Source organism: Lonchura striata, chromosome 7 (genome assembly GCF_050655825.1).
Source record: "Lonchura striata isolate lonStrDom1 chromosome 7, ASM5065582v1, whole genome shotgun sequence".
In the NCBI taxonomy this organism is placed as follows: domain Eukaryota; kingdom Metazoa; phylum Chordata; class Aves; order Passeriformes; family Estrildidae; genus Lonchura; species Lonchura striata.
The window spans coordinates 32,758,375-32,902,553 of NC_140709.1; the positions used below are offsets into that span (position 1 = coordinate 32,758,375).

At 39.0% G+C, this 144,179-nt stretch overlaps 2 protein-coding genes and 3 long non-coding RNA genes across 5 annotated transcripts in view; 2 read left to right on the forward strand and 3 right to left on the reverse strand.

Moving 5' to 3' along the window:
- Positions 1–14,651: 14,651 nt before the first annotated feature.
- On the reverse strand, positions 14,652–96,306 carry LOC146766939 (uncharacterized). Its single transcript, XR_014956610.1, has 3 exons — positions 96,063–96,306; positions 17,151–17,239; positions 14,652–14,950 (listed from the first exon to the last, which is right to left on the reverse strand). It is a non-coding gene; the product is annotated as an uncharacterized LOC146766939 (long non-coding RNA).
- Positions 96,307–104,111: 7,805 nt separating this feature from the next.
- Positions 104,112–119,140, reverse strand: LOC146766940 (uncharacterized). The gene is made up of 3 exons (XR_014956611.1): positions 119,021–119,140; positions 112,661–112,888; positions 104,112–111,185 (listed from the first exon to the last, which is right to left on the reverse strand). It is a non-coding gene; the product is annotated as an uncharacterized LOC146766940 (long non-coding RNA).
- A 9,279-nt stretch (positions 119,141–128,419) lies between these two features.
- On the forward strand, positions 128,420–129,440 carry LOC146766941 (uncharacterized). The gene is made up of 3 exons (XM_085584637.1): positions 128,420–128,550; positions 128,795–128,971; positions 129,099–129,440. The coding sequence occupies exons 1-3, from the start codon at positions 128,464–128,466 to the stop codon at positions 129,438–129,440; spliced, it is 606 nt and encodes a 201-aa protein (XP_085440763.1). The 5' UTR covers positions 128,420–128,463.
- A 266-nt stretch (positions 129,441–129,706) lies between these two features.
- LOC144246717 (lanosterol synthase-like) lies at positions 129,707–133,687 on the forward strand. The gene is made up of 6 exons (XM_077785220.2): positions 129,707–131,522; positions 131,631–131,658; positions 132,256–132,312; positions 132,502–132,573; positions 133,267–133,317; positions 133,464–133,687. The coding sequence occupies exons 1-6, from the start codon at positions 131,443–131,445 to the stop codon at positions 133,608–133,610; spliced, it is 435 nt and encodes a 144-aa protein (XP_077641346.2). The 5' UTR covers positions 129,707–131,442; the 3' UTR covers positions 133,611–133,687.
- The window catches only part of LOC146766942 (uncharacterized), a 17,712-nt gene continuing 6,299 nt past the window's right edge, over positions 132,767–144,179 (reverse strand). Inside the window, exon 3 of the long non-coding RNA XR_014956790.1 lies at positions 132,767–137,903. This is a non-coding gene — a long non-coding RNA (uncharacterized LOC146766942). The remainder of the gene's footprint in view (positions 137,904–144,179) is intronic.

Consider the following 144,179-nt stretch of genomic DNA (forward strand, 5'->3'; position numbering starts at 1 on the left):
GCTGTGAGGGGATAGCTCTGAGCATTTTGAGACACTTGTTGCAAAAAATCTGGAATTAGGAGTTTGGGCTCTCCTCTTCATCTCCCCCCTACACTATTCCCTCTAATGCAAATAAAGCCTTAAATATCTGGACCTAATTAAGAGCAAGTAAAGAATACATCTCAGATGAAGCAGTTTTAAAGTCTTTTAAGATTGCTATAAATCCACTCATCATAAGAAAGATATTCATTCTAAGTATCTTGCCAAATTAAGTTTGATTTTTTTAATATTATCTTAGGCAAAAAAAAAAAAAATTAAAATCACTATTCTTCAATCTGTCCATTTTTCACTGCCTTGAGTTCATAAAGAGTAAAAGGAGCAGAGGCATAAATGTGAAAAATACACTTTATATTATATTAGAAGACAGAAGCAATGATCTAGATGCTGTCAGAAAAGAACATTTAAAACAGCAATATATGAAACAGGATTACATCTCTAGGGCAAAATCAGATTGCTCCTTTCTAAGCACTTCAATAGTACATACAAATAGAGTGATTGCATCTAATAAAGGAAAGAAAGAGGAAAATAACCACAGACAAACACAGATGGATATGTGGGTTTCCTACATACATGGTTAAGAGAAGTGTATCTGTATCAGTATAGACCTATACACATGTCAAAATTGGAGGTACACCTGAATGTAACCAGCCCTAAGATGAACTAATAAAAACAGCTCATTATTTCTATGTTCCCACATGGCCCTTAAAAATTTTCTTTGCTAGCAAAAAGAATTGTATTTGCTCTAATTACCAGTTATGGTGCACAAGCAGAATATTGTCCTAGTTTCTTTCATTTTAATGTTTTTCTATTAGTTCATTTTGTTAGAACTTAAAGCACATCTTATAATAATCTTATTCTTGTTTAGCTTAACAGTCTAAAAAGTTATTTGCTATATATTTGTGAATTGAAAGTTACTTCCAGTTTAATTCCCCCCAACAGAGTTATATGAGATAATGTACCAGTTCAAAAATAATCTTTAATAAATATTACATTATTAACATTTAATAAAACAAGAACAAATGAAACTGAGAAGGAAAACTATAATTTTCATTCCTAGCTTTATTATGATCATGTCTTTAGTCACAGATAAGAAAATATTTTACCACTTTTATTATGGTTTACCCTTCTTACTGCTCATCTCCTTCATGAACCTTAGCTTGGACAAAATGCTTGAAGACAGAAGGTACACAGCACTTTTGTAGTTATCATCCCTTATGTAATTAGATAAGTCTTTTACCTTTCCAATGGCTACCAAACAATGAATTATGTTATTTATTAGTCTGAGCTAAATCCTCTTAACCCAAAAAGGGAAAAGATTGGTCCAAAGCACTCAAATAACTCCATTTATGTAGGCAGAAGTGTACATACAGATACAGCATGAATTCCTACCTGGGCTTGCTTCTTCTGTCGTTTTTTTAAATACCTTCCAAAGCATTGCTGATTTCTAGGAAATCTGTGCAGCACTATGGTGCTAAGAACCCAACAGAGTCCTGAAATGAGTTTTTCTGAGACCAGAACACAATGTCATCTCACTAATTAGAAAAGGTTCTATCACTTAAGACCTTAGAACTGCTTTCAGGCTGTTTAGCAATTATGGAAAAACTACTGAACACTACTGAAAAAATTATAAATAGACTGCTTGCCCACATTAAATTATTAAATAATCCATCTACTTCACGGCAGCTGCACAGTTCCACTAATCCACCTTCCTTGGCTTTCACGTTAGGTGAACTCGGAGTTCACTCCTTTTTTGGTCTCACAGGTAAAAGGTTTTATACATTCAGAGTAGGAAATCACCCAGAGTAAAGCTAAGAGCAGAGGAAGGCACAGTTAGCAAAAAGCCCTTGCATCAGCACACTGATGTGGGAATGCTCCAGGCAAAGCCTCCAGAACCAGAGCTGGAAGAAAGCAAACCTGAGAGCACCCCAGCCACTCAGCTTTTAGGGAGTGTCACACATCCTCTGCACTGTTCCCAGTCTTTGTTCCAGCATGGACCAGAGGGGATGATTCAAAACAAAGCCAAAAGCCTCATCTTACAGTTAAGCAATGCAGGTGATCAGGGTACTGTCCACGTGCTCTCTGACCTTGCTCACACACTGCAGACACAGCTCAAATCTCTAAGAGAAGCAAAAGCAGGTAGAATTCAAGGACATCTTCTGTATTAAGCCTTTTTCTAAAGACACAGCACTAAAGCAGTAGCTCCCTGTAATGCAATTTGTAGCAGTGCCACTACACAGTGCTATACTAATTTGTGAGTGTACATGATAATTTTTTAGGGGCTTATTCTTCTTTGGTGCAGAAATGAAACACTGCCCAGCTCTGTTCTGCACAGGTCTGGGAATATAAACTAGGTCTCCTCTGATTTTAGTAATGCCAAGAAATTCTTGGATTTTACACTGGCAATCTCCCAAGGAGCGGAAGTTGGTGATTTATAGGAAAAGACAGCTATAAAAAGCTCTTGCTTTCCTCAGTTTTAATCGACTACAGCACCATTGGCCTTTAAGATTTACTTCCCCTCTAGATATCTTTTTAAGATACAACATGCATTTTGCAGAGTGCAGATTAGACTGTGTCTGTTTGTTCCCTCACTTCCCTTCCCAGAGAAAACCTCAAGAACACAGATGAGTGTGGAAACCACAGCCACGTCTGTCCCAGCCAGGCCCCAATCTGCCTGGATGGCATTTCTCTGATATAAACATCTCCTATCAAAACCATGCATCAGAACACGATGGATGCTGCAGAGCACCTGACACTGAGCATTTCTATTGCATATATTTATATGCATATATATGCAAGGCACGAGGCCAAAGCTGCAAATCCCTCTTACCAAGCACACTGTTTAATACTGACATTAACACCAGGGAAGAATCCTCTCAAAGTCTGTAGGATACTTTCATCTGGAATAGTAAAATTACACACTGCTCTGGCTTGCTGGGACATGGGAAGTTCAGATCCTCATTGAAAGCCCCATTCAAAAAGAGGAGCAGAACCATTCTCACCTATAAACTCAGATGTACACGGAACTAGACCCATTCTCAATAATTCTGTACCCTATAAACCCAACAAATCCCCCTTTCATCTATTTGTGCTTCTCCACAAAGAAATTTCAGGGCGGTAAAAAACCAGCTGCCCAGGAGGGGCCAGGGGTTGGCCCTCCAAAGCCTCTCCAGTTATGCCCTTCTCTGTGCCCCTGCTCTTGGTACAGATGTTTTCTGCATAACTATTTCTGCTGCTGAAATTGGCAGTCTCTGCCTTCGACCCCGAGAAGCAGAGGTTTTGGTGTGATATTAAGCAAATGATCACACTACAGAGAAACGCCTGTGTACAGCATGTGAGTGATCACAGAGCCATCCAGTGGACCAGCAGGAAAAGGAAGGCAGGAAAAGTCATCTAAAAAAGGGAGATGGAATTACACATAGGGAATCAAATCCTATTCCACTCTGCTAAATGTTTTCCTATATCTAGCATGGGCAGTGACTAATAATAACATTTTAATGTCATTATTTAGGAAATGCGAATGTGCACAGACTCTGCACAGAAGTTAAAGTGCAAATTTTCCTATCTCTTCGGCTCTACTTTCTCCTTACACAATAAAAATTGGAAGAAAGGGGTTTTTCCCCCCCCTTTCATAATGCTCCAATGATATTTTCATCCATTTCTGCCTCTGTCATCTTATTTTTCACTGAAAACTCCTTCATGGATGAAATATTCATAACCAATTATTCTTGATCAGTGTTCACCTACTTCTACACTCTCAGTATCAGAGACAAAACAAGTTTTCTTTAAATAGCTTTTCCCAGTGCAGAGCCTACATTTAGTTTTAATCTGAAACAGAACACATTTTAACTAGCAGGGCATGAGAAGCCCCATACACTGCACAAATATTCAGTTCCTAAATTCCTCCCTCCTGACTTGTTCTCAGTCTTTAACAAAACAGCATTTATTGTTACAAATCACACAAGAAAACAGGTTTTCTGTAATAGAAACAGCGTTCAGTTAATGGAGACAGCAGGTGAAACAAAAGAATTCCACTGGAATTACAGAAACATACTAGAATTTAATTTTCCTTGCACACATTTTATCATTTTTTATTTCAGTTTAAGCAACGAGGTATTAATTTTTTGCCTTGTCATACAGAGCATTGTGATTAAGAACAAAATTTCTTTTACTCCAAAAGGTTTGAGATTTTATTGTAACTGCTTGAAATTTTTAAGTAATCACCCAAGACTTTATCATGTCTACAAAAGAGAACCCAGAAGGGAGCTGTAGCTGATTAGATATCCTGATGGTAAAAACTGCATGGAGTCCCTGGATGGCACACACAGGCTAGTAACAACTCTCCTTGGTGGTCCCAAATTATGAGAGAGATATGACTTAATTTGCTGCAGTGAGCAAACATTTTTCTAGATACTGTGGGCAAGAAACAAAAATACAACTCATCATTCTGCTAGAAGTGACAGTTCCTACCAGTGTTCCTGAAATGCTACTGAAATAAGCTGCAGTTATAATTAGATCTCCTCTCCAGGATCCCCTGCCTTCCCAGAGCATCACATTAGCTCACCTTTGACAAAACAAATGGCAATGTCTCCCCTTGAACTTGCAAATTGTTCAAGCAGCACAATTGTTAAAACAAAATGAGCATTTTGGAGGCGTGATTGAAGTGTTTTGACCTTGATAGGTTCCTCCATATGGAGCTGTGCTTGCAGGTCTATTGCTCTATGCTTGGTTGAGGAGAAAGGGATGGAAATAACAACAGAAGGATGGATAAAAGATACTCCATACCTCCTCCATGCTGCACACCACTTCCACACCACATCACACATGCTCCCCAGTGTGTGCATGCACAACAATCAGACTAAAAGTTCCAGTACTTTATCCCTTTGTTCCTTAATTAAACAGAATCCTGCTCTGCTCAAGCAGAATTCCTAGGGTTTAAATGCTTGCAAAGGGGGAATTTCACAGCTTGCAACAAAGAGAGACAGAGTTCTGTAAATAAAAGTGGAATAGGCAGAATGGGACCGTTCATGGTAGGGTTGTAACCCTGTTCCATGCACATGGAATGAATTTTCCCTGATGGGTACACACCATAGTAAAATAAGTAATTTGCATTAAGGGATATGCCAGGTGACTAAATAGAGTTGATGCCACATGCTTTAATACAATAGAAACCAGGGTTATATTTATATTTCTACAGATTTTCTGGCTAAATTCTACTTGTGATTTGCCTTTTTAAAGTAAAATTTGGGCCTTTACTTTATGGCTTGTCCATCTCACTCACAAGTCCCCAGAGAAGCACTGCATTTCCTTCTTATACATGATATAAAAGTCTACTAGCATTTTTTACTAAAATAGGCATATTCGCATCACTGAAAATATATGGATTAAATCAGTGGATTAATGCATAAGTGAATTGACTATTTATTAAGATGATACTATTACATCAACGAGCAGATATATACTGTGCTTTTGATACAATTATTTCAATACCATCAGATACTTGTTACCTATTTTTTTTGCAATTAGCGTATACCCACAGGTACCTCATGTTACTACATGACAGAATCAGTGAAAATTAATTAATATTTCCATGGATCCTCTGCAATGGTTCTAGAGCAACTCAGAAAAAGCTGCAATATGTTGAAAGGACTTGTGAACATGATGGCAAAAACTCAGCAGCATGTCCTGATCCTGAATCCCTATGCCTGAAATATGGATGCCATTCTTTCTCCTTTAAGATGTCTCATCAGTGAGCAATATTATGGAATGAGTGGGATTCTTGAATTTTGAAATATGGAACAAAAATTCATGAGAATGCCACTTCAGACATCCTTTGAGTACATAGCTATATGTTAATATATTGGCAATAATTTTTCATCTTAGTTTAAACAGAATCAGAGTCAAAAATGCCTAGAAGAGGTCAAGAAGTCACTGATTCCATTTGGGTTCCCAAGGCAGACACAAGGTACACTCAACCTGCTCCTGTACCATATTATTCTAACATTTAAGCCCCTCCAGGAGCTCCTAATATTTCAGTTCAATGACTAATTGTGTTTTCTAACACTCAATTCTACAATACAAAGTCTAAATTCTGTAACTAATTTAAAAATAAGGAGGAAAAAAAAGGACTGGCTATAAATACATTCTTCAAACTCTGGGTGACTAAAAGGGAACTGGTGCAAGAGGCACACAGGACAATTAAGTAAAGCAAACATTTTAAAAACACTGTTACACATGAATTGCTTCTTTGTGTAAGTATACAGTGTGAATATTGAATTTTCTTCCATAAAAAGAGAGAATTTAGAAATAGAACAGACTACTCTAACAATCAACTTTTATCAGAGCAACGCTATTTTATCAAATAAACATGAATGTATTTATGCATGCAAACACAACATGGGATTCAAAGGAGTTAAAACAAACCCAAGAATTTTTAAAAGTATCTTTTCATTTTTTTTAATCATGTACTTTATACTAGAAAATAATTTACCCTTTTTTTCTCCCACCTAAGGATGGTTTTCCATTTCGTCTGTATTAATGTCAGAGAAAAGTATCAATATGGTAATATAAATCAAATTTTCTCTCATCAACAGAGTCAAAGATAGCCATAAGCAGATTTACACTTCAGGGAGAAAAAGAGTCTGAAAACAGAAGTTCCCCTACTGAAATAAAAAACAACCTTGGGAAGATAGAAATAGGACAAAGAACATCCTACAAAAGTACAATCAAAATATAAAGGAAGGATGATAAACAAGACTCCTTTGTGAAAAACTGGGAATAACATCACAACCCATTATACATACTGAGTTTTGGGTTTTTTTCTATACAGAGAAAACACCCATTTTGTGTCATAAGACCACAGGTATTTAGATTGTCATTGAATGTCCAAGATCCACCTTTCCATAGGAATAAGGATAAATCAAATAACACTAAATATATCCTGGGTTTTCTGCATTTAGCAGTGGTTAATATGCTAAAAAAGACCTCCAAGAAACCACACAGGTTAGTTAAAGATGAAGGCTCACACATCCTAGAATGACACACAAGTATGTATCTCAAAGTGGCTTCCCACCTCCCACCAGCCTTCCATTTAAGTGGCACTTGTTTTCTTGCTATTTACTAAATTATCTTATTATTCCAGCTGAATAGTATAAAAAAACATAGGATACAGCAAAGGAAATGATCAGTCACATAATAATAACACTTATTAATGTTCAAGTACAGTAAGATGTCAACAGGTAACTTGTATTTACAAGCTCTGCAGGGAAACATGGAGGCAAGTGCTATTCTTGCCTCCCAAAATAAAATTATTCCAAAAGAACAATTGCAGAATCAACTACCTAAAAACCCACAAAGGATCCTCTTTTTTCCTCACCATGTGTCACAATACAGGCAAAAGAACAGTACAAAGCATCTAAAAATGTAACACAGGCTCTTCAGAGGAAAACAATTGATCAGTCTTGGATACCCTCAACCTCTGCACACAGACTCCTGCAAATAAAGCCTCTCACTAGGATTAGAAACAGAGGAAGCACCAAATTCCTCCCCACCTGGGCAATACAAGTTTCCACTGAAAACAACTGTTTACACTTGGAGAGGAATTACAAGAAGCATCATCACAAGCAAGATACAACCTGTCCACAGAGAAAATTTGTTTTCAGTCCTAAGTATTTTGTGATTGATTTGTGACATTTGATATTTGATTTCCTTCATGAAAATACATCCCAATGCAACTGCAAATGATTGAACTACATCCAGAAATATAGGCTCCCTTCTATACCCATTTATCCTGCTACAACAATACAGAAATTTGGGGTATTGGGTCCTCTGTTTAGACAATAAAATTATGCTTTTTGCCCCATGGGACAAAAGGAAACTGGAATTGGTTGGCATCTTTTACGCCCAAGTCCATCCTGCTGTCCTGGCAAACACCACAACTCAAAAAGATTTTATGGCACTTTTCAGCCCCTACTTTTGAAAAGTAATTTATTTATTCCCTTCCACCATTCCCCAGCTTTGATAGTCAAACTGAATTCAAATGTGGCTCCTGGTATTTGAAACTAATCTTTTGAAAGGGATTATCTTTTCAACCAGATGTGAACACAGGGCTCCTTCAACAGGCACCTGGGTGTGTACAAAGTGCACTTACACAGGAAAAGGCGAAACACCAAAGTGCAAAACACCTTCATCTCTGAAAACAGCATTTCCTACAAGGTCTTAGACCCTAGAGAACAGCAACTGAAGTAGTCAGGATAAGGGGGAAACAAAGAGATCTGAAAAATCAGGTGTATTTAATCTTCAAAGCACCATAAAACCAAAGTGAAACATCTTTCTATTTTACATCAAAGCTGACTTCTTAAATCAGTGTTCTGCCCATTAACAAAGATAAAGCTGAGATCATCTTGTTGCCAAACCCAGATGGCTATTCCAGAGACCAGGGGCTGGAATTTATGGAGACTTGCTTTCTTCAGCGGCCACACCATTTTCAAGTGTCTTTTTGTTTGTCACAGAAATCTAAGAAATGGGCAGAAAGCCAAGTTTATGTTCCTCACTTCCTCCACGCATTTCTCACTTGCCATTTACTTCATATCCAAAGGAGCTCCCTTCCAAGAATTTGCCTAAATCTCAGTGGGCAGCGAGTTTAAGCATCATCTTTTCCTTTAAGATTATACAGCACAACTGACATGTAGAGTAAAATACTTCATTTTGGTCAGACTTCTTCCATCCCACCTCCCAAGTGAGACCCCCAAAGAGCAAAGTGATTTCCAAATCCTCAGCTCAGTGTGTGTCAAATCTTACAGAACACCGAGACACGAGACAGCAGCCCTGGCACAGCACCAGCTCTCTGACAAAAATGAGAGTGGTTTAGTGTTGTTCTGCTGACTTGTGAAAGTGGATTGCAGCCCCAGCTGCTGTGCAAACTGAATCACATTTTCCACAGAGGGAAGGGAAAAGGAGACTCCTTTTAGAAGTTCTTCCAGAAGCATCACCATTGTAGTGGTTGTGGTTGTTTCCTGGACAGCACACCAATTAAATGTCATGGGTTTAGTGCTGGCCAACTGCCAGTGCACCCACTAGAATTATTTACTCTTTTTCTGCTGTGAGATAAGGATTAGAAGGAGACCAAAGCAGGCTCAAAACTTTAAAGAATCTATTCTTTAAAGTGGGAAAATCTGTCATGAAGATTTACCTGGTTTTACTGGGGGAAACAGAAGGCAATACATAACATCCATAGAATCCAGTGACAAGTGATGCAGAGGTTGCACCACAAAGGATCTCTTTAAGAAGAAATCATCCTGGCATGTAGAGCCAGATACTCATCTCTGGCTTGTTTTTATCATGTGTATGTTAGTGGGTCTTTGTGAGGTTATTTGTTGTTGCTTTTCAGGTGTTTTCTTATTTCTCCCTAGGAGTACTTGGCAGCAAGAAAGAACTTGAATAGAATACTACATATCAAATCCAGCACAACCACATCAGGCTGAGGAGGTCTCCTCAATAAAAACAAGGCTGGAAGAATGAGAGGAGCAGGAATACCACGTGAGTTTGTCACTATATTGCTTTTCCCTATGAATTAATTTGTGGCACTAGGTAGATACAATTCACAGAAGGGAAGGGAAGCAGAAAATACAATGGATTAACAAAAAGAATATGTAACAGATTTTCTTTGCCTTTTTGCTATAACAATATACAACTCAGCTGGGATTCTCACCCAACTAAATCAGTCTAAGACTTCCACAGTCAACATTTGATATTTTTCCATGAATTGTCAATGCTATGGATGCAAACAAACTCCTTGTTTACCTTACCTCTTCTTTTAACAGAGAAGGATAATAAACAAACTCCAAAAGGAAAATTTGCAGAGGTACACAAAGGTAGAATCTATACTTTCTTATTCCAGATAGGTATGACTGCATTTAAAGAGAAAAGTCCAGAACTGCAAAAAGCATTTCTTTCAAGGCCAAGAGGATCAACTTCAAGATGAAAAAGACCACGAAAGGGAAACTCTTGTCTTCTTGCCTAAAAATACTTACTCAAAGTGTCATGTTCACCATTAAACCAGCAGTTTATCCCTAGTGATTAAAAATGCTGAGCTTCCTAATGGAGTCCAAATTCACCATTATGCTTTCTATGGATGACAATATGTGTTTCTGCATTGGATCATCAACTATTATTCAATAATGTCTCCATGCTGAAGTGGAAGTAATACCAAAAAATTCAAAACAAGGCTTTGGAGCTTTTTCCTTTTTAGAACAGCAGCTCACACTGGGGTAGTTGAATTGCAAGAAATTCACTGGAAATTTATCAGAACAGAAAATAATTTCTTTGTAAACTGTTTAAAGAAAAACAAATATATAAAATGCACATATTTTAGTCCCTTATTAATTTTTAAAATTGTTTCTCTGGCCTGCTTACCTTACAATATTGTTTCACCTGATTGCTTATGTCAGATATATTACTGACGTGTCACAAACCACGTTGTACTCCAAAGCAGATTAATGATGAATATTTGTTTAGAGATGAGAAAACAACAGTGCACTGATTTTTGGAGAGCAAAGTCTGACCAGAATTAATAAGGCAATCTGCACAGGGCAGAGATCAGCTTTGCACAGATTCTGGGGCTTGGTCAGCCAGAAAGGAAAGATGAGACTGTACATAAGTGTTTTCAGATGATGAAACTTCAGCAATTATTTTCTAATGTCAATGGGAATTTTTGTTTGGCGATCAAAGTTTCACTGAAGTAAACAGGAAATTCAGCTTAATATGTGACACTCTGCATTCATTGAAATGAATGCACTTGCTGGATGCAAAGAGCTGGCAGAGGACAAAATATGGAAAACCTTACCTAGAGTTCTGCAATTCCATCTGATCATAAACAGTGCCCCACTGAAATCAGTGAGAATTTTTTTTTTCAAATTGTTACTCTGCCATTACTCCTTAAGGTACTCATTCTATTTTTTTCCCTGTTGAGCTGAGGCAAAACAAGTTTAAGCCATTGTATTAAACTTGCTGCTTTTAAAGATAGACATAGGAGGAAATACCAATATTTTAAAGCAGCTCTTCTCAAAAATATTCACTCATTTTGGGGAAAAAAGCTTACTAAAATCACAACTCATGATGTGGACATTTTTTGCAAAAGTTGCCATGCAAGTATGTTTTCCTTATAATCACCACCAACCTACAAAAAACCCAGATGCCCCAAACACCTTTACCTTCTTTATTCTTACACAAGAAGACAGACAATTATTCTGATGAACTCACACCAAGGATAAATGGAATTCTCTCTTAACATTTATAAATTCAAGACTTGACACGCTCCAACACTCTGCTTCCCTCTCTACTTTGCAGCATTCTTGTTTGAAATCTGCTGCTCCAGAGACTCTCAAACTGTTTCCCAAACCTGTCTCTTAATGTCAGTTCAGCATTTAATGGTCAGGCTACAATGTGCTTATCTGAATTTGACATTATGAAATGGAAGTGCTTGGCAGGGAGAAGGGGAAAAACCCTCTCCCAGATTCTACACTTTGAGTCCTTTTCTAGGTAAGCTGCATGTCCACAGCTAAAAAAGCTTCTCATTTAATCACAGGACTGCTTGCAAATATCCCCTTTAGACAACTTTACTTCAGAGCTGAGAAACAACTGTCCAAGGAGGACGTGTAATGTTTGTTCTTTTTATTCTACTACTTAAAACTTTTTTTTACTGGAGAAGAGCAATTGAATGTAGAATTTTCACACTGTGCTCTTGGTCTGTCAACTGCATCATGCACTTACCTACCCAGCTCCCAGTAAAATCCAACCAGCTGGCAGGGGACATAACACACTGTTCTTGCACTTGAGATGGATGCTACCAAATATATAATAGAAGGGGAAGGAAAAAACCCTCTGAAAGTAATTTATAGACTGTCTTCAAGGTCCAAAACAAGTTTCACTGGGAGGGAATCCCTTTGATTACACATTCACAACACTCCAGCCTCATAGTGTGCTTCACTGGGCAAGGCAGATAATTGCTTGTAGGAGATAAGCAGCCATACCTTTGAAAGCTGAAGTGCACAGGGTCACTTAAGATGACTCTTGCACAGAATGTGTCCCACACCATGCTCAGTTCAAGCTGACTTAGAGCAACAAAGTGACTGAAAAGCCATTCTGACATTTGATTGAAAAATCAAGCTCTATTAAATGTCGGCTTGGTGGTTCACCACCACAGATTTAAAAATTCTTTCTCTTTACCCCATTGCTTTGAGCCTTCTGGATGTGGTAGGAAAGTAACAGAAAATGCAAATACATGACATCTGAATAAGCAGTTCAAGGACTCATTAAATCCAAGTGGGTGAGAGCTGTCTCAGCAAAACACTCAATTTTTTAAAGTGCAAAATACCTCCCCTTAAATTGCTGAGTTCACAATATCGACTCCTTATCACAAATTAAGGGATAGATATTGGTCTCTCTGTACAATATCCTAAATGACTACCAATATTTTTTGTCTCAGAAATTAGACAAATCATTCTAGCTCCTCTGAAAATCAGGAAAAACTTTTCTGTACCTCCTAGTCATGACAAATTTAGGCTGGTTATCTACAGAGAGTGTTAAAATGTTCATCTTTTTTTTTTTTTAATACACCTCTCTCAAAATCATATGGACATGTTTTAAATCACACTTTAAATTCAAAATACATACAGAATGGTACTTGCTCAGGATTTACAACCATAAGTTGAAATACTCACTTGCTGATTGCGTGTGAAAGTCACCAGTCACAAAGAAAATCCATCTACCAGCTCATGCTAAATTATCTTTTGTTACCTATTTTGTCTGTCAATCTTCATCCAGATGGCTTAATCTTCTCTTTCAAGGTCTGTCAAGAATCTATGCCTGAATCTTAAGTGATTATTGAAAAGCTTTAAACAATCTGCTATCTTATTCAATTGTTATTTTGTCCTCTAAACAGATATTACATTAAATTGTAGCTTGTAGAACATGAACAAAGTGAAGATACATGTTTGAGCCACATCCTTACTCTAAAAGATGCTACTGAGGACCATTTAGTTGAGATGCCCTTTTACTATTCTTGGTATGAAAGGAACACAGAGGGAAACTTCAGCATGATTCAGTGTCAGTAAATAGATTTAACACAGCATTACCTTAACAGTTGAAGGACATATTTCCATTTAAGATAACTGTCAGTAGATTTTTTAAAATTATTTGGTGGGTTTTAACTGTTTTATCCAACACAGAAAACTGAATTTAAATTGCCTATATGATTATTTTTCACCACTTGCCAAAACAATTTTTTCACCAAAAAGAAATTGCCATCCTGAAAATAAAATCACAGAATCACAGAGTAAACTGAGTTGGAAAAGACCCACAAGGAGTTCTGGCCAAAACCACAAATTAGGTTGGATTCAATTGCAGGAGGGAGGAAAGAAGAGAGGATATGGTGTTGATGCAAAGAAAAACTACCTCCATGGTTTTAGCCAGTAATTCAGTATTGAGGAAAGGTGTGTGAACAGGTTTGAGCCCTTGACAGCCACATTCCAGGAGAATGCTAGGATGACCAGGGTCACATCCTCTAAACGCATCTGCTGGTATTCCACTGGGCATAAGATCATAAAATACCTGCTGCAAATATTCATTCTGCCTTCATATGAGAGTCAGACACAAGACTATGGAATTATTCTGGCTCTCATTATCATTAAGTACATGGAGACCTGTGACAGTGACTGTCACAGAGAATAAAGGGTGAAAGCACCCAAAATCTGTTTACCCCATTCTATCATTCTAGTGATAATTTCCCAGCAGGCCTTTATCTCTCATATCTCAGCTACAACACTGCAGATCCCTTCTCTCCTTGCCTTTTTCTGACATAATGCATTTTTAGCTGCTTCACACAAAACAGCACATTTGGCTCAAACAAAACAAGGAGATTTAACCCTAAATCTTCTAGCATAGGCACTCTGAGCAGATTAGTGCTCTGGACTCCTCAGTCAGAATTAAATTATGTAAGTCATCTTAGTGAGTGCCATTATTCCTTGGTAGAAGTGAAAAGAACATCCCTCAAAATCCAGTTTGTAACATCTGTAGTCTCTTTTGGAAACAATACTTCTGAGAATTCAGTGCACATTGTATCAAGACACAAAACCACATTTCTCTCAAAAATATACATATTATATATCTATATTCTATTACATATATAAGAATTTTATATATAAATTATTATATAGAAAATTGAAATATGTCTGTAATTTATTATAAAACTTATATAGAAATACTATTATTAGTATCATATTATTAGGGTTTACTTAGAGGGCAAGCTAATACAGTTCATGCTATGCATCACTGCTTGAGCTTCTCTACAGGGCTCTGTGGTTTTCTGATCCCAGTCAGAAAACGTACCCACATACTGACCACCACAATCAAAGCTGAGGAACGAGGATGTGTCACCACAAGGCTGCAAATCTTTCCTCTCATCACTGGAAGCAGCTGAGAATATGATGCTATTTAACAATGACCACTTAAGAAAACACTGAACAACTGAGCACTGTCAATAATGCCAGGAATTCAATCTCATCTGCCAGCTTTCATGGCTGCATTTTTACAGTTCTGATTATCACTCAGGCTACAGAAGAGTTTAAAACTTTTTTATTAATTCTGTTTATTTCCACATAAGCAGCACCTGCTGGAAGAGTCAACACAGCAAAGCAGGCCATCATTACCCCAATTCCCCCTATGTCCCTCTCTGTTACTTCACATAAATAATATGAATATAAGATTAATTGCATGCAAAATTTGACATGAACTTCCAGAACTTTAAACAAACCAAACCTAATAGGATCCAGATATATATCAATACAACAGTAACATTACAACTCAATTATTCTTTTCCATGTGGTTACAAATACGGTGTTTTTGTGACTTGAGCTTTCTGTAAAAGAAATGGAAAACTTTCTCTGGAACAGGCTGTTCTGAAGAAACTCTTACAGATGTGTTTGAATTTATTTCAAATCAGTTAAAATGCAGGTTTAGTACTTAGAGTAATCAAAGAATTCATTAGACTGCCAGAAGTTCCTTATCAACTGAGACAGATGGAAAATACACCTAAAATAAGGAGTATCTTGAGAACATATTATTTAACTAACAAGATCAGCTTTTTCTTTAGAAGCTATGACTTCAAGCCATTTTTTATTCTGATCCTCATAATGAACAGTTGTTTACTGTGTCTGTGCTGATTAAAACCATTATGTTTGCAGCATTGTCCTGACACTTCTAATAGAGGAATAGTAAAGTAGCACCAGGAAGAGTGATGGGATGCATAATTATGCACAGATGTCATATTAGCTAAAGTTTTTACCCAAATGTTTGTGGTAAAACTTCCAGTGGGGCTAATAGATCAGCATATATTTTGTTTCACTACAAAGGATAAAGATAAATTTAAAGATGCTTTACTTGTATCCAGGAAGCTCAGTTTTACAATTAATCTAGATGAACATGGAAATAAGTGTTTGTGACTGTTTCTGCATCCTTAAATATATTTACATTAATTGTTCAGTCACATATTGTATTTTATGTAAATATTCCAGCAAGAAGTTTGATGACAGAATGTTTATACGAATACAAAATTTCAGATGAGCTACTTTTCTATCAGTTCTCTGACTACTCTAACAGAAGGATTCCTTGAAAGAGGAAATAAAAATAGCTGTGTGATTCTAGCATTCTATCAAACTGCTTTGATTTCAAATGGCAAGTATTTAACATTAACTACAGGCAATTGTATTCAATTTATACACCAAAACCTCTCCACACTGCTGGATGCAAAAAAAAAAATACATTTGAAGATATCTTAAAGTTCTTTGTGAAATTCAATTAAATAAATCAAGTGATTTTTATTAGTGAAATATTTCTACATACCTCTTCTTTCAACACTAAGAGTACATGTAAAATACAGGGGGGAAGTAGTACTGATTTTAAATGACCACAGCAACACTAACAACTTGAGTCATAATGATGAAACAAATCAATATGGACCCCAGTGTGAGCTACTAGACATGGTATGTGGAGCTAGAATTTAAAAATTCAGTGAATAACACACCACTGAGGAAGACCCTACAGTAGAACAGGTACCATAAAGGCTGAAGTTCACACACACAGATCAAGAGCTAAAAAATGTAGAAGAATAAAAATGGAACTACTATTTTATTACCTGCCCTTCTAAAATGTCACTTTTACTGCAATTAGACACTTCAAACTAGAGGTGCAACTTTCTAGTTCTTCTTATGTTTTAATCTATTTTTAGAGTACAATCAAGAGGGGCTTGCTCTATTCAACCCCTTTTGTTACAAGATAAGAACTATTTAATGACCCCATGTAAAGTGAACTCCATGGTGCAGTAACATTTGAGAAGAATCTGCACATGGTTTGGAGTACAGGATCCACAGTAAGAAACATTTCAAGTGTCAGGAAATCAAACATCTCCTTTTTTAACTTTATAATGTTAGCCTTTAACAATTATTAACCATCCAATGACCCCAGAGACTTTACCAAAGACATGGCACATCCCAAAACTGACATTGACTACTGCCAGGATCTAAGTGCTCCTGTCAGCACTGCAAGGGTTAACACTGAGTTCCAGTAGTTTATGGTTGGTCTCTAATTAATCTGAAAGAAACATTTCATCCTTAGTCACTAATCTTCTCTAGCCAGCAGGTTTTAGACTAACTGCTTTCAAACACCCTGCAGAAAAAGTGACTGTGCAATTGCAGTGAGTGACTAGACACAAAATTCAAAGCTCTTCACTTGGAAGGGCAAGAACTGTTCTGCCTCATGGAATCACTGAATTCCATGTTGGAAGGAGCCTTTAAACCACCTAGTTCCACCCTCCCTGCCATGACAGGGACATCACTTCATAATCTTTAATTTAAGAATGTTTCTTAGAAACCAGCTTGCTTAACTCTGAAGAAAACACAAAGTCCTTCACCATTACCTAAACTTGTCTCATAACACATCAGCCAAGCTTGGCTTCCACTGGAAAAGTAATTGCAAACAGCTCTTTTGCAGAGAAGGAGAAGGCTCAGGGTGTTTTGTTTTTATTTGTACAATATAATCTGATATTTTTAAACTTTACTTACCTTGAGGACTTGGAAAGCCTTACTGCTCATGCCAAGGCATTCTGGTATCGAGCTCTGCTCAGTATGGCCATGGGAGTTCCCTACAGAGCCTGCAGACAGAGGAAAACAGAAAACAAAATTGCTTTAAACACAGTCCTGCTTGTTTGCTGGGCTGGAGCCTGGGTGTGCAGGCTTGGACAGTGTCTGCCAGCTGCTGGCAGGAAGGCTGGCAAAGATCATTCCAGCAATTCCAACCACGGCTCCTTTTGCTGCTGCCTGTACAGCCACAGCCCACCGGCTGCTGCACGATGCTCCTGACCAGACAGAATGGCAGAGCAGAAGCTCTGATTTCTCATCAACATGTACGTTTGTGTTCTCAGACCTTCTGCCCAGGGTGGCCACTCTCTGCTAAGCTATGGCACTGTTTAATGCTTGTTGGAACTCAAAAAGTCTCTCAGACATTTTCAGAGGTTCCAGGCCTTGGTCAGAAGCATTTTAGACCCTGGCAGGCAGCTGGAAACAGCTGTGATTTTGAGTTTGAGCCATGGAATGAGTGACCAACTTTGTAGGTGGAACAAGCAGTCACAAAGGGTTAGATAGTATAGTAAAAATAGTTACAAAACAGAGGGGAATTTTTTTTAGTATTGTACAGGGGGGTTTTAGCACCTGTACAGGGGGGTTGTTGTTTTGTTACATGGGGGTCAGAAGTTCTAAGATGGAGGAAAGTGGGCTGATCCTGTTCTTCCTCCATCTTCTTCCTTGCCTCCGTGTTCTTGGTGATGTTGGCACTCACAGATTGGTTTAGTTAGAAAAGCACTTGGTAATATAGGTAGTAGGTATTGGGGAAAAACTATAAACATGTAATACGTAATATATCATATAAAAGATAGCAGCAGCCCTGGGCGGGGGGAGAGAAGAAGAAGACAGCAGACAGAGAGGATGTCAGTGTGTGTGTGTGCCTCTGTTTGGGCTGCTGACCAAACAGCCGCAGCCTGAGAAGAAAATCTTTTAGATAACTCAATAAACTGCCTTGAGACCGAACAGCAAGAGGCTGCTGAGCCTTTCTTTGGAATCACGGGTTGGAGGAGAGACTTTACCACCACACGAGACCCCAAACCAAACCCGGGGTTCTCACAAATGCTTTTACAGAAATTATCATTCCTATGTTTGAAACACAGCATATTTTCCATTTACTTAAGCTGCAGCAAGTCCCATAACAAATAGACCTCCAGCTCTTGAAGATGCAGAGGACTTTTTCTTTTTTTTATTTAACAGTTATGGAAATCCACAGTCATCCCCTGAGCTTTCAGAGCTTTGCTTTAAGCTTCCTCCAGGTATTTTGTTTGGTTGGGTTTTTTTATGATAACTGCTTTGTAAAGTACTATACAGTTTAACATGTCACATTTCACATCCAGAGTGAAAACGCCAAAGCTTTGATGTGTGATTTGTTCCCACAGCTGCACTTCCTTGTACATTCTGACCACTTTAAGGACTCAGTTTTAACATCTTGACAGAGGACTTCCAAATAGGATTGGAGATCAGGGTGAAAACTGGAATTTGGAAACCCTAATTCCCTTACCACTTCACTACAGGCTTTGATTTAGAGTCCTCTGCCCTAAAATGAGTGATTAAATTCTTGCTGTTGGAGAGGAATGGAGGGAAGTAAAATAATCCAAAAGAAAACCGGAAAAAAATAATCCAAAACCTTGTAGTAAATTAATTTCAATAGCACTGAATCCAGATAAACTCTGGCTATGATGCAGATCTCAGTTATTCTGCTACAGGAAACTAGAAAATACTGTTCTGGAATTCCCTTTAAATCATATTTTCATCTCTGTACATCATTTTATGTTATATATTATGTAGAATATGGACGTTATCTAGAAAAGCATTTAGAGTTTCAATTGTAAACAAATCTAATTGATAAATATAACAAAACCTCAAATTCAAATATTGATGCCGTAAATTAATATTGCCTTTTTCTAATGAGCAACCTTTGCTCCTGAGGAGCAGAACCATGAAAGAAGTGTAACTGCAACTTCTTTTTCAAATATCAATGACATTAAGTTTTCTTCTTGGCTAAAAATCAGCTATTGCAGCCCTCCCTTATCCCAAGCTGAGGCAAACAGATTTTGGAAAATCGCACTGAATGTTCTGTGTGGAGCAGCAGATATGGGATTTCACCCCAGTTTCTCCACACAAGCACATGCAGCCTCTCCTGCTTTCACACTCATTTGCTGGTGGTTTGTTCCCTGAAAACCAAAGTTTGGCTTTTGCAGAAAAATAAGTTCAAGGCTGGAAAAGCTCAAACATTTCAACTGGATATTTTTAAAGGAGTCACTGAGATTGAATCTTGCTAAACACACCATGAAATATCAAAGGAAACAAAGCCAAAAAAATCCTGATAGTTGTCTGTTCTATTTCAAGTCTGAGTGACAAACTTGTCGCTTTTCTGATTTGATAAAACTCTTTTAAAAGAATCCAATAACTAAACTGAGGAGGGAAGCCATTTTCTAAAATATTCTATTTCTCTTAAGGAATTTTTCCCTCTGCACTGAACAAGATCAACAGGATGGGCATAACTTTTTTGCACGTGAGCAAAAAAGAGACAAGAAAATTAAATGCATCTTAAATAATTGCTTTAAAATAGGAAAAACCATAGAAGAGATAAACCCAGGATTCCCAAGCATTACACATTGGCATTTGAAAGATGTCTTGTGTGCATTCAGAAGTTTTGAATTCCAGAAAGAAGCTGTGATTTTTCAGCTACAGATCAGGTATGTTATTTAGATGCAATGTTAGATCAGAGACAACTACTGCTTAGAAGGAAATGCACAAAGGCTACACTAAAATCTACTTCAATTTTTCTTTTAGGATAAAGGCTTAATTTAGATTCAATATATTAAAAATAAAAAACCCACTTTAATCCTTTTATATGGTTAATCAATCCCGAGGGATCTATCTGTTCAATACAAGAAAATGTAAGATAAACACCTTTGCTTTCCCCATAAGTTTGTGGCAACAGTTTCTAGAGAGAGAAGGCTACAATAAGGAAAAAAAATTAAAAGAGCTAAAAGAACACCAAACAAAATCAATACTTTTATTTCATTAGTTGTTCAAAAAACTTTCAGTCAATACCATGAAGGGGAAGAATCTATCACCACTTACAAAGGAATAATCTCAAAAACATTCTCATTCTGATCCTATCTCTGATTTGAATTAGGAAAAAAAGTATTGGAAAAGTAAGAAACTACTAAAGTCAAAAGTGCTACTGGCTATTAATTATTATTTAAAAATAGTATTCAAGTAAAATTAAAATATCAATGAATTGTCAGAGTCCAAAAGAGCTACTTGTCTTGGCTCAGTCTCGTAAGCATTCACAGGTTAAAGGATCTGCAATGATTTACCCTTGATGATCTGGTCTCTGCAGCTTCACTTCATCTACTCTAATTGCATTGGCACAGACAAAGATAATATTTGGCTTGAATACAAAGCCTGTGTCTGGACCTACTTAATCAATCTGTCTTCTGACAAATTTTAAAGAAAGAATTCCAAAATAGACCAAAGACAAGAAATATAGACTGGGAGAAGAATATTATGATTCCTTTGGAATTACACTGACTGGGACTCTGAACTGGCTGGAAGTGCTTTACACAAACCTCCAAAACAAATTGAATGAATTGTTCTGTACTACTGCAGCTGCATTTAGAAACTTCTCTTTGTGTTCCTCAGCATAGGAAATGAAAAGCATTTCTAGAAGTGTCATGAGGAAGGCTTTGCCTTTAAAGTATTTAATATCAGGAGCATCTTACTTTCTGTGCTAATAAACAGTTCAAACATATAAATACACAATTTATGCAGTCATATTCACTACTCTACATGGGTGTTCTGGAAAAAATCAATAAAATAGTCTTAACTCTTCTTGAATGTAATCAGATTATTTATTTGAATAGATTTTAGAAACATACATATATTTCTGTCATCAGAAGTAAACTTAATGGACAAGAAAATGCAAATAACCTTGTCAGATAAAAGTTTATAAATCTGTAAATCAAAGAGACTTTTATCCCCATGATTTATCTTTGTTCAGAATATTTAATCCTCCTGCAAAACACCCAGCCAGCTAATGCCTTGATACAAGTGACAGAGGTTGAAGTTTGACTCACACGTTTAAATATAATGTCTGAAGCTGAGACATGCTGGCTCTTGAGTCCTGCTGCCTCAGCATCTCAGCATGGCCACAGTTAAAGCTTGCCAAGGCACTTGAAAGAAAGGCAGCTAAAAGTTATGAAGGAATTGAATTGGATCAGGAAAAGAGCTGCAGCACCTTTTTAATGTGAATTATGTTGCCTTGGCAAAAGCAGCCCCTTTTAGGCAGATTTCTAAATTCAAAGCACTCAATCAATGAGCAAGGCAGTGCAAAGTGGTACCTCACACTTGCTAACAGCAGTGAGGATCCCAGCACCCAAACAGCCACCGTGGGGCTCATGGGAGTCAAAGTGTAGTTCAAAAGAACAGCTGGCAGATGGCAGCTGGAATGGTAACCAGACTTGCAGGAAAATGGGCACACTGGCACTTTGTGACAGATGGAAAGAGAGGAAGATGCACAAAGTGCTATTAGAGATTTTAGACAGAAGCTCACCAGCTACTAATTTGATCTTGTGGAGAAAATTGCATTGAAAATCTTCAGCCAGAAAATTGATTTACTGGTTCCCCTACGAGGTGGATACTCTGGTACAATAAATTGCAGCCATTTTACACCATGAATAGCTTTAAAATAACCTGAGTTTCTTTGCAGCCATTAAATACCAAGATTTAGGCATGATGAAAATACTTATGCATTTTGATGAAGAGTGTAGAGTCTGGTACAGTGTTAACAACAGCACAATGACAGGGATGAGTTGAACATCTCTTACAGTGTTTACATTTGTCCAGATCTTTAGACAAATAGAAATAATCCTGGTAAGTGAGAACTGTTATCAATAGCTACTACAGGTCTAAATTCAGCTCCAAGAATAAAGAAATCAAATACACTGATTTGCATATTAATTTCATCCAATGTGACATGATCAGCCTAAAACTACCTTAAGTTGCCTCTTTACACATAAATTAAGAAATATAGGGAGCACCATTTCTATCACCTTTGTTCAAAAACCCTCCCTTGAACCAATGACTAAAATCAAGGTGCCTATTACCAAGATTCTTTTTTTAAACATAAGATAAAGTTATTTGTGCTGGTTGTACAAATATGCAAGGTGCTGTCAGTTTTAGTCAAAGCAGTATCAGTAAGACAGCCAACATGCTAAATTTGAGTTCAATAGGTCACACCAATCACTTGCATGTTATTTTTGTCATTTTGCTTGGATAATCAGATTATACCTGCATTTCCATCTTTCACTATTTAATTAGTCAAAGCCTTCATTCATTCAGGCCACTTGCACAATTATTGCAGATAATTTAGGGAAGTAGACAAAGATGAAGAAGAAATCAAAGCTGACATGATGTAGGAAAAAAAACTGGATTAGCATTTTCTCTCTGTCAGAGGTTCCTTCTCCACCTGCGCTCCCTCTCCTCCTCTCAGGCATCTGTCTAAGCAGAGCATTCACAAGCAGTGACAGGTTGGCAGATTTCTGTTAATTTTTTGGACCTGTAAATGTCTAGTCTTTATTTAGCAGCGGTGCCCACCAGGTTGCAGCAGCTTTGCAGTGTTCAGGACACAGTCCTCTCAGAGACACCATCACACAACTTCCCAGCAGACTTGTGGTGGACTGAGAAACACTTTTAACCTCTGAAAACTTCGGCAAGTGTAAAAAATTCTGCCATTGCAGTGTCAAAAAAAAAAACACTGCAGTTTTAATACATCTGATTTTGCCCTTTTTGTAGACAGAAACCTCCTATCCAACAAGCAATTGAACTGCATATTCAGCGTGCAAGCCCTGCTAGCCTGGTTTTCAGGGTGCTTTCTGTTTGCAAGCAGGAGGCAGACAAGTGAGAAGGAAGGCAGTGAAAAGTGTTAGAGAAATTGCTTACAAGGTCTGTTACAACAGCCTCTAGAGGTGTTATTTGTTGCACACAGCATCCACACTTGGATAAAGAACTGATACTACGCAACTCTAAACCCCTGCTCACACACTAGACCACACAAAGCACTGATGGAGAGCGCTGACCTTCTAGTTTATTCATTTCTTCAACTATTCCAAAGTGGAAAGGAAACCTCCCCCAAGATTAGCCACACCTGATTTCAAAGTAATTTACACAAAGAAATAAGTGTTTTCTTGCATTTTAGACATCAGATCAATTAAAATTTCTCAGACAGACACAGATTAAAACTCATGAGTTGGAAACTGTGCAGGGCACAGCTTAGAATACAACAGCTTGGAATTCTGTAAAATAAGCAGACGACTACAAATAGCTTCAGGACTGGAAGAAAACCACAGGTTTAGCAGACCCCACCTCTGAGCATCATCAGGCAGGCACTAACACACTCACAAAGCCTTGAAATTCCCACATTCAGATTAGAGTAGCACTGCTTATTATGAAAGCAAACAGGATGAAACAGAAAGCTCATGGATACTACTGAATACCTGGTGGATAGCAAGTACTTACAAGGCATTTGTATCAAAAAAAAAAAAAAATTTAGCAGACAAGTATCTGCAATTATTTGGTAACTGAAAGAACTAAATTAAGGATATACTACACCTATAGAATAAACTACAGCACTACCACTGGTATTAGGACTGTTGCATCTACAAGTCACTGGAGTATAGTCATATAGTGGAAGATGTATGTACAATTCTCCACTTGGGAGCTCTGAGGCTGCAGTACTATAATTAAAATACTTCACTGGCAGTAGCAAGCCAAGACCTCTTTATAATTTGTATGACTCCAAGAGGAACAGGAGATGTAAAACTAAGACAACTGCTCGGCCTCCAAGGATACAAAAGGAGAGCCACAAAAGAATCCCCCATGGCTGCTAGGAATTCCCACTGCCCTGATGTTTTGCAATGTTTCCACTGATGTTTTTTACATGTTCACATCCTCCATGCTTACAAAAGGGTACATTCACCATTCAACTCAACTGCACTTGATTTCTATTTATTTCCAACTATTTCCTGCTCTAGAAGTTCAGGATTCTCTACAAGTCAGACATTCAGATGAATACACAGTGCTCAGATACAAGCTTAAACAAAAGCTTTCCTTTTTGTAGTGAAAAGATCAGCAAGTATTTGATGAATGAGAAAGGTACTGCTGAAATTTTATGAAGGGCTTCCATTTGAATAAGACGGCTAAAAAAATACTTGGACAGTCCTTGAAACACCTGAATTTATGAGAATTTACTGCCAGGCACCTTCTCAAAGACTTTTTATCTCACAGACAGTTTCTTTTATCAGTTGTTGGATCACATTTTTTTTTTCTTTAATTGAAGTAATTTGTTACTGGCTCCCTCTCTCATGACCTCAAAATCAGATAGAGCTGTATTTCAGGCAACCACCAACACCCGAGTCCAGAATTCATAATAAAGACTAAAAAGCTTCAAGCACTCTTTGGTAGTGCCTGTTTTATTTGAAAGGTAGAGCTCAGCTATCGAAGCAGGTTTTGGGGGTTTGTTTCTCAAAAGCCTCCAAACATGGAAGGGTTTTTGTGTCAGTGCTTGATGAGATTAATGACAATTTAGGTCATTTACACAATGTTTGTAACTTGTCCAGAACTACAAAGATACTGACAGAAGTACATTGTACTTTGAGAGCCCTCCAGCAATTTTAACAACCTTTCATCATGAAATAACACTTGATTTTGATCCTTCTTGTGTTTGGGCTTTACTTCAAAAATTTCCTTTCTGTTTTGCTGTATGCCTCAGGCTCATCTATATTTTTTTTCCTTAAGACTTCAGATTTTCAAAGAAAAAGCAAAATCCAGTTTGAGAGTGAGACAAGGCGTGGCAGGAAGTTACTAGGCTATGCAAACTTCTTGGACTGAAAATTAATTATTTCTAATACAAAAGTGTGTCAAATAAGCTGTCCTAAAAAATAAAATTAAAAAAAAAATTTAAAAATTTTTAAAAGTAAGAGAGGTTTTTAGAAAGTATCATTGAAAATAAAAATCTAATTGCAAAATCAGAGATTGAGAGGACTAAATTTTCAGGAACAAATAAGTGCTTATGGTTCCCAAATATGTTTTAATCAGAAGTTCCTGGTAACTAATCGCCACTAATTTGTGATTGTATCTTCAGCATTTAAAGATAAAGTCTCAGGAATCCAGAGTCAGCACAGATTGTTGCATATCAAATTCACTTTGATTCTTGCTATCAAGGTATCAACTCATTTTTCCTTGTTAAAAAAATATTTTTAAATTGTTTTTATATTAGGTTTGCTTAAAGATCAATGAAGATTAATATGAGATCATTAAAATCAATGAGGGCAACTCTGAACACCAATTCCAGGAAGGTTTCCATTGATACTTCTATTAGACAAATTTAACTGTACATCTACAGTGGAAATTGTCTCACAAGTTAGACCCATCTTCACTAGATGTAAACAGTATTAGATGCAGATGTTCAATTCCAAAAGTGTGATTGGTAAGAAATAAAAGATATTGCACATGCCCTGAAATATTTAAAGAGTCAGTGGGCTCATTTCTGTAGTCTCACTACCATGGTGATAGGACTGACAGGGACAGAACAAACTTTTGCATAAGCAGATATTTTATAATGAAAAGAAAGAAAATGTCACAAAATCTACATTAAGAAAAAAACGTATCAGCAGACCAGGAAAAAGAGAAGCATGTTCATGTGTTAGGAAATAGCTACCTGGGGCTTGGTCAAACTACAACAGAGAGAAAGGGAACCAGAGGGAATCTTTAGTTCTTCCAACTAATTAGGAGTATTAATCAATGGTTCCCCTTCTTAGCCAAAGTTTTCACACATTTTTTGGTAGCCAAGGTCCTCTACAAGCTATTTTAGTCACATGGCCAAAAACTTTGCCTTACATATCTTGTTTTCTGCTACAACAGAAACTTCCAAAAAAAGACATGTTGGACATGGCTAATAGTGTTGAGCCAGGGCCCTACTTCAGCTGCTTCTGCAAGCTGGATCCAATCCTTCACAGGGGAGAAAATTTTGCACATAGGAAAAATTAGAATGAATTGTGATTCACATAAGCTTCAGTGATTCACAGCCACTGTGGAAACCACCCAAAACATGAAGAGCTGACACAAAACAGATCAGGACTTGCATCCTTTTTGCACCAAGGCTTGGGATTGCCCTTGTATTTAAACAACCAAGCCCATTTCAGTTAGAAGCCACCCTCCTAGGCAATGTAAATTTGATCTCTTCTTTGCTTGAGCACAGTATTTCTTCATGAGGTTTCACTTTCAGAACTAAAATATTAGGTCAAGTTCAGGGAATAAATTTCCTTTCCTTAGAAGGAAAACACAACCTTTAATGACAGGGCAGTCCCACTGCTCAGGATACCACATCTATAGTGTGGAGCCATAATAAGAATAAAGAGTATAAAATGGGAAAAGGGGGATCAGGGGGAATCATCTATGCCAAGGTACTTTTCATCAACTAGACCACTGACCAAATTCACCTGTTACTCTTTGGCTGCCTGCATTCCTGCATGGTCAACAAACAATTAGACAGAATATATATTAGATTTATTTTATGTCTCAGTCACATAGGAGTAATATTTTACTCTATAAAAAGGAAGAACTTATGAGTAAATATCTCCTTGCCAGCTTCAGCAATTAACAACAAAAAAAGATTCCCTGCCCAAATCTGAAGACTAAAGTCTGTATCAAACACAATATTTGGCTCAGTCTTTTGACATTCAGGACCCTGGACAAGGCTGGAAATCCACGCAGCCGTTTCCTTCTCAAACAAAGTGATGTAAACCCAACCTTCCCTTCACCCAAGTATATGGATAGTGTTTCAAAACACAGCCTTCTTCAGAAATATGCAAAAGTAACATTTTCATTTGCTCTGATGTTATCAATTTAACATTTCTGTAATGGGGCTTCTACTCATACCCTCTTGCAGTCGCTGCTGCCAAGACCTTTATTTTTTTCACATGCAAATATAGATTCTATTAAAAAAAAAAATAAAAAATAAAAAAGCCTTTTTCCCTTACCGGTAATCAGAGCTGCTTTCAATCCCTCCATACTGCTCATTTTTTTCCTTTCTATCTGGAGTAATTCAAAGTTACTAATAGAATAAAAATGATCAACAGGGAATCTTATAGAAAAAAAAATTGAAGGTGAGATTGTGAGGAATAACAAGTCTTGTGCAAAAATAATTGAATGATCCACATGGCCTTTTGCCACTGCTTTATTATATGGATATGGTCACATAAGACAGGCAGGCTGTGAATCATAAGGCGTAAAGAATAAGAACACCCATCATCTTTAAATGAAATTGTTTTTAATGGAAGGTATTTAGATTAATTGATGACCAGAGTAATTTGTGCAACTGGTAAAGAGCAAAAGTCAGGAGAAAGAGACTAGCAGCATTTTTTTGTCATGTTACATAGGTTTTTACTGATGCTGTTGGTATATTCAGCTGTAGACTAGAAACTAAAGAAACCAGAAAACACAATTGAAACTCATCAGAAGCAGCACACATTACCTAAACTAACTTGTGCCAAGGGAAGCATGAAGGACTCTACCAGAGACATCTTTAATACTAAGGAGTAGACTGACTGAGCCCAGTAAATTTTCTTCTCTTTCGCCAACCCTCCAAACAGGCAGAAAGTAAAGAAAGTGTTGAAATTATTAAATCCATGGAACAAAGGAAAAAGCAAAGCTCAACTAAAGTCAGGCAAGTCACACGCTCCCTATGGATATTCAGCATCTAGGGGAAAAATCTGAGGGAGAAATCACCCTATAAAATCCCAGAAAGTAATACATCTGCTACATTAAGAATATTTTTTGAAAGAAAGGCATTCTATTCTATTAGTGGGCCAGAACCCCAGCACAAATGGTGATGGGATAACTACAGTTATTTTTCTGTCCAGGGTGATGAGGGAACAATAACTGATGACAAGAATGGCATCTAGGAGAAAAGTTTTATTGGCAGCCATTCAAGAACACATTTCTCCAAACAGAAAAAAAAATGTCAATATGCAGCTAAAAATAAGGAGTTTAAAAGTTAAAGCAGAAAATTTTTAAATACTCTTAAAATGGTGCCTAATCAAAAAGAATAAAGAATTCAAAGTTAATACTAAAAATATACATGGAGTGGGAGTATAAAAGAATTATGAGTTTCACGACTACTTTTCATAGATGTTCCATACTTATTCCATAAAACAGAGCCCACAGTCCATTTTCTTTTGCTTAATCCATCCGTAATTTCAAATGACTTGAAGTCTGGACATATTAACATCACAGCACCCAATTTCTCTGCAAGAACCATGTGCAGAGATGAATCCTGGAGTTCATCAATCAAGCTATGGCTTAGGTTACAGTTCCTTGTTCTGAAGGATGTATGGAAGGATGCATTGTGCTTTGATTCAATCAAAAACACAATAAGAAACCTTGTGCCCCCTTCAAAGGAACAATAAGCAGATGGGAAATATACACCACTGAAAAATTCCCATTATAACATTCTAAAACAGCAAGTGAAATCAGAAATTATTCTACTTTTGATATCCAGCTTTTTGGCAGACATGACTTCTAGATCAGTTTGTTTTGTACAAAATATCCTTGAGTGTATATATATAGTGTTTACAACTGAAAACCAACTGTACCCAATGTTTAGACTCAGCTTCATTTTAATGAGGAAGAATAAATATTTAACCTACACACCAGACATTTCTTTTCCCAGCTTCTAGACAAGTACTCCTTAAATCCAATTGTTTTATCAATTCTGGCTCATTATATCACATTTGATCCAATGAAAGATCATGCATTTTGGAATTATAGACCAGCTGGGTATGTGTTGTTTCCTGAGGAGTCATTATACAATTTAACATGAAGCAAATGAATTCATATTGTATTTAACATAAATTTTTAAAATAAAGCACTGAAAAAAACACTTGATATGCAAGAGCAAGTTAAAGAACTACAACCCTTACTGAGCAGACATAAGCATCCACATATCTTGGACAGCTTCCCACCTTTTAAAGGCTGACTCAAGGGAATTATAAAAGAACAGGTGGTAACTGGGGCAAGGAGATGAAAGGGATAGCTGCCAGCAGCTGAACCTTCTCCTGAAAAATCAGTTATCACTGTGAGTCCTAACATGACTATCACCTGGCTCAGAGATGATGTTCCTCATTTGTCTGAGGGAGAAGCAGGGACAGGGTCACAGCAGAATATAAATATATTTTAAAACTTTTCTAAGGCATCTTGTGAAAGTCAAATGCTAAAATATTTTAGGTAAAGATAAAGTACACAAAAAAGAAAAGTAAATTAGGAAAAAAGTCAGTCATTGCCTATGAATGATGAAGGAAAAATGTTTAGTGAAAAAAGAAGCATTATGTTTGAGGCACAGTAGAGGCACACAGTGGAAGAAATGACATTTATTTTGGTCAGCTTATTGGGAAAGCAGTAGGTGATTAAAATGGTGATTTGAATGTCACAGGAATGTGAGGAGGCATACTTCAGAGCTCAGCAAATCCTGCACAGCAGCAGAACCAGAGGCATCTCAGTCTAGTATAAACTACATGTGGCACAGATGATAGAACTTGGTATTTTTCCCTAGGATTTTTTTCTCCAGAGACACAGTCCATTACAATGTGTTCACAGCCTCACAAGCCACACAGCCTGCAAGTTCACAGACTCTGATTCTCAATTTATTGAAGAAAAATGTCAGCCAGTTACAAAAAAAATACCCTCTCTAGAGCACAGCAGAGCTGCCCCAGGAAAGGAGAATATGAATGAGTAAAACACTTGCAAAACATTTGCCCCAAACACTCTGGTGGCTCTGCACTCTTGTTCTGTTCCTTTGCCTTCTTCCCAAGGCAATGCATTTTTGGGAAAGCTCAATTCCAGATCTGCCAGACAAAGCTCCAAGGCTCTAATCCCCTTTAAAGCTCTTAGTCTGTTGACCAATAAATCACTTGGATGTCTCTAAAACACTTCCAGTAATACTGACTGCCATACAACAAGCTGAGACCAGTAAAGCCAGAGCACCAGTAGCACTGGGAACCCCAGGGTGCAGCACAGCAGCTCTACAGCAAGCAGAGATTTCCTGATGGGGATGTTACTGCTTAGGCAAGATACAGACCAAAGTGCAGAACCAGTGGCATTCCTGGGAAATGCTGACAGTACTCTGAGATTTGGCTTCGCTGATGCAATATATCGCTGTTTGGAGATGGAAATCATGACATTCATCTCAGCTCAAATATAAGAGATTCACTTTCATTTAAGAATCAGAAAAGCAATTTCATTGCAATTATTTAAAGTATTTTTAATTAAATCCATCCCCTTTATTTGGAAAAGTAGGGTTGGATAAACTTCATTTCCCAGTGGGAAAATGTGAATTAAAAGAGAAAATTCTGCTACTTCTAAAATGGCACTTTATATCTGTATGTTAAATGGATTAAATTACTTTAAAACATTAAAAAACTGACATATTAAAATCCAAAATAAAAGACAATTAATCACTACCAAGTAAAATAAGCAGAGCCACCATTAACATACATTATTATCTCCTTCATTATGTTTGTCATAATAAGTATCTAATTTTATTACAAAACATAAATTTTGGTATATGAACACACAGAGTAAGAAATTATTTTTGCATCTATTTCTTACATATATGAGAATATATAAGAAGTAGGGATCTACAAGTCTCAAACCAAATAGTTGAAAGAATATGTATGCAATAGAGCCTAAATAAACTCTAGCTATTAACTGGCATTTCCCAAGTACACAGTGAAAACAACTCCTCCAAAATGCTTTCCCCTTCACTTGGCAGCCCTTCATAAAACAGTAGTATTCCCTGGATAGAGCTGGAGGATGTTTTTGGCTGTCCTCTATAACCTCTGTGAGCTCCAGTGGTTTTTTCTAATCTTTTTTTCCAAACCTGTGCAATGACAGGCTACAGCCTTGCCTGGCTGCCTTGCTGAGGTGTTTTGGGGTTTGTGGGTTGGCTCCCAGCAGTCACCAACCAGCCAGGAACGTGTCACAGGTGCAGGGGAGCTGGGTAGAACAGACCCAAGGCAAAGGGAAAGAGAAGATGCTTGCACTGAAAAGGTTGAGAGAAGTTGGAAACTTCTTGTAGTATTATTTTATACATGGGTTTCTCAAAGTAGGGTTATAAGAGATGTGTTTCCTTTCATTTTGCTCAAAGCATGTACTCTGCACATTCAAGAGGTAAAAAATAAAGTTATGCACCAATCATCAACTAGTACTTTATGGCATAGTATATAAGCCTTTCTGTCCTCAATACTTCATGAACTGATAAAATGTGAAGATTTTTGATCTATCATGTGCCATTTAATTAATCAGAGTAGGAAAGAGCACTTAGCTCCTAAAAGTACACAGTGTTGGTAACACATACTCCTCAACTGGAGATTTTTTTAAAAGAAGCCATTTTCTGATGACTAAGCCTATATGTGCAAAGTAAAGACATTTTTAAGGCAAGGTACCATCAAATGGTCACAAACAACTCAAACACAGCTCTAGAAACCTGGTTCAGACTTTTTCTTCCAGCTGATTTCTGAGAAGACAAGGTGTGAAAGCCCAGTTTTAGCATAAACAAACATTATAAGGGACTAAAGATATGCAAAGCAAATAGAGGAAATCCTTAGATACAATGTTGGGTGCATTAAGAAAATTAGTTTTCTATTGCAAATTCTTTAAGAGTTGTTTCCACAACTAGACTTGAGAAAGTTATTTGCTGGGAGCAATTTATTCAAGCCTGGATTTGCCCCTGCACGAAAATGAGCTAAAAGAATTACATTACACAGAAATAGCTTTCGCTAATCCTTTATAATGCATCAGGGATATATGCAAATTAATTTCCTTCTCAAAGTTTAAAACATTGCACAGTGTAGAATTATTTTATGATTGTCTGGCAAATTGTTGTAATGTTTGTTTATGCCTGATAATGCATACTACAAAAAAAAAAAAAAAAAAAAGCCCAAATTTAACAACAGTGTACACCAAAGACCTATAAAGACATTCCAATTTGTTCTGTGTAAAATGAGAGAAACAAGTCACATAAGGATGGATTATTGTAAAATATCAGGAATATCTGCAGCACCTCTATGGAAAAGTCTTTACTGGGAAGCTCCATATCAGAGGTTTGAAGGAAAGGCCCTGGGATGATCTAACTGCATTTTTCCAGTACCTGAAGGAAGTCTACAAGAAAAGTGAAGGGGGAGTTGTTACAAGAGCTTGGAGTCACAGGACAAGAGGAAATAGCTTCAAACTGAAAGAGAATAGGTAGAGATTAAATATTAGGAAGAAATTCTTCCCTGTGAGGAGGCTGAGGCCCTGGCACAGGTTGCCCAGAGAAGCTGTGGCTGCCCCATCCCTGGAAGTGTCCAAAGCCAGGTTGGGTGGAGCTCTGAGCACCCTGGTCTGGTAGAAGGTGTCCCTGCCCATGGCAGAGGGTTGGAACTTGATTATCTCAAAGGTCGCTTCCAACTCAAACCATTCCATGATTCTACCAGTTTATAATGGCACATTAGAGCTCATACAGAAGCTGCTCTCTGGATATGTCCTGGAATGTTTTCACTTGGGATCTATCCACAGTAAATATTCCTAATGGAACCAGGTTTATACAACAGCAATGATTTGTCTCATTAAGAAAACCCAAAAGCCAAAGTGTGCTTACTTGACAATTAAAGGAACAATGGAAGAGGCATTGCCTTCACTGAAGTGTTTGAGTACCAGCACAGCTTCAAGCACCTCCCTTGCACATAGCATACTTCACTGGGACATGGCTTCATGAAGATGACTCTAAAACCTTGGTTGCTAATAAAACCATGTCTGCTGTAGAATGAGTGCTCCTGCAAATGACTACTATCAGCTGCAGTCATCTGTCAGCCCACAAGACTTGGTATTGAGGAGTATTAATTAAGAGAATAAACACTCCAAGTCATACTGCTGTCCCACTGACAAACCTCCAGATTTTTACTGGCAATGGGAAGTCCAGAAGTGAGAGCTGTTGTCTATGAGCTATGTCTTTTCTTTTTTCCTACCAAGCACAAAGTTATTAGAACCTCAGCTGTTGCCACCAGAAGCTCTCCAATATAGCCATGAAGAAGAGAATCATAGCACTTGCAGTTGAGGATTAAAGATGGCAAAGGAATCCAACAGCATTAGCTATAGTAAATTATGACCTTGAGTCTTTGTTTCTGGCTCATCATTGCACCTCTACAGCAGTTTGATATCTGAGGCACATTTTGCAATAGCAATGACTCTGCCATTACGTGTCTATAATACACATTAGAAAAATGCCCACAGAGCAATACATACCAAAAAATTCTCCATTTCTGTGCAAATGTACGAGAAATTGAAAGGACTTCGACATATTTCTAAAACATCTCAGGGTATAAACATTGCTGGTGTTTAGACTCTGACTCAAGGACAGAATAGCTTCATTTATTGCTACAAAATTAGCTCTTTCAGAGGTACTTGCCAGGTCTCATGGTTGGCCCCTAGAAACATGGAATAATCTTTCCAGAAAGAAACAAACTCTTTCTCCATTCATCTTCCTCCTCCCGTTTTCCTGCATGGCTAAGACTTCAAAACCTATGTTTTGAAATGTACTTTCAGATGTACTCTGTTTTAAATGTACTCTAAATACAACAATGTACAGAAATCAGGAAATGAGGACTACTTCCTGGATATTAAGTAGAGAATTTGCTAGTAACATTTTGGTTTGCATTTATGTCAACATCTGCTTGGGCATTTCCTAGTCCTGAGTCACATCAAGATGAAGAAACTCGATTTATTCCACATGATATTTTCTTCTATGCCAAGTGTCACACAATGATTATGATGAAAGCAAAGACTGAATATGTACTTATATTAATTAGCAATTATTAAAAGACAGGTCCCTGTGATTACTGCTTCACGGTCATGAGAATGAATTCATTATTAAAAGACCGCTGCCACCGCATGAATATCTGATCAGTGCTGGCAGATCAAAAAAGCATATTAAATAAATGAGTAATCAAATGATAGTGTATCATTTGTATAAATTACCACAGGACAACCTCCCCTTCTGATTGAGATACAGATTTTACAGAGATCATTTAGGTAGTTTCACAGAGCAGCAAACCCTTTGTTACCATGAGTCCTGCTCACAGAGGGAATGATTGTTACAAGAAAGATGGGGAAAAAACATTGATTCAAATAAGTTATTCATATTCTGCTGATGGTTCTGTAGCACACAACTATCTCTGATTTTAAATTGTCTTTTGACCCACACCACAATAGCCCTATTTTGAAACAAAAGAAGAAATTAAAGATTGATTGGGAAAATAATCCAAAATATTCTAGATTACAAGCATCAAGAGGAAAGGGATAGCACCAGGATTAAAAAGTCATTTAATTCTAATTTAAATATGTGGGAAATGTAGTCAAACCCCTAACTATGTCTGATAAAAACAAGGGTTTCTATTTTAAGTTTTATTCCCCATTAGAACTTAATACTTCCCATTCTCTGCCTCAAGTATGTCACACCAAAAATGTAAACGCCAGTGAAAGCTGGTGACTTCCCTTTCATGAGCTCTACATTACACCATCATTCTTTCAGCATCACTTTTGGTGATGTTTCCAGAAATGCCATCACAGAGAAGGTTTCAGCCAATAAGCCTTTTAATAAACCAAGGCACAGTAAAACTAACAGCAAGGAGAGTCAAACTCCTCATAATCAGATATAATTGATCACATATTTCATCTTTCACACAATCAGTCCAATCAGTAATCAGTCCATCATTGTAGCAAGATACCAGCACTGCATGTCACTCTCCTGATGTGAGCACCCCTTCCCAGCCAAAGGCACTTCTTACCTTGGCACAGCCCTAAGTGGCAGACAGGGCACAAGGTCAGTGAGAATTCAGCAGCTGAGCTGCTTTTGCAACCTACAGCATGAAAAAAAAGTGAGGATTTGTAGAGATATTGGCAATACCAAATACTCACCGAGCCTCACAATCTAAGCAAAACTGAAGGAAAGCCATGCTCATTTGTAAAAAAAGATTAATAACATGCTCAGCACTAGCACACATGTTCTGTTACTTGTAGCAGCCTCAATCCCAGAAGAAACTGGAAAATGCAATATTGATCTAAAAGCCAGAATATTTATCAAAAGTATTGGAAACATCAGTTATCTAATTAAGTGATTAATCAGAAGCAGTATGACTGCTTTAGCATAAATCATCTGGAAGATGTTGAACTTTCATTAAGAATATTTGCATTTATAGGCCCTGTAATATATATTGACAGAGCTGAAGATAGAAAATCCTGTTTACAAGCTTAGGAAAACTGCTTTTGGCCCTCAAACTGTTTCCAACCATCAGAAATCTCTTGTGGAAACAAGTATGAGAGATTGAGAGCTCATAAAAGAAATGCATAGGGAATTGGGAAAGAAATACATTTTTCTGGAAGACACAGGAGTAGAATTAGCAAAAGGAAAATTGAGACTGTAAGAAGCTGCTGTATATGCATCAAAATTTCTCAAAAATTTCTTCCAGGTGCTATCCAGGTTAATTACACTTAGTAAAGTAACCAGACAAGTTTCAACTGGTCAACTTTCACATCATCTTAACAGATTCTGAAGAGAAATCTCGAGGATATATTTCCATACTGTACAAACTTGCATCATTCCAGTTTCACTAGAACTGCAAATACAATTTTACATTCACAAAGATGGTCATCAAAACTGCCAGGGATTACAATGACAAATTAAATTGCTTGTTATGCAAATTTGCAATCAAGTACCTCATCAAAAAAAAAAAAAAGCAGTGAGCGAGCAGTTGTGTTTCTCTACCTCATCAATGCTATTCCATCAGGAAATAAGCTATGGGACATTTTGGGAGGAATGAGGGCAAACACATTCAGACTGTTAGAACAATGAAATGTAACTGCATTGCAATTTTTCTGTCCTATAAATTTACAAAAGCTGAGACCCATTGTTGAAGATTCATCTTTAAAACAAAACATTGTTAGCTACACGTGAAACCAATAAATTACAAGGATAACACTGACACATAAAGGACTCACACATGCTCCAGCAGGCTTGGTGATGTTGTGGATCCTTCCTGCCTCAGCTTCTATAAAACTGTACAAAAATTATGAGAGTCCTCAACCTTTACGGTAGCTGGTAGTCCATATGAAGAATTATTTTGGAATAAAACTCCATGAAGACACAGACATCTTAGATTAACAACACTTTCCCATAAAAAATCCCATCCTTTTTTTCTTCTGGAGTATAACTGCTTGTGTGAGAAATATGTGCCAATACAACTATTTAGAAAAGTAGTCCAAAAGAGTTATATTGGGGAATTTGCATATGTAGACAAATCATTAATCTCTCTACTTGAATGAGGAAAAAATCTTCACCACAGGCTGGACACAAGTTATATTCCCTTTACCTCGTTAGTTTAGGACAATTTAGTTTAATAGGAATAAATTCATCCTGCTGCTGTTTCAACTTGTCTCTAATTCACTTGATAAGTACTTTGGAAATTGCCTGATTATCCTTTAAGAGTCTTGGCTATCTAACAACACCACAATAAATAAACAAATGGTAGCTTTTCAGAAAAAAAATAAACACAAAAAACTCATAGCATGCAATTTTCCAACCCCTCGATTTTCAGTGACATAATGGAAATAGTTCCTAGCTGAAGAAAATAATATTTGGGCTTTATTCAGCTGCTTAAGTGACTGGAAGTGACATGGGGAGATATTATCCTTAAAATAAATTACTCTCAGCATCATTTTCAGCACTTAGAGTATGCACAGCTTCTTTACAAGTGGAGTATGGTGTGATTTACAATTAGCTAGTTAGAAAGCAAGAAAAATTTTAGCAAAACAACTTATCCCACATATATTTTATCAGAAATTAAAGTACTGGGGTATACAATTGGAAGTGGTAGATCTGCCCTCAAGAGCAGAAGTCTAAAGCTTGTTATGCAATTTAAAAAAAAAACATCTAATAACATGTGCTTCAGACATGAAACGTGCTCAGGGTGCAGAATTACTTCTCTAAGGATTCTTTCACACAGAGCAAGTGGCTCACACTGATTAACAAATATATAACTTTATAGTTAAATTTACATCATCTGAATTTGACTGAGAATTGATCCCTAGAAGGGCTCTGCTTTCTAATCAGACCTTCAATGTAACTTCTAATTAAAATCTACTTTACTGAAGGAACACAAACACTCCATTAGTATGGACATTACACATGCCTAATTTCCACTAAATTATAAATATTTGGGACTCCTGAATATTACACCAGAAAAAGAAATTCTATCATGTTAGATAAGGGGTTTTGGGCTGTTTGGGATGAAGCATTGGCAAGGAAGGACAGATTGTGCACTCTGAAATAAAGCCTCTAATTTTGTGTTTCACACAATGTCCCAAACATTTGTTCTTTCCCTAAAAACACAACAATAGGAATTGTCTGTAATTCATGCTCTATCAAATTTCAAAAATGCAGTGCTGGAAAAGCTGCAAGTGACAAGTTTCCAGAGACAGCAATGTTTCTCCCATTCTTCCAGCTCCAGGATAGCTATTTTAAGAATTTAACAGTCTAAACCAGCAAGTTAAAAATTAATCTAAAATTTAGTGAGAAATGGATGTTACTCACAAAATAACCCCAGTGAGTGAACAACCTGATGATACACACAATCACAAGGTAAGAAACTCATTTTCATGGGCCTCTGCTCAATTACTGTGAGCTGGCACTCTGTTGTCAGTTCTAAAGGTTAATGCAGTAATGAAAGATGACAATCTCTCCTAGGTGATTACTGAATGCCCAGGCAAGTACCACTTTTTAAATTAAATGTGCTCCAAGCAGCCTGAGGACACCGGGTTTGTCCCAGGGCTGGGTACAAACCAAGGCTCCACTGCTCCAATGGCAGGTACAGCCCACCTGGCAGGATAAAGCACAGCTCCAAATGAAATATTCTGCCCAAAACTGAGACAAAGCATTTAAATCACCTGAACAGTTCACAAATTAACCCAATGTGATTTTTCAGAAGACAAAACTTTTGGGTATTTGCTCCTCTCTAATGTTGATCAGTATTTCCTAGAATCTCATTTAAAGTCCATGAGATGCATTTAGGTAAATGGGGAATTAAATTATAAATTAATAATCACAATTCCAATTCCCTTTTCAAATAAATGTGTACAAGCTAATCTGATCTCATGGATGGCTGTCATGTCTTCATCTGGAGATAATGTTCTCCAGGGACAGATCCAGTGCTGGAACAGCCAGCACACCCAAACAAAGGCTCCATTAGACACCCATAAACCACACCCAGACACATTCCATGGGATGCAGGTAACAGAGGAGGAGAGGGACCACCAACCACTTACACCCTGGGTAATCTCAAACCCACTGAAGTCTTTATTATGCCACTCATCAATAAAAACATAATTAAACTATAGGTAGCAGCAATAAACCAGAATTAACGGACAGCTCCTGGCAAACATTTCAACTGCATCTTCATTTCTTGCAGCACTCACAACACCAAAACCACTGACCACCTCAGCTTCCAACAAAGGACTGGTACTCTCCCATCTGCAGCCATCACTAACATCTACAAGACAGTAACTGAGTACCCCCAACAAATTCATACGAGGCCAAAAATGACAGCAATTATAATATCCCCTTTTGGGCTGAAAGGACTTGGTAATTAAGAAATTAATGAATCCTGCTTTGACCATTACTTGCAAGTCTTGGGTAATTTTTCAAATTATTTCTGCTGCTAAAATTCTGGAGACAGGCTAAAGTTTCATTTCAAGGTTAGTTTGTATTAGCTTTAAGCAGATGAGGAGAGGAAAAGTTTAATAAGTGAAAGAGCATGAAGAGAGTGTAAACTTCACAGACTCCTCCAGAAAAATAAATTGCCATAAGCTTCCTGAAATGTCATAAGATATGACACCCAGAAGTGGTAACCAAACAAAGGGTATGAAGTTTGTTACAGAAGTAGTTTAACTTGCAGCTTCTAGCAATGCCAAGATTTAGGGATGGCTAAAGGGGGAAGCTCTGTTGGAAAGCAAAGCAAAAGGAGATGAGGCACAGCCAGAGACTGAGAAAGAGGTTTGAGAGAGCCCAAACACAGCAAGTCAGTTCTGATCTTACACATGCCTTTTTGATGTCTTTGTGGTTAGTGCTTCTAAGACAGTTGCTAGTTTTCATAGGGAATATCTTCATTTGAACCTCGTGCAAAGAGAAAAAAAAGACAACCTACATTTTCCCAAAACTTGTCGTTGGTTTAAATTCTAGCTTTGTCCTTATTCAATTGAAACAGAAAAACCAAAGATTAAATGGCAGAGATGATGTGTCCCACTATGTTCTGAGGGCATGTCTAATCCCAGATCAGAAATATAAATCTGCATCTTTAATCATGCATAAAAAGCAATTATTAAATGTCTTAAAGATGCTGGAATTCAAGCCTCTTCATGACAGCATTACAGATGAAAGCAGAGAGAAGTATAAAAAGGAGATATTGTTTTAATGTTTCCTAGCTCCAGGTAAAATAACAAACCAGTAGTTATTGCTGAAATAAAGAAGCATTTAAACTTTTTTTTAAACTGTAAATGATCCAAGAAACCAGCACTTTCATGCTTTTATGTTCCTTTAAAAAAGCTAAAAATCAAGTTAAAGTCAATTAACTACTCAAATTTTAAGCATTTTGCATTGGTACATATTTCGCTGCCAAAATCACAAATTTTACATTGCCCTTGTTAAGAACAAAGGTTAACACCTGCTGCATTGTGAGCAAGAAAAATTGCTGATAAACTATTTTGGAAAATGCATTTGTGTTCCCCTCTTGGAAACAGGAACAGATCATGGTTCCAGATCTTCCTAGATCTAGGAGCTAATGAGATTCTGATTTTGGCATAGCAGCATGCAAACACTGGGGCAAGTGCAATTGAAAAATGCTCAAGTACTAATTATTTTGAAGTCACATGGTCATTTGTTGCCACAGACAGCAAAAATTATTGATTCAGAGAGAAAAAGTTCTTCATAGAACACCAAAGGAATAGCTTCAGAAATGGTGAGCTATCCCTTGAGTGGCTGAACTACTAAAAAACCCTGTTATTTACCAAAGTACATTTTTCCTCCTGGTATTTCTCATTAGGGTGTGGCTACTGAAGCCCACAGCAGTGCACAATCCTGACAGGAGGAAAATCTTTCCCATCCACGAAGCTCATTCCATTATGGATGGTCATGGAGACCCCCTGCAACTCTCCTTGAGACTCATTAAAACCTCCCAGATCACTTTATGTGCAGCAATAGCAACTCTTGTTCTCAGCAATGAGCCACATAACTGTGTTTGTCCCAAGCAACAAAAAGCTACTGAAGCTGTGTCACCTGCAGTAATTCATTATCTGCCAAAAATTATTTGGGCTTTCTTTGTTAATTTTTTCAACAATGTGAAAAATTTCTCTTCCAGTTCTGAGAAAGATAAGAAAATGAATGCAGTATTCAAGTGAAGCATTCCTAAATGTTTCTAATTTTGCAGAGTACAAAACTACATGCTGTAAGTGCATTTTAATAAAATATTCAGGCAAGGTTTATGCAATAGCTGGGCATTTTGGTAATTATTTTGGAGGGGAAAAATGCCTGAAAAAATTAAAAAAAAGTTTAGGGGCTGTAGCGACATTTTCTTACTCAGCCTGTGACTCAACTTTAACAATTTCAACCATGTCATTAACTACAAGATCCTTTATTCTTCAAATTAAAATGTTCACATAAACAGAAATTAATTTTATTATATTTAGCAACTGGCAAGCATTTACTGACTCCAGCACAGAAGTGTTTCAAATCCCACCCAAAGGGAAAAGATTAAGCCTAAGGTTAAACAAGGTAAATTCCTACCAGCTGCCCTTTAAGCAAACAGAACAAAATTGGAAAATAGAAAACTGACTGCAGAACATATAAATTTCAGTTTTAGATATTTTTAATTAATCTTTAGAATAACAAAAAAAGAAGCAAAGCAGTAGAATAGAAGCAGCAAAGTAGAAACTACTTTTTTGAAGTGTTGATGATCAGTGGTACTCTTTATATTGCCTCCTACTATTGCTTACACTTGATTTTTCTTTTGAGTAGTGGAGGTTGATTGAGGATAATGAAACAATCAGGTTTAAAAGAGCCCACATTTCACACAATATTGCTGTTGTCAATCTGCTCCTGGGTCACGGTCAGAGAGGGAAATACTGCTCCCAGGATCTCTTTATAGTCTCAGTGGTCTCTCTAATGGAGTAATTACAGGCAGCCCAGCCTGACTGCAGCACCACATTGAGAGGATGCATTGCAGCCCCAGCTGACACAACAGGCTCATTCTGCTCTGCTTGAGCTGAGCTTTTCAAAGCCTTCCTTTGCCAAGCACAGCTCAAGGCTTGCAAACAGAAGGGCTTGCAGACCCACACGTGAAAAACACACGTACAGCACACACATACACTGTGGTCTCAAATGCTGTTGCAACTCCACGCTGCAGTGCCAGTCAAGCATGCTCAGAAGGACAGACACACCAGAAAACACCAAAGTTTGTGCTCCAAACCCCTCAGTAAAACACACAACTTTTCAGTGAGAGTGGGTGTTTCAGCAACACAGGTGAAACCCTTCCATGCTCAAAGCAAAGGAGGACACTGCCATGCCACCCAGTCCTAGAACCTGCCCAACAGGCAAGAGGGTCAGCAGTACCCAAGAGCATTCACAGCCTGCAAATTCCTTTTCTACAATTAAACTATCTGAAAACCACATTAAAACACCAAATTGTTATGAAAATTTTAAAGCTACATTTGTATATAATTATGTTACCCAGATAGGGTTTTAAATAATGAAATCTTGCAGTTTCACTTCATGGTCTTCCCCACCCAGACTCCTCTGAGAAACTGAAAATCCTTCACATACACCCTACAACTATGTAGTTATATACCACAAGAATTTCCATTAAAGATGCAACATGACATTTTTCTTATATACTCCTGCATCTAAGCTATCATGTTATAAACATACCTTTATACTGCCCAGCATGAGACTAATGATATAGACAATAAAAAAAAAAACAGATTAGGTGGAAAAACGTCCAAGTTCAGGTTATAAACGATAGGCTTTTACTTTTTTATATTAGAAAAATACACGAGTTTTACTGCTTTCATACAAAAATCCACTAATTTTATTGCAATTTTACTAGACCTTCAAAGGTTATGCTATTCTTAAATATAGCAATCCTCCAACAAAATATTGTCCTTTTGCTCATAAGCCTTTATCTGCTGGTTGCAGATGATATCACATTCAGGTTCTAAATAATATTTAAAGGTTAAACCAATAAGGCATGGAAAATGTTGAACATCTTGTACAATTCAAACAAGGCACTGCAGAAGCCACAGGGGGGTACTTGCTGAAATGATCAAGCACTTTTTAACACGTTTATTCAATGATTACAAGGGGCACAATGAAATCCACTTCTGATGGAACCCCTCAGGAAGGGAAAATTCTGCTGAAAATTCATAAAAAAAATAATTTCTTCCTCACCTCTTTCCAAACCCTGTGAAGGAGAAAGTATAGCTCAGGATACACCTAAATTACGATGTATTATATAAAGATGGCCGAGCTAATTTTTAATTGATTCAGGCAATAGGAACTTCCAGATGAGGAAGGCAACCAAGCTGGGAAGCTCAGGGGGTCCATGGGGCAGATAAATCCCATCCATGAACAGGATCCAGAATGGATCCCATCCCAGTTCAGAATGTCCCGTGATAAGGTTCTTGGTGTCCTCTGAGCATCACTGCCGACAGGCAGTGTCTTACACAGGACAGAATTTTAGCTACACACCTAAGCAACTCAGTCTCACTGGGTAATCACAACCTGACAATGATTACTATCAGTTTACCCCAAGGAGCAGAAAAACCAGATAGGAGAAAGGGTTCATTTTCCAGTTCTGACTAGTGCAATTTACCAACACAAACCTTTGGTCAGTCTGCATCAGGTGCTGCTGAGGATATTTAATCTACAAGCAGAGGTAACAAACAGGTAGATATTAAACTACAGTCCTGTTCTGGTGGAATCTGAAATGCAGGGAACTCTCAGAACTTTGGGCCCGAAAGCCAAAGCTTAGCATTAAACACAAGATTTGACCTGAGACCTTGGAAAAGCTGCCAAACTTAGGTGCTAAAAATGAGAATGTGGATTTATAGTTTGAAGCAGAGACACATTAAGTGGAGAAAAGTTTAGAGTTCAAGATACAGAAAAAATAAAAGTAGTTTCAAAGGTAAACAAGAAGTTTAGAATGCAGTACTGTAGGTTTGTGTGTCATAACATGATTGGCTAAGAATTCTTGCACTGTAGCATGAGTCTGTAAGATGAAATATTTAAGGATTGGGTCAAAAACATAAATATTCTTGTTGGCAGTGTTTTACTGGCCAATAAATCCTTAAAAGATCTTGTCACTAGGGGTTTTGTGATCTTCTGAACCATGCAGTGAAGATGTGAGCCAAACTCACCTTTCCTGCCTAGGCAGAAGATAGGAAAAATAAATTGCATCATCTAAAACCTCTGAAGTCCTGTCTCTAACTCACTCAAAACCCCTTCAAAAATACTCATAATGTTCCCTTTTAAGTGTGTGCATCTTTTCTTACACCATGAATATGTCCAGGTTAGACCTTATGGGAGCACATCACCTGCTACTCCAAGAGTCTCCTTGAAGCTGCTCAGGGCTTTTATGCACACCAGTATTTGTGCTCTGCTGTGCCACATTCAAGGTGTCCAAGCTACAACAGCAATCCCCAAAGCCATAAAGCATATGCAGATACACTTCCATGTGCAGAAAGGGCATTAAATATGCAGGGAAAAAAAAAAAAAAGAGAAATCAAAAGAAACAGTGACTCCGAGGTATTTTGAAGCCAACATGTACCTGTGTAAAAAATAAGGCTTTTTCTGTGATGAGACACTTGGATCAGCTTTCTTTCTCCCTGCATGAATAATTGCTGCAACTTATAAGCCATTACCTGCAAAGTGCCAGATATTTCTCTGCTCTCACACACAAGAGAAGAGGGAGGCACAGACCTGTGTTTCACCAGAAGCTGCATCTTGTTGGGATGCCATACAGGATGCTGAGCCTGCAGGGGATGCAGATGTGCCAGCAGGACACTTCAGTGCCAAGAGCAGCCAAACTCCTCTACCTTTTCAGTGCTGAGATAGATTTGCCCCACCAGAACAACTCTTGCCAGTGTTAAGGGACAGCCTGGAGGCACCAACAGATTTTGACTGCCAAATCTTTTCTACCATGGTGGATTGAGCCCTTGTTCAGACCCCTGTAATTCTGAGCATCAACTCTGTTCCAAAGTGCCAATTAGAAGAGTGCTTAAACACAGCTTATTTTCAAGACTCCCTTTGAACTAAACAAAATCTACCACTCAGAAACGCATTCACTTTTATTGGTACGATAAAAAAAGAAAGCCTTTGTGACAAAAGTTGTTCCTCACTGAAAAAATATATATGGAGGAAAAAAGCAGAGCATAGTAAAAAAAATACTTTTAAAGACAAACTTGACTTACACTGTTGGTGCCACATTAACAAACATTTCAAAACACACTCATATGCTGGATTTACTAACTCAATGGAAATGTGGGGGCAGCTGTGCCTATACCAGGTCCTTATGCACAATATTTATGAGAATTTGTATTATAATTACATATATAAATGCAAGTGATATTTATGCACTCAAATACCATTACCAGAGTTTACCAACAGAAATTTAACTTTAATGTTCCCCCTTGCTTCAGGGTAGAACTGTCTCCAGATAGATGAGTTTTAACACTTCCTTAAAAACCCCTCTTAGCAGGGTCTTGGAGAGTTTCTGTTGAGTAATATTTATCAGTTTTTGCAGACTCACCTTTATGCTTCTGGAGGATCCTTCTCTGAATTTGATTGATGGAGTTAATTATTTTGCCAGCATTATCTCACAACTGCAGCACAACTTTCTGCTTAGCTTGTTGTTATCATGGATATTGAGTTGGTCCAGACGCCACAAAATAAGTAATTTTCACATTCTCAGAATGTTAACATATATTCTTAAAATTCCTCTGTCTTATTTTTGAGACAAATTCTATTTAACCATGTAGAGATTTGTTAGCTTGCTTGGACTGGATGCTTGTGTGAGTGGATGTGTGCAACATCAAAGATATTTTGCTCTGAAAACAAAGGTATTCTGTCATCTCCTTCAGTGAGTAACAGATCTATTTTCTATTTTAGACCTCATTTTCTTTTACCCACTTCATGCACCAGCCTGAGCTCCATGTGCCCTCAGGAGCTGCCACACCACTGGTGTCGCCAGCTCCTGCTACCAGCAAGGACCTTAAAAGGCCCAGGAATAAGACAACAGCTTTTCCAAGGACCAAGGCTTGGCCAATGGGCACCACAGAGCAAAGAAGGTGAGCTCGGAGCCAGGTTCAATTAAAGATGGACAGAACACAGTTTGGTTAGTGACTCACACCATTGGGTGAAAAGGTCTGAGGAAAATCAGGATAAGCAACACAAAAATGTCATTTTGGAGGTGTTTCTTCTGGAATCCAAAGGGTTGAACCACCCACGTGTCAGATGCCACATGTACAGAGTGGCCCAAATATATTCTAAGGTACCTAAAACTTCTATTTGAAAGTTAGTAATGAGTAACCTACACTGTTAGCTGATTGAATACACCTGATTGTTTCTTTTAATTTTGACATTTTAAGAAATGGAGGGAGTGTCACTGGGATTAATTTTTCTTTGCAAGGTACCCCCCAGAACAAATATCCATGCCTACCTGGAGAACAATCTCAATTTTTATACTTTTAGCCCCTAAATGGTGTTTACACAGACCCTACCCATTTTAAACAATTAAAAATGGACCAGCATTTAAAATACAAATCATGCTTAATGCTGTGGCAAATGCTTCCTTAAAAAAGGTATGTAAAATTTTACAGAAGAGATAGAAACAGATGAATATTTAAAATACAAATCATGAGCTGTGTTTTAATGATATTCCTTTTTGCCTTCCCTTTCACGACAAAATTTATTATAAAAATCTTTTCCTTGACAGGCTTATAGATATTAAGGATGGTATTAACAGCTACTTTGCAAAATAAGAAAATACATTTGTGAAAGAGCTTTTAATCTCCTGTTTCTGTTAAAATTTTAATTCTGTTCTGGAGAAGTGAGATTCTAAGACAGACAGAAGAAACAGCATAACAAGACACCACTTCTGAAGAAGCAGAGAGAGAACAAATGTTCTGATCAGCTACTCCTGGGCCCTTTGTCTGTCTGTTTCAAGTTCTGAGAATTTCTCAGCAGTCCTGGAAGGAAAAGGCAACAATTGAATTGCAAATTCAGTTTTTCAGGTGTTTGTCTCAGTTATCTTGACACAAGGCAGATGTTGCCATCAGTATCTTCTCTCGGTAAATTCCCTCTGTCTGGCTTTGTCACTAAGATCCTCTAGAAATAGGAGATTGCAATTCAACTTCTAGGAAGTTGTTGAATGCACCAATACGATAAGTTATCCATCATTTCAATCCCTAAACGCCTTTTCTCAAAAGGACAACTTGAACATCTTATTTCCTCAACAGCTTTCCTGTTAACTGGATCTACTTTTGTTACGTTGATATTATTCCAATCATCCCAAGTGCTGCTAATGGTGACTTCAAGTCATAGTCTGAACAGGTATTTGCATGAAATTCATTTAAAACAAACAGCTCTGTTCTGAAGCAAGTGGGGTCTTGTTAAACACCAGAGACAGCCAGGAACTGAGAGAGAAGAAGACATCCTTGGGAAGATGGACTGTGCTCATGCACTTAGTCACTTTTACTTGAAAAGCACTGGAAATATGCAGGTTTTGCATTTTTTACACCAGTCTAAGTAACCTATGAGTTTCTCAGCAGAGACTATAACAGCTCCTACTAGTTTGCATGATTTGAAAGCAACTAGAAAATTTTCTATAATAAATAACAGGCTATTAAATACAAAACCAAAATATACTTAGGTCAAAGTGTACATAAACTGCCAATTGTTAATGGCTGGCAGACCTCTCCGAGGAAATTTCACTAAAAGCTTGCCTAGTTAATCTATTTTTTTTTTTTCCAGGCATGATCAAGTAGCCAATTAAAGCACAGGGCTGAATAGACAAATCTCTCATCTAGTTTGTTCTAGTGGGGAAAAAAATATGTTGAAGTATTCTCTGAGGGCTTGTCTTTTTTTGAACTAGAACAAAACCACCAAAAACAAAGCCCAGTGTCTTTGAAAGATATGTAACCAGAGCCATTATCTTTCAGAAGCTGGCTAGAATGGGTAATAGGAAAATAAAACTTCATGAGTTTCCTAAACACCTGGATCTCTTCCCTAAGCATACATCAGACTGCCAGAGTCCTACCTCACAGCACTTCTCCCCCTCCTGCCTCAGTTATTTCATGTCCTCATTGGAGGAAAAATTTCCAATTTTTTCCTGTTTCTTCTGTTCTCAGTTAGGATTGTCCCCCCAGGTGAAGAGTACACGAACATGGGGGGGGCAGTGGTGGTGGTAGTGGTTACAGTTTTAAGTATATTGACTTTTCAGTGAGTTTTGAGAAGTGAAAATTGTGCTGGTTATTCCAAATGTAAACATTGGCACTGCAGTTATACAACTCAGTTCACTTTAAAACTACACAGAAGTAAGATTTACCTTGCCTTTTTGCAGAAATCCCCACTACACACAAGTCATCATGCACTGCGCTGTGCCCAACTGATCCACTGCAAAGAGCAGCACAAGCACAGCTCCCCTTGCAAGTATAAAAACCAACAGCAACTCTGTCATTTCTCCAATTTTCCTCTTAGAAACCGTTTAAAATAGTAAACATAAACTTTAAAATGTAAATAACACATATGGCCTGAGTCGGCAAGTTCAGGGCTCTGTTGGGTTGTCAGTAGATGACTATTCCTTCTTATTGCTTTAATAGGATTATTTTGGCGTTTTTCCACTGTAAAATGTAAACTGTATATTCAAGATGCTCCCACAATTTAGCTCTTGGTTATTGTGATCTACTTAATCAGCTGTTCCAGTGGTGGTAAAATGGGCACCTGGCTGGGGAGACAAGACCATCATTAACAACAGAATGTGCCAGTGACAGTTTACATTTCTATGCACCACCGGAGTTGATTAAATGAGTAATGGAATTCCTTTCCTTTTCAGGAAGGAAGCTGTCACCATAACTTCTCAAATATGCCCAGGTCCCACTGTGGCAATGAATCCGAGATCTCCATGTTATGAGACCTATTTAGGTAGAGTTCCCTTCTCATAAAGATTTCACTACAACCACCATTAAGTTACATTTTATTACCTGCTTCCACACATATACCCTTTCTACCATGTTACTGTTACATAGAAAGATAAACTTAATTTTAAACATTTCCTCAAATACTTAAATACTTGTCAGGTTGTGGTTTTTTGGGGTTTTTTTTTGTTTGGTTTTTTTTTTTTTATCTAAGAGGCAAAAGAAAATAAGAGCAAAGTCTAACAAACCAAGATTTTGCTGTCATTTTTCTTCAGAAGCATTTTATAAATGAAACATACTCTGCTTTACCTACAAGGCTTTGCAGTACAATGGGCAAAATGTAATTGCTTCATAAGTTGAAGATGTTTTGGGCACACTCAAAAGTGACCTGCTGGGTGAGCACAGCAAACCTGACACCTCTGATGGGTAACTCAGTGCTGCACCACACACAGGGAGGGCTTTACATGCCTGCTACACTTTCTTCCTGCAAGTCTTAGGGAAATAAAAACCTGAAACTGTGCTTCTGTTTCATGAAATGTAAATTCACTAATGGACACTTTTTTAAAAGGGTTTCCAGACCATTCATTGCACTGTTAGGATTTGGGTTTTCTTCTTTCATTCAAGCTGCTGTTTCTTGCAAAGTAAATTCCTGTTGAAGTGACTGAGTGACAATTTTTTTTAATAACTTCATTGTTTCAGTCAAATCTACTGCATGGTTAAATATCAGTTATTATTTGCACAATCTTTATAATCAAAATGTCCTCAGTGTGCTGGCTGACTTTGCTATGTGAAGCCAAATATACACATTAATCATGCAGCTAATCTAGATCACATCTGACCTTGATTTAGTAAACCCAAAATATTGCAAGGAAAATAGGTCCTATGAAGATATTTTATCAGATTTAGAAATCTTTATTGCTACCTACCTTTTTCCTTTGCAAAAGGATTGAAAATTACTGAATATTTTACCCATACTCTGCCTCTCACCTCTTTCTCCTCTCTGGTTATGAGTTTCAGTCAAACACTTCTTGTAGAGCTTTTCCTTCTCCCTTAGAATTTCAAATTAACATTGGGGAAAACAGGTATTTTCATGAAGGTTTTTATTAAAACACAGATTCAGGCAAGCATAGGGTAATAACACTGAAAGTGTAAGTCCACATGGCCAAGTCATAACCTGCTCGCAAACATTCCCTTGACATGTTTAATATTAATACACAGGCGCTCACAATCTTGAAGATTTTTCTAGTAAGAACGTGGGGAAGGGGAATTTGCTCATTAATTAGAACACAAACATTCAACTGTGCCCTAATCCCTTTTTCATGAATATTTATAGCCTAACAAGCATCATTTCAAAAGGAAGGGAGAGATGGGACAGGTTCACAGGGGACACAAGCTCCCCTGGACTGCAGAATGAGTTCTTAAAAGCCCTACATATAAAAAGTTGCAAAGATAATAACTGGAGGGATTAGGTATGGAGTAGAATAAGGGTTATTACTTAATCCCAAGTGTTTCAATTTAACCAAAATCCCCCTCTCACACAGCAGCTGAAGAGGCCACAGAGACTGCAAGATCAGCTCCAGCACCCATCCTTCACTGGAGAAGCTCAGCCTCTACACTAAGGATTTACATAACAGAGAGGAGCTGTTAAAACGCTCCAAATATTGTTTCAAAGTAAGAGATTTTTGACCTTTCAGTGATGAATGTGAACTGAGAGATGCTCAGGGTCGCCCTCCTATAACAATAATCCTCTTGGAAACGTGAGCAGCGTCCTCCTCGCCTCGGGCGGGTGACGGTGGCAGCGGTGACACGCGGTGTCACGCTATCCAAGCTGGACAGCTTCAGCCTGGCACTGTAGGGCTGGGGGAAATCCAGGGATCCCCTCTGGCTGCCCTGGGACCCTGGCAGGGGTCAGGAACCCCCCGGACAGAGCCCCAGAGACACTGGCTGTGATCTCTGTCCATGGAAAAGAGTTTGCAATCTTACAGGATGAATTACAAGCTCTGAGTATTTGATATGAGTAATAATTAAGTGTGGCACAGGTGCAAAAGTAAAATTTTAGGATTCTAGATTAGGGGTCCAAAGGGGACAAGATGAAGGAAATTGGGTGTGCCTTGTCCTTTTTCTCCTTCTTCATGCCCTCCATGTTTCACTGTGGTGTTGGCATTGTTCTGTTGGTTCAGGCTGGGGACACACTGTCCAACGTAGGTGACAGATATTGGCACGTTATTGTAAATCCAGCCCAGGGAGTTTCTGGTATTTAATGTTTGTAACATCCCACTGAGGGCAGAGCCCCACACGCTGCCCTGCAGGACAGAGCTGGGCAGGGCAGCAGAACATGTTAGAGATAAACAGAATAAACAACCTTGGAACCAGCACAGACCAATTATGGCTTCTTCTTTGGCAGCGGGGCTGACAGACAGAGACTTTCTACAATCTCAGAACCATCAATGCCTCAGATTCTGACACAGGGAGTCTCAGGCTTGCATCACCGCAATGTAACCTCTGCAGATTCCAAATGCTCCACTGCACAGAAGTTTATCCTTTATATGAAGTACACCATGGGTACTGCTCTCGCTAGCTGTTCCAGCTTACCTGGGTGATTTGCCATCTACACACATAAAAGCTACAGGGGGGATGCTAAAGACACCATTGAAAAATCAAACTAGGGAAATGTTGGAACTCAAAATGTCCCTCAGACATTTTTGGAGGTTCCAAGCCCTAGTCAGAAGTATTTGAGACCCTGGCAAGCAGTTTGAAACAACTGTGATTTTAAGTTTGAGCCATGAAATAATTTACCAACTTCGCAAATATAACAAGAAGTCACAAAAATTTAAATATTATAGTAAAATTAATTACAAAATTTTAAAAAAATTATTATACAAGAAAATTTTAACACCTATACAAAAGTTTTTACTTTATACATAAAGATCAAAAATTTTAAAATAAAAAAATGTAAACCAATCCTATTCCTCCTCTTTCTTCCTTACCTCCATGTTCTTAATAATGTTAGTACTTATAAATTAGTTTAAAATAAAAAACCACTATTTAATATAAATAATAAATATTTTTAAAAACTATAAACATATATCACATAATATATCATAAAAAAAATAGCCAGGGGCAGGGGAAAAAAAACAGAGGGTATCAGAAGTATATGTGCCTCTACCTAAACTACTAACCAAACCACAATAACCAAAAAAAACAAACAGTCTTTTAAATAATTTAAAATAAACTACCTTAAAACCAAACAACAAAAAGCTAAGTTTTCTTTAAAAGCACAAATTAAAAAAAAAAACTTTACCACCACACAAAACCCCTAAACCAAGGAAAATTCCAACCGGGAGAGATACCAGTGTAAAGACAAGGCTGCAGTCAAAGTTCTACCTGTTTACACACTTGTTTGGAAAAAATAACACAAAGCAAACTAAAAAAAAAAAAAAAATACATTTTCATATGGCAGCCTTGGGGTCCAGGTAAACCATGTTCAGGTCCCCATGAATATTTGGCTTGATAGTCTTTATGTAAACTAAGAAGGGGTATGCTCAGAAGCCATGGGATAAACTGCTCTGAGTGTATGAGTGGAAAACAAAGTAAAAATAGGAAGAGCAACACAGAGAACCAAAGGAGAATGTAGCAAATTTGGGTCAGAAGGCCCAGATAATTCATGGTGATTTGTCAGTGGAGATGCAGCCACAGTAGATGACAGACCAGATTAACATTTGCCCTTCTCTCCCAACAGCAGATCAGTGACCTCTGCCTTTCACTGTGTGAAGATTTGACCAAGGCAGGCTGCAGCCCAAGGTTAATGAGCCCAGTCTACAGCAAATCAAACACACATTCAGTTCAAAAATCTATTCCTGGGCAAACACTGCTGGTTTCCAAGTTTCCAGTACTTACACATTTTTAAATGCCTATTCCCTTCTCCTTTCAGTAGAAAAAAGTGCCACTAAACACAGCCACAGCTTCAGCCTGCTGCTTTCAGCAGCCTCCAAACAAATGTGCCCAGGAGAGAGAGAGCCAAGAGGCTTTTTCAGCGTGTGATCCTGCTCATGAAACTGGGCTGCAGACACCAGGAGGGCAAAAGCAGCACTGTACACAGTGTCACCTAAATGCTGCTGCTATTACTTCCATTTCTATTTAGCACTGCATACCACATCAAGGAACAAAATCATTTTTATTGGATCTACAGGCAAACACATTCCCCATTTTGTTTTTACTGCATCTCTGGTACTTTTAACTTCTAATATATATTTACATGGGTAATTAAGCATAGTGGCCTAAAAGATATTTTAAAATGGTAATTATCAACTGGAATTATTCCCAGAAGTAATTTCTAAAATCTGGGGCACTGCATTTCACTAAGTTTCAGTAGTACTATATGGTTGCTTGCTTTTTTCCTAGCTAAATGTACATCACAAGACTACTTGATCCAGATGAAATTGCTATGATAAACACAAACTGTGGCTTTTCCCAACTTGTATTGATTCTCTTGGAGTTTCAGAGAAAAATCTGACAGTGCAGCTAAGACTGCAAATATTGAAGTAAGATACTTCCTGCAGGTTTGAAAGAGAAAGCCAAAAAGCAACATTTGCTCCAAGATAATGCAGCAACAACACAGCCATAAATTATTCTAAAATATCAGGAACTCAAATTCCCTTTACACACATGCACATGGACAGCCTCTTCCTCCTATAAAACTGAATATAAATACTGGAGCTGACATTCAAATTGACATTCAAATCTGAGACAAAAATTGTCATCTCTTGTTTCACCTATGCCTCTTAAAACAGTCAGTCTCTTCTTCAATAATACATTTTAATTATCAAATTTCACTTAAAAGTCATGCAAATCTTGTCCCAAAGTTCTGATATTAATAAAAAACCAAATTTAGAAGTTCCCCTGTAACACAGGAGGAAGGCACCAGAGTTTAACAAGTCAGCAATGCCCACAAAGCACAAGCCAAATTTACAACAACAGATCCATATAGCAATAATATCAATCAAAAAACAGAAACGAACAGACAGGTGGTTTTGTGAAGGGTCTTGGAAAAACCCTTTGCTGATAGTGGCAAGCACTCCATGCCTCAGTATGATTCAGTGATGACCCCCAATCCTCTCATCCAGTCTTGTAAGTTTGTGATGCAAGACACTTTCTATCCCAAAATAAAAAGTGACCTCAGACAAGCCTGAGGATTTCACAGGTCCCAGAGTCAAGGTAAAGTTACAGAAGAAACAGAAATAAAGAAATAGAGGGAGACAAAGGTTTGGAGCACTTCTTCGTGGTCACTTCCCTCTTAACACCTCCTTTGTAAACACCAAGCAAAGCTTCTTAGCACCCCAAAATCCTCCCACCATTCTTATCTAATACCTCATTTTAAAGTTTTAGCTTTATCAATTAAAATTTAGTTTGCCCTCTTCATGCAAATGAGGATTTTTGGTGCGGAAAAGTACACTTCAACTTTATTACAGGTATCACAGCACCTGCCCTTTACTACAGGATAATAAGTCCCATTTTAACAAGATCCTCCTGAGAAATAACCAGTTTCCATTTCTATAGTTTGGAGTAGACCCCTGACATTTCCTCTTGAATTATCCTATAGGACAACTTCTCTTCATGCTGTGAATTTCCTTTCATGTTAAAGTGTTTTTTCTCAAAAAAACCAATCTTTCCTTTCTTCCCCATAAACATGCATTATAAATCAGTCTTCAGCTGTATAGTCATATTCCTTTTTAACAAAAATGCCACCTGGTAAATGGTTTAGATTAAAAATAAGAGATACAGCTATTTCTTAAGCCGTCACAACTTTGTAATGTCCTGAATTCTAGTCCTTGACTGAGCAATCTCATTAATATTCTTATGTATGCTTTTGTTCGTAAGACCACTGCATTTACTTCAAACTTCTTGATAAATATTTTTGGCATAGATATTATCAATATTTACGGTCAATCACTCTGGTCTATACAGTTCATTAAAAATGACATATGTATATAAACCAATCTCTTAGTAATTTCTAACCTCATAATAATTAGAAGTGGCTAAAGAGCATATTACCTGAAAGTTATTTGCTTTCATCCCCAGACCTTTCCACATTTGAAGTTTGAGAAGAGATAACCAACTGTCAGCTTTCTCTAAGACTGTTCTTTCCTTCATTCTGACAGCAATCTCTGAAGAGCAGCTCTCAGAGAATCATTAGCTGTGGGCCCAGGTGTATTAGGCAAAGTATCAAAGCCAAGAGGAATCTCCAGCAAAACTTCCAAAATGGGTTCAGTTCCCACTGTTCCCATGTGAAATAGCATCAGTGGCCATGCATGGCTTTCCCACAGAAGCCCATCCTCCTGCCAGTCTTTCCCAAGGTAGTCTGCTACTACTTCTTACCAACAGAGTAAAAAAATAGTGTCAAACATTTAGTTTAAGACTGCAGATTTAGAGATGTGCCTCTGCACAATGCCTCCTTTCTCCCCAAGCCCCTCCAGTTGTTAATCCTTTTTTTTTTCTTAGATTATAAGTTTCCAATAAAATACTGTAAGTTTATATATATCTTAACTTTAATGGGTCACTAGGTACAACCACCATAACAAACCATCCCTGCAAATCTGCCTTGGAGACTTCCTCTGCAGCCAAAGGGATGAAGAATTTCTTTTACAGAGTTCCCATAAGACAGGATTTATACCTAAGCATCTGCTTTTGTTAGCACAGCTTCCTGTATGAAACATTTCTATCTCAACACAGGTGCTTCTGATATTTCAAAGTAATTGACAACTGGATGGTTCACTATTTCTATGGTTATATTATATTTACTCAAAGAAAGAAGTGTGATCCATTTTGAATAGGGCTTTGCTTTCTGAGTGCCAACGTGATAGATTCATACATTTTTTCCTCGTGACATTTTAAAAATATTATGGCATACTACATACTAGAAGGAACTTGTTATTTCTAGAAAATTAATTGATTGTTAATTACTTTTGCTCTTTCATCAAACCAATGTTTTATTGGTTGCTTTTCCAGATGAATAATATAAATATTGATCAGATGAAGGAGATTTTAAGCAGCATTAAAATACCTGCCTAGTTCTGTGCCTTAAGAGCTACCACAAGTGTGAATACCGACTATCTATCTTCTATATTGACACCATGCATTTTTCACTGCAGGTTCAACTCTTTTCCACATTTTCTTGGTGTCAAAAATATACCACAACTAATTTTCTTAATATTAAATAGTTCTAAAAGAACAGAAAGATCTGATTAGATGTTCCTTGATATACCCCATGTTAGTGACATAGATGCTTTAAAATTTCAGTCTCAAAATTCAGATAGAAACATCTTTCATAATTATCTCTAAAAATCAATAGAATAAGTTACCTTATGTTATTTCAAGTTATCAGGCAAGAAGATTAATCAAAAGGTTGTATGTACCCTTGAGGTCAGAGCCTTAAAGGACACCTGAAAAACTTCAACAGGAAATTTCTGTAGATGCAGTAATTTATATTTTGCTGTGGGCCAAGGAGCCGTGCAGTTTCTAGCAAGTCAATGCAAGCCAAACCAAAATTAGCAAATTGTCTGATCTGACAAAACCAAGTTGAACAGTAGCCTTCAGGAGGAGAGAGCTAGCAAAGCTAATAAAGCAATTTACTCTGCTGCTAACAATCAGTTGTGGCATAATGGTAGGACTCCAACTCAGAGGTCTTTCCAACCTGAAATTATTTTATGATTCTATAGTGTACAATGTTTGCTTAAACTATTGTGAAATTTTAAAAATACTTTCAAGTCTCTCTTTTGCAGGATGCTCCCCTCATTCCTACTGGGATCACATTGACTAACATGCAAGTTCTGACATTTCTTCTTGTTCCTGGCTGAGCTCTAGAGGCCACTGGCCAGGCAGAGAGAGGAAAGGGCATCACATAAAGTAAGAAAAAACCTCAAAAAGAAAGCTCTGCATTCAGAGATGATGTCTGATCTTCCACTGCAAGAGCAGGAGGAAACAAACCTTCCAGCCCAACATAAACCAGGCACTTCCAGGTCACAGTGGAAGTGTGGAAATCAGCACACAGCTGTCTCCCCAGGGCAGGTTCCATGGCTGAGCTGATGGCAGCAGGTCTAGGGGAGCACCTGGATGGAGGCAGAACAGAGCATCTGTGTGGGGCAAGGTTCTTTATTTACAGCCCTTGTCAGAGAGTCTATTAAACATTTGTATTTCAGCACTACACGAGTTTCAAGAAACTTCAGAGATCTACCTGGCAAGGCGATAGTGTCTGCAGGAGACAAGAACTCTATGGGACTCTACCATCTCACTTCCACAGCTGGTAGAGTCTTCTCAGACAAAAAGAAGGGTTGGAGGGTGGGTTTTTCTGGGTTTTTTGTTTTGTTTGATTGGTTTTGCATGGTTTTTGTTGTTTTATGGTTGGTTGGTTCCATTTAGATTTGGGGTATTGTGGTTTTTTGTTTTGGTGGGGTTTTTTTGGTTTGTTTGGTTTTTTGGGTTTTTTTTTTTGTTATTGGCAATTTTTTTTAACTGGGCCATTAAGTAAGCTCTATTTTTTTTAAGAGCAGCTCCAGCACCTTACAGAGCAATTCACCTGGAGCTGAGTGTGACCATTTGCCTGGAGCTGCAAGATCAGGAAAGCCACTGGTGCAACCTTGATATCATTTCTACTTGAAGAAGTGTTAACAGGAGCTGAGATTTCTCCCCTTAAATGATTCCCTTTTGTGCAGAAACTCTCCACTGCAGGAAGTTACACTCCTCCTGATCTGGATTCCTAAAGCAACCAAGGGCACTGGCATACAAGAACAGCAGCCTCAGGGGAGTCCTAAGGAGCAGAAAACATGATGAAGCTTTCCATGTTCCATTCTGTAATAAAGCAGCTGCAAAAGCAGAGGAGAGACTACTGCTATATGTCATTCAGAAATAATATAATCCAGACTGCTTTGTGGAAAGGTATAATGCACATATGCTTCTTGAATTATAATCATCTATTTTTCTGTTTAAAGTTTGCTGTGAATCCAAAGTGGTGTTTCTACCAGCATATTACCCACCACAGTTTTCATGCACAGGCAATAGATGAGACACATGCATATAGTAAGTTTTATTTAATAGGTCATAAGCAATGCTATTTTTGTTTTACAATGAACTGCATGCTGTTCTCCATCTCCTTTCCTGACTTTTCACTTGCAGATATGAATCCTGATATTTATATTAATATTTAAGATAATGCAAGTGTCAGACACACATGCATTAGGCTGTTGTCAACAGGCTAAGCTGTGGACCAGGTTACTGTCTCTCTGATTAAAAGCAAGATGAATACATGCACCAGAATAACCTATTCATTTCTTACACTCCCTATCACCAGGGCCTTTCTTCAACCTGTCAGATAAAGTGCACATTAAATATTAGCAGATTTAAATCTAACATGTTAGGAGTTTCTTTTTATGCCTTTTTTTTTAGTAGAGTTTGCTTCAGCTCATTACACACATCAGCACAATAAACTGTGAGGTGTATTGCTATATATAGTGAACATATTCTCCCTGACACAGAATGCTAATCTACTCTCAGGACTAAAAATTCTTAGATAACATAATATAGAGGCACTGATTTATTTTCTTTCTACCTCCCCTGTCCCTCACCAAGATGCTACAATGCCCCCACCTCAAAAAACTCCCAACTTCTCAAAAATCAGATGGTACTCTCAATAATTTTTCAGGTTTTCCCCTGCCAAGTTCAATTAATTTTTTTTTTTTTTTAATGCTAACTGGTATTTCAGACCTCATAAAAATGCAGTCAAGGAGGCAAAAGACTTCGGCTTATCTACCAATAATAGCTGGGTCATCAAAGCAGGTTACAAAGAGAAGGTTCATTTCTGCTACATTGTTGGAACAGCACTGAGAGATACAATCATAAAGCTGGCAGGGGAAAAAGAAAACCCAACCCAAAAAGACTGGGTTTTGGCATAACGAGAGCAGATCAATAGAACTTTGCTAAAATTAGTGGTTTAAACATAGAATAAAAGAAATAGAAGTTGTTTTCCAGTTCATCTGGAGGACCCCAAATGGGTGGGCTCAGTACTCTCACACCCACAGCAAGAGAATTCTCACACCCTGAGCTCTGATGTCCCTCACAGAAAACACCATCCCAAGGGCAGGGACAAGTGACCTCCTCAATCAGACTATTTAATCCATTATATCCCCAGTCAAGCACATTTGAGTAAACTGGAGAAAGAAACAGTGATTCAGCAACAGATTCCCAACTGGGTTTTTAGCACTCTCCAGGGACATGGCACAAACCAAATATTTGACAGTACTGTGATAATGGTTTCTCTTTTTCTCTCTAGCAACATCAGAGCTATGAGCTAGCAGATGCCCGAGTAAGTTTAATTATCAGTGTAGTAGAGTAATTTGCTTAGGACCAAATTCCAGCTGCAAAATTCAAAACAGACTTAAGATTTTGGATGGTCACAGTCAAGTTATAAAGCAGCCACCCTGACAACCCACAACTCTAGGTACAGTTCTGTGTGCACGCCTGCTCCTCTTGCTACCTGGCCATCACTCATTAAATCATTCAGATACATAGAAGCTACACTACTGCATAACAAAAATATTCTCGTACTGAACAAAGCCAAGCTGACAACCACAACACAAAGGGCAACCTCTCTTTGGGTTCTGTTCAGTCCATATCAGTATGGGGGGAGGGGATGGACAGCCTACTCATCTCTTGGCACTCCTTTTCACTCACCACAAGAAAGGAAATTACTTTCTCAAAATGAACCCAAAGTTTCAAAGTCAGAAGTAGCTGCTGCCAGGATCTTGACCCGCCCAAATACAAAGCAGTGTTCCTAAATCAAGGTGGGGTCCAGTTCTTGGCTTATGGCTCACATCTGTCCCTGCTATTCTCAGCCATGCCACTGACACATCTCTAGATTGACAAAAGGGATCATTTCCACACACACATGCCAGAAAATAGATGGCAGAGCACTGCTGATGCTGCAGGAACTGGAAGAATGTTCTCTATTGCTCAGCTGCAGAATAATGTTATTTTTAGACAGAAATAAATCCAGCCATCACTGAAAATGGAATCTATAAAAAATGCTGAACCTCTGGTTTGTTTTATTAAATCCAATCCAATAGGAAGTCATGCATTATGATGCAGATTTCCTGCAAAATACCTCTGTGCAGAAGCACTGAGTAATGAGTCTCTACTATTATTCTCAATATGCAGTTCTGGCACAATATTCACGAGTGCTGATTGCTTATTCATCTGATTTTTAAGATGAAACTGTAGGTTTGCATCCTGGCATTCCTTCTGAGTGCAAAAGCAGGGAGATTTCAAAAGCCTTTCAAATCCAAAGGAGGGTCTCCCCTGAGAAATTACTCTTACTGTGTTTAAACCTTTCTTTGTAGACAAATAAGAAGAACTACTTTCATTGATATGTAAAAACACATAAACCAAGAATTTATAATCAGTCTAGCTGATAATTTAACAGTCATATTAGTATTAGCTGAAATTAATGAACACAAAGAAGAATGAGGAGTGTGCATATAAGAATATTTACCTTTCTGGTGTTAGCTTACCCTGTTCCTCTGAGCCCTAAGCCAAGAGTTACAGTCTGGCCTTGATGTGGCTGCAGAGCTGCCACCATCACTAATCCTTGGCTGAGGGGAATAAGATGCTCATGGTGATGGTTTCTTCTTCCTCTCCCTGGGATAAGCTCAGGACAGGTTTTTAAATATAGGTTTGCTAATATTTTTATATTCATTTTTCATCTGACAGTTTGCAGCTTCACATTACATCCAGATTTATTACATGAGACACCTCATGGATATTGGGAGCTATTGATTTGCTCTCAAAGCCAGTTTTGCCCAGGTCTGGGGGTTGCATCCCTTTGCATGACCATGGCCAAGTCACTCACAGACTCCATGGCACATTATGCCTGTGCATCTCCATGTGCCTCCTGTCTCTTCAGTTTCCTCCACCTTCACTACCTCACCAGGCCTGGATTTCTCTATATTATTTCCTTTGTGAGCCCCAAATGTCACAAAAAACCACAGTGGCACCATAAAGAGTGACAGACTTGCACCATTTGTGCTGTCAGCTGCAGGACACAGGTTGCACCAGGAGTGTAAAGCACAGAGAAAAGAAGGGCTGGAAGCAACTCACAGCACAGTTTTCCAAGGCCAATGCCTTCAAGCCATTTCCCATAAATACACAAATATGGTACACATAGAACTACAGATCAACTTTCCACAACAGCAACAACACTTATGAGTCAAACAGCACTCTTGGGCTTGCATTTAATTAAACCAGTACCTCACAGCCAAACTTTCATTTGGTGTACAACAAAATCACCAATAAGCAGATCTGCTTTAATCTTTCAAATCAAAGCTACATCAGCACTTCGGTATAATTTTGCCAAACCTTTGTTTCACTTCTAGTGTGACCAGCACGAAGGCAAAATTTATTCACTGTAAGAAAGACTCTCCATAAAGAAAGACTACTTTATTATGCATTCAGTGAGATGAGCACAGCATATTTTACTAGTAGAGATTTTAGTATTTGAACAACAAGGAGAGGAATGAACAGCAACACACTCCACTGCACACAGGCCTTGAGGCTGTTCAGCATCTCACTTATCAGTGATGCTCAGATGATTTCCAGCAGTGTGACACAGACTCCCTTCTTCATGTAACACATCTGTATTCTAATGCACTATTCATATTTAAGTGTGCCATTCAGATGAGGCACCTTTGTTATAGATAATTATGGATAAATGAGACATAGCTCTACAGAGAGCAAGATTCTGCACCTTCACAGTTTGTGAAGAAGAACCTTCAGCAACAAAAGCAAAACTTCTGCTTTCAAACTTGTGAACCAGCATGAAATAGGAGCAACTGTAATGGAATTGAAACAGAGTTGATAAAGATTAGTGGTGTAGTTAAGAAAAGTGAAGTTCCTTTCAATGGAGAAAAGACAGTAGTAACATATCTGCCATATTATCTACTGATGAAATACACCACACTTATTTCCTACATACTAAATGGAATCCAGAGATATGAGTAGACCTAGGTAAATCTCATTCTTCCATAAGGGTGTTGGGGTTTTTTAGACAGTATTTTTATTATTTCTACCCAGTGTTTCCTACATTTTGGTATCTCTCTCCTCCTCTTGGTTCCAGAAACAATTTTAGAGGCCAGTAAAACTCTATTTGCCCCAGTTCTGCAGTGCTGCATTGAACTCCAGCCTCCATGGGGATCAAGCAAGAGAGTAAATTGGCATCATTAGCTTCCCAGCTGAATCCTTTAAGGTGCAGTTGATAGTGCAGCAGTTTGAACAGCAAAGAGGTTAATGTAACATCTCTAATTCACATCCACACACCAGGCTGGAAGTTATATGCTCGAAGACTGCCCATATTCTCATTTTTAGCTCACTTAAGCTTTATAGACAGCCTCATATGATTACACTACAGTCCATTACACTACCATGTATGATATATTCAGGGACAGCACAGTACTTTTGACTATGATGTAGAATCTTTTGAATTTGAGGACACTAAAAGGGATCATAATCTCAGTTAATCTTCAAATGTTCTATCCTGCACCAGCTGAAGAAAGTGGCAGCATTTAAGTCTTCTTTGCAGCTTATTTTCTGTTGTCATAGAGCAGGATACAGCAGTGGAATATCTTTTACACATACTGCTGCAGGTTGCACAACCACAGCCCCTAAAATCTGTTTGCCTTTTCAGTTTGTTGGCAATTTTTGCCCTGGGGATAGATCCTCCCCTTCCAGGTCAGCCTGAGAAGTCTGAGCAAGTAGGACTCAAAATTTAACCTAATTGGAAAGTGAACTCCTAGGATACTTGGCTTTTAGTGAAGACCAGTGTGGATTGGCTGAGCAGCTAGTCTGTAGGCCAAACCAATGCTGAGTTATGGGGGCTTCTCTGTGTGTGTGCATGTGAAGTGAAATTAAAATGTTCTGAAATTTAGACTGCTAGAAGTGTAATACAGGCTTGCTCACAAAATCAATAAAAGAGTGTTATAGTATTCATTCAGTCATCTTCACCAATTAAAAATGAGACTATTCTGATATGTCTGATTTGTATTCTAAGGGTGTTTTACACAATTACTCAAGCCTTTGAAAAGACATAATGAGAAAAATTAGTGACAAAGAAAATGCACCAAATATAAATTACATTATCTTCACCTAATTTAATCAGTCATTCCCAGACAAGAAAAAGAGCAAAATAAATTCCTACTCTGTTTTTACTTTAACTATTTCCCATTGAGTCTTAGGACCAAAAAACTTACTAAAACCATTTCAGATTATTTCAATGCTATTCATTTAAATAAGAGCATCCAAATAAGAAGGGAAAATCTAAGCTGTACTCCAAGAGGTAACCAATATGAAATCATGATAAACCCTAATTGAAACACATATGTTATAAACAATGTCATTTACATTGTTTTAAAAATCAGCTTCAGGTCTAAGGTCAGGTGAGTGCATGATTGGTTTCAGCTGTATTTAGGGCAGCAGTTCAGCACATGCTCATTGGTTTTCTGAGCCTGTCCTACACCAGAGCACCTTCTTGTCCATCTTCCAGTGGGATGCCTCCTAAACCTTCAAAATGCATATAAGAGGGGAGGACCACCAGCAGCTACCAGTCCCCTTTTCTCCTGCATTAAAGTTCTACTCTCTGACACAAAGTAAAGCATTCAAAAAGGTTCTGGGCAAGTCCAGGGATTTTCCAGTATGTTTCAGGAGATGATGCCCTATTTGAGGTCTACCCTTGTGGTCCACTTAGTCCTCTTTTATAGATATGCATGGACTCATCATTGCATACTATATTTACATGTTTTTGTCAATGGAGATCAAAACTGTTTTAATAAAGTATTTGAAGAAAGTGTTTCTTCAATCTCAAGCCAGTTTTGAAAGCTTCAGGTAATTAACCAGGCTAATCTGTATGATTGCAAGGAGACATGTGATACAATCCATGACAATTCATTATGTACTTAACTGCTGCAGCTGTAAAAAATTTTGGATTTTTGTTAAGCTAGCTAAAAATCTTGTAGGTGATACAACTTCCAGGTGCTAGTCTGTCTTTCAGTGGTACAGTAAGTTTAGTAAGTTACAGATAAAGACTGTCCTTTCTTTTTTCATAAATGATAGAAATAGTTACATCACTTATTTTTTTTGCCTCTGAAGTAGTTAACTGGAACCTAATCCATTGCTTTACAACCCCATCAGTGACCTTACAACCCCTTTAAATTCTGAAAAAAACACAGCAAGAAACCAAAATTGGGGTGCTGAGTTTGTAGTCACCTTCCTGCCACCTCTGTACCCAAGACCCTCCATCTGATCCACTTGCAAATGCCCTCTCACATCACCCCACGTGGTGCCTGTAGCCCTGCACAGCAAGGCAAAGCACAGCAGAAGTTCATCACCACACTACCAGACTGAAAGCTGCTGCTCCTCGGGACCTCACTCATGAGCTGAGCAGACATCCCTGCCTCGGGAACTCAAAATGTCCCTCAGACATTTTTGGAGGTTCTGGGCCGAGGTCAGAAGCATTTGAGACCCTGGCAGGCAGCTGCAAACAGCTGTGATTTTGGGTTTGAGCCATGGAATGAGTTACCAACCTTGCAGGAAGAACAAGAAGTCACAAAAGTTTAGATATTAGAATAGAAGTAGTTACAAAGTAAAGGGAAGAATTTTAGAGTCCTGTACAGGGGGGTTTTAGTTTTGTACATGGGCGTCAGAGGTTTTAAGATGGAGGGATTTTGGCTGGTCCTGTTCCTCCTCTTTCTCCTTCCTCACCTCCATGTTCTTGGTGATGTTGGCACTCACAGGTTGGTTTAGAGTAGAAAAGCACCATTTAATATAAGTGATAGGCATTGGGGGAAAAGTGTAACCATGTAACACGTAATGTACCATATAAAAGATTGAAAATCACCATTTAATATAGGTAATAGGCATGGGGAAAAACTGTAACCATGTAACACGTAATGTACCATATAAAAGACAGCAGCAGCCCTGGTGGGGAGAGGAGAAGCAGTCGGGGTCAGAGAGGATGTCAGTGTGTGTGTGTGCCTCTGCCTGAGCTCTGAGCAAACCACAGCAGCTCAAGGAGAAAATCTTTTATAACTTGCAATAAACTGCCTTGAGACCAAACAACAGAGACTGCTGAGCCTTTCTTTGGAAGCACAGGTTGGAAGAGAGATTTTTCCACCACATGGAGCCAACCCCGCAATCCAGGGTGGTCTTTGACAAGAAACATTCATCACAGTGCTGGAGCAAATGGCCTGGGACAGCAGCAGCATCTGCTGTCAGGTTAGATCCTCATCCCCTCCCGTGTGTCTCAGAGCCTGGATTCTCCAGTAGGGTTTAGGTGAAACCAGAAAATAGCTTTGTGCCTACAACACCACAGCAAGGCCACTGGTTTCCAAAGGAGCTGTTTGATTCATCGAGCAAAATTAGAACCAAACCACTGAAATTTATATTCATGCCCTTCTCCATTTTTCTAGCATCATACCAAAACCAACAAAATAATTGTGATGACTCTTATACACTGACTATTAGAAACCAGGTCTCTACAATAAGTTTTTATTTAAATAAATACTAAAGAACACACATTAAAATAGCTTAATCTGATAGTAGGAGGGAACAGTAAAAGTTCAGAAGGACAGTAATAAAGGGTAGGCACATCTGCTTTGAAATTACACACTTTCAAATATTGTGATCAAATACACTCAGTGACAAGAAAATTAAGAGTTATTTCATTTTGGAGATCAAATATTCTAAGATGAGGTGACTTGAGCACATTAATGAACCAACTAGTTACTTGAAATTTACTTGGAAAGGCACCAGTGTGCTGTCAGAAACAGTCCATAGCAATCTCCACATGAACTTCAGCCTAGCATTTAATATTCTTTTTAACCCTTACCAGAACTAGAGGTAGGTTTTTATCTGAATATGCTTGACTGGAAAACAAAACAAGAATAAGCAATAAGATACTCGAGCAAGGTATTGTTTTGCCTTCAGTATAAAGATTCTAGTGTCTTTTCCTTAGGGAAGCAGAACTATCCATCTTAACATCAGGAAAAGAATTGCAGGTGATTCCTAGAGCTCAGAGAACCTGAATTTTACTGATTAAATCCTGTTGAAGACTCACTTCCCTCAAAGGCCACTAAGGTCACTCTTGCAATGCTTGAAATATAGGTAAGTGAATTTTTATATGCTTTTATATATAAAGGCTGCATTTTTCAGAAAAAAACTATTGGATTTCAGAAAAAAATAGTTTCTGAATTTCCTTAATTGCTTTGCAGGAAATATTTCCCCAGAACCACCGTTTCCTCTGGCTGAACTCATTTCAACAGTTTTTTCCCCAAAAGATAACAAATTTATGGGGGTTTCCCTGCAGGTAATAATACAGGATGCATGAGTTTCCACACTCCTAAATGGACAACATTTATACCACTGAAAGTTTTCATTTTTAAATCACTCAACTGAAAGGCCAATTCCACATAATTGGTCACCTTGCATGTGTGCTGGGATGCCTCAACTTTGCTCTGTTATTTCTAACTCTGCTCAAAGCATTGTCAGAGGGGAAAATAACCCTTGATTGTGTCCAGCTGCTTGTCTGCAAGGATCCATCTAGTGACATGCAAGGAACCTCTGCAGTCAGGAGACTGACTGAGGGAACTATTTTAGAACATACCTTTTAAGACAAGTTTCCAGGGTACAGAATATGCCCACTTTTTAGGTCAAGTTTCTTGGTTCCTCTGACCTGCAGGAAAATATCACCTAGCAAAGATGCTTATGATGGCAGAAAGTTTGCCCAGTATTTCTTTGCTGCTTAAAAAGCTACCAACTACCTCAGAGGCATGGGTTTTGCAAAAAATAAAGGAAGGAATCAACTGAAAGACCTAATCCAGCAATTTTGTGAAGAGTTGGTTTGGCCCTCTTCTACAGTTACTTATTTTGGCCAAGGTTGAATACCAAATTCCAGCTTAATGCAACAGGATTGAATCAATATTTTTTTAATGTTTGAGTGAAATGAAAAATCAGGAGCTGCAACTAAACAGGGCACAGCACATCGTGATACAGTGGCAAGAGATAAACTCCACGTTGTGCAAACTTCAGCAATTTAACTAAGTGCAAGTCAGAGTATTCAGAGAATGAGGCAATAGCATAAATACTGAGTAAAAACAAATATTCCAGACTACCAGAAGTTTATAAAATAATCTAAGTGTGTAATATCTACCAGCCACAAAAACCTCCCAGAATACAAACAGATCACACACATAGATACATGACAGAAAGAGTGTGAATTTCAGCAACCTCTCAAATATATATTTAAGATATATTGCTTTCTTAATTTATGGTATTCAGTCCTAGCCTTTATTTTCCCATTTCCAGCCTTTCATACTTTGTCTCAGAATTAATTTATCTGCTAAAAGCTTCTTTAACACTGCAGCCAGTGTTGCTTGCACTCTCTCCCACTCACTGAAGCTGCAAGGGATGAAGGAGTTCAATATGCAAGAGATAGATTATACATTTTTTTGATTAAAGCTAAGTCACAGTAAATGATAAGTGATTATCTTTTGAGAGCCTGATAAATACATCCATGAGTGGCAAGGTAAACATTTGGCTGTTGTTCTTGTTTTATTGAAGATACTTTTACAAGAATCAGGATTGATGGGAAAAAGGAAGAAAATTATTACATAAAACAGTTATACAAGCAATAAACAGTAAGGTATTGGTATGGTGCTATTTTGAGCAGTAGAAATAAAGCTCTGGTTTAAATAATTATAAATATTTAAGTACTAGGAAAGCCATAAGCTTAAGCTTCAAACTTCAGTAGTGTCTTCATCATCCTTTCAATTAATAAAGCTCTTAATTAGCAGAACCAGTGCACCATTTTACTCAGGGTGGTCCACCCACCATGTGTGCTTGGCAACAGGGACCACTCCCACAGGCCAGAGGCAGCATCTCCTGATGGGGACAGGTCACACCCTTAAGGAAAACATCTCCTGCCACCCTCCTTGCACCTGCACATGCAGCCACAGCTCTGCCTGCACAGTCCCACCCCACAAACTCTGTTCACAGTCCTCCCAGGCAAGCAGGTCTAAGTTCCCCTATAATTACTCCTGGTTTTAGTTGGTCTTACAAAAGGTCTTTTTGCCCCTTTATTTCAGTTTCATTGGAATGACCACTTTCCTACTCCTAGCATCAACCATATGTATTACATTACTATCACAAAACACTAAACATTGTTATTTACTTGAAAAATTTCTTTAATTCCTTTTTTTGGATTTGAAAATTATAAAATTTAGTTCTCCCCCTAATTGTGAAATCTTGAGAGTCACAATACACAACTAAAACCAGTGAATGAAATGCTTCTGAAAAAAGAATTATTGCCCCACAAAAATTCAACTGCAGTTTAAGAACACATTTGTATAGCACATTTTTTTTCTTCCCGAAATCCTGAACAATTTCTAGAAGGATGTTGTCACATCCTTAATAGCCCTAATGTTGGTTTTCAGATTTCCCCACCACCACACTATTATCAACTTTTTTGTGTGGACTAAAGTGATTATTTCCTTAGAATGCTGCACAGGAGAAACTCAAGACAGCTGCTATTTTTACTTCACAAGTTAGAAAAATTACTCAAAATGGTAATGCAAAGTCAGTGGGGAATCAGCTCACTTCATTAAACATCTGCATCAGAAGTCTCAGACTCACAGAAATTAAATTGGTTTACCGTAATCCATAATATTTACTGTAGCACCAAGTGTATTCCCCAAGATACAGGAAGGGAGCAGGAATACAGAATTAGAAACTCAGAACTGGAACTGAAGAATTTCCTATGAAGAAAGTCACTGATTTACAGATCAAGACAGTTGTGCGCAGGTACCTTGAGTGACAAGATCCATTAAATTTTTTCCAATTAATATTTGAAATAACTGCCTTTTCCCCTCTGCTCATAAAAACTCTAAATTCTGCATTTCTATAGACCAGCCAGTTGGAGAGGACAAATTTTCAAGTTCAGGAGAAACCTCACAGCAGTGAAGTTGAAGACTGAACACAAAGCCTAATAGGTACGTACTTTTGTTGTTGGGTATCTCTAGTCCACAGCCCTGGCTGGGAACATTACTGGGTGCTAGAGAAACCTTCACAGTTTCCCAAGAGTAATTCTTGTTAATGGATTCCTGTGACATTCACATTCTCTGGACTGAGAGACATAATTCTGTCTCTCGGGAGAGGCACAAAGAGAGAAAAAGAGAAAACAGCCTTTATCTCTGCTCCTTTGTTTACCCCACACAGAATTTAGTATAGAGGTTGCTTGCCTGAAGTGATTACTTGATAAAATTCTAGTAAAGGTTAAGTTCAATAACCAATCAAATCCATCTGTGTCTCAGACTCTCAGCAGAGAGTCACAAGTTAGCTTTTAATAAGTAAATAACAAGAATATATGTAGAATAATATAGTATCTCTTTAAATAGTATATTAATGTAATATAGTATAGTTTTAATAAAGCTATCCTTCAGCCTTCTGATCTGGAGCCAGACATCATCATTTCTTCCTGTCTTTCCAATAGATTCCCTATAAGTCAGAGGCAGAGAACTTCACAGGCATCACCACATTTTGCTTATCAGAGAGCACAGAGATAACAAGTCTCAGGAGTTTTGTCCTCCTTCGGGTTACCAGCTATTGCAATAGTGCCAGTGTGCAGAGCCAGCCTTAGCTGAGGGCAGAGACAGCAAACACTCCCCTGAGCAGTACTTCCATTGCATCCAAAGATCAAATCCATGGATTCTGCTACCAAGCCACTTCTCTGGTATTTCCCTCCCCAGCAGCTCAGCAGTTGGATCATCCTTTCCTTCCAGATGAACATGACAGCTGAGCACGCAGAACTGAACAAAGTGCCTGCCTCAGTTCCCCCAAAATCCAAAGGACATGGATCTCCTCTCTCATTCTCTCGCCTTAACTGACACACAGTGCTTGAAACAAAGAAACTTACAGTAGGAAAATCTATTGCAGGGATCAATTTGCTACCTGCCTGCTCAGTAAAACAAGTGTTCAAGGCAGAGAAGGGGAAGTTCTTCCATCAGGGAAGAGTAGGTTAGTAAGTGATGTTGTAATTTATTCTTAATCAGTTGGTTAGGCATCTGCAATTTAATCTTGCTTGAAGCCCAAGGAAGCTTCTTCACTGAGCATAAGTACCTTCAATTTAGCTACCACTATTATCACAGCACACCTGTACAACAACATTCGTGTACTTCTCAAAGTGAGGGACCATGGAAAAAAATGCTATTGTCAAAATTTTCCACTTATCAGAACAATGATGACACAGCACTATCATCCCTCTAAGCACATTATCATCCCAGCACACTAAACACAAATATGAGAAAGCTCCTAGTGCTATTTGGAAGATAGTCTTGATGTCAAATGAAGTCATAAACAAAGACTTTAAGGAAAGCATTCATAAAATTATATAGGAAGGGAAAAGGAATTGGCCTGAAGAGAGGGAATAACTGAAGTAGAGGCATTAAAAAGTGATGAAGCAGAAGAGTTGTTCAAATGAAAAACATGTTTTGTTTCCTCATATTTCTCTATTTTGACTCAAAGCACAAATCTGGATACATGACACATGATTGCAATGTAGCACACAAATTAAAATGCATTGATTTCTACCAAATAAATATTTGTTTTAGTGAAAAACTATTGCAATTACTTAAAGTATCCTTTTTCAATACAAATTAATCTAAGAATACACAAGTTGGTTGCAGTGGCAAAACAATTACAGTGCTTATCCTGTAGATCTTTGTCGTGCCCTTGAATTTTGTCCTTTAGAAAAAAAATCATTAATAACTCTGCAGATATTGGCTTGTTTAGGCATTTTTGCATTATCAATTCCAAGACAACCTCACCTACATTTCCCTCTTGGGTGCATATGACTGTCTCCATGCTTGTTTTTCATTTCCAACCACTACTCTAAACTAACATAGGTGCAATCACAATTCTTAGCCCTAAAAGTTTGTCTCCAAAGAAAGCCTTTCATAGGCAGCCTTAGTCACATAGAACACAAAATTTCAAACCAACATCCTTACAGGAGCATCACCAGCACAATTAAAATGTTGTTCAGCAATTGTGGATGCTGCTATTGAGCCCAGCTGAAAGCTGCCCTCCACTTTGCACTACCTATGGTACTGGAGTTTCAGATATTGTCTCAACTCACAATCAAATGTTGAAAGAACAAAGCTGATACCTCATTTAGCCTCTCACTTTGTACAAAATGAGGTTTTTCCTACACATGCCCCTCCCCACCTTTTTCTGAAACGCCTACAAGTCAATCACCATGAATCAGTTGTATTTAACTAGCACAAGGATCCTGGTATCTTCCAAGTATTTAGTAAATGAAAAAAACCCTCAAATTACATTTTAAGGGAACATGGTATGGCACCTCAGTTTCCTAGATGTGCAGCCAAAACACATCCAGCTTTAACATAAATTCAGTTAGAGAAAAAAGCAAAAGCAGTCAGGGAAAACATAAATTTGAAAATTACTGGTTTTGTAAGCAAATCTGAAAAATCAGCTTATATCTGGGTTTTTTTTCTTCTTTTCTAAGAGGCTACACAGTTTTATTATACCACCAATATTCCCAATCCATGTAAATTAATATTCTTAAAGAAACTGAAACTAAGTGTCAGTTAAGAATCCTGCAAGAAAATCCTAAAAGAGAATGTTCTCATACCCTCATTCTCTTGGCTCTGTGCTATGACAGAGTGATACCACTGTGTCAAAGCATGAAACTTATTCAGAAAGGAGACATTGCATGAAAAGTAGTCCTGCAAGTTTACTGACACATGCTAATAGTAATATACTTTTCCTTTGGCTGCTGCTAATTACCCAGTTAAAATCCATCCCAAATATGATGCCTCGCACTGTTTATCCTTTTTACACAGCTGTTCATTAAATGTAACATCAGGCAGGCATTAATTGTCATTATTATGCAAATTCTCATGTTTTCAAATTACACACTTTGCTTGATTGGAAAAAAAAAAAAAACGCAGGAAATCTACTTGGAGCACATTTCTGGACCCACAAAAGAGCAGAAAGCAATTAGGAACAGTGAACAAGAGTTTACCACAAGGAAACCCTGCCAGTCCAACCTGACCATCTCCTAAAATCAAATACCAGGTTTGTGGACAAGGGGATAGCAGCAGACAGCATGTACCTGATATTTGGGGAGACTTTCATCAGAGTCTTGCACCCGAGTTCTGCTGTCTGCACTCAAGAGGGATGGAGAGGTCTGATGGCTGGAAGACCAAGCTCAGAGGCTGCTGGTGAATGGATCAATCATCTCTCCAGGTGGAGACCTGTGGGAATCCAGGGCTTCCCTCTGGCTGTCCTGGGACCCTGGCAGGGGTCAGGAACCCCCTGGACAGAGCCCCCAGAGACACTGGCTGTGATCTCTGTCCATGGAAAAGAGTTTCCAATCTTACAGGATGAATTACCAGCTCTGAGTGTTTGATATCAGTAATAATTAAGTGTGGCACGGGTGCAAAAGTAAAATTTTAGGATTCTAGATTAGGGGTCCAAAGGGGACAAGATGGAGGAAATTGGGTGTGCCTTGTCCTTTTTCTCCTTCTTCATGCCCTCCATGTCTCACTGTGGTGTTGGCATTGTTCTGTTGGTTCAGGCTGGGGACACACTGTCCAACGTAGGTGACAGATATTGGCACGTTATTGTAAATCCAGCCCAGGGAGTTTCTGGTATTTAATGTTTGTAACATCCCACTGAGGGCAGAGCCCCACACGCTGCCCTGCAGGACAGAGCTGGGCAGGGCAGCAGAACATGTTAGAGATAAACAGAATAAACAACCTTGGAACCAGCACAGACCAATTATGGCTTCTGCTTTGGCAGCGGGGCAGAAAGACAGAGACTTTCTACAATCTCAGAATCATCAATGCCACAGATTCCGACAGAGACCAATAACTTCACCTTGCACACCTGCAGCAAAGTCAGGGCTCAGGGAAAACTGAGGTAAGGAGAAACATTCACCTGTGCAGTATCCGAGGCAGCTCAGGAGTTACTGCCACTGAACTGTTTGCTGTCGCATCTTCCCAAGTGTCCGAGAGGGTCATAAGCACTCCCTGGGTTACAGATGAGAAAGTTTGTGCTGCTCTCAAGTAATTTAGATTATAATCCACCTGGAAAGGAGCTACTTTTACCTTTATTTCTGTTCACAGAGGCACAGCAAGATTACCTCAAACTGCATCAATGCTCATTATATTTCAAGGTCTGCTTGAAGCTGGGAGAAATGGTGAAATAATGGGCTACAGGAAACTCTGCCATCTTTCAGATGAGCATCAAGCCTACTGTCAGTTTACCCTAGATTTTTAGCCAGCCAAGTTGCAGTTTAAGATAATCCACTTTTGGCATTGCTTCCTCCTGAACACTGCTGCACAGCATCCTGCAAATGCTCAGCCCTACAGCACAGAGCCCTCCTCATTTGGAGCTCAGCAAGAGACGCTTTGGAGTGGATTCTGGAAACACTTCAAAAAGCACAGCCATAATATTCTTCACAACAGTTTCCTATAAGTAGAGATTCAATTTTTTTGCTAATGAAATGCTAATATATAAATAACTGAATATTTATGGGAACTGAGCATTAACATTGAACACAGTAATAAATAGCACAAACAGCCATTTAGTTCATAATTGTATTTTTCCATTAATTCTTATTTTGCTACTGCAACTCCCTTCATGGGAAGGCAACATGTCACCTAAACCTTGCATTATAGACCATAAACAGGTGATAAGTGGATACCTAATGCAAAGAGCAAGGGTTTAAGCAATGAATTTAGAGAACATTTCCGTGGGCAGAATTCACCTTTAAGTATGGATTTATCTGTTGCACAGACTTTGTGCCATCCCCTTCCATCAGCAAAATTATAGGCTTTTCAGGTATCCTTCTAAAGAACATGCTGCTGTGAAGTTGCAGTTGTGCAGCAATTTATATTCCCTCTAAATATCAGCTGACAGAACTCGTGAGGGTTATATCGGTAAACCATTCATTTTTTTATGCATCAGGAAAGCTTTTTATTAACAAGTTTAATATTACACCTGTGGACAATGTGCTTGCAGTATAAACCAAATTATTCACCACAGCTGTTGATATTTTTATTCTATTTTAGGTTTACTTTGTGTAAATTTCCAATAAGGTAACACAGAAAAAAAAAAGAATGAGAAATAAAGCTCTAAATGGAGACCAGGGAAAGGGCAATTAACAGCAACTCCTGGGGAAGAAATAGAACTTCTATGACGTACAGAAGTTGTATTTTTCATCATCAATGACATTGCCATTATTAATATGTCTCCTTACATTAGTGGTCCTTCAGTGCAGTTAATGGCCCATTTCCCAAGCTACCTCACTCTTCATCTGTGTCTGTCTTTATTAAACTGCTGCTAAGTGAGCAAAGACAGAGCTCGCCCTTAACACCTTCCACTGAAGGCTGGATGTTGCATTGCTTCAAACACCAAACACACAGATCCCTAGAAATATTCTTAAATCATAAATAACTCGTGCAATTTATGTCTTAATATCTGTTATTTCAAAGACTCTGTGGCAATTCATTTTTCAACCCATAATGTATTTTTTAAAGTCTGTTTTGTTTGCATGAGTGTATTCAGAGTGAGCAAACACAAGCAGTTTTTGTGCCTGGAAGCATTGATAAAGTTGGGTTTTCCACTTACTACTCATTTAATAAAGTCAAATGGATTTTCAGTATTTTTTTTTAATAACAAGTTGTCCTACTGTTACTGCAAAAATAAAATATGCATTTAAGGATAAATATTCTTTTCTTCCAAGAAAAACTTGAGAAAGTAATTTTTAAAAATATTAAGACTACAAGCCAAAATACATTCTTTTCATATAAAAAACAGGAGGGACAGAACTGCTGGTTCTCAGACTTAATTTTTTCTACTCTTTTCAAACTTCTGTTCAAGAAAGATTAATTGAATGCACAAATATGAATATTATGTTAGGCTACACTACTGCCTAACTATTTACGTGGCAGAATTTTGCCAGCAGAGTAGATTGAAGGCCCAAAGGAACTGCCTGAATATTTTCCTCAGGACTGACTATACTGACACAGGAATGGGAGTCAAGAATCTGCTTTTCTTCCCTGGTGGAGCAAGGAAGGAAAGCAAGGACCCTTACGGGGCATCATCACCTGTTTTGGTTCAAACCCAGAGTTTCACTAAAACCATGGATTTCTGGATTACAAAATGTTGAGGGAAGTGACTGAAAAGGTCTGCAAATGGCTGTGCCTGCAAGTGTTCTTGTGACAGATTCCTGGTGTTGTTTGCCATGGAAAGCTGCACAAAGCCAGTGTCACCCAATCCTTGATATAGCACTGAAATATGGGAAAGTGGTGAAATATTTCAAAACAAAAATACTCCTCAATAGCAAAATTCATTTGGATAAAGAAAGGTGGAAGCTTGAGCCCAGTATGAAGTATAACTCTGATTGAAATATGTTAAGGAATGCAGGTTTCATATTCACCTTTTTCTTGTTCTGCTGAAGAGGCAATCAAACATCCCATCTATCACAGAAAGCCCGAGTGCTGCATTCAGGTTCTTTGAGACTGAGATCAGCTGTGATATGTCATTTGACTTTGAGGCTCTGTAAATTAATCCATCACATTCTCTAAAGCTTTGCATATCACCTTGTGCATAGAAGACGCTCAGAAAAAAAAAAAAACAAGAAACACCAAGATGATGCTGTGACACCCTGTCAAGTTGTACTATGAAACAGTTTCAAATAAAAAAAAGGAACTGATTGTTGCTCCCCCAAATATTACATGACTGCTTTAAAACTTGGCCTATTTAAGGCATTCACATTCATTTATAATTCTACATTGAAAACTTTATTTCCTGTATGAATTTGACCTAAATTCATTAACAGTTTCAGATCATATTTCCCTGTATAGATTATTCACCAAGGGGAGGCCAACCCCAGCTCTGAATATTAAATTTATGAGAAAATTATCTGAATGGCTTTTCCAAGAAAACCCACAAGATGATCCATTCTGGTGTGGAGATTTTTCTGACCTTTTGTTAAGCATTAAAAAACATCAGAGAACATCAGACGGTGTAGCAGGGATTTGTGAGTTTTCCTGGAGTTTTCTCCCCCCCTCCAACCTACACTCAGAGGTTTCAACTTTTTATTTTCCACCCTTTTCACACTTAGCCCCAGAGCATTCTGTATCCCTCCATATTCCTGCATGTCCATCACCTTTTCCATCACACACAGCTCAGACACACACGATGCAGATCTGCAGTTGCATCTTGCACTCCAACCAAGCTGCTCTGGGGTTCATTTCTTTCCTTTTCTAAGGGTCAGTTTTACAGTAGGTCACTGCTTATAGGAGCAAACAGGTAAGAGCCAAGAAGCCACATTACATATTCTCAAAGAGAAAACAATTTCAGCCACATGGAAGCACAAACTTAGCCTTCATTTCTAGACTAACATCTTGTTTCTTGAGCTTCAACTAAGAACTTCATGGGACAACTTATTCTGGCAAGGCACAAACCAGATGAAAGCACTGCTGCCATACAGCCCACAGATAACCCTGTATGCACCCAAACATCACAACACTCAGCTATTAACCACAGACCTCTTGTAGAGAACTCATTTGTAATGCCTGATAGAGCTTCAACACTAAAGCTGAAATCACTTCCATCTCTAAATATTAAAAGTGTTCTGTTGTTGATTCTGACTGCCAGAGGCAAATTCACTGTTGATCTCCTTGTGAGATTTAACACTGAAATTGCTACAAGAGAAAACAAGACAGAAAATTAAACTTCAAATATAAACAGAGAATAAAATAGTGTGAGGTATTGGTCTAACTCCTCACAGCTGATTATAACTTAACAAGATACATACACCTATTATATAAGCAACCAGATAGAATATAAAAATATTTATTATTAAATACACTTGGAAAATATGCATAGAATTCCTAGAATAAGGGCAAGAGGAATGAATGACATCAGATTTGGAAGTCTCGGATGCAGTAATTGACTGATAAGATTTCTCCTATCTTAAAAAAATACGCTGCTGAATTACCAAGTATAGTATTTTTCACTGTTCTCAGACAATTTTTATCAACCAGGTAAGTTAAAGAACACAGGATAGTCAAAAGGAAGAGCTAGTTTTCACTGGAAATCTGACCTGTTGGCTGGCTGGGAGCACCTTTTTTACAAAGTGAATAGCTGTTGTCAGAAAAATCAAGCCCCTCTTATGTGGTAATGAGCAGACACGTGGCGATTTGTCCCTGGTGGTCTGTGAAGAGGCAGCTTCCAGCTGTGCAAAACGTGTCTGAGTACTGGATCTGCAAGCTGAGATAATGCAAGACACCACTTCCAAGTGCTGGCTCAGCCATCAAAGCATTAGAGAGCGATGGCTTCCCTCTCCTTCTGCAAAACAGCTGGAGTGGCTGTAAGTGAAGTGTCTCCTGCTTCAGCAGCAGCTGCTGATCTTGCAACACAGGCAGAGTCTCCTGGGACTGCAGGAGAGGAGCTCCCATCCCAGCAGGAATCCCACCTATGGATGGGACTCCCAGCCTAGCAGCACTCCTAGAGCTTTGAAGGAACAGAAAATTCAGGGTCAGCACATCTGGTGCCTCTGTTTTACCCCTGCATTTGTCAAATACTCAGGGGTTGGGTTTCTAGTTTTGATGGCATCACTCAAAATAAGATCTGGAGAGGGGTGTTTTCACATGGCAGAACAACACTCCTATTTTTCACTGTATCACTATAGGAATACCTGACAGAAGCAATCACATGGCCACTATTAAGTAAAATATCTGCTATGAATAATCATTCAACAGTGATGTACAGGAAAAACATCATTATGGGAAGGATCAATGACTGTCTATGTAGCCTCTACAGTCACTTCTCTCAACACTGTTCTGAATTTTGCAAACTCAAATATCTTTAAGCAACAACGACCAAAGAAGTTTAAAGCTGAATAATATCTTTGAGATGGCACTTGAACTCATTTGCATTGAAAAGAATTCGTTGCTTAGGGGGGGAAAAAAAAAAATCACTTTTTTTTTTTTCTTTAGGAAAAACATACAGTCTGGAACTTAAGACTCAATTATTCATAATTAAAAGGGTTACCAACTTGCAAGAAGCAAGGCAACACATGGGTTGACCACAAAAGGAACTGTTTTCTCATTATGGGGTTAAGCACAGACTTTTACTTCATTATTAACAAACAAAACAACTGCTCCTCCAGACCCTGACTTCTTAGTTTTTGCTTTCTCTAGCTGCCTTTTAACAATTTTGGTCCTTTAGCTCAAAGAACTGATTTGCTAATAACCAGTTGCTTTATTATTTCACTGCCTCCAAACAATGATACTGTGATTGTTTTTAAGAGCTGAATTGTAAGTGGCAACTGCAAATCAGTATTGAGAATATTTTCTACAATAACAGTACAAGAGAATCATGTGATGGAATATTGGCACCAAGGTGGCAAATGGGAGAGGGTGCTTTGGGAAAAGTCTTTTCTGGATGACTCCTACATCAGCAGCCTTAATGCAAAGCAAATAGGTTAAAAAAGTACCAATATCTAGCCTGGTTATAGTTTTATATTACCCAAGCTATATTTCATTCAGTTTTAGCATTCCTTACAGAAGCTCCATGAAAAATATCATTTAACACTTCCCATTACAATTTAAGGACTAGTAATATTTTACCTGTACAAAATATTCTAGAAGGACAGACAGGAAATTGAAAATATATTGAGAAAATCTTTTAGTACTGAAATCACCTTTATGTTTGTACAATAAAATCACTGCCAAAAAATCTTGTGACATGCTAAAAAAAAAAAAAAAAGCAAGCTCAAACTGAAATGCAAACCAAAGTAAAACAGTTTACTGAATTATCTAGAAATGATAAATATTTTAGTAGGACAAGGGAGGCAATTCTACCTCTCCATCCTACTCCAAAAAACTGGTTTGGTTGGATTTCAAGTTTTGAGATCTTTTGTTTGGTGTTTTTTGGTTTGTTTTTTTTTTTTTTTTTGGTTGTTTTTTTTTTGGGGGGGGGGATTTTTTTTTGTTTGTGGTTTTTTGGGGTTTTTTTTTTGTTTGGCTTGGTTTTGGAGGGGGAGTTATTTTTTCATTTTGGAGGGGGGGATATGTGTATGGCTTTTGCTTAAATTATTAGCTACTTTTCCAGTCTGAACTCAACCCTGACTTCAGCAGTTCATTCAGGAGGGCTTTCTTAGCTGAATTTGACCCTTCAAACTCCTCAATTACTAATTATTTCCTCCCTAACTACAGTTATCCAATTCAAGTCCTTGTTAAAAGCTATAGTAAAAAAAAAGAGCACTTCTAATGCAGACATAGTATTGAAATAATTTTTCTTGGGTGTTGCTGTTTTGGTTGGCTTTTTTTTTTTTCTTTTGGTGTTTTTCCTTTGCTTGGTTTGTAATGGGTTTTTACAGGGTTTCTTTTTTGCACATGTATAATATTTAATTTTCTTGTTAAACAGAGTTTTCAGTTAACTGGACACATTTCAGTTGTAGCTTCATTATTGGTTTTGTCTGCTGTGACAGACATTAAGTATCTAAGCCACTTATTCAAGTGTGAGAGGTAAATGACTCCCACAAGAACTGCTGAAATATCATATCTAGTTTACTTCTGAACCCACATAGGGAAGGCAAGATTGGGAAGGTACACATGCAGAAGAACAAAGGAAAAATCCATGTATGATATTTGCTGCTTAAGCTAATAAAGACACCTCTCTTTCTGATATAAGATTTTGCTTTCATTTGCAATTAATCATGGCTGATTAAAACCATAGAAGTAACACCCAGCCTTCTGTAATCTATTGAAGTCAAGTTGCCCAGGTAAACATTTGTATTTGTGCAGCAATTATATAACTAGAAAGGTCCCATTTACCTTTTAAGGAGTAATGAGATGTTATGCTGCTATGCTGTACAGACAACTTTTTAATTTATTTATTATATTAGAAGAAATGTAAAGGTGAAGGTATATTTTTTCAATAAGATAATTATTAGTCCATTCATTTCTACTTTGATCTATCTATTCCACAGTAAAAATTATCACTTTTAGGGTAGCTATTAGCAAAATAGTTTTGAGCTAATATTTTGACATATTGCCTAATGGCAACAACTCATCAACTGAGCTATTTCCAACAGACACCACAAAAAGTCTTTTAACATATAACAGACTGTTTTAATATTGTTTCCCTGGAGAAAACATGTGAGCTTGACTAAAGTTCTCTGCAGTAGATAAATATTTTATACATTGAAGAGGCTGCTGATGAATATATCTGGATTGAAGAGATAAAGGAGATACATATGGTTATTAAAAATATTAGTCACTTTCCCTAAATGGAGACTTCTGCCCTTCAGAGCTGGAGGTACTTCTCACATACCAACGTCTCTGAAGATACTTTACAGTAATTTCACAAGAGTGTGAAAATCACAAACTTATTAGAACAAACCTTATTTTAAACATTGCAAGCTACTCTGCCTAAAACTCAGAGTGAGTCATTTTGCTCCTTGAAAAGATGATAAAAGTGCTGAATTTTAGTTCGACCCAATAAGTGATATTTAATTACATTAACTTCCTTTAATAGTAACAAAAGTCTAGTAGGATTAATTTATCTCTCCAGCTGATCATCACATCAGTCAGAAGAGGGACCACTTCCCTTTTGTGTACTCACAATGGATTTCAAATACTGCTGCACAAATGATTCAATACAGGCCTTGGCCTGAAACAATGCACCAGGAATTTATTGAAAATTGCCTTTTATTCACCTTACAGCAGTGCTCTGCTCAGAAGGCTTTCCAGTCCTACATCACATACTGCTCACAGAGCTGAGAAAAAGGGTTGTTGCATGCAACAGAAACAATTTCCATCCTCAGCACAGCCCTAAATGGCAGGTGGAAAGCAATTTCAAGTGTGCCAGCTTATCACACAAACCACACAAGCACCAAGTGCAGTGGTGGAACAAGGACAGGCAATGCACTGACTGATCATACACACAAGGGCCTGAATAAGGAAAACACCAAATCTCCTAAAAATAACATCTTGCCAAACGCTGAGAGATATACAGAGTGAACCAGAGCTCAAAAAACCTCCTGTCCCCAAAACTATAGCACAGAAAGCCTCAGCCCAGTGAGAACATCAGTACAAATATTTTAAGCTAACACCACAAAAAAAAGTTGAGATAACTGTTTCCTACTTTATTCTTTAAGCCCAAATCTGGTTTTGCAGATCCATTTTTAAGCGCAGCAATATCCAGCTGTGGGCTATCTGCATGTGAAAGAGCAAATCTAAAGGCAGATGAGAAAATAGGGAAAATACTCTTTGTATTCATGACCTGAGTGTCATGGAACACCATACCCTTCTGCCAGGTTTTGACCTGGGAGTTGAGAAGATGAGCTACAGGACCTGCGGAGAGATCTTAAATTTATAGATTAAATTCACACTTCTTGGCATACAGAGGCTTTCAACTGAGTCTTTGCAGGAATAGCTGAGATAAAAGATACACAGTGTTGAATATTTAAGCAAATCAGGGTGTATCCAGCATGACAATGATTTACAAGGAGCAAGATCCCTCTAGATCCATTCTGCACAAGAGCCTTCTCCACCAGACATCTCAGGAGGAGTAGGCAAACACCACCAGTGAGAACAAAATGGTCAACTAGGACACAACAATGGAAGTGGAAATCATCTTTTACCCTGCAAAAGCAATTTGCCAAGGAAGAGAAGCACACCTGTGGGCCCTAGTAATTATTTCAGACTGGCAAAAGATCAGAAGCTACTATAGGACTGAATCCAATGTTCCTCCACATGAGAGGTCTGGGAAGCATGCATATTATTCTTGCACTCAGTTAATCATTCAAAGCAGCAGAAAGTCGCTGCTGAAGAAATTAGGTATTTCAAAATAATAATTTCTAGATGTTTACTTAATAAAAATTCCCCTCTAGCATTTAACATCCTGCTTCAATACGATATAGAAACCATCAATCTGCACACTGTCTACTGCCTTGTACAACTCCTGTTCCATCAGTGTCCAGATACCAACTTGGAAAATCAAGTTTTTCAGCACAAATGTGGCTGCTTGTCTTCAAGTGAAGAGGAAAAAAAGCAATAAATTAAAATACCTGAATTACAGCAATTAGCTCTGAAAATTACAGCACCATAAATGCTTTTCTGATGTAATGGCAATATTTCTGATTAATGGCAATATTAACAGTAGTTATCTCAAAGCTTTAAGAGGAAAATAGGTATTTGCTTATGGGGCACATTTAAAAATAGTCCTTAGATCTCTACACAGGAGCATACTTGCAAAAGTCACAAGTAATCTGAGGAATTGAATTCTATAAAGGAACCAAATAAATAATCACAGTACCCTTAATTATTTGTGGATTTAATCTGCCTTATTAAATATCAGACAGCCTAACAGTTTTCCCTTCCTAAGGGGGAACTGGGATTCCAGGAATGCTAGAGGAATTTCCACGTGTTCCAATTCTCATCTCCGTCAGCAAGACGGCATCTCTTCTCCGGAAATACAAACACAAGCATCATTTCCCAGTGAATGATTCATCTCTGAGCTTTCTATTCTGGCATCTCCTTATGGCTGCTGATATTTCAGCTACAGCTCAGCAAGGCAAAAACGGAAATCCTGACCTTCCCACTCGAGGTAACTCTTTTTCCTAGTCATGCAAGGCAGTTCTCTGCTTCCTGTCACTCCAACCCATCACTGCCAATTCTTTCCCTCCCATCCAGGATCTGGCTAAGCTTTGGTTATTACTCCTGCTATCTTTCAGGCCAGGCTTTCCTGTCCATCCATGCACCAAGGAGTCACAGCCACTCTTCACATCACAACACATCTGTACCACTGCAATTGGCTCAATGTGTGTAGAGAAATTCTGCCTTGCTTCAATTTATTGACCAGTCCTCCAGGTGCACTGAAAGCTCTCCTCATACTTTTCCTTCTTATTCACCACAAACTTAAAAGCAATCTCTTCTAAAGAGGAAATTCTTTTTCTCTGTGTATGTGGCAAACACACACTGCAGCTGAGGCATGACAATCTTTACTTGTCCTTGCTGCTGTCACCATTCCCAAACACACAAAATAAATACTGCAGGACACCACTCAAAGACCAGTATTATTACCAGTAAGTAATTAAGACTGGTGGACAGGCTTCATAAATCACACACTAGGACAGGCATGTGACAAAGAAAGAATGGGGGTGGAAGGAGAAATGGCTACTCCAAAGCAAAAGGATGTCTGTAAGGAGCAGGGACATAAAGGCACAAAAGAAAACAAGCAGTCCAAAGGAGCAAGTTCTTCTTATGTGATAAAAGGGAGGCAGTGAGCAAAGAAAAAAAAAAAAAAAAGATAGTGGCTGCAGAAAAAAAAGTCAAGACAGGTGATGGTTCCACTTTTGCTGTAAATCTCCCCTGTCATAGAATCATCACAGGTAAGTGATTTTTAAGCACAAATCTCACTCAACAGTGGTGGGAGCAATAAAGTAGTTTGAAATTATAAATTCCACCAGGATGAAAGGATGCTCAGATTAGAAATAAGCTGCACAGATGACAAAATGACTGCTCTGATCTGCTCAAAATCAACAGGAATCCTTTGAATAATTTCAAGTTAATGAATGAGGTTTTGATTTGCAGGGAGGGACAGAGAGGGAGAATAAATTTAAAAGTGAAAAGTAATTGGAAAGAAGGCTCTATCCTGAAAGAAGCGGAAAAAACAGAAACACTGATTTTATCCATTCTTACTGCCAGTTTAAGGAACTTCTAAATAACTTCTGCAGTTAGATCTCAAGTCTTTCATCATTGTAAATACATTAAAAATGCACAGTAATTATATGAAAAATATCAGTCATCATTGCCTTATTAAAATTAGTTTATTCAACCAGTCTTTTCTTTCTACATAAAGCATGAGGGGACAAACACCCCATGGCTACTGAGGCAAAATTTTAAATCCATCTTTATACACCCATTTAAGTACAATCCAAAATCCTAGAGGTAGATCTATTTCTTATTTAAAACTACATCTGCTACATGCATTCTTTTCAATCCTTGCTCAAATGATTCTAGGCCTTAGATAATTTTCTGCTCTAAAAATATCCCCAAATTCTTTTCCAACAAATGCTAAATGAAATACTGCACATCCCTTCTGAAGAAAACTCTCATACAATGCAACTAGAAATGTCAATCTGAAAATGTCAAAATTTCTCAAAAATAACCCTTTTAAAGCTGCAGGAATTTAACTCTTTCAGCATTCTGATGGAAAGCTTTCTTTCAGGTCAGCAGAAAACAGGACCCAGTGAAGTTATTTGGTTGGGTAAATCTATCCTGCCCCTTTAGAGCCACTCCAGTTGTGTTCCCTGGTACACAATCAGATGACCAACAGATTATCAGATAGAATAACTCCAGCACTTGGTGAGGGAAGGTGTGTCCCTCCAGTGCTCACATGCAGAACAAAGCTGCAGTCTGAGCTGGGATAGAGATTTTGTTTCATGGAAGTGGTTTGACAAAGCACATTTTGAGACAGCTCAGCACAGCAAAATATTGGACTCCGTAACAGAGCAACAGTGATGTCTTTCCCTCTGTTTCCTTGACAGGCAAGTATCCAAATTTACTAGAAAGTGAACTCAGAAAATTCATCCTAGTCTTAAAAAAGACAGGTGCATTTGGATTTTAATTAGTGAAGAGAGGACTTAGGTTCAGATGCTCAAGTTTAAACATTACTTTTTTCCCAGACCTGAGCCTGCAGATTTATTTTTTCAGGGTTTTCATTCAGGAAATCATATTTATTTGTTCCCCTAGAAGTACCTCCAATAGCTGCCTATTCATGTCTCCAATTATTTTATGGAATCAATTAGCTTGGAAAAGACCCCTGATAGTTAGGAAGGAGATCTGTATTGCTTGGGCTGGAAGTGAGGAGATACTTGAATCTTGGCCTTTCTTTGCTTGATGAAGAATTGAGCTAGTGAGGCTTCTGCCAATTTGTTAGTTGTAGGGAATACCCACTAATCATCCATCAGCAATTACCGTGTCCTACAGGACACTCGGCAGCATATTGTAAAAGAGAAATTAAAAGACCACATATCTGTTCTGACTCACAGCTAATACTGCTCCCAAGGCATTGCATCTGTCACACAGCTCACACTTTCATTAATAAAGTTTTCTAGCAGCCTGAGTTAGTTTGTTGTTGTTAGTTGCGGGTTTTGTTTTTTCTTTGGCTTTGAGTTTTTTTTGTTTTATTAGGGATTTTAACTATCTCATTGTACATAGAAAGTTCTTTACATGTTCAGGCCAAGTTTTGTTTTTAATTTACATGCTTGCTGTCAGAGAAGACAACCAAACCAATCTATTTCTTCAACTTCTTGGAAAGAAAAAAAAACCTAGAGGAAAAACATTGGAAACACTCTGCAAATGCCTCTCTACAAGAAAATGCAGTATGGTGGTCCATCATCTCCTTCAGACTTCAGAAAAGGACACCAACTGGCCCAGAGCAATCTTGTTCCAATTTTTTAATTATTATCTTGGATTTTACTTTCAAGTAAGGCAGGGAGGAAATTCAGAGGTCAGAATTTTTGCATCCAAAGGCTAGGAAAATAAATAAAACTAGGAAGAGATTGACACATCAGAATTAACCATTAATATTTAACCTCTCATAAAGAGTTTCCATCCAATGTCACTTAGTTATTTGCAGCAGCAGCCTGCTCTAAAAAATATTGTTCAATATTCACCAGAGCCCAGAATATCTTAAGAAAAAATGTATCCATGTCTTCTGAATATTGGCAGATTAATGCAGAATATCAGGAACTTTAAAGAGGAGAATACTATTTGGGACAAAATATCTGAATTAAAAAACACTAGAAGAACTCATGATTAGTGAGCACTGAGCTACTCCAATACTTTTACATGCTCTTTGTGAAGCTTAGCTCAAGGTTAGGACCACATCAGGTAGTGAATTTGTCAAGTGCAGCACTGACACACTTTAGCTGGACCTTGGAACAGGATTCTTGAGCTTCACCTTGAAAGAGGAAGAGACACAAAAGTGATGACAGCAGACCCAAGTGATCCCCAAAAACGCTTTAGTCTCACTGGAGCTTGTTTTTTTTTGTGACACAGCTTGGTCACCTCTTGCCCTGTTATAAAAGGATAACTTCTCTGGACATGACAGGCCAAGGCTGGGGAACAGTTCCAGTGTACACACATGCATTCCCAACATGAACTGGAAGCCACTCATCCCTCACTGCTCCCAGAAGCCAGCTTACAGACAATCTGTGAACAGAAAGGGATGACAATGACTCAACTCCTTACACATGGCAAGCTATCTGCTATTATGAATTACTCATTCAGACTCTAAACACCACATTTAAACGTGTGAATCTTCTCACTTTCTTGTTAATAGTGAAGGGCACAGTTGCATTTACATATCTCTTTGAAGGTTAGTAAAGTAGTTTATGCCAGATCCTCATGGAGGAGGAAACTGGTACACACTCACAGTTTTGTTGTTCTGGGGTGGCTTTTTTTGAGTTACTGTTACGTGTCAAATACTTTTACATCAGAACATATAAAAAGAAACCTCAATTCAGGGTCACACCCTTACCAACAGGAAAATCATCCTGCTTTGTACCAACAATTAGTTATTCCCTAGATAATAATTAATGTTCAGGCAATAAACTCATATGCATGGATGGAGATAAAATTAATTCATAATCATCACAGCTAGAACAGTGAGGTCAGCACACCCTGTCTGGACATCAGGTGCCCAAAGCCATGCTACCACCCCACTCCCTTACTGAACAGGAGAGGCAAAACAGAACTAAAGGATTGTGCATCAAGATAACAGCAGAGAGAGATCACTCAGCAATTTCCATCACAGGCAAAACATACTCCACTTGGGCAAATTTGGTTTTCAATGTTTGTATTAACAATCAATAAAACCTGTGTTACCAAAACCAGAAGTGGCAAATATTCCACACCAAACACTGCACTTTTTACAGCCTCACATTATTCAGACAGGGCTCACTTTCAGAATACACAATCCTTTCATTTGTTATGGCCTCTGGAAGAAGGGGGGCCCACAAGTCAGGCAAATTTACTGGATCAAAAACTAACACTACATAACATATACCGGTTATTAAATGGCCGTGTCAATAAAGTTAATTTTGTCTACCAGATAACATACTTGACAGTTGACTAACACCTAAAAAATGCACAATATCAAGAAAAATGCAATGAATATGCAATGTCACCTTGACTGGGTGAAGCAGTTTAATGTTATTTGGTTCTTCTTTTTTCATTAGTGCTTTCCTGGTATTTTAGTCCATTTTCAAGACATTTTTCACAATATCCTTCTTTAGGCAAGTATTAGTAAGTTAAGCCATTATAGAAAGATAGTCTACTCCAAGACCCATAAGTTTGGGATGGGGGGAAGGGCTTAAGGTTTATTTTTCTTCTTTTAAAAAGTTATTCATACATAGCACACCCAAGTGACAAATGCATCTTGTTTCCCACCACAAAAATAAGTTTAAAAACAATCCAGTTATTATCATAAACCAAGATATGCACCTTCATTATATCAAATGTCTCAAATTTCTTATCTTCATTTTCTGCAACAGCATTAATAGCATAGGTATAAAACAAAAAGACACCTCAATTGCAGACAACAAGTATTGAAAAATTTAAAATAGTTTAAATAGATTACAAGATGTTTCCTAACCAGCAAAAATATTGTCCATGATACTATATAAAATCTGAAAGATAGATCCCATGGTGAGGCAGAGCAAGTATAATGTTGAAGTTTTATTTTGCTGATCTGCTGGGTACAGATGCATTGGGAAGGGGGTGACACAAATTACAGAAGTTCATCTCAGTTTTTAAAAGAAACCACATGTACAAAGAAGAAAATAATATAGCATTATATGAACTGGGAGTCTCTAGTTACACATTATAAAGAACGTTGAAGAGGTAAAGCTTAATTTTTCAAAGCATAATGACACAACTGTACAATCAGCAGAACTGAAGAAAATAAAAAGGAAAATACTACCACAAAAATAGCTATTTCTACAACACCACCAGTATTAGGGGGTAGCATTTCAACTTCATAACAGAAAAAGAAGACACAGTCTTTTTACACCCTCTTCCCTCCAAAATGCAGAATGGTATTTATGTGACAAGATGAATTGTTTTATTCCAAAACTAACCCTGGAAGATACTTAGAAGCCATTTCAGCCTGAACATCACTCACCACACCAGATACCTGTACTCAAACCCAGCCAAACAAGATGACATGGGAGCCAAAGAAACAGCAAGAATGACTGATAGATAACAGTTTAATGTTTTCAACTGAGTTATCACATAATTAACTAGAGCATCTACTGCATTTAGAGAACTAGACTGTGTCAGTGTACCCTACGGTAAAACATTTTGTTCTACTCAAGCTACATCCATATGGGAAAACAATATATTTAAGCACCAGAAATAACTGTTATATTCTACATCAGATATTTAGAGACTGGCCAAAGGTGTCTGCAATGATACAGAATGAGCTTTTGACTAAGAGAGATGCCTGCAGAGTATACAACACTTGGGGTGGTATATGCCCAGAAGCAGAAAATACAATTGGAATGCAGAAATCATCCTGTGCACATGTTGCTGGCCCAACCTTCCATCAGCCTTGCATTCCTTACTGCTTTCCTCAACAACCAGAAGACAAAACCAGGTATCTTCTGCCAAATAATCTGGAATGCACCACCAATATGGTTTCTTTCACATAAAAGGTAATGTATTTAAAGATCAACATTATCCTGTTTTAATGTGAATTAAAGACTTGTTCCTATCATGCCTTGATATATTTTTAATTGTTTTATAGAAACATCCTTATACAAAGCATGCAGTCAATGAAACCATATGTAGAGCCATATTTCCTCCCTCACAAGCAACATCATAATGAATACAATTTCATTTCACTGATACTGGGACAAAATATCACTGCTAAATTAATCACAGCTCGTGGTGAGGCCCTGGCACAGGCTAAAGTTGTGAATGCCTCATCCCTGGAAGTGTTCAACAGCAGGTTACATTGGGCTTGGAGCTCCCTGGTCGAATGGAAGGTGTCCCTGCTCATGGGCGATCTTTAAGGTCCCTTTTAACCCAAATCTTTCTATGATATTCTATCTTTGTAAAATTTAGCTATAACATATTTTTATCACCCACAAAACTATAAATTGATGGCACTAGGCTTGAACTCAATATGAAAAAAAAACCCAAAAACAACACCAAACATTTTGTTCTGTATTTCCGATTCAGAGCACACACAGTAGAAACATCCTGATCGTTTACGAAAGGCACTGATATTACCTACATGGCATGCCAAAATGAGCCATCAGAAAGGTATATATTTGAGCTGTGTGGGAGAAGGGGGTCTGGTGTCACTTGTATAGTTTGAAATTCAAAAGCAGTTTAAAAAAAGAATTCAATTAGCTCATGCATCTACTGTGAGTAGGAGGTCTCATTGGGGCTGTCAGAGGAAATGCTATTTAATCAACATGATGTCAGTCAAGTGCTTGTCAAACCAACTGCAATTTTTCAAAATCCAAACTGTTTTAAACAATAATTGATGGAAAAATTATATAGAGAGATCTGGCCACTTTAAAATAAATTACAGTATTTGAATATTTTCTAGAAGTTTCTGGCAAGAGACATTGTTACTAGGTTTATTTCATAAGCCTCCATTTCTACTCTATGGAAGGAATGTTTAATACCCATCCACCCAAGTAGGATTTGGACCATCTACAAGAACACTTGATTGCATAACTATGAAATTATACAAGATAGTGCTGCAGATTAAATTAATGCCTTTCTCCCCAAGTTGTATTACAGCAAGTGTTTCTGAAGAGCATTCCACAGGATCATCCAGAGGCAGATCTGGAAGTGTGCTGGGGCAGGTTTCTCCTGGGGATCTCACACCCACCTCAAGGGCTAACCAGCCTTACGTGACCATCTCAGTGGCACTGCCTGGTGCACAGAAAGATTAGACCAAGGTTAAAGACTCCAGAGGAAACAAAACAAAGGTCCATAAGAAGCTGCAAGGAGTCAGCTCAGGGCTAACAGCAAAGTCAGAGCTACAGATAAGTTTCCAAACCAACTGTTGACCTGGCTTTGATGTTGAGTAAGGTCAGCATAGAAACCCCTGAATCCCTGCACGCTGCTGTACTGCATGGTGACAATCCTGGAAAGGGCCAGAGCAGGCACCTTGAGAAAGCAGTGGGCAAATCAAATCTGAAAGTCTTGTAGAATTTCATACTTCTGGAGGACTGGGATTCAGAGTTCTGAACATTTCTGGTACAACCTCTTTTTAACAACTTACTACATCTATCCTTATGCCCAGAAAATTTATCTTATGTAATAGAATTTTTTTTTTAATAAAGTGGGGATCTAGGCAGCAAATGAGAACAACAGTATTCCATAACTCCTAACTACTGTCTTTGGAAATACCATAGGTTTGTATCATGCAGAGATACAGGTTAGGCTAGGAGCAATGTGGTTGGGCACCACAAGGCTGATGATACTGAGGAACTGTGAGGGCTTCTCCAGTGGCCTAAAACCTTTGCATCAGCTTTTCCCAACAAAGAGCAAGTTCACTTCAGATAAGTGTCAGGTCACAGAACAAAGCACATTGCAGCTTGTGCAGAAGTAAATTAAAAATATGATGGATGAAACAGCTTCATAAGCATTTCTGAGTTTCAGCAGGAGGTCTCAGCACAGACAAAGCTCTGCAAATTCAAAAGGAATTATTCACACGAGGAACAGGTGTTCCTGCAGCATTAGATGATCAAACTGCTAGACCCAAACCAAATGGAAGAGTTCATGTTTCTGTGCTTGAAACTCTGGTTACCAGCTCCCCCTTACTGAAGGGGACTTACCACAACTACGCAAACTGCAATAGGACACAAGAGGTAAACAGATTTATATAAATTGGAACAGAAAAAACTTGCACTATTGGCAATACCACAGTAAGGCCCTACTTAAAGCAACAGGCAGTTTACTGAAAAAGCTTAGATTGATTGATAAATTTTTGAGCTATTGCACGCATGAGAATTCTTTGCAGCCTTCCAGTGAGCTCAGGTTATAAAAGGTGCATTTCTGAGAAACGTAACTTCATTTTTCTTTGCTTTGGTGGGTGACATTCCAGGGAAAGGCTTTTGAAGTCACTGGGTTGTTTTGCAGCTACAGCTAGAATCAGCCAAGGAATGAGAAGAGTCTTTCTTCTCTAATGATATTGAGCTATAAACTGCTATTAAGACAGCCAGATCTTTCACAAAGCATTATCCAAAATGTATACACCTATATTATATACATACATTTAATAAAGAAAGTCTTGCAATTCTCTGCACATGTAGCACCACCTGGCAAAAATGCAGCTTTGTAACTTGGAAAAAAAACTCTGCTTGATCGCTAATTTGGCTCAGAACCATCCCCACTACTGGGGGAGACCGGGAGGTGTACAGATCAAGAGCAAGCCTGCTGAATAGGGCTTGGGGACACAAAAAAACATTGGAATGGGGTAGCAATGCACACTTGCAGCTGAGAAAGCCAGTTTTGAACTGGGCTGAATAAAAAGAGTGGCCAGCAGGTCAAGAAGCTGATTCTGCTCTACTCCATTCTCATGAGATGCTCCTAGAGAACTGCATCCAGCTCTGGAGTCTCCATAAAAGCCAGACCTTTGGCAGCAGCTGCAGAGGAGAGAGAAAACTGAGGGCTAATCTTGTATGAGAAAGGAACACTGTCTAGGCAATGTTCAGTCTGGAGAAGCGATGACACCTGGCAGACCTTACTGCAGCCTTGCAATAAAAGAGGAAATAGTTTCAGACTTGATCGTATCCAATTTAGATGGTTTTGAGTAAGGCTTTTCTGTTAACACAAACAATTAAGGTGGAGAGACACTGGCACGGGAACAGAGGAGCTGTGGCTGCTCCATCCCTAGAAGTGTTCCAGGCCAGGTTGGACAGGGCTTGAAGCAACCTGCTCTACTAGAATGTGTCCCTGCCCAGTGCAGAGGGATTCAAACTGGTCTAAAAAAGCATTAAGGTCCTTTCTAACCCAAACCATTCTATGATTCCATGAACCATCCAACAGTTGACCGGGAAATCCCTAATTTTCAAGCCGGAAACCAACACCATAGATAGTTTTAGACTGGAGTTTTTTTATGGGATTTCAAGGGTATTTTTTGTTGGTGGTTTGGGGTTTGTTTTTCAATGTTCATTAAAATCATGATGTTTTAGACAAGCAGCAGACACAGAAGTAGTTAGTTGTGGAAACGGATGTAGTATTTTATACCATATATCTGGACAACCAAACATTGTGAGCTTCACTCGCTCCATCTTTACCAACAGAAATATTTGAAAACTCAGAATATTGAAACTGCTCTGGCTGGTGTCCTTGAAGAAGCAGATGTGAAATTGTTTATTATCATAACAACCTGTCACCAGAGAACTACTGTTATGCAGCAAATGCACTATAGATAGATGCATTTTAGTTAAAAGCCTGAAAACTCTGAAGCATTTGGGGGATAAAATAATGATTCAAAACCTAAACAGCAGATTTTGATGCCTGTCTGTTGCCATATCTAACCTCTGCATCTTCAAAACTGATCTAAACAACACAGTCAAACAGAGTCCTGCCTCCAGTAAGAGTCACAATTTAAATGGACTTTTGTTCCACACTATCACAAATTCTGTAGTCCATTCCACAAACATCGGATTACAGTTTTATTTGAAGGTCTTTGTCTTATTGTCAGGTTTATCCTATATCATTAGAAAGACTGAATGTTTAAATTGGCAATCACCCAAGTTATGCTTTTGCTTCTTTATGGCTGTTTGTCACTGTGTTTCAAAGAAGCTCAAATGCAATTTTCAGAATTTATTACAACCTATTTTAAGTAGTGCAGAAGGTCCAATGACAAATTTTTTTTCGTTTTACTGTTTGGTATAAGATGGGCATTCACATTTAATCATACCAATGATTACCTCAATGAATACAAATGTGTTACATTATCTTTAAATAAATTAATGTCAATATGTTCCAGGGTAACAGAAGTAATTGCATATTGATAACAGTCATTATCATAAGTCATGGTTGCTGGCAGAAAACCCACTTGTATTTTTTAATAAGGTGCAATATTATGGTCTATTTTGAGATGATAGCTTTCTATTTCCCCATACATAATACAGTATCACTTCAATATAGCTGGCAGACTGTGGAAATAGATAAAAATTCAGAATGCAAACCTGCAAACTGTAAGATTTTACAGTCTTTGAAACTAGTCTGGATAGTCCAAGTACCTCAGAAAAAGTGATATGAGAGAATCATTATCTAAGCCAGGCTGATGTACCTTCTGCTCCAGTCACCACAGCAGATAATAGCAACCAGCACATCATCCCAAATTGATACAACCAGATATTTCAGACTTTGCATTGTAGCTCATTGCAGTTCACAAAGTAATCTGAAAGACACTCGAGAAAGGGACACATCCCCCTGTTTTTAAGGGGCACAAAACTTTACAGCTAACTCAGATATTCTGTCTGCATCTGTTACAGGAGAGGCAGGGAAGTTCTAACATCCAATATCAGGACTGGAGGCTCTTGTTCTGCACTGCTGCTCTACTTTATTGCTTTAAAGCAGCAGAAAGGCAGGACTTGTTAAAACAGGCAGCTTCAGAGCCCTGAAGCGTGGACAGACTTTCCCCCAGAAACTCCCCAGGATGGAGATGACTGTGTAGCAGGTTTTGCAAAAGAAAGCTCCTGAAGGATCTTATGCGGGCAAGGATTTTACCGTGGGGCAGTAGTGTGTGGATGGGCAAGATCACAGCAAGGTCCAAGCTGAGTGACTCCCTGCTACTTGGCAGCTGTGAGGCCATGCCCAGAACACTGCCTAGTTTTGAGCTCCATGCACAAAAAGGACTGACAATTAGCCCTCAGGGGAGGCAAAAATAAAAGTGCACCTTTAATTTCCCAATGAAGCAGGGGCTTTAGCTCATGAAGTGTAGAAAGAGACTGAAGAAACAAGTTTTATTCACCCTGAAGAATAGGAAGCTTGTGAGAGGTGGGTTTGCTACTGCTCTCAGCAGCCTATAGAAAAGCTGTGGAGAAGGCATGGCTTCTACCCCTCCCCAAGACACTCAGTGAAAGGATAAGCAACAAATACTGCCTGCAGCAATGGAAACTCCCATTGCATGAGAAAAAAAAAAAAAAAAAGAAAAAGAAAAAAAAACCACAACAACTGGAATTTCACAGTGGGAATGGATAGACCTTGGCAAAACAGATAGGCCTGCTCATAGAGAATCCACCAGCTGCAGAGATCTCTAGACCCTGAACAGCTGGCTCTGCCTAGAGCAGAGTTAGTTTCTTTCACTACAGGAAGGAAAGCACAGCACACACAGGTGCTGTAGGTTCAATTTTTGACCAAAACAGTTCTGGCAACAAAGTGATGTTGTCACTTTTGCTGGGCAGCATTCTTTGTCACTCTGCCTCCTCAATGACCAGACTGGAGGAGGGTGTGCAGTGGGCTGGGAAGGGACATTGCCAGGCAGGTGACACGAGCTAGATACTCCATATCACATAACAGCATGCTCAGCAGTAAGAGAGAAAACAAAGGGGTTTGAAGGGTTTGTCATCTTTTGCTCAGAAACCTGTGTGCTTCAGCCTGCACACAGCAAGCGACTTATTCACTTCACAGCATCACTAGCGTTGAGAGGCACCTCTGGAGATAACCCAGCATAATGCCCCTGCCAAGGCAGGGTCCCCTGGAATAAGTGGCACAGGTAGTTGGGAATGTCTCCAGCAAGGGAGATTCCACATCCTGAGCATCTTGTTCAAGTGCTCTGCCACATTCAATGCCCTCATGTTGAGGTGCAACTTTTCATGGTTTAGTTTATGGCCATTGCTCCTTGTCCTGACACTGGGCACCACTGAAAAGAGCCCAGCACCATCTTCTTGACACTTGTTTTTTGAGATATTTATATGCATCAAATATCTTGTTTAATTATTCCACTTATGAAACAAGTTTATTCCTCTCACTCTTGATGCCATCAAGTCAGTTCTCCAAGAGTCATAGGGATTCAGAAGAAATACATGTGAGCAGCCCCAGCAGAGCACTGTGCCATCCCTTGGGAATGCACTGCCACACCAAGCCCCACTGCCTCCCCAGGAACACCCAAACCAGCGCTGCAGGGAGGATTTCACTCATAACTTCACAAGATAAATAGATCATACACTGTTTTGTAGCACCATTCTGTCATTCCTGCAGGGAATAGGAAAGCATCAGCTCTAACTTTTCTCAGTCATGGGCACACAAATAAATACATGAAATAAAATGCTCAGTCACCCAGAGATCATGGTCACTATTAAAGCTTTTTCCTCAGGTGGAGAGCAAAGTCTTGTGGGGGCAAACAACCCCAAGTGTTCTCCTGAACTCGTCTGCATGGATGTATAATTAAACCTTCATTTGTTTCTATGCAACTATTCCATCAAAGTCTCACTCCCAAAGCTTTCTATCCAGCAGCCAAAGCCAAACCTCTAAAAAGCCAAATATTTTGAGGCAGTATCAGGCAAATGCCTCAAAGGCATGCCCTGAAAGCAGCCCACACTGCCCCACGCCCTCAGGCAGGTGGGCACGGCCACAACGGCAGCACAGTAGCCCTCAGGGCACTCATCAAACATGTGGTTTGATGGTTTTTCTGGGGTTTTCCTGGGGTTTGGGTTTTTAATTTTGGGTTTTAAGTTATCTCTGGCCCAGGCCAGGCTCCAGCGGGCAGCAGGTTGCTCAGTAACCCCAATCCACACGACAACAGGGGCTGGCCTCAGCAGCCAATGCTGAGCTTCCCCAATTAATTATGTTTCATTAACCTAATTAGCATTGTTACTTCTTCATAAGCACTGTAATTTTTCCACTATGGCTAACACCTAGCAAAGGTTTTTCAACAACTTGCTATTGTTAGAATAGAGTTTGGGAACAATGCTAAGTTTTTGTGCTCAGATTGCTGAGAACTGGGCAACAAGGACGGGTTGCAGAAACCTGAGATAAAGAAGAAACTGACAAAGACAACTCGGCAATTGCACTGAAAAACTCTCAGAGAAAAAAGACAATAAAAAGACTACAAATGTGGGCTAATTAGCTTGAGAATGGAGAAACCAATAAAAGAATACTAATTAATGAAGAGAATTATACAAAGTATAGCCAATGTGCATTAATTTCTTTGTTTGCTAAAAAATACAAATATTGAGACACTTTCCAAGTGGGCCCGTACATTCGGGGAGCAATCACACACCAAGTACTGTGAATAAAGTAACGCCTGCCTCCAAATACCAACATCAGATTGATTTATCCCAACATTTTTGGTGGCAACAGGGCACCACCACAAGTTAAAAGCAACAGAAACACATGCACATACCAGTTCTTGAAGGTGATGCTGCTGGTCTTTCCCCAGGGAGACAAGGTGTGCTCCTGCACTCCCCACATGAGCTCCTGGAGCAGCCCCAGGCTCCTTTGCAGCAGCAGTTACATTGAGCAGAGCTAATTGGGACCAGCTGTGGTGCTGCAGTCACACCTGAAGCTCATCATTGTTAATTGGGTGCAATCAGGTTGGGAGAACTTTCTGGAGGGGCCAGAAGGACTTGGTGGAGCTTAGCTTCTATTTGGGGCTCGTCTAAATGCTCAGCAGCCTTGGAAGGCAAGCCAGGTGTTAGGGCTTCAGAAATGGCTCTGGATTGGGGTGATATGAAGGAAGGTCACCCCTTCCCCTGTGCATTTCTTGTTCTTCATAGAAACAACATGGTTCCTGAGAAGACCAGGAGCCTGACAAAGCATCCAGGATTCGCCGCAGACCCAAATTCTTCACATGGGATATGTGGAAAATATTTTTCTAACATCCACCAAAAGATACAGCTTCTATGAAGGAAGAAAGGTCAATAAAAATATGTCCTTCAGTAACCAGTTGTGACTGAGCACATGCACTTAAAAAAAGCCATCACTATTTGCATACTACTTATTTTTAATGTTAGAGGCCCAGCAATGTTGGTAATTAGTGCAAGTGTGCTGTAAAGTCAATTTGAAAGTGGGCATGTAAAAAATACTGAATTTGTAATATTTTACTGCCTCATGAAGGGCATCTAATTTGGACATTGAACATTTTTGCAGTGAGTAAGCACTTCTATGAATTTCAATGCACGTAGTTTCCCACAGAGTGAAATTTTTATGGAAAGTTGCACAATTCTGAGCTGCAAATACTCTGTGTGCTTAGTTAGCAGTTTTATGAGCAGCCAAGTTGTGGTTGCTATCAGGTATCTTTTTTTTGTTACGTGCTCTTCTTTAACTTCACAGCATGTATAAAGGCTCTTCTTAGGAGAAAATCATCTTTCCACTGAGAATTAATCTTTTTTGGTATGCTCTCTATTTCTGGCTTTCACTCTTCTGCTGCTGTCAAAATCCAGGTTCTCTACAAGGTGACTGACACATTGAGTACCCGTTCCTTCCTTCCCTTGATTTTAATAATAAAGAATCTACAGACATAATGGTTTGTTTACACTTTCGTGCATTTTCTGTTGAAGGAATTTTCCCTTTTATGACTGTTTTACTCCAATTTAAGGCTGAGATAGAGCCACACTGTTAAAATTATCCAATGGGGGCCAACGAAGTCAATACCTCTCTGTAAAGTCTACTTCCTACCATTCTCAGGGTCCTCAAGATTTAAAAGGATTCCCAATTAACTGTAGTAATTTTGAAATTTGATAAAGTTGTCATGGATAGTTCAGTGAAGATCTCTACTCACTAAAAGCAAAAAAGGAGAATGAGACTAACATTGGTGGTATTCATAATGCACTTGGGTACAGTGGCAAAGCTATCCTAAATATTGATCAGTATAGGAGAAGTTATGTGACACAAGGGGATTAAAGCAGCAAAGGTTATCATTAGGGTATTTTGAAGATGAGGTGGTTTATATTCAACAGGAGACACAGAAGGTAATATTTTAAAAATAACAATATTCCAATTATTACATTTCAGTTATTTCTGTGCATCTCATAACACTACAGATTTGGCCTCTGTCTCTGTACTTGTACATAGAAACTATATTATAATGTGAGTTATCCAAATAAAATAAATCCTAATTGGGGAGGGCGAGGGCGTGGTGCAAACAGCAATTATAAAGGATTTCCTGTGTGGAGGCTGGTAACTCTGTTACTGAGTGATGGAAATGAGATCAGAATTTAGTCCAAGGTTCTGTTCTCCATTCCTAAACCGGTTACCTCCCACTGTGGCAGATGTGAATACATATGGGAGAACAGAACGGATCAGATCCATCTAGTGGGAGGACAGGAACAATGTACATATTGATCTCTTCCATGTAACCACAGATCAAAGAATTTTCACATGGAACGGGAATGTATGTATTTGTTTCATATAGGACATACTTGCATTTTTAATAAGCATTACATTTAAAATCATGGGAAGCAACAGCAAATGAAGATATGAAAATGACCACCACAAGTTATGTCACCAGATATCCTTTAAATCAACACATTCTACTTTTTTAGCTTTTTAGCTAGTGTTAAATTCATAATTTTTCTATGTTTGAGCTTGGAGCCCTTTAAATATACCTGATAAGGACTGAAATATTGCTAATAAGAAATAGGGCATGGTATAACTTTTTCTTTCTAATTCTTCATCCCTGCCCTGTCTGTATTCTCACTCTTAATGCCATAAGTATTTGTTACTTTTTACAGTGACTGGTTTCCTGGAATGCATTTTCCAAGGGGAGTTCATGGTAACTATTTATTGTGATGTTTTTGTTTCTGTCACATAGTAAAAAGTTACCTTTACAAAAAAAAGCTGAACTCATAACAAAAAATCATCCAGAAAGTTTCTGAATTATAAAAATATGTAAATTATGCAAAACCAAGTCTTGCCTGAAGGGTGAGAGACAGGAAGCCTTAAAGTAAGTTGACACAGTTTGTGAAGTGACAGACAGGCCTTGTTCTTGTGCAGGTTTTAAAATGGTAAGAAATTCAAAGAAAAATGTGAGTTAAACTGAAAATCACACATCTCCACAAATCTGAAGGAAATGTTTCCTGGGATTATTAATTTGCTAGTGTGAATGTCCAGCATCTTGGCACATGAGAGTCACCTCTATCTGGTCAAAAGTTTAATGGAACATGGGTTTCATTAATACTTCCACCATTTTTTTCTAATATTTTTCCATTTCTACACAAAGCAGAAATAGCAATTGAGCTGCTAAATTTTTTCCCCTATCTCTCTGTTGTATTTTTCTGCAGATGTCCTCAGAAAGGATTCGCTGCTGCCATAAAAAAACTGCAACTGATCATGGAAAATGCATTGGATCAAATTATTCCTTCAAAATGGGCACAGCCTTGCAGGAAAAGGACAAAGGACATGAAAGTAGAGGATGTGATTTTTGATGCCCAAGATGTTGGGAGGGGATCCTAGCAGGGAGGTGCACTTATTCACCTGCCCTTTGTATTGTACACTAGTTTTATTCCTGTTCCTGTTAGCAGGAGTAACTGGCTGGAAATAAGAGAGAAGTGGCAGAGCTTTCCAAAGGGGGTGGAAGTTCTCATCACCACGACAAGAAAACAAGAGAAGAAGGGAGATGTCTTGGTGGTTTATCACAAACAGGACAGGACTGCTGGGGTACATTCCTTGAGCAGCATCAGCCTCATTGCATGGTTGAGACAATTGAAAGATGGCAAAAGCTCACATACAGCCAACAGCAGCCAAAGATTTCTTTGTTACAGAGCATTTTTAAAACTTTCTAGCCAACAGCACATTGCTAAAGCTCACAGACAGTTGTTCTAGCCTCTCACTAAAAGCACAGGTACACCTGCTTCACACAATGCTTGTCTGCTCTCTTTTAACAAAACACAATACTTTATTAAGCTTAAAACCTTCTCCTATCTCACTAAGCATATTTTCCTTCAGTCTTAAGGTCTATCTTAGCCAAGCCTAAAACTCAAGCTATTGTTTCATATCCTTGCTTGCTGTACTATTGTAACTTTTCTACTTGCAGACTTTGCAGCTGCAGCTAGTTCTAAGTTTTCTGTTCTTTCTCTTTCTAAGGCCTGCCTTCCCAGCTTTATGAAAATCATCTTACCTTTACTATTTCCCACAGGGAGAGTTAAAATCCTCTTACAGCTGTTCCCCTCTCTAGAAAACATCTGCTTAGGCCAGTGTGCTGTTTCACACAATTTCCAAGGACTAGAGTATAATCAGTGCTGAAACCTGTTTAACATTCACCTGAAAACTGTTATTTGCACACAGGTTCACGTAGGAGCTTTAGATCTTGACCACTGTACTTGCGAGCACATAAAGAAACACCAAAAAATTTGATTACTGTCCTGTAGGGAAAAATAAGCACTTAAACCTGTTATGTTCCAAATATTCTATATTGCATTATAACTGTTTTCCTAGAATTTAGAAAACTAGTTCCAGGGGGAATAAATCTGGTTTCTTGTGAGTCCATCCTTGTAAAGTGTAATAAATTATGTATTCATTTCATTTTCTGAATCACTGCAGTTGTTTTGCAACATATTTGTCCCAAAGCAGAAGTTCAGAAGTGGGCTCCAACCTGTCACATGATAAAAAGGAGAAAACTTGAAACAGGGAAAACGTAAATACTTTAAATATATATATTATATATATATTTCATATATACTTTAAATTTTATGTTTATGTATATATATACACACACACCACAAGGTGTAGGTCCTAAGGGTTGTATCTGCAAACAAAATCCTTCAGTTTAACAACCAGTACAGAGCTGCCGTTCTGACACTCTATGGAAAAGTTGGCCCCTTTTGCTGTACTTTTTATTAGAGGAAAGAAGAGAAATCTGAATTCTGGATGGTCACTTGGCAATTTCCAGGGCTACAGTAAACTGTGCTACCGTAAAACAGCCCAGAGGACAAGAGTTCATATTTCCTCAAAAATTGTCTAAACATAGTAGTGATTTAGAAACAGAGAGGAGGGAAAAAGGAAAAACAAATACAAAATGTAACTAAATCTAGAGCAGCTCAGCTCTCTGGAAAAGAGATTTTTTTTGACATGCCTTCAGTCCTTCACACACATAGTAAATTATTTATTAATATGACCTGGTACAAAAACTATGTGAAGGAAAAAAAGACAAAATTAAGGCCATGGTAATCAGTTATCTAATGTTCACTATCTCAATTTTCAGAGGATTTCTTTTAATAGTATTAAGTGCCTAGAAATGGTTGGGTTCAATCATATCTCCTTTGGACTAATTTATTTGTCAAGACACAGCATGATAAATACTAAGCAGTCCTGAATTCAATGTCCATATGTCAAATTGCTGTTCTGTTTGCTATCAGCTGATATTTATTTGTTCAGAAGCCTCTCAATATTCTTCAGAGCTGCTGTTGTCACCTAAATTTAAATTCTTTACATCTGTACATTTTTTATGCTCTCTAGAGGAAAATATGTAGGACCTTCAAAAGATTCTTCATGGCAAGAACTTAATTTAGCATTGTGGCCTGTCCTCTCTCCATCAGTCATATGATAACCTGAGGGGAAACATTCTTCTAACTTAGATATTTGAGTTGGTTGCCAAATGGCAAGAAAGATAAATATCCTTGTTTCTCTTATTTTTAAATATTTCCCTCAGGATCTCATTTGTTCTTGGGGGTAATTTACTACTTTAAAAGTAGAAGGATTAAGCCTTTAGCTAAAAACAAAAGCAAAGTTACAGAGAGAAAGAATATGAGAAGAAATAAATATATTAACATGGCAAATAATTTAGCCATTTTTCTGTTTGCATTTTAACCACTACTTTATACCTAATTAAATCAGACCATTTGGTTGTAGTTTTTTATCAAGATATTATTTTTTTAATCTGCCCTCTCAGAAATGATCAGTCTGAAAGATTAGACTGTAAAAAACCTGTATATTTCATCATGAAATGAACTTCAAGTTAATAAGTCAGTGAGGGTATCTACGATATAAACCAATCCACTCTAAAGATACCAATTGTGCCTTTTGAATTCACCTGGTTAAAAAAATATAAATGTTTTAATTTATTTAGTTCAGAGGAAAAGTGATGGTTTGGTACTTGCCATTTCTACAATTCAGAAATTTCTAAACCTCCCCTCAGTTGTCTTCCAGACCATTTCTTCATTATTTCTTGCAGCTTTTCCAGTTTCTAATTTTCCACATAAAGTTGTGTTTTCATTAATATACATGACACAAAGTGAAGGTTTAAATAAAGTAACTACAGATGGCAAGCACAAATTTTTAGCAACAAAGGTAAAACTGATCAGTCAAACCAGCTCCAATTAACTGTGAGGTATTCAAAGTTTTACCTTCAAAGCAATACTGGGAGAGGTGTGTTAGGACAATAGTGACCATTAAAAGCAGAACATAAGTCAGGCTGTCCAACCTCAATTAGGGTGTTTGATATCTCTAACACAGAGGTATCAGGGTAAACATGGAAGCTGGTGCTTTACTAAAACAGACAAGATGGTCTATATGTCTTGTTCTTCTACAGATACTTGATATTTTAAAGTCATCAAAACAAATGCTTCAGTCATAGCAGACTGCTGAAAATCAGAATTTGAAATGTGAGCTCCAGCACTGCCTTCTACATCAGCAAATTACATATATTATTTAAATATATGCATATTTTTATGGAAGTATTACCTACACTGTTTGCAAATCACATGACTGGCAGAGTTCATAATCCCAAAATCACCAAGGGCCCTAAAGCCTTGCAGTAGACTAACAGGGCAAGACACTGCCATAGAAATAATTTAATATATAATAAACCACACAGAAGAATTCAAAACTTAAACTATGCGTATATATATATATATTTTTTTTTTTTTCAACTTTCCTAAGGCTTAGAGATGCCTGAGCAGAATGCTAGCTGGCATGAATCCAAATGGTGCCCCAATTTCTTTAAGAAGATGCCAGTGTCTAGCCTGGTGTATCTGTTATTAGAAGAATAAAAAGAGCACAAATATTAAGCCCTATTAAAGTAACCCATATGGGCCCCTGAAGTGATTAAGTGAAACAGCACACAGTGTTCCTTCCGTGTGCTAAATTGCAGCAGAAATTTCTGTTCACTCCCCTCTTTTCTAAGGAGAGCTGCTTCTTTTTGTGACTAAAAGGAGTGCAGAGAGCAGAATAGTCCTGGAAACAGCAGTGTAACCTCTTGCTGATTCAACAATAATTTAGCCAAACAAGTGGTATCTTCAAATGCACTTATCAATGAGGAAAATTGTTTCTCTTAAACACTCATTAAAAGGTCTGGGGGAAATCATGTGTATTCTTACCATGGAAATCCCCCCTTTCTTACATTAAATACTCCTTGCTCGTCCCTGCAGAGATGATGTTCTCATTGGACTAAAGGCTGATGAGATCTTTTCCATAAGATATATTTTAATTACTTTACCAGAGATGTATAATGTATTTATAGTTTAAAATATTCATTTCATCACCTACTTTTGTGAAGCATTTATTGCATTCCATCTGTAATAGAGCTCAAGAGAAAGTAGAAAGCAGAAAGAAACATAAGGGGTCAATGGAAAGGGAGAAGATTGAAACCCATCTAAGAGAATGGAATGTAAGACTAAAGGTTAATTTAGACATCTGATATCTGACCCAGAAATGTGTAAATCAGGAGAGCAGAACCCCTTTTACAAAGGCACAAGGTTGTTTCTTTAGACATGAATAGTTCAGTGTGCAAAACAGTGGTTAACAGGGCATATAATTTAAAAATCCTGCTTCCACAACAGATGGCTTTATTTACCCTGCTTTGAAACTTGACATGGGGAAATCTTCCACTGGAAGCACAGTTGTGAGTGCTGCAAAATAATCAGATGTGGGTCAAATATCAGATTGCCCTAATACTTGGTGCCAGTGTTTATGTCAGATTGTCACAATCTGTCCAAAGCAGGAAAAGATTCAAATAATTAAATGTATTTAGCGTGTGATGTTTTCTCTCTCGAAATAGTTGTGACTAAGTCTCAAGTGAAACATCCATAAGAAAACAGCTTTCCAGTGCTGCTTTATTCTATTTGGTACAGTGCTTGCAGAGTGACTTTTGCAACATCCTTTCTTGCCTTCTGATAAGTTCTGGGAAATATGAAGCCATGTAAAAATCAGGGTATGCTGAAGAGTGAAGAGTGGCTTATAGATAGAAACACTGAAGAACAGCTCTAGGAGGCACTAGAAGGAAATGCTGGAAAACACTGCTCAATGCTCTTCAGATTTCCTTGCTAATGAATGTCTTATACCTAAGAAAGTGCCAAATGTTTTTCCTTCTCCTTATTTTTCTGCCCAAGAATGCTGCTGACCAGTCTAACCAGAGGAAAAGTAAAAGGTGCTGTAGCACAAGGACACCCAAACAAGTAATCAAAGGAGAGCCTGGAAAATAGGAGGCAGGATATCAGTACTCTGTGTTGGGAATGGAGATGTGTCTCCAGAGTCCATGGGCATCCTGAGTATATGACAGAGCTGCTAGGAGATGACACCCCTTTAAAAAATCATTTTCCTTCTGAGTTCAGTATCTATCCATCCTGGTCACAGTAAAGGATAAAAAAACAAACAAACAAACAAACAAACAAACAAAAAACACAAAAACAACAAATGTGTGGTTAGCTTATGGATTCTGAGGGTTTGGGGCTGTTTCTTTTTTTTTTTTTTTTTTCCCAAATTTGTGTAAAACCAAAAGCAGTTTCTAAGGTCATTGACCAGCTCCTGTGTGATTTGCTAATAGCAACAGAACTAAATTCCCATGGTGGATCAAGCATAAGCATAACCTAGAATATATATTTTCTGCTCTTTGCTTCAGAGGAAGGTCATTAGCACAACAAAACTACACTGGTCTGACTGGACTTCTCACAGACCTTCCCTCAAACTGTGGAGCCAGAACAGAGAAAACCACAGAACTGGTAAAGTACAGAACTGGGATGCTCTTCAGCATTACTAATTTCTAAACTATCATTAACCCAGAGCTGTTACTAATTTTAAGTAGGAATGAACCAAACAAGAGTTTTATCAGTTCACCAACAACACATTTTTTAAGGGAAGTAAAAAGAACAGAAGTTATATCAGCACTCATCTACAGCTTCATTGTTACTCTACAAGAAATTGGGTGGCTCAATGGCAAGCTAGCAAAACTGTTTGTTTTATACAGACATTTGCTGAACAGGATAATCAGGATCTTGGGTCTTTCCAGAAAAAGAAATGAGCACAATTTTAAATGCAGTTCTTTAAATGTAAGTGTATATTGCAAGGGCTGGCAAGCTGATTAATGTTACCTTAGGGTTTATGGCTTGATTAGCTATAAATTCTGCAGTGCTGCTGCAACAACAGCAACACAGAATTATATGTGGGGTTTGGTTTTGTGGGTTTTTTTTTTTGTTGTTTTGTTTTAATTGTGGTATTACTTTCTCTGTTTGATTCTCTCATTTTTCTTATCCTGAAAGTTTGACTCGCTGATTTTCCCACTGTTGGCTGTCCAAGCTGTGCCTGTCATCTTGGCTCGAGTGGTAAGCTGGCTGCAGAGGGAAGGGTTTCATGTGTTCACAGTAGATGTTCTAAATTACCTCGAGGGCATTCTTGCTGCAAAAGCAGACCACAACAAAGCCTACATTTTCTAACATATATACCAAGCAGCTGGAAGCTTCTCAGGCTTTCTGCCTGCTGTGGAGATATTTTGCAACACATCAATGTCAGAAGTTGCTTCTTTAACACTTACCATAATGATTTCCAAGGAAAGGGCTCTAGAAGTCAGGGAAATGCATGGGTTAAGTGTTGTGCAAATTGCACAAATTGTGTTGTCCTTTGACATAACTAACTCCTTTGAAATGTTAATTTGGAGAATTTGTCTCCTTACTCCCTAAGTTTAAAAGGCAGATAAAGCACTCTGGTAGTGATAGATTTTTGAGATAAGATAGTGCATAACAAGGCTTAAACAGAATAGTCCTTTTCTTCTTCAATTTTGGGTGGGAAATAAATTTCTTCTTAGGAAGCCTTGCGGGGGGCACTAACAAAAAATATTTTTCTTTAGGGAAAATTTAATTTTTAAAAAAGGCAGACAAATCAATCAGTGGATATTGTGGACAAAATACTTTGTCTTGCCTCCATCAAAAGAGTGGCTGAAACTGGAGGGGGAAGAAAGGAAAGAACGAGACACTATTTTTTCACGTCTCTAACAATACCATGTCTTTTACTTTTGAATTTTTTTCATGACCGCAGTATTGTCTCCTCAAGGAACTGAAGTCACTTAAATTGCTCCTGTGTGTGGTTTTTCTATTAATACCACTTGCAAGCAGCCTTCCTGCAGAGTTTGACTCCGTGCCTTTGCTCGGCCACATCTGGCGACTGTGTGAAAGCAGATGTGCGGGACCAGTGACATTGAGGAAAGGCAGGACACCGACACCAGGGGAATTCTCTGTGGCCAGGCTCTGCACAGGGGGTGCAGCAGGGCAGTGACCCTTCTCCCCGCAGTGGTCCCTTGGAAGGACACGTGCTAGGCAGGGACAGCTTGTCACAGCACCTGCACACACTGAAGGCACCTCTGCACATCCTAGTCTGCCATAATAGGCTGCAATTTCTGCTTTATAGGCAGAAAATGTTTTTTCTTGAAAAATGGATTTTTTTTTTGCTGTGATTGTGAAAGTCACAGGAATGACTGTGTTCTGAAACCATTTGGGTTTGTATCATTATCACTGCTTTTAATGAAGGACTGGGACCACGTCAGGCTAAGAACCATTTATTGCTCAGATTAACATCAGTCTCAGAGGCCCTGAGAGCTTTAGGGAGCAGGCAGTTTGGCCATAGCTCAAAGTAGTAACAAGTTCTTCATTACAAGACAATATAGAATTTCTAATCCAATAGATAGATGCCACAAAGTTTATTTTGCTTTTCTAACCTATCACCTTTACTTAATTTTCCTGCACTGAGGATACTTTTGTCCAATGGGCTGCTATCTCATGTACACACATATATTCTGTAACAGACTTCTATTATAACTTCCAAACCCTTAGCTTACTCCACACAACCATACCCCTAAAACATAAAGTCTTCCCTATCTTATCAATACAGTTTTTCCTCACTTACTTAAGGCATAATCTTACTTAAGGCATAGTCTTACTTACAACTATAGAAACATAAGTTCGTGATTTTTCTACTTAATGTCTGTGTATTGTATTTTTACATCAACCAAAGCTTCTTCCAAGGCTGCAGATCAAACCTTTCAGTATCTGTGGAAGTTTCTGTTTTTCCAATTCCCCCAGGTTCATTCAATAGAATAACTCCAATTACGTACCATTGCTACAGTGATAGCAAATTTGCACTAGGTCCTACAGTAGAGAGTGTGGTTGTGGTTTTCATGAGTTTTATATCAAAACCAAACATCTGTGCTTGATTACATGGGTCTTTTCTGTATCATTATAAACAATTAATTAATAGAAGCTTTACTATTATCTCATTAATAGCTTTTTCCAAAAGCACTGAATTTTGTTAACCTCTAACATTATGTCTATGCACATAAAAATTCAGAAGACAATTCATTGACTTAAAATCTCTAACCTAACATCTGAAAGAGCCCTGTGGGAGCTGTTTGAGGGTTTGAGATGTGCTTATAGTGATGGATAACTACTTCAGGCACCAGGCCTCCCAGGGTGAATTAGCACTCTGAGAAGTCAGGGTTTGCAGAGGGTGAGGGTGGAAAGTCAGGTCCCTGTCAGTGAGTTCATCCCTCCTTGCTGGACACACTGTCCTACCTGCTGGCACTTTCCTTCAAAGAACAGCACTTTGCCTTGCCATGACCTGCCCCTGATCTCTTATTTAGACATCAAAACAGACAGATAATTTCAGGCTGATACACTCAATCCTACCAGAAATGTGCACCTGAGGCAAAACACCTGAGCTACCTGTGCTGAGGGGAATGTGACACTGAACACATCTGCCTGGAATGAAGGAAATGCAAAGACCCACAGGTATAGGGTTTTTTTAGTTTAACAAGAAAAAAGCTTAGATTTGAAAGAGAGGAAACAAACATTAGAATTGTTTTCAATCATTTAAGCTACATAGTTCTCACTTGAGAAGCTTTGATCATGTATAATCCTGTTGAAAGGCTGACTTGTAACCAGTCTCACATACATTATGTTGAAATGCTGTGGCATTAGTGTATGACAGAGCTTTATTTTCCATTAATTCATTCTTTGCTGGAAATATAAACACTCTATATGCTTAATAGCCCAACAAATGAATAGTATTACATTTTTAAATTGCCTGTTTAATGAGAATTTTGCTTGCTATTAAAGAAATCCGAATGCCTGAGGACCATATTTCAAATGCTGACACACCTATTTTCAACACCAACAGTCCTGAATAATCAAAACAAAATCATCCCAGGCACAGCTTTTAGTAAAAGCAGCCATGTTTTTTAACTGATCAAAACAGATGTTTACAGCATCTATGAACCACAACTGATTCCAAAGTAGCTTTTCACTGAACTTATGAACAATTGCATATCTACTCCAGTGCAGCAGTGGTGGGTGTGCAAAAACATCCATGGAACAGGCAGTTATTTTCTCAGGGAAAGGCTATTGTAAGCAGGCACAAAAAAAAATATTAAAAAATCTAGGAAAGTCTGCTGAGTCATAAAATCCATGCAAATACAGGGCCAGGCAGAGCTGTTGGCACTTGTAAGAAGAGCCAGTTTCCCCAGGCAGGGATACTCTGACTGCAGGAGGGGGCTTGTCAGAATCTGAGGCATTGATGATTCTGAGATTATAGAAAGTCTCTGTCTTTCTGCTCTGCTGCCAAAGCAGAAGCCATAATTGGTCTGTGCTGGTTTCCAGGTTGTTTATTCTGTTTATCTCTAACATGTTCTGCTGCCCTGCCCAGCTCTGTCCTGCAGGGCAGCGTGTGGGGCTCTGCCCTCAGTGGGATGTTACAAACATTAAATACCAGAAACTCCCTGGGCTGGATTTACAATAACGTGCCAATATCTGTCACCTACGTTGGACAGTGTGTCCCCAGCCTGAACCAACAGAAAAATGCCAACACCACAGTGAAACATGGAGGGCATGAAGAAGGAGAAAAAGGACAAGGCACACCCAATTTCCTCCATCTTGTCCCCTTTGGACCCCTAATCTAGAATCCTAAAATTTTACTTTTGCACCCGTGCCACACTTAATTATTACTTATATCAGACACTCAGAGCTGGTAATTCATCCAGTAAGATTGCAAACTCTTTTCCATGGACAGAGATCACAGCCAGTGTCTCTGGGGCTCTGTCCAGGGGGTTCCTGACCCCTGCCAGGGTCCCAGGGCAGCCAGAGGGAAGCTCTGGATTCCCATAGGGGCTGAACTCACTCTGGTGTGTGGGGAAGGCTCCTACAAATTCCAGTCACACCCAGTGCACCAGCAAAGAGGAGGTATTTGTAAGAGCTTCTGTGCACTAACAAATCACCTGATCAGGAATAGTTGAAAGCACAACTGTGAGCTCCAAAGAAATAACAGAATTCACACTGTTACCAGTTTTACAGAATATTAACTAAATCTGGATTATCCTACCTGCAGGTTTTCATGTACGCTTGTAAGAGCAGGAGCTTCATGCAGCCAGAATCTGAAAGGAAATAGTTACCCAGAGTGGCTGATAGAAATCTTGTGCCTGCCACAGGATTAAAAACCCTTCTTCCCAGTTTTGCAAACTTAAAGCATTACAGGAGAAACAGAACAATTCCTTATCTTTCTTCCACACATAAGTAAGGACTTCTGATAGCTTCTGGTGACTGATATTATACACCTGTGGAGGCTGGATTTAAAGCTTAGTGCAGTTTGAATGTTTGGATTTTTTTATTCCTATTTTCTATTTTCTTTTTCCTGTGCTGGGAAGTAGGAGGGTAGAATCCCTCCATCTTATTCTAGGTATAAATGTTAAACTTAAAGGTATTTTGGAAAACTTTAAATATATATAGAATGTGGCACTGATGAAGGAAATAGCTGAATAGGCTGTTGAAAAAAATATTAGGATTATTTATATGTAGCAACAGTGAAAGAGAAAACATTTAAACATTTTCCCAATCTTCTAGGTCTAGTGTCTGCTTTTTGTAGCTGCCTATAGATCTGTGATAAATTCTTTGTCTTATTATTAAATCTTAATCCTATCTGTAGCTGTGTGTAATTTTTGGCTGGACCTAATGATGTAAAGAACAATTCCCTCCCCATAGAAGGGGGTTTGGAGCTAGATGATCTTTAAAGTTCCTTTCAACCCAAATTATTCTGTGATTCTAATGTAAAAAAATTAATGGTTCTGTGTTTTCCATCATAGTGGGAAAAAAGATCATACGAATAGGGGCATACTCAAATATAAAATATGGCTAAATAATCTCAATCAGAAATCATATTTTCATTATATTCTAGTATGATACAGAAATACCACATCAAAAATATTTCATTTTGTCCTTCTGCTGTCCTGTAGTGGTGTTCTGAGAGGGAGCTGGAGAGTTACAGGCACTCATGGGTGTACTTGTGATTATTTCATTCTAATTCTGTGTTGACAGGGACAAATAAAAGTAGGACGGAAATTAAGCTCAGGGGGAGAGAAAAGTTTACCTCCATATATATTGATATATTGACACCACAACACAGATATATTGACCTTCAAGACCTTCTTTGCTGGCACCAGGTGTAGTCACTGATGGAAGGGTGTCTTTGTTGGACTGAGTGGGTTTGAGCTGACACACTTCACACATCTGAGGTGACACACTTCAAAACTAAAGATATTAAAGAAAACAATGCTTTCTATATTATTATTTATACTGAAAATAAGATTAAAGTAATGCAACATAAAATTATGTGGCTTTTTTAAAAATAGAGTTCACAGAAGATACATTTGTAATGATACATCCTGGGTTTTTGCACAGACAGTGAAGTTTTATATCAAATATCTAATAAAGTTCCTGTTGGAGAGGCCCAAGTATCATTTAGGAAACCCTATATATTCCCAGTACACCGCTGAGAATAGTGTAAAGAAATACTTTCTCTCCTGGTTTAATTTCCAGCATATCTGTTTGTAGGAACTGTGCACTATTTCATTATGTATAAATAATTTTTTTTTTTCCCTACAGGCAATCACCACATAACACATAGAGGCTGCAAACCTTAACTATACATAAATAAATAGTCCCATAAGGACTTTCTATAGAGACTGTATTTTCTGATATTCAAAACCACATTCTCCTGCACTTTTGTTAGAGCTCTAATCTCATTTTCACCTAAAAGGATACAAGGAAACAAGCCAGATCTTCACAAATTAGAAAACCCATGCATGACCATAGAACATGGAATTATTGGCTCAGAAAATCACTAGAAAGGTGTCCAGCCACACCCTTTTCATTTGTTGTATCAAGATTTGATGCCAATCCATACGTACCAGGCATGAATTGCAACTTCAGAGTAACCTTCTTTACTGCTCTGTTTAATATTTTGTTCTCAATGCCACCAGGTTAGTTCATTAGTTCATACACTGAATAAAAAAAAAAACCAAAAAAAAAAAAAAAAAAAAACCAAACCAAAAAAAACAAACAAACAAAAAAAAAAAACACCACATCATTTCAGTGTTAGACAAAATACAAATTTGAAGAACCAAGCCAAGAATTTTATTTTATTTCAATGGAAAAAGTGTTGTTTTGCACATTGTACAATTACAGACCCCAATGGATGCATGGTTTAAACTACAGACATCACAGAGGGAAGACCAGCCCTGCATGAAGAGAGTTTACAGTTACTTTGCTTATCTGCTATACTGGTGTCTGGAATAAAGATGAAATACTAATAACAAAATACTTAAAAATCTAGGAAGAATAAGGAGGAATAAGTCTCCCTGGTACCTGGAGCCCTGTTTCTAAGGGTAAGGAAATTGAAATCTGTCTGCTGAGTTCTGTCCTAGTGACCTGGTTTCCTAATAGCATCCTGTAGGCCTGTGAAGTGGTACAGATGGTAATAAGCTGAGCCTCGGATTAAAAATATGTACAATATGAGGAGAGACTACACAAATTGAAATTCCATAATTTTAAAATTATTCAAGGAGGAAGGCAGTGCTATAATTAGAGTACTTAAATTTTTGAATAGGATAAATGAGGTCTACTGAAGTTGCTATGTGCACTGCAAAAAACAAAAAATGAATGTGTTAGTTATATAAAAATAAACCTGCAGCAGGTGTTTTTAACTACTTTTTCATGTACAGGGATATAGTGAAATAGTTGCTGTATCAAACACAGGAAAAAAAATTCAAACAAAGAACTAAAAAGAAAAGACACAAGCAATAGGCTATAGAAGTAACCTGGAAGTATTATTTTTAGATGCCTGAATTATAGTAATTTTAAAAATTCTTTTTCCAGCTCTCACTCTGCCTTTAGTTTCCATAAATTAATAACACATATTCTGGCAGAAATAGAGCTATGTTTCACACTTGCCTCTAAAAACAAAGGTGAAACACATCTTCAAACCAATAAATCCAGGCTCTCAACATCCTAACTCTAATAACAGTCTGTGAAAGCAGATGTTTGTTTCAAGCATTCCTGTTTATTTTACATTAAAGTCATATAATGCCATTAATGCCTACTTTAAAAGATTTAGAAGACTAGACACAATCTTCTACAGAAGTGATGACATTTTTCATGGAACAGTGTAATTTTCAGTACAGAAGATAAAACAAATCAGTGCCTTAATGACAGAGTAAATATTGAGATTAAATGCAGCAGGTCAGCAAAGCCTGCCTGGATTTGGAAAGAACAGCTCACAAACTAAGATTTTAAGAGTAGAGTGAACTTTCTTTGACTTCTCTGTTGTCCCTGCACAACACAGAAGGAAATGTTCCCTTTGGCTCTCATATCCCTCTTTGCACATCTACTACCCAACAGATACTCTCAACAACAAGCTCAGCAAATTATTAAACAACCTCAAACACTGTTCAGCAACTGTTTTCCAGTTTTACCTTACCATAAGTCAGCCTTTTCCATGCAATTAGGTAATGTAAGAGTGGAAGCAATGCCAACAGCAGCTGCTTCATGTAACTCATTTCAGATCTTTCCCAAGGTGAAGAATTCTGCCAGTCATAATTCACAGAAGGGATGATGGTGCTTCTTCCAGGAGTTTGAGCCCTGTGGTCAGACACCCATGTTGTAGCAGTGCTTCTGGCATCACTGGCCTTCCAGATCATATCCAGCACTGCTGAAATACAGAGACATTTCCAATGAAAACTCCCTAGAGTCCTTCTGTGAAGGACTCCTCTTTCCCAAGATTAGTGATTATGTTCTGATGTGCACTTGGCATACACATAGTGCATATGCAGGCCAAAGGAAAAATTCAAGCTATTCAACAGAAAATTAAGTTCTTAATTTTTCCCTCTTTCCTTCTTAATTTTTTCCTAATCTTAAATTTTCCCTCAGAGAGGCAAGTCAAGCTGTTCTGTCGCCTGAAAGAGACCAAAAACATCACTGTGATTTTTTTGTTTTTCCTCTCAACAATTCCTATCTGACACATCTTAAAAAGCGTTTCAAACAAAATCTGAATACCCAAAGGCAGAGCTGAACTTGTGCATCAGCAAGCTGTGCTCAGGCCATGCCCTCACACAGTACTAACTCTTACTCCTCAGACAGCTCCTGTATTCTTCAGTGTGTGACTGATAACTGGCTCAGAACATTTCACCCCAGAATAACTGCTCTAGAGTCTCCATCCTTGGAACACTCAAAAATCATCTGGAGGTGGTTGGAGGAGATAACTGCCAGAGGTCCTTTCAGCTTCCACCATTCTTTATCCAGTAAGGCCTCACAGTACAACTATTAAAGGCTTTAACAGGTTACATGAAACACTTTTTGATGGTGGACAAATGACTGATGCTGAAGATCTTGGCAAGCATCAGCAGTTTATTATCCCACATTTATACAACATTTATACTTTTTCTCTCTATCACACACATAACACATGCTCATTTTGCATTATCATTGGCTAACAAACAGTGTGCATGCACCTTCTACCCTTTTGTAATTGGTCATAATTTTGTCTGTTTGTTGTTGTAAATGTCAACACATCCACATTTGCCAGGGTTAAAACTCAGGAGGTGAGCTTCCTTCTCAGGATACTTTTTTTTTTTTTAAGTTTATACAGTTGCTGAACACAACTTTCAAAGTAAAAATTTGTGTCTAAAACTCAGATCCTTAAACTCACACTAGAGAAACTTTGTAAGAAGCTTGATGTAGTGCCAAGCAAGCAGTAATCCCAGGAATACCAGAGAACTGCTGAATGCTGTGCAGGCTGAAAAATCAGACTAGCAAACTGCAGATACTACATTTGCAAGTTTTCATGAGGATATAGTTGTTGAATATTCCCTGATTAGTTGGAGAATAGAGCTGTGGTTATCTTACAGGTGGAAAAGGAAAATGGATAATTTAGATTTAGATGCTGAAAATGAAGTCTAGGAAAATTTGCTTCTGACCTAACTCTCAATTGAAGATTTGAACCCTCATCTCTCAAGTGGCCGTATCATTTTTTCCTACCATTTCTGCTAAGCTCTGAGAGTCTTAGAAGACCCAATTCCTTTACTGTGTCTGTGGAATGTATATGCCCAGATACTGCTTTGGTGTACATCAGAATAATATCACACCAGGCTAGGGAACATGGATAAGGCTAAATACATATTTCTGAAAAATAAGAGTGTATTATTAGGAGAAAAGTCCATCTTAGTTGGTCACATCCTTATTCTCCTTCTCCCCACTCCTGAAGCATGTCTTTGTTGGCTGTCCATCCCTCATAACCAGGCCTGTTGCTGCCCCAGGCAGGCTCTATGTTTTACTGCCTTCTTCTATCCACATACCCATCAGTGGAATAATGTGCCTCCATGATTTTGGTCAAAGGGTGGCTGTGGGCTTGGGATACTCTGCTTTTCATTTTTTAAATTAAATAATATAGATTTTTAAAGAATGTTTTATTATTAATTTTTTAGTTTAATTTTTGTATGTTTTTATGAATGGATTATGAATGATTAGATAGTTTTATGTAATATACTTTATTAAAATTATGTATGTTTATGTACTATTAAAAGAAAATTTATTATTGGTTTGTTTTGTAGACTTGTCCGTTTTATATTTTTGATATTGGTTAATAAATTATTTAATGGAACAAAAGTAGTAGTCTAATAATAAGAAACTTAAATATATTTAAGTTTCCTTAAAACTGAGGAGAATTTACCATTAAGACTTGGCTGAGCACCTTCCTAGCACATCACACAATGGCCCTGTCTCAGCTTATTAATTTATGGGAGAGATTTTAGGCTTCCCAAATGTCCCATCTATTAATAGGCAGCTTGAAGATCAGCAGGCTCCTGCTCTGTAACTTTGATTTAAGCACATCTCCCTCACCACAGCCAAAGCACTGGGAGCTGCCCAGCAGCGCATCCCAGCCCTGCTTTGCTGAGCCCATGGCTTCACACGGGCAGCACTCACTCCTCATAGGAGCTTGCACTTCTTCCCTGCACCCTGAAGCCTTGTTTTTGGAACATCTAGCATCAGCCTTCTGTGGCTGACCCTCGCTGTACTTAACAAGTGTCTTATGTTCTGAGCTATGAGATATGAGCTGATATCACACTGGGCTGCTGACGAGGCGAGCCCCTTGTGGAGCTGCTGCTGCAGAGACCTCAGCTTAAATGGAAGTGGCAGCACTTCAGCAGGGCCTAACGTACACTCTTGGACAGAATATAGATTCCCAAGGAGAAGGCATTCTTGCTGCTGTCATAAAACATTGCTTTTTTTCAAACATCAGCGCCATATGGCACTGCCATCAATAGAGCAACTGCTACCACCATCTACTGGCAAGTGCGTAGAAGAGAAAGAATGGAGGGGAATATCACCTTTGGGTGGGTCTCAGCAGGAGGAAAAAAACAAGAAATACAGTATATTGTGGGAAATAGTAAAGGTAAGATGATTTTCAGAAAGCTGGGAAGGCAGGCTTTAGAAATAGAGCAGAGAAATTAGAACTAGCTGCAGCTGCAAAGTCTGAAAGTAGAAAAGTTACAATAGTACAGCCAGCAAGGACATGAAACAATAGCTTGAGTTTTAGGCTTGGCTAAGATAGACCTTAAGACTGCAAAAAACATGCTTAGTGAGATATTAGAAGGTTTTAAGCTTAATACTGGAGTATTGTGCGTTGTTAATAGAGAGCAGACAAGCATTGTGTGAAGCAGGTGTACCTGTGCTTTTAGTGACTGGCTAGAACAACTGCCTGTGAGCTTTAGCAATGTGCTATTGGCTAGAAAGTTTTTTAAATGCTCTGTAACAAAGAAATCTTTGGCTGCTGTTGGCTGTATGTGAGCTTTTGCCATCTTTCAATTGTCTCAACCATGCAATGAGGCTGATGCTGCTCAAGGAATGTACCCCAGCAGTCCTGTCCTGTCCATGAAAAACTCCCAACACAGAATATGATCATGTTTCATATGTCAGCAGCCAGTACTGCACTAGTGATAGCTCACCAGTTGCATTGGTAGGGAAGAGCCTCGAGGATGAGCTCCAAGGTAAAGCCTATGTGTTCCCTGCAGCTCGTGGATTGTGACATTCACATTCTCTGGACAGAGAGACATCATTCTGTCTCACAGGATTTCTGTGGTGTGGAGATTGTTTACCTGCAGTGATTGCTGGATTGGGTTCTGATGAATGTTTTTTGAGGTCAGTGGCCAATGGATCCAGCTGTGGCTCAGGCTCTCAGCAGAGTCACAAGTTTGAGTCAGATAGGTGAGTAAGAAGTATGTATGTAGAACAGTATAGTATCTCTTTAAATAGTATATTAATGTAATATAGTATAGTATAGTATAGTATAGTATAGTATAGTATAGTATAGTATAGTATAGTATAGTATAGTATAGTAGTTTTAATAAAAAAGATCCTTTGGCCTTCTGATCTGGAGCCATTCTTCCCTGGATCCGGAGTACGCCGCATTTTACTCAAGTGCCAAACTTCACTGTGAACTTCACTGTTCAGTTCTGCCTTGCAGCAAGAGAAAGGCTGGCTAATCTGCTTTCTGCACTGCCTTGACTGGGAAAACATTACAAGGATGTGGTGCCACAGGAAAACAGTGAGAGCATCACATCCAAGTGCCCAAAACATGCAGTCCTGACAGAAGATTTGTGTATCTGAGCAGAATTCAGGATAGATGGAGCTGTGTCAGCATTACAGTGTAACTGGGAATTATAAAAGAGTTTGAAAAAAAGAAAAGACTGTGCTGTGGTAAAATTATTCACTGTGAATCTGATTCAAATATTATCAAATAAGAACACCTTCTTTTACACCAGTTGGAATTAAAGCAAACACTAGACAAAATGGACTGATTGGGAATGCTGATACTTCATAACAACTTTTCTGATTTAACCGTAAAATTGTCTTTCCTTAGAGAAAATTGGTGTCGTTGGCTTAGAGATATTAAGCACAGATTCCTGGTGGTTTTTTTAACTTGAGTCTAAATGAACATGCAGGCAAATAACACCTTAAGAAATCACAGTGTATTTCCCCATTTTTCACTGACACTGATTGAAAGATAATTGAGGGTCTTGGATTAGGTTCTAACATGAAGCAAATAAATTAATCCTGTTGTATTCAATCAATTTTGGTTGTGTTCTCTGCATAAATCAAGTTCAGAAGAGGTCTTAGCTAAGCCCCTTAATTCCAATTCTTTCACCTGGCAATAAAAACAGCCAGATGAGATGATTTTATGCTCACTTACAGATTACCATAAGGGATCATAAAGAAATGCACCAGCACTTCTGTCAGAATCAGACTCATAACCAGACAAATCAGGGCATGCTGAAGTCCCAAAGCCCTCACTCCACATTTCTTCCTCAGCAGTGCCTGGGTCAACTCTTCTAACCTGCAGGACAAATGACAGCCCAAATCTTCTCTGCATAGTTGTGAAGACATCTGACAACCAGTTACTCTCTGGAAGAGACTATCCCATTTGAGGCAGTGTTCAGCAACTTCCAAGCTTCCAGACAGTGATGCTGATTCATTACCATTTCATCTTGCCCATCTCCTGCAACCCTTTATTGGATAGAGGGCACAAACTACAGCTGAATGCCAAGGAATAAGATCTGGTACAAACATGATGTAACACAGCGAAGTCCTGAGCCAAGATCTGCTGGACCAGCCAAATTGCATCCCAGTGAACTGTTGGAAATGATGAAACCATCAGTTCTTATAAGTTGTACTCTGCATCAGTGCCCAGCACCAAACACTGCCAAGTCTTAATATATTTCACTTCAAGTAACCCAGGCACTTGGAAGATTACTCAGACTGCAGATCCCCTCTGCTTGTTTCAATCAACTGAGAACTCAACTGCTCCCACAATTTACTGCAGTCCTTGAAAGACTCTGATACTCTGTAGAAATTTTCCCCAAAAAGTGGTGACCCATTCCAAGTTCTGTAGAGTCTCAAGAAACAGCCCCTTGAATTGTCATTCTGCTTCATTCAGGATACAGTTCCCCTTTTCTTCCCTGAAGTGAGATGTTACTTGAAGAAACCCACTCTCAGGGGAGAGTTTTTACAGTTGTTGCTTTATGACTTGGGATGAACTGACCACTCAGATCTAAGATCATAAAACTTCCCACCCTCTGTGTTATGTGCTGCGCACATGTCTGTGCTATTGTCCTAAAAGTATATGGAGTCCCAGCAGATGAGATCCAAATGCCAGCAAGACCCAGGCTTAAATTTGGAGGATTCACCAGTAAAACAACCTAAACTGCTGCAGAGCTTGTGTTGGGAAGCATCTGCTGCCTCTGTCCTGCCTGCTCTGCTCCACCAGCCCCTCCTGGATTGCTGGGGGCTCTTGAACCTTGTCCTGACAGCCCTGCAAGCAGTTTGGGTTTGATCAGTGCTCCCACACCTACGTGCAGCAGTTTATGTTGTTTAGGGCCCCTTTATTGCAAAAACCAGGAATTTTTAAGCATTTAGGCCTTTATCATTTACATAGTTTTAAATCATAACAACCATAATCCAAGCATACCCCACAATATGAGCACATTATGGTTATATAACTTCTTTTTCTACCTCTAATTCAGCTGAATCACTTTCCCACAGTGCTCCTCTACTGAGCCAAAGCAGCAGGCCTGAGCCATGATTTTACAAAGGTAACAAGGCCCTTATTTTATAAGACTTTACCTATATGCAACATTTTCCCTTCACCAAATATCAGCAGCCCCCTCTTCTTTTCCAGGCTCCCTTCCCTGGCATCCACTGGGACACTGCCATTGGAGACTGTGGATGAATTTTCATTTAAAGGAAAATCTCTGAACTTCCCTTGATATAAACACAGACCACTGACCTCAGTTGTTCCAGCCCCATGACAGTTCAAACAGTTCTTCAAGTCCCCCAGAAGTATCTGAGAAGTAAGAAAACAAAAGAAAGTAAAATGGTTTGTCCAAGCTTCTCTGCACCAAAATAACACAATCTCTCTGATGTTTTGTAATTTATTTATTTTGGAGCTAAGGTTAGAAACAAGCTATTCTGTCTTTTTCTCCATTTTTTGCTCTTCCTTTCTACCCACTGTTGCAAATAGTATTATCTCTTTGGAGTAACTGTTACTTTTGCTTCAATCTTTTTGGCTTTTCACGTGGTCAAGTGTCCAAGGAATGCTGTTCCTCTGCATGAAAAAGCCTAGATAGCCCAAATGTTATGTTTGGTTACTTTACTTATCCTTAAAAGCTAATTGGTTTGTTGTTTTCCTCTAAGTCCTACCCTGGATTTTAATAATTTGTGACTGCAGGAAAGTAGTTTTGTGGTAAAAGCATGGTATATCTTTGATTCTTTGTCATAATTGCATTACTTTCTTTATGTCCTATTTCTGGACCTCATTCTGACCCTACAAATCCTGTCAGATGCTGCAGGTACACAATATCTCCATTTTCCCCGTTTCCTACTGATTATTTTATGAAGACATTCAGTGCATCATAGATTTGAGCTTTGTTGGGGCCAACAGCTCCCAGATGTGTGAGAGAACAGAACTGAGCTCTCTGTGCCTGTATCATCTTCAATAAAGAAAATTGGGAGGCATTGAAAGCATCTACAGACTTAAAAATTGGTCAAAACTCAGGCACTGAAGTCTCCTTTTCTAAGGTGACTTGGTCACCAGTACCCAGCCACTACACCCAGGGTTTACCACTGGGAATTTTTTACAGCAACTGTTCCTTCTCCTGCAGCAGTGCAGCAATGTTTATTAATTGCTCCAAGAGCCTTTGATTAAAGGACTTGCAAATGTAGAATACACTATTCACTCTCATTAATTCATTCTGTAAACTACCTCAATGTCCTTCTAAAGCTGCTGCTGCATCTGGAGCTGTTTCCAGTTACAGTTGGGATTAGCTCTAGACAAAATGGAAATTTGAATAACCTGGCTATGAAAGGAAAAGAACAGGCTGTTCACATTTTCATTTGAAATATTATGTATTTTTACATGGCATGCAAACATTAATGAACAAGTAAATGTTGACTGTTGGGCTGCCTTTTTTCTGATTAATGCATTTCCTCATAATAAGCTGTGATCCTCTACATTTCCCTCCAAACCCTGCTGCCTGAATTATTCATTAATACTCCAACTAAAAAAATTCTTTACTTAAACTTTCATGCATCTTTATTGCTTCTTTAAGTATCTAAAGAGTGCTGGATGACATGTACCAGAGAAACTTGCACAAATAAGAAATCCCTATTTGTTTGCCATGAATTTGAATAGGTGTTTTTAAAATGATATGATGAAGTAAACCCAACAAAAATAGAGCCATAGGATTCAAGGGTGATTGACCCGTTGCAGCTGCCTTAAAAATCACAATCTCCTTTAGAACATGTCTTTTTCTTCAAGGGGAAAAAAACAAATCTTTAGGGTAATATTATCCCTTATTTGATGTAAAAGAAAATAGTTCACTGTAATCAGCTTTCTTCATCTCACTAATGAATAAGTCAAATTCATTTCAGGAACAGATTAGTCTTTCTCATGATGTGACATACCCTGGAATGCTATTACTGCTTTGTGCTGCACACACAGTGTTCGTTTTCAGCTACCTATACACTGTTCACAGCACTTTAAATGATTACATAGAAGGTGTGTGTTTATATATAGTATGTAATCATCTCAAATGCTGGGATTGCAATGTGAATAGGTAATAAGAAATAAACTCCACTTTTGATTACATAGGCTTGTGATTAATTGTTTGAACTTTGGTAAATGGAAAAGACTTAATTAATTAAAAAAAGAACAACCAAAACCAGCAACTCCTGAAAATGGGTTGTTATTATTTAAGGTTAATATATATTTTATGGGGTTTATGTGCAGAGTATAGCACTTTTTGGGGTTTTTTTCATTTTTTTATTTAATTTGGTTTATTACCTTATTCATTGATTTCCCATAATAATGCTTGTGCTTATATACTGCCTTTCACTTGGGCTCATAAGGTATTTTAAAAACATTAATATATTTTTCTCACTCCTTTTATTTACATTCCCCTTCTAATGAAACTATCATAGACTAGCTGTATATAAATTACACTGAGTGCAAGAGAAGCAGAAGGCAGAACATGTACCAGACAGGAAAAAAAAATTACAATTACTGAAAGGAAAACCCAAAATGCCATATCCCAGGTGGCTATTCCACCTTCTGCTCTGCCCTCGACAAGGAGAAGTAGAATTGTGGATAGTACAGCTGCTTTGGGGCTGAGCCAGCTATGCAGAGGTCACTCAGACATTGGGTTAGCCTGTTCTTAAAAATTTCCTATTACAGAAATTGTCTGTGGAGAGCACAGACTCTGTTCTCATCCTGAACTACCCGTGCTGTTGGAAACCTTTTCCTAATGTCTAATCTAAATCAGTTGCTTCAGGTTTAGCTTATTACTCCATGTCTCATTCACTTGGACACAGAGAAAAATTGCTCCCTACCTTTGCAGCAGTCAGTCTCTTCTCAGTTTAAAGTCAATTATCCTGTAGCACTGGTGCCTTTTTAGTTCTTTAGATGAAATAACAGCAGTTCATTACACTTTCACTAGTAGGCATTCTGCTACATTGCCTTACACTTGCAGGTCTCTGGTGTTGTCTTCAATAAAGCCTAGCGCTGGAATTGGACATCAGATTTCACCAGAGCACCTTCACTTACCCTGCAGGGCTTGGAACAGATCCACAGGAATCATCCACAGGAATCATCAACTCCTGGCCCTGCACAGACACCTCAACAATCCCACCCTGTGCCTGAGAGTGGTGTCCAAATGCTCCTTGGGTTCTGTCAGCCTTGGAGCCGTGACCATACCCTGGGCAGCCTGTTCAGTGCCCCACCACCCTCTGGGGAAGAACCTTCTCCTGATATCCAACCTAAATCTCCCCTGGCACAGCTCCAGCCGTTCCCTTGGGTCCTGCCACTGGTCACCAGAGGGAAGAGAACATTGCCTGATTTTGCATACCCAGTGAGTGCTTGTGGTTTGCACAAGAGCTTGACAGTGGTTTCTCCCACTAGTGATGCCCAGTAAGAGCCCAGCTCTTTCCCTGCAGATGCATCACCCAGTGCATTCTGAACTGGCACAGCTGACTATCCTTGTACACTCATATTGCTGGTCAGCATTGCAAAGTTCATATTCATCCTTAATTCAACTCCACTCTATATTTCAGAACATTTCTCTTAAATTATAAGGTTATTGGGAAAAATTTTCTTATTTTTCCAACATGCCTGAGTCTGACATGACCTGCATATGAACCTTTGATTCATCATCCAAGTTATTGATGAAGAAGTTTCTGCTGCACCCAGAGAGCAGCATCCTGCACAGCATCCTGCAGGATCCTACACAGGATCCTGCCTGAGATCTTGGCAGTGAGTCATTAATAACCTCTCTGTGAAAATGGCTTTCCAGACAGCCCTGTATCAACCTTAGGGCAGTTTAATTACAGATACACTTTTCCCAGTCTACTTTGGAGGCCACAATGTTATGCTTACAAAGCTCAAAGTATTCCACGCTGGCCAGCTGTACTATAGCCACTCTATTCTTTCACAGGAAAAAAAAAAAAAAAAAGGTTTGAAACTTGGATAATTTGCTTTTGACAGATCTTTGTTGTTTCACACTTCCTTGGGTTCACTTTGTTCTGTGTAGCATTTGGGTTTTTTCCTCAAAAATTATTTGTTTCTTCAGTATTTTTTTCTGGGAAGGCTGGCTGATCCTCTGATCTTCCTTTTCCCTCTTTTTAAATATAAGGACAGCATTCACTTTTTCCAGGATCTAGGACTTCATAAATCCTTCATACTTTCTCAAAGATAATTTTTGATGCCTCTATTTGAGTCACTTCATTCATAACTCCCTGTGAAGAGAGACCAAGTCCACTCAATTTCACAAGTCCAGAGTTTCTTAGCTCCCTGTGATGATTTCTTCTCCTGCTGTAGCTCCAAATCTTGCTTCTCTGCTGCTGTTCATGTGCAGCTGATCTTCCTACTGAGACCTGAACTCTGATACAAAAAAAATGGTATGAAGTATGTTGGCTTCCTTAGTGAAAACTGCTATCTAAAACAGTATCCCAGGACTCTCCATCACTGATAAATCTCTCTGTTCTTTCCTGGAGTGTCATATTCTGTGCCCTAATGAAAAGGCTGCCTACTGCAATAACCAAAATAACTCCTGCAGATTCCCCCTTGATACATCCTTCCCGTTGTATCTTATATTGTACAATATATCATTATTAAACCAGTGTTATATAAATATAAAGGGCTATTTGGGCATCTTCCTGCTCCTTCCACTTCTCCTACAAGATTGTTAGAAATACAGATTTGACAGGAGGCTTGAGCAGTGTCCATGAAAGGTTCTTTAACCACAGGCACTCACCACTTTCATTCTGCTTGGCATTGAACATATTTCACTTATGTAGTTACAAAAATATATGGCACTGGCATAACAATGCCATCAGAAGAGTTCAAAGCACTTTCCACATGAAACTTTTTAATAAGGCAAAAGTAAGTAAAGTGACTTTCCAGAGGTCGCCCATCACGTTATGGGCTGAGCCAAGAACACAGTCCAGACCTCCCAAATCCCAGGCCAGTGCTCCATCATTATGTCATCCAGCCTCCCATACTATTAATGCTCAGCCTAAATATATTCTTGCAGCAATTGATTTAATGCCATTAGTTTCAGACAGCTAATCCAAATCTCCTTTAGTTATCCAGCCTCTAGGGATTTACTGGAACAAAGAACTTCAAGACTGATCCAGAAAATCACATAATAACTTTCCCAGGAATCCTAGCTGGAGTTTCTTAGTGGTAAAGTTATTTTGAAGGAAAACGATCACCTGTAATTCTAAATCCACTGAAAATCAAATGGAAAGATTGCATTTAACAAAGTGTATCTGCTAGCAGACCCACAATGGTTTTCTGCATTTCCTTTTCAGATTACAACATTCAATAAAGATGTACGGTAGTAATTAATGGTATGAAGTGAAGATAACTATCATGACATATGGAAAGAGAATTAAGTAAAAAATCCTTATGGTCTTAAAGAGATGAGAGGGTGGGTGGAATTGGACGCTGCAGAAAAGTAATATCCAGTCAGCATCTCGTGGACACAAGAGGAGATAAAGGTTCTGTGTGAATTATGGGAACAGACCAGATTATACAACAACCAGAGGGAGATACTACAGCCATAAAAAGGCCTTTGGAGTCTTAAGTCTTTGGCAGTGCTCAGAAGGATGCAGTTCAGAGTCCTCAGAAGATGGCAGAGAAGTGGGAGAACCAAAAGTTACCTGTTTGTTAAGTGTGTGAGAGAACACACACAGGCAATTGGGACAGCCAGGCAAGTATGTGCCAAAAGAAAGATCAGGAGGAGGCACAGAAATCTTTACATCAAATAAGCCACACAGCTTTCTATGCTTTTGACTTTCATAATCCAACTTCCTAACTAGGTGGGAGAGGGTAAATGTACCTTTCAGTCTACTATCTGAGACCTCTGTGTAGATTTTCTCACTCATCTGGATTCCTCCATGGTGTAATTTCAAATTATTGAAGCCTTCAGAAAGCTCTGCTCATGCTGTGTGTTCTCCAGGACTGTAGCTCAAATAATGGAATATTACCTTCTTTCCATGTATGTTTCCTTTACAGGACATTTGTTTTTCTCTTCCAGCCAGCCTTTAAATTCAGACCTTATTATTTATAGTGCTTTTTAATTGCCATTATATAACAATGCCAATTACTAGGTTTTATGTCAATGAAATCTCCCGTACCTTTTACAATTTAAAATAATTTGTTTTTATTATCTCTGCTTCAATATGGATGTCAGTGTTCTTAACAGCAAATCTAGTAATAGCTTCTGTTTTCTACAGCTGAGTACATTAAGAGGATGCCTTGTGCTTCAAATACTCTATTGTGTACACAGATAAAATAGAAAACAAAATATAAAATACAGAATCAGTCATTTAAAGAGAAAATTTAAGAATTGTAGTAACATAGAAGGGAAAAAGAAGACTTTCTCAACTCTAAGCAGAAACAGCTCTGAATAAAGGGAAAAAGTATATTTCATCCTACCACTGATGCTACAATTTTACATGGATAGAAAGATTAAACATCTGGTTTTCTTTTATATTCAGGTTCAGCATCCACCAAGACTGATGCATTATACTGTCTGATGACATCCCAGCCTCAGAAGAACAACTGAGATTTAAAATGGTACATCTCAGGGATGAGATATTTAAAGAAACAGTAAACTTAAGAAAAAGTTTCTCAGTATGTTTTGTACAAGAAAGACCACTGTAGTTACCTACATACCCAAGCTGAGATTTAAATATGTTTTTATGTACATAAGCATATAATAAGTAAACACAACTATAATTTTTATAAAGTATATTTTAAATATGCTTTTTGTGATGGAACAGAAAAGAAAATCCTGTGACTCACATTTAAGGTGCAGAGCATGTTTACATGCAAATCTCTCAACTCATTCAGGGGAGATGTTTGTCTGTAGGCAGACAGCAAACACCTCTCCACACTAATCTCATGTGATTGATATCTCAATGTCAGAACTCAAGCTCTGAATCTTCAATAAATTGCTCAAGCCCCATATAATATGCTACTGTATCTCTGTCTGCCATGAGCCCTGTTTGAATCCAGCACTGCCTGTTTCATGTCAGGCTGTTTGTCACCATCCTGGTCTCCAAGCACAGGAGCAGTCAAACATCTGCCTCCTGCACTCAACTGCCAGCTCTGAACTTGCAGCACTTGAAATAAGTCATTATAAATCTCACACACAGTCATTTGCAGTGTTTTATCAGCCTCCACTAATCGCTGATCAGACTGCAGCAGCCCACAGTCCTCCAAGCCTTAATCTGATGCCTCAGGTTTTAGTTTTATATTTTTCACATTCTGTGCTGCTTTAGTGTGTAGTTCTGAGCTTCATATTAAGGGATGATGAGCTCTCTTCACAGAGTAGGGAGACAAAACAATTCCTTCTCCAGGTGGGGACCAAGGACAAATGATCCAAATCTCAGACCCAAGAGCATAAACAACAGCAGAATGAAAAGAGGAAAAGAAGGATTGGAGTTCACAACCTAAAGCTGTAACCGCACAATTAACTCCAATATGCAAATGGAGCAGAAGTTATAAAAGTGAGAGACCCCATGACCGGTCATGCATTTTGTGACCATTTTGGGTCCATCTTGGGTGTAGCCTTGGCTGGGCTCTTGTGCTGCCCAAGGTGGATCCATTGAGGCCTTGTAATAAATCCCTGCTGTATTCTCTAGCTCTGTTCTAGGTCAGCCTTGGCAAGGCATCAAATCCTTGTGATTTCTGCTGGCAGCCCCTCAGCAGCTGACCTGCATGGCAACCTGCCTCAGCAGTATGTGGCTGCACAGGCATTGCTCATGGCCTGCCCAAGGAAAGATGAATGTGTCAAGAAACCTTCTTTTCCCATCCTAAATCTATACAGTGTCTCTTAACTTTGTCCATGTTTCCTAGTTCTCTGTAGCTGTCTTTTCTGAATCAGATTCCAGTACAAGAGAAATTCCTTTTGCCATTCATATGAATCAAACCCAAGCCTTCTTTCACCCTCCCAAACTGACAAAAACTCATGCAGAGATGTATGTACACAGTAACATGAGCTGAAAAGAGATGGCCATAAAGCAGCAGCAGCTTTTTGTGGCATTGATGTGTTTGGCCATTTTCCCTTTGTTCTGGCCTTGCCTTTTCCATGTGCTAAATGACCTGCAAAAGGTTTTTCAAGAGTTTCTTCAACTGTTCTGGCAAATGGAAAAGTTATACATCAGACTGATGTTCCCCTGCTAAGCTCAGCTGAGTCTGGTACTTATAGAGGAAAAAGCATAAAAACAGCCTGGAACTATTTATTTTCTTTTTTGAAATTTTTCTTTGGGTCAAATTTAAGAAGTGGTCCTGAGAGAATTCAGTACATCTCCTGAATACTTTTTTTCAAATATCCCTCCAAAGAGCAAGTCAAAACATACCTATAGGTATCTGCACTTTCTACAGCAAGGACTGTGCTGAATGAACACAAACTTTTTATTTCTACAAAGCTGAAATTTGGTAGCATCAGCATTTTGAATTCTGTTCATGAAAGTAAAATTATAATGACAAATTCTTTTTACGGAAGTATCTAAATAACCACTGGGGGGAAGAAAAAAACCCCTGAAGCTACCTTTCTCTTTGAAAATAGGCATTTCTAAATGCCATACATCTTTTCAGCAATTGAAAATATAACTATAGTAGAAAGTTTCCTTTATGAATTACCACAGCATTTTTTCCTTCTACTGGAACAATTTTATCAGGTAAAACTGCAGAAAAACTTAATATTTATACTAGTTGACAGATCTTTACCATCTTCCCAAAACAACCATAACGCCAAGCCTACCATAATGATCATATTTGGGCAAACACAGTGGAGGGACACATACATGTCAGGAGGACAAGGTGGTGGCATTTGGTCACATTTAATACAGTTCCTGTGACAGCCAGCTTTGGGGGGTTTGTATCTTTAGGTGAATTTTAACCAAACACACACTTTCTAATACTGCCTGAACCTCTAACTCAAATCTTAGCTCAAGGCATGTACGCTTCCTTTTAAAAGAATAAATTTTAAAAAGAAAATTGCATTTTATAGCAGCACTAGGCAGCTTCTGATAGCCCAAGGGAAAACTTATTGACCAGAATAGATTTAGTCATAAAATCCAGGACAGCCTCACACAGCTGATGGTTATTCTAGTACAGACCAAAGCCTTACATGGGGCACCATGAACAGTTTGAGTTCAGATGTAGAAGAAAGTAGATGAGAACAAGAAATTAACACCAAAACTTACCTAAGTTAGATGAGGTTCTCTCATATATGAATGGAGACAACTTCCAGAGGACTTTCAAATCTGTTTCACAACACTTTCACTTCTTAAGTAGTGTTAGAACTATTTGTTATCACTTCACTTCAAAATACATCCCTGCTGGAGCATCTCCTCAGGTAAACATTATCCTGATTTCAACACACCAACCAAAAAATGTCTTTGAAGTGAACTTTTCTATTAGCAGCTGAAGAATTTCTGTTATGTTGGAAGAACAAACATTTTACCATGGCAGCTGCCTCCCACCCCTCTGCCCTCTCGCAGCCGCAGCTGCCTGGGACGGTGCCCGTGCCCTGTGCTGCTGCCTTGGCTCAGCCTGTGCGGTTCTGAGCTCCTGCCAGCTGGGCACTCCTGTCACTGCTCTGTGCCTTCCAGGTCCTGGACTGCCTGGACTTGAGTGAGTGGGGTAACTTAATACTGGAGATTATGACAAAGCACCTGCAGAGCGAGTCCATGGAGAGGTGTCACCTGGCACTCAAAGGCCTCGTGGTGCTCAGCCAGGACCCCTCGATGGTGAGAAGGAGGCAGCAGCTGGAGCTGTGCTGGCAGCGTGGGGCTGGGGAAAGCAGCCCCTTGGGCCTGGGGAGCTGTGGCAGCTGCTCCCAGCTCTCCAGGGTCGCTGTTCAGCTGCCCGAGTGCTTCGGGACAGGCCTTTGGCCTCTGGGCTCCATGGCAGGCAGGTGGGGTTGCACCGCCGGAGCGGTGTTGGTGGTGCAGCTTTCCATGGATTCACAGCACAACCTTGTGTTCCACATAGGCCAAAAAAATATGCAGCCTGTCTGAACGCCTCGTGGAGCTACTGAGGAATGAAGACACAGAGGTGGTCAAGAGGAGTCTCTCAGTGTTCACAAATCTACTCCTGAACAAAGATATCCAAACATCCAGCTCTACAGCCCCAAAATTGGCTGAGGCGCTCCGGCCCCTCTTTGACCATGTAAGGCTCTGTGCCCCCAGCCTTGGCCACTGGGGGCTGCCCAGAAGTGCGGTGCCCTGTGGATTTTCGGGCCTGTGCACAGAAGGGCCCAGAGAATCCAGTGCTGAGGTTTTTTCCTTTCCAACAGGACAACAGCCATGTGCAGCAGCTCTCCATTCACCTCTATCAAGATGTGATGGAATCAGTAGAGGAAAAGGGAAAGCAGCCGCTGAAGATGCTTGTGAGCCAGAGCCTGCTCCCGCTCTTTTTCCATTGCCATGATGAGAACCAGCGTGTGGCACAGGTGAGGGCTCCTGGGCACCGGTGTCCCCATGGCAGGGGGCTCAGCTGGCTCGCACACCCTGGCTCCTCCTCGTGGCTCCAGCCACTCCTGGCCTTGGCACCGGGACGCAGGCTCTGTGTTCCCAGGGATCGCCACGCTGCTCATCAGGGGGCAGCCAGAAGAGCTGCAGCTCATCTGCGAGGGTGAGTCCGGCCAGCGGGCTGGCAGTAGGAGCTGCCAGGGGAAGCCGCCATCCCTGCCCCAGCTGCGGATGGCTGTGCTCCTTGTGTGGATGAGGGGCACCACGGGGAGAGCACGGAGCCCTTTCGGAGGTCTGCTGGAGATTTGTGGCCAGCACCTTCCAGCTGATCCTCGTCGTGTCCTGCTTCCTCCAGGCCATGGCAAGAGCTGGGTGGGCTGGTCCTGTCAGGGCCATTCCTCACTCTGACCGTGGGTCTGCTTGTCAGCCCTTCAAGCCCTTCGCATGGATGACAGCCCCTCCAACACAAACCAGATAGTCCAAGTCATGTTAGATGAAAGAGCTGCATCACTAGGTTCATCTTCTGGATCGAGACAACCAGGACAGCAGCAGATTCCATGAAAGAGGACACATCCCCTAGAGATCAGAGGAGAACAGGTGGAGCTCCAGGCACAGCTGATGCTGGGCACACCTGAGCTTGCCTTCTTCCCTCTTTACTGGTCCCTCCCCGCAGCCCTCAGACCCTGCTTGTTCCCTTCTCCTTCTCCCCAGCTTATCCCCCTGCTTTCATTGCCATTAATAAACATTGCAACTTCTTCACCTTATTTGTATCTTTGTGGAGTTGAAGTGGAGCAAAACCTGAGCCCTGGAGCACACAGGCCAGGGCTTTTCTGCCATTCTTTTTGGTGCTGCATTTTGTGCACGAGGCAGATCATGCTGGAAAGGTCCCTGCCCTGAAGGTCTGGTTTCACAACATTGTGGACCTAAGGGTCTTGCTGAGCACACTGAAGGTCAGCAGTCGAAGACCCTGGATTTTAGAAGAGTCAACTCCAGTATTTTCTGAATCTGGCTGTGAGGGATTCCGTGGCAAGCATCCACTGAGGGCAAAGGAGCTTGGAATACTGGAAGTTATTCAAGAAAGCACAGCAGTGGTCCTTCCCTACGAAGGGAGAGGAAGAGGCAGAACCAGAGAGCACCCTGATTTACAGTGAGCTTTGGGTGTTCTAAAAATGAAGCCAATGAAGCAGCAGTTCAGGGGGCTGACACACAAGTGTCCCACTGTATGGAGCGCTGTCAGGCAGTGCTGGCATCCTGGCTGCACTTCTGGTCCCCACAGCTGAGGAATCGCAGCTCCTGCCTCATACACAGCCAGAAACCCAACCAAGGGAGACCAGAGCAAGGATACCCTTCCAGCCTCTCTTGGGCATGGCTGCAAAAGAGCTGCTGCTTCTTTCTCCTCCTGTTTGGGGTTTGCTGGTACCAGAGCCAGAGCCAGGTCGTGCTCTATTTTCCAAAGACTGTTCAGAGCAGGCATGAAAAGTGCTCCATGAACAGTGGAGAGTCCTGGGAGGTGCTTCCAAGAGCATCTAACCCAAATCTACCCTTTTGCAGTTTAAATAGGTGGTCTTCTCCAGAAAGAAAGAGCTCCTCTGGCTCTATCAGTGCCTTTTCTGCTGCCTTTGGGCTACCTAATGCTGGGATAAGGAACTTGCACCAATTCCAGAGTCTGCAGTGACAATAAAGATGCTGACTTTGAGATTGGTAAATTGGTATGGTGACTATATAAGGCTAAGCTGGAGTCCTAAAACTCCTTTGACGCTGTGATGTTGGCTCAGCTGTTGAGAACTTGAGTACAATTGTGGTTTTGCTCTCAGCTCTGGGAATCACAGAATTCCTCCAGCAGTTTGTGTTGGGAAGCATTTGAAAGATCCTATAGTTCCAGTTGCCTGGCTATGGGCAGAGACACTTTCCACTAGAGTTGGACTAATTCATCTTTACCTTCCCTCATTCAGATTTTAATGTAATGTGAATAATATCAGCTGGTTATATTTTCAGAAATAGGAACAGTTTTTGTTCCTGTGTCAAGTCTTCTGGAGCTTTAGGAACAAGTGTGTTCCATGTCCATGGAACAGCAGAAAGCAGCAGGATGTGTCTGCTTCCAGCGCTTCTCTGTAGCTCTATCTAGAGCAGTGACAATGCTCCTCTGGGCAGATCTCCAAGACAATCAACATGCTGGTTCGCTGGTTCGTGGAAGGGAAGGACTCCCCAGCTTTTCAGGAGCATGTTTCCAGGATCCCTGACTATCTCTGGTAAGGGCTGAGTGTGTCCCATCTGGCACAGCACACCATGACTCCTGGCTTGCCTCCTGGTGCTCCCACTCTGCCTTTGCTGCAGCACTGTGCTCTCTCCTCCCACAGGCTGGGCCTCGACAGCATGAAGATGCAGGTGAAGTGCTGTAGGAGTTCAGCTGTGACTGAAGGGACCCTGGTGTGCTGGGCCAACCTGTGGAGTAATGGGATAGTGTGCTAATCCTAGGCCTGAGCTGCTGGCATCTCACCTCTGGTGTCTGGTGGCCTTCTCACTGCTACTTCCCCCAGCTGTGCCAGGAGGGAGTACTGTCTGTCCTGCTAGTTTCCCTCCCTGTGGCTGGGAGCTGAGAGGCCTCCATTCCCTCCATCCTCATGATCCTGGGAGAAAGCCAGGCCCCTGATCCTAAGTGTGGGCTGAGCTCTGCTTCTCTCAGAGCCATTGTGTCCTGCTGTTCCTTAATGCTAGCCGCTTAATAAGGTTAAGGTTCTTTAATAAGGCACCTCTCCTGCCTTGGCTGTGCACAGAGCAGACTGAAGCAGATGTCTTATTTTGTGTTCCCTTGCTGTCTCTTGCTGCATCTGTCCTCTCTGTGCCAGCACATCAGCAGTGATGCAGGATGCAGGAAGGAGCTGTTGGGAGTAATGTGGGAGGGACCTGCTGTCCCACAGTCCCCATAGCTGGGTCAGGCTGCTGCTAGCACCTGCCTCTCACTGTCTATTTTCTCTCTTCTAGGGCACAAATGGATCCCAGCTCTGGGATACTGCTTTTGCCATCCAAGCCTTCCTGGAGGTAAGGCACCCTTCAGTGCTACATGCTGCCTTGGGAAAATGGTCTCTTCTCATGAGTCCCCAGGTACCAGAGCTTCTGCTGTGCACCCCCTCAGAGCTCTGTTCTGGCCTGGAATGCTGTGGCTGAGCTGGGAAAACATGTCTGGCTACAGCCCCTTGCTGACTGCTCGCTGTGCATCTCTGTTTCTAGGCAGAAGCCCAGGAGATGCCTGAATTCACCTCCTGCCTCCAGAAAGCCCATGGGTTCCTCCAGTTCTCCCAGGTGAGCAGAGCTGGTCAGTGGTGTCTCACACTCTGGCTGTGCAGGCTTGGCTGCTGCTCAGAACCCTGTTGGATGCATCTGTTGCCTTCTGAAGAGAGCTTCTGAAGGGCTGACTAGCAGAGTTCCAGGCCCAGCCTCCTGTTTTCTACTCCCTGTTTTCAGGGAACCATCTTTGAAGCTTGGAAAGGACCTTAGTGAGGCCCAGGGATGCTTGGGTTGTCTGCCTGAGCTTAGAAAGGCTGGGAAGCTGAAAGCTTAGGCTTATTTGCCCTTCATCTTGTCTGGTGCTGACACATTTGAGGCACCTTTCTGGGAAACCCAGGATCAGTGGATAGTGACTGACTGAGCTCAGCTTCTGCTGGCCAGGCCAGCAGTGGCTCGAGGTGAGGGTCATTGTCACCGGCAGCTGGATGCAGTCACGGGTCTTGTTTGTGGTGCTGCCAAGAGGAGCATTGAACACAGATGGCTCCCTGGCAGGCAAGCTCCCTTAGGGGGCTTTAGCAACACTTGCTGAAATCAAGCCAAAAGGTGATTTCTCCCTGCTCCAGAGCTGACCTCTTTCCTGTCTACTTTCCTCAGTGGAAGGCAGGTACTGTCCACTTCCACATGGTTCTGCACCTGCAATGGTTTCAGCCCATGGTCCTACAGCCAGGCACCTCCAGGCTGCCCTCACTTGTTCCTTGTCTCCTGCAGATCCCAGAGAACCCACCCGACTACCAGAAATATTATCGCCATATGAACAAGGTATGATGGTCTCTCAAGGATGAATGACTGGGGCAGGGGTTTGGGCAGAGGGAATAGGAATTAGGGGCAGCCCCTGCTCTCTTCCAAGAACAGAGTGGGTGAGGGAAAGTGATCCTGCTCCCTAAACCCTCCCGATCCTTTTCCAGGGTGGCTTCCCCTTCAGCACACGGGACTGTGGCTGGATTGTGGCAGATTGCACAGCAGAAGGGCTGAAGGCAGTTATTTTTAAAGATAAGCTGAGACCTGACCTTGGTATCCACAAATGTAATACCTATTTGCAAACTAAATTTTAAAAGCAAAATTCACTGTCTCCATCTCCATGTGCTCAATTCATGCTTTGATATTTAGAAATAAACTAAGATTTCACAGAATCACAGAATAATGAGGTTGGAAGAGACCTCTAAGGTCATCAAGTCCAACCTATGCCCTAACACAACAACTAGATTATAGCACCAAGTGCCAAGTCCAGTCTTTTTTTAAACATATCCAGAGATGGTGATTCCACCACCTCCCTAGGAAGACAATTCCAGTATTTTATTATTCTTTCAGTGAAAAATTCTTTCCTAATATTCAACCTAAACCTTCCCTGACGTAGCTTGAGACTGTGGCCTCTTGTTCTGCCAGTTGCTGCCTGGTGGAAGAGATCAACCCCCACCTGTCTGCAACCTCCCTTCAGGAAGCTGTAGAGAGCAATAAGGTCACCCCTAAGCCTTCTCTTCTCCAGGCTAAACAACCCCAGTTCCTTCAAATGTTCCTCACCGGGCTTGTGTTCCAAGCCCCTCACCAGGCTCGTTGCCCTCCTCCGGATGCACTCAAGCACCTAAATGTCCTTCCCAAACTGAGGGGACCAGAAATGCACAGAACACTTAAGGTGTGGCCTCACCAGCATCGAGTACAGGGGAAGAATGACCTCCCTGCTCCTGCTGGTCACACAATTCCTAATGCAGGCCAGGTGCCATTGGCCTTCTTGGCCACTGAGGCACATTGCTGGCTCGTATCCAACCAGCTGTCAACCAGCACCCCCAGGTCCCTTTCTGCCTGGACACTGTGCAGCCATACTGTCCCCAGCCTGTAACACTGTAGGGGATTTTTGTGTCCAAAATGTAGAACTCGGCACTTAGACGTATTAAACTTCATGCTGTTGGACTCTGCCCATCCGTCCAATCAATCCAAATCTCTCTGCAGAGCCCTCCTTCCTTCCAACAGATCAACACAAGCTCCCAGCATTTGTAAAGACAAGCACAAAAATGTGGGCAAAACACTTGCTCACATGAAGAAAGCAATTATTCTTCTGAATATCTGCTCCTTACCTGACATGTCAAGTCCAAAGATTTAATGTCCAAACAACATGCCATTTTATATATAATTCCTAACATTAACTCCTGTGTTAATGCCAAAATACCTAATTTTGTGATAGATTTAAGGTCTTAATATATTCATCCCTTTTCAGGAGCTCACTAGGTTCTGACATTTGTTGGTTTTGCCCAAACACAAAGGTTTATAGATGTTTGTTATGTGCAGTGAATTAAAATGCAAATCTCCTTAGTACAATGAAGGCATTTTGTACTCAGGGCTGAAAATTTACCCAAAGTACAAAAATAATTGAATAAATGGTTGCATCCCTAACTATTCACTGACTTCTGCTCTTCTGATTTATTTTCCTCATCCACACTATTACTAGAGGAGACGTTTTCTGAAAGCTCATTTCATTGTGAAGCCCAAAACTATTAAGAAAGGAAGCAATTCCTTCCACCACTTTGAAAGACAACAGCTTGACATGCCGTGTATACTGCCTGAATTTAAAGCTATTTAGTTTTTCTTTCAAAGGAAGGTTGTGACAAAGCTGTCTCAACCTAAACCATCTTTTAATCACGAGTTATAATAATCATGAGACAGGATATTCCCGGCCTGTTTCACCTGACTGTATTTAATAGAAAATGCATCACTCAGCCATGTCGGAAAAATGAGACTCCAGCTCCCCTCTTCCTGCAATATCAAATTATCTGGTAATGCAGATAAAAAACACAGCACATCACAGCTTGCAGCTCCAGCCTTGGGTTGCAGAATAATGGTATGAAATAATAGCTGGTATGTTTAAGTTTAGGATAGTTCCAGAAATAGCTAGTGCTGCATACTCTAAAGAAATATTAATAGAACAGGCCAGTTACAGATCAGAGACCCTGTGATTTTATCACTGTGACTTCGCATTATATACCTGAATATCAATGAAATATGTCATCTAAGACATAGTTCTATTTTCTCACATGGAAAGAGCCTTTTTCAGTTAATTTAAACTCCAGTTCAGCTCTGAATGGGGTCACAGTAAAAACTGCTTACCTTTCCACAGATTTATTTCTATGTCCATGTATAGCTGATACTTCACAGTGCTAAATCTCTTCTTTTTCCCACTTCACCCATTTTTACTCTTTCAACAAGGACAGAACCAGTAGAGCAAGGAGCATTTGTGCAGGTTACTTGTCACCAGAGCCATCAAACCTGTTTACTATGATCAGAATAATTACATCATTATCCGTGTTGGTTCATTAATGATGAATGATGCAAAAGGAGAGAAGAACTGAGCTGGACTCTCAGCCCTCCATTTGAATTTCCATCAAGGAAGCAAACAGTTCCATGCCCAGTAAAACTCCTAAAACCCTGTTCCTGTGGATTTATGTTCTGTTCTTCACTACCAATTGCTCAAAAGTGCAAATTCGCATTCCTCAGCAATAAGAGACTATTTCTGTGGGGATGATCTGGTGTCTACATGATTTCCCAGTAATTAATGATTAGATTGATGTAATAACTAACTTTTTTTAAGCAATTATGCTTAAGCTACAAGCATATGAAGCTTTTCTAATGAAATGTAAGAGCTCATAATTGATTATTTTCCACAGAAAGGTGGAAAATATATCTACTTTAAGACTAAACTTTTACAGAGATAAAAAGAAAATCAGGTAGTTCAGGCCCTGACAGAAAGCTGAATATATATATAATTTCAGAAAAAAAAATATAAACCATTCAGACAAATAAATAACATTTTTTCATAATTTGAAATACAATACTGCAAGGCAGACATCAAAAAGCTGGTGATCTGGTGATGACAGTCTCTAATTTAACTTTGGATCATTTTGGTGCATAAGATCAGCACAAAAACATTCTCCAACTGCTACTCAGGAAAAAAAAGTGTGTCAGTGGACTTATTCCTAAAAGGTGCCTCTGAGAGGGAGACTTACTCTTTCATCACTTGTGATACGAGCTTTTGTTATTTTATTTCCAATCTGTTGTCACTGCTGGCAGAATGGAACTGATTTTCACTGAAGTCATCTTCGATCCTCCTGTCGCTTTCCTTAAAAATAACTAGGTAATGTTTTATATGTATGTAGTAGCAGTTCTCTCATTTATGTTATTTTATAACAGCATTAACTTCAAAATGTAAATAATACAAATATGTCAGGGTATGTGTATACATATTTTTATGTATCAAATTGACATGACTGACAATGACATACATCCTCATACAAATATAGCGACCCCAGACAAATAGGCAAAACTAGAATACCGAAATGCAATAAATCCATTTATAATCATCCTCCAAGCACATGAAGTTTCCCATAAATGTTATCATTTGACCTTTTCAGAAAAGGTCACCCAAAGGCCATTGATCTCTCATTGGATTTCGATTACACACACTTTGAACCAAGGATCTTTACATTTACTGCTCTCATTTATCACAGAATGCTGATTACAGGAAACATCCAAATTCTGACATTTCAAAGGTCAGTTTGTAATTTTTAAAGATTCCCCTCCATTATTCATTTTATTGCCTACTCTGCTCCACAAGTTATCCATTAGAAATACAAGTTTGCTTTTTGATCTAAACAATTTGTATCAGATGCTCAGATTTGAGTGGAATTAAAAACCACTAAAATGAAAGACAAATTATTATGCTGGTTATTCATCAAAGGAAAACATTTAGCTCAAGATAAACATCTTTACATTTATATAGCCATAGAGGAGGTTGGTTGGTTTTTTGGAAAGGAAAGGGTTGCTCTTGATTTTCCTAATCATACTTTAGTGAGACACCAAACTGGAAAACAAGTGGTGCATGGTTTTGGTTTCTGACTTACCACACTGCCAAGGTACAATGTCAGTAGCATTACTACTCTCCAAATTCCCCAAGTTCTTCAAGGCCATGCCTAGGCAACGTGGCAGACGTGTCTAATCAGCTCCTACATTCTGCTTCAACATTCCAGTGAAACACTTTCTCTTCTTGAATGCTCATAAAATAAATGTCTTCTCAAATACATTTTAGTCCAGGATTACTTGTCGTTATATATAAATAAATAACTTAGCCAAAAATCTTAATTTGGCATTCTGTTGCAATAACAAAGTTAAATAAATATTCATAGTTCTGAGCACTAACATAAAGCTCAGTTTATTATTGAAGGGGAACACTATTTGTGATTTTTTTTTTCATGAGGTACTTGCCAATAACAGCTCTGCAGTCTTGGTAGAAAGGTGCTTCTAACTGAGCTTGAAAACCCCACAGATGTACACCTTCAAACAGGCACAGCTGCTTTGATGACCTGTAAAAGGATATTAGAACTTGAGTGGCTTTTTCTGTTCTTTATCAACAATTGGCTATGTGCAAATATCATTAAGTACATTTGCAAGATCACCACCAGGTCACCCTTCCCCTGCTCTCTACTGTCCCACCCTCCCCAGGGTTTTGCCACAAAACTACATAATAGTTAATGAATTTGTGATATTTAACTTCAAGAGGAGCACTGGTAAGCCCTGCAGTGCCAGGCCCCTTGGTCTGTAACTGATTCCTGTGCAGCTGCTGGCCTTGGTTGTAAAGTGCCTTGTCACAGGAGTGACCCAGGCCAAACCTGAGCTCCAGTGACTGCCACCAGCCAGGTATTTATGTGCACCTGTCAGCAGGAAAGCTGTGGCATGGAGGTAGAAATACACCATTAAAGTTCATGAGTAACAACATGTGACACCAAACAAACTATCTCACACAACTGGGTGCAGGAACCCCAAGGCTTTTTTTTTTTGGTGCACCTTTTCATAGACTGAGTTGACCTGTGGTGTTACATCTTTATTTTGAGCACTATACACTGAGGTATATTTTGATATGAGATATAGGATATTGGGGCTTTGTAGAGAAATTATCTGCTTATTCCAAAATAGCTGAATAAGTACCAAAAAAAAAACTAAATTTGACAACCAAAGTAAATCTTATACCTCTGGCATTGCCACAGGACTGCAATAACATCTGCACTTTCCCTTTGGGATATTTGGTCTGTGCACTTTAAAATACATAATGTGGAGGATAGGATATGCTCAGGAGTGGAGTTATGACTCTTTGTTGGGGAACAGATTTACATCAGCATTTCATACTGGCTGCCAGCTGAGGCCCAGAATCACTTAAATATCTGTTCTAATGGCATAGAAATTGGCAAGAACCATGAAGTGCCATGACCAAAATGTGTATAAACCATTCCTGCTGAAAATACACACTCACAGATTCAGGAGCAGCCCTTTAGTATGTCCATATAACACATCTGCTATGGAGCATGGAGGAATTCTCCCTGCATTAGTGAATTTCTATGTGTTAAAAATCAAAATGAGACAAAAGAGGGGAAAAACACCCTTCCTTTTTATTCCCACAGCCCAGACTTTTTTGACTTGCATTTTCTGGAGAGCTACAGAATGTCAGATGGCTGCTCTTGTTTAAACCAAGAGCTGAATCCCTCAGGTCCTTCAGATTTGAAAAAATGAAAGAAAACACTTCTAAATTACTTCCTTCTCCACCGCTTCCATGCCCTCCTCTGATTATGGGTTTTCCTGTTTCTAATTCAAATGAAAGAAGAAAGAGTTCTAAGCCACAGCTGGCAGGATATCATACTCCATTTCATTAGTCTTTTTAATAGAGATTAATAATATTCTCTCCTGTTTTAATGGGATATCACACTTCCTTATGTACCATGAGAAGCACTTTTGATAGACTAAATTCTAACTAGTGCCATACAATCTTTTAGGAAGAGCTTTTAGGAGGTTTTCTATTTTTCTGCTGCGTATAAAAAAAAGGAAAGAAAAAAAAATTTGAAAGAACCTACATTTTCCACTTGCAGATAAAATTTTATCCACACAGATTATCCAGGGTGTACTTTACAGATAATATTTTCTCAGTCCTCATTTAGAAATATTTGGGATCTTTTTAGTGTTTGCAATGTTGCTTACATTGCTGTTAATCTCAACCATATAAAAAAAAAGTCAGGCAAACACTAATGACTTATTCCTTCATTACAGTACACATTTGAGTAATGGATTTATTTAGAGCATTACAGCTCTTCATTATGCACTAGATTGAGCAGTTTGGATTTACTAGCAGCACTTTGATACTCAATGAAAAGTTAACTTTAGAATTGAATGCCTTATTTGCCATGTTAAGTGTAACTGAGCAAAAGGAACATCTCGCATTCTAAGGAGGATCACAAACAAAAACTATTTGAAAGGACTGTTCAAAAGTCACTTGCAGCAGCACAATGCAATTCTTTTTATGTTCCTGAACTCAGCCCAGTTGATAAAATGCATTAATTTGTACTATACATACATCAACCACCTTGCATTGCATTCTACATGAAAACTATTGTTGGCTGAGAGATTTTTTCTTTTATGTACTGAACTGAGGTGTTTTCATCAGCACATTTGATAGGTCCTGGTTCTGATCTCTACATCAGGAGGAGCTCTTTGGAACACCTTGCTTCAGAAGATGTATTACAAACCAAAGCAGAACAGACACCTGACTGTGAGCTCTGAAGGAGAGAAACCAAGCAGTGCTATGAAAAGGATGAAGTGCTCCAAAACGTCCATGCTCTCTGAGCTAGCTCATCTCCTGGCTTTGTTTCACAGAGTTTCATTTCACCATTGTTACAATTAGTTGAGTTAGGACAATTTTAATGCCATGAGGGACTTCCAAGGTACACAGCTTTAAGGTACAACCAGCTACAGGTGGAGCAAAAAAATCCCAGTTTCCAAGCAGATACAGCAAAGGTCTGAGCTGTGGCATTCAGAGTCTCTGGACAGAGAGACAGAATTCTGTCTCTCAGGAGAAGCACAGAGAGAAGAGAAAACAATCTTTATCTCTGCTCCTTTGCGTTCCCCATGTGGAAATTGTTTACCTGCAGTGAAATGTGGTGTGGAGATTGTTTACCTGCAGTGGTGGCTGGGCTGGATTCTGGTGAAGGGTGTTTGGGGTCAGTGACCAATGGATCCAGCTGTGGCTCGGCTCTCAGCAGAGAGTCGTGGGTTTGAGTTAGGTGAGTAAGATGTAGAATAGTACAGTATCTCTTTAAATAGTATATTATGTAATATAGTATAGTTTAATAAAGCTATCCTCCAGCCTTCTGATCTGGAGCCAGACATCATAATTTCTTCCCTGAGCTGGGGTTTGCCACATTTTATTATATGAGCTGAAGTACAAGGGACTGCTGGCTGTATCAAACTAAATGTGAGTTCAACTAAATGGTGCAATGTCCAGAACTGGATCTAATTTGTGAAAGTCAAAATTACCACTGTTTCTTCTACTACAGAATCAGGCAGTGAAACTTGCTGCACTAAACACTGACTATGTGAAAATACTTAAATTCTCATTCAATGGAGTGTTCCCCATTAATCCAGTCAGAACAGAATTTCTGGTGACTCGTGCAAACTGTATTTTATGCAAGAAACTAAGGACAACTGAGATAATATCCTCTGGAAGGAGGAATGAGCTAGACCTTCAGGAGCATAATTTATTTTTACTATTTTAAAAAATCCTACTGGTCTAATAAAATCCCTGTGTTTTAATATTCATATATAAATGTAGATATTTTAGTAAGGTTCTTTACAATCCATGATGGGCCAAATCTCTCAGGAAACCTTCAGTCTGATACAAGAAGATAATTTGAACTAGTTTTATCAAAAAGAGGAATTCATTCTGAACTACACTAGATGCTGTCAAAACTGTTGGCAGTTTATAACCAAATCCCATATAGTATAATGGCAGGGTTGTTTTGTTTTGACCAAAGGTCTGACTCCTTATAACCACTCTAATGATTGCATTCCTTTCACAATGGCTTTTATTTAAAACAGCACAACAAAATGTGCCCTGTTAGAGAAGAAAAAACATTCTCACTCCTCTTTACCACAAATGAAGTCCTCACAAGAACTTTCTGATAAGGAATCATATTTTTCAAATGCATTCTTCCCAGCCAGAAGTCAGGATAGAAATTCTAAATGCATTTAGGCACTGCTTCAGGACATAGCAAGTATTGGGGGGGGGGGGGGGGGGGTTTGTCATTGTTTTTGGTGTGGTTTTTTGTTTGTTTGGGGTTTTGGGGGGTAATTTTTGGTTTTGTTTGTTTGTCTCTGGTTTGGGTTTTTTGTCAATTTGAGGATAGAAACTTTTTGGACTGGTTCAATATTTCTTGTGTGACTAAGCCTTTTTGAGGCAGGTGCAGCCCCCAGCTGACCTCCCCCACTGCTTTATGCACTGTAAAGAACCCACATGTGGAACAGGACTTGCACACTGTCGCTTTAGCCAAGATATTCTCCCTGTTTGTACCAGTGAACTCTCAGCATTAAATAAAGTACTTAAGAGATTGTTGTGGAGGAGAGACTTGCACAATGCCAAAAGTGGAGAGGTTAAAAGACAGAAAGTGTCTTTCAAACTCAACTGCTGTGTGACTTAATCTCTGCCCATTTTACATCTCATTCATTGTCTTTTACAGCTTTTCAGCAGGTAGAAAAAGCTTTGACAGCAAAAAAAAATATATATGTATATAACCAAGCTGAGGCCAAAGGTGGCTGAGCTTTGAGAGATGAGAAGGTTTTGGTTCCAGTAGGGAAATTCCAAAATTGTCTTTAATGGATCTATTTCAGAATTTAAGTACCTAAGACACTGGGGATAGCCACAGACTTTGTTTGAACTTCAGTGTGGGGTTTGAATCTGAGCTAGAAAATTTTTTGATAAAAGAACTTATCTTCCCTTTTACATCTTCTTAAAAGGAAAAAACTTTAAGCAGTGCTTTATTTAGTGATCCCTAGGACACTAGTCCTTCAATAAAATTTTAAGTTCTTAGGCACTAAGAGCCCAAGCATTAATTCAGTGACTATTGCTCACTGAGTGACCTGATTTCAGCATCTAACCCGGAGAATTCACAATTGTTTTGTCACTGAGGTAGGGCTTACTCAGGGTTTACTTCTGAAAGGCCAACAAATGTTTCACACCCAGCATACCCAATTTCAGAAGACTGCAAAGAGAAAAATCAGACTGTGCATCAAGGCAAGCTTGTAAGCTTTTTGTCTTTGTTAAGTGAGAGGACAAGAGAAGGGGACTCCAGCACAGAAAATTACATGATCATGCAACACCACCAGACTTACAGGTCACAGCAGGACCTGTGCTTCATATCTGCCCCTTGATAGTGGAGTCAGTTTTTAACAAGAGCTGTGAAAGATGGCTTAGCAGCAGGTTAGTCTCACAAATTCTTATGCAGCCTGCTATTGTAGAGGAATAGCAACAGGCCTGAAATCAGAAGGATGAGTTAAATTACCTGCTTTTTTTTGTATTTTGTATATTTTTTTCTGTCTGGTATTTCTTGTGGTTCAACCTGGTTCTGAATTCTGAATTCTAAATCCAGAAACCCCACAAACAAGGCACACTCTGCACTTCCTCCACAATGCCATCTCCCCTACACAGTGTCTCTAGATCCTTTGGCTCTCAGTTCTGTTAAATTTGGTAGAAAACATGCCTGTCCTGGAGCCCCTGAGAGCAGGAGGAAAGTGTCTGAGCTCAGCAGAGCAGTTTGCAGGAGCTGGTGTGTGCACCCCAGGCAGCAGTGCTGAGCACAGCAGCATCTCCTGCTCCTGACCATCCCGAGGATGCTCAGGGGCTGCAGCACCACTGTGCTCCCTTTTCACTGAAGGAATTAACACGAGAACAGATTCATGTCGTGCCACTGGCTGTTCTCACAGCCTTTGTCTGAAAAATCAAGGCTCAACTACAACTGTACTTGTACTGTATCTCATTTGCCAGGAAATTGCTAGAAAGGCAGCAGAATTTTCAGCTTTTCCCATGTTCTGCAGTTTGATTCTTGTCAGTTTTGAAGGGTTGGGGTTTTTAAGGCTATAAGGAGAGGAGAAACAGTAATCAGAAGGAAATAAAGAGATCACAGCACCTTGCACATGAATGTATTACAGCAGTCATGGGCACAAAGATTGCCCTGGTAGAGAGTGGTTGGGGGCGGGAAACAAATTCCAAAATTGTCTTTAATGGATCTATTTCAGAATTTAAGTACCTAAGACATTAAGGTTACCCATGGACTTCATTGAATCTGTGCTGGAAATATTTTTGATAACAGAACCTACCTTCCCTCCTACATCTTCTTAAATAAAAAAAATTGTAAGTATTGTCTTATAAAAACCATTATATATGTATGAAAACTATTGTTATCAAGGAATTCACTCTAAAACCATAGTTGACATTCAACGCTTAGTCTTTACATTCTGCCAAACCAAGACAGGAATGTAATCCATTAGCTATCTCAATCAGTGGTAAATAAGGACCAAGGTATAATTAGCTGACATTCAAAATCAATAGCTGGAATATGTTTGAGCAGTTTATGCTCTACTAATTCAAGAAAAAATAACTAAAATTTACTCAGATTTATGCTCTGAATGAACCAAACTGCTGAAGAGCAGTGGAGTGTGAGTTGTTCATGGACCAAGACCAGAGAGGCAAATTTTAACCAAAATAAATGGGAGGCATTCATTCATGCAGAAGCAGGATTTGGAATGGAAACAAGGACAAGGCC

Bases quoted from the DNA above. Each gene is read 5' to 3' on its own strand.
- LOC146766941 (XM_085584637.1), top strand. From the start codon at position 128,464: ATGACAAAGCACCTGCAGAGCGAGTCCATGGAGAGGTGTCACCTGGCA. The intron at 128,551-128,794 runs GTGAGAAGGAGG...TGTTCCACATAG, and splicing joins TCAGCCAGGACCCCTCGATG to GCCAAAAAAATATGCAGCCT. The intron at 128,972-129,098 runs GTAAGGCTCTGT...CCTTTCCAACAG, and splicing joins TCCGGCCCCTCTTTGACCAT to GACAACAGCCATGTGCAGCA.
- LOC144246717 (XM_077785220.2), top strand. From the start codon at position 131,443: ATGCTGGTTCGCTGGTTCGTGGAAGGGAAGGACTCCCCAGCTTTTCAG. The intron at 132,313-132,501 runs GTAAGGCACCCT...CTCTGTTTCTAG, and splicing joins CCATCCAAGCCTTCCTGGAG to GCAGAAGCCCAGGAGATGCC. The intron at 133,318-133,463 runs GTATGATGGTCT...ATCCTTTTCCAG, and splicing joins ATTATCGCCATATGAACAAG to GGTGGCTTCCCCTTCAGCAC.